This window comes from Cornus florida, unplaced genomic scaffold, assembly GCF_030987335.1.
Source record: "Cornus florida cultivar Cherokee Brave unplaced genomic scaffold, ASM3098733v1 CherokeeBrave_3.0.0_Hap2_Chr09, whole genome shotgun sequence".
Lineage (NCBI taxonomy): Eukaryota > Viridiplantae > Streptophyta > Magnoliopsida > Cornales > Cornaceae > Cornus > Cornus florida.
Window position 1 is genome coordinate 14,234,427 of NW_026775579.1, and position 144,179 is coordinate 14,378,605.

Genomic DNA, 144,179 nt, shown 5'->3' on the forward strand with positions numbered 1-144,179 from the left:
ACACTACACCCTAAGTACATGCTAGATTAAGTCAAAATTGGGGATGGACAATATATGCAATGGTCAAGAAATACATGACAACACTTAGTTACCATATATTTGTTAAGAGATCCATTAAATTGGCACAAGAATGATCCTTCAAAAGCTAACACATTGAACTACCTAAACTAGGATGTAGAGTCAAATATATTATCTTAAGCTAAAGACCATCAAGCATTCAAGCAAATGACAAAGCACATGAAGTAGGAAACTAGCATAACCCATCAAAGGAAGTTCCTAAGCAATGGACTATCCATTTTTCTATCAACATGCCTTGAAAACATTTCATAGTTTTCTCCCCATTTTCACCATGAGAATACAAGCAATAAGATTAATGTAAGAATCATCAAGTCAAGCTAAATAACTTACATCAATCATTTAAACATAATAGAGTTCATTGCAAGAAGTAATATGCTCTAAACTATGAAAAGACCAAAATCTATACATTAAAATCCCCAAAATAGAACCTAATCTAGAACATGAACAACAAGTGGAGGCTTCATCACCTCCCTAGATGGAGTTTAGTTACCCATTGATGCACTAGAGGAAGGAGGAAGCTTGAAGAAAGACTCCATTTTCGTGCTCCTTCCTTTGCTTCAAGAACACACCTTTCTTGCTCTCTTCTCTCTCCTCTATCTTGTAAAAATATTAAGCTTAATGATATGTGTGGCCTTCCTTGCCTTATCTCCTTCAACAAAGCTCTCTCTCTCCTCCAAAAACATCCCCAACCACCTCATAAAGAAGTAAGTAGAAAATGAGGAAACCAATGCACAAGTGGCTGCCAAAATGAGAATTCCCGAAGGCAATTCTACCCCAAATTTGAGCACTCTAAGCAAGGCCTCGAGCACTCGAAAATGGAGCAGATTGCTCCATGCTTGCTTTGATTTGCCCGGACCTACTTTGGTAAAACAGTCATAACTTTGCGCTCCGAACTCCGAATGACAAACCATTTGAATATTTGGAAAGCTGATTTAGAGCTCTAAAAACTTTATGTTTTGGTGGAGATCCAATTCTGAAGTCTGGTTGGTCGAAATTGAAGAGCAAGGCAGAAATTCATTGCTGCCAGGCAGTTCTGAGCACCTCTAATAAGAAGATCATAACTCTCTGCTCCGAACTCCGAATGATGAACCGCTTGAAGATTTGGAAATCTGATTCAGAGCTCTAAATATTTCATGTTATGAGGGAAGTCCAGTTCTTGAGTTTGCTAGGTTGAAAATGGTGACAAAAGTCAGGTTCCACTGCTGCCAAGCTTTAGCATTGTGCCTCTTTTATCCAAAATTTCAACAAAACATCATTCTTGCTTCTTTTAAGCCAATGAACCTGAAAATAAACAAAAATGCACAAATGAAGATAATCTACATAGCAAAATCAAATAATGGACTTAACTAATGCAATTTAGGGCGCTTGAATATATAATATTCGGCGCTTATCACTCATAATGCACTAAAGGACAAATCCTGAAGTCTAAAGATCAACTGAAGGAATGCGAAACCATGAACTGAGACAACACCCCATACGACTCAACACATTAACTCAACGTCAACCACCGAGAGAATCCCAAGAAAACAAAACGTCAAACGTAGTGAAAGAAGAGAATGGTAAGGAAGTACGAACAGTGACCAGAACCCGCCCACACTTACTCGTCAGCAAGGTAGCATGACGGTATAAGGCACTAGTTCGTAACCTGCCCCAAAAGGGAACTTTTCTATACCAATGACATCAATATCGAAAATGATCATTACCAAAGGCATTACAGAAACCAGGCATCTACGAGAGTTGGGGTAGCTAATCCCAAAACTCTGACAATAATGACACTGGCACCATTACGCTTAAGGCCTTAGATCTAGAAGCCACGATGAAAGGGAATGAAACGGTACCTCCCTGGCCCACGTCTCACCCCACCAGAAAATGACTGCGATTCTACGCTCACATGAGCCTCACTCACATCAACCGACAGAACAGACAAGAAGAGTCCCTACATGGGTCCTCACAGAATGAATTTCTCCTATCCAAGGAAGAAACTCGTGAAACAAGAATGCATCCAAGGGATACAACAGATCCTAAGAGACAATGCAAAAACCTGACATAAAGTAAACAAGTAGCATGTAACATAGCATAACTATCTACTCACACAAGTAGTAAACAAGTTGCCACATAAGCAAATAGGCATGTTCTCAAATCAAACATGTTATCAAGAAGTATGCAGATATGTTATCACACCAGAACATGATAGTGACACAGAACATGTTATCAGGAAGCGTATATACATAAAAGCATGCTCAACCAATGATGGATGTCTCAAAACACCTGAACATGTGAACATGTTATCATAGAAGACATGTTATCAAGATACAAATGACAAATCAAAGCAAAACAACATGAGCATGATATGCACCCAAAACCCGTCGTCCAAGGTATTCGAACCTGGACGCTCTGATACCACCTGTGACGACCCTGGTTTTTAGGCCAGCGTGTCCTATGATGAACCGTAAGGATGATCCGATAACGGATCTGAATGCGGAAGTGAAAATAGAAAACAAGACTCTAAGAAGTCAAAGTGACCTTCCATGAGGTCGTGGAACTCAACAAGAACTGATGCGGAAGCAAAAGATCGAAAATATGACAAATAAGCCCCCAGGGGCAAAATAGTCATTTCTAAAAACTATAGATTAGGGTGCCACCGAGTACACCGCTGGAAGGACAACGAAAAACTAATCAAAATGGACTCAACAATCGCATGATTTGGAGTCCGAACGAAGGAGAAACGGCATGATGAAGAAAAACGAGCACTTAAAGCAAAAAGGGTAAACTGGTAATTATCCAGGAAGAACTGGGTGCAACCAAGCACACCGTTGGAAAGACAGTGAAAATTAGTCAAGTTCAAAAAAAAATTCACTTGAATCGGAGTTTGGATGAAGGAGAAAATCCCAAAAGAAGAATTGACGTCGCGGCGACCCGACGAGGGGCCAAGGCGCACATGGCGCCCATGCGCGAGCCCACCGGCGTGCATGCCGGCGCCCAAGGACATGGCTGGTGGCAGCCCTTGGCTGCTGCTACATTTTTTTTGATCTGCACAGAACTGAGGCTTGAAACGGGGTCAAGATGAGTTTTAATGGAAAAACACAAAGAAGAAACCCCCACTAAAATCGAGTTTTCTACCTGACCATGCGAACGGAATAGAAAAAAACTCACTGTGAAATCTCCAAAATGCCCCTACATCAGAACTGAACAAGAGGGTCATAAAGCTGCTGAACAAAAACTGGAAGCTGAAACTTCACGAGGGATTTCCGGTACCAAGACGACCTTTTCTAGAAAAACACGAAAAAGAAACCCCCCCTAAAATCACGATTTCTAAGCGACCATATCAAAAGAAGAAAATAAAACTAAGGTGAAAGGTCCATAATGCCCCTAAATCAGAATATGAAAAAAAAAATGCGAAATGAATTCACAAGAGGCTCAAAACACAAACGATGAGGTTTTGCCCGGAAACGACTATGCACACAAATGTAACTTACCTATTTAGACGCGCTACAATAGTCCATCGCTTAAAAATATAGCCGATGCAAAATCCGACCCCCCAACGGGCAAAAAGGCAAAAATGGACTTTGAATGGAAAACATGGAATCCAAAAATGCAAAACGAGACCAAATGACCGTTTGGCCCGAGGCCACACTTTATACAAGATTTATAAGACCCTATAAAAGAATGAAAATGGAATTCCTACACCCGATGCAACCGTGGTGAAGGAATGACTTGCGATTTTTCAAGATTTTCACAATATTTCATGAAGTTAAAAATTGCATAAAATACAATATACATGTCATTGGCCTCCGGCCTCATCTCATACATATCAAATACATTGAAAGGAGTTTACTTAAGTACACATTACATACATGGAATCAAATATACATATTTTGACTTATAAGTCTACAAAATGACATTTCATGCTAACATTTGCATGAAATGGAAACTTGAAAGCTACTTGACATCCAAGGAATTCTAGGCTTCACGAACCAAGTCTTCGTACCTGAAATATGCCCCAGTATCGTAGGGGTGAGTAACATAAAGCTACTCGTAGGAGATGAGCATGCATCGACCTAGCATTTTACAAATTTATCACCTTAAGGTCAAACATGTTAAAGGGGCTCATGCCACCTAACGTCTATGTCCAAGTGAGAGTCGGGGAGCATCCTAAGCTACCTTAGAGTCTAAGCAACAAGAATCATGATATACATACGTGTATGAAACAAATCATGGTTGGGATAATCTAAAGAACACGATAAGAAGAATGCTTAAGCATATATTAACATGAATTGCATTTTCAAAACAATTGAACTAGGTCTAGAGTAATCCATACAACATAACAAAAGCTTAGTTGAATACAAGTTAACAAGAATCACATTATTAATGCAATTCAACAACAAAAGAGCATGTTATACAATGCAACAAGGTTTAAGTTCTCAAAGCCATCAACTTAGAATCTAAAGCACAAAATAACAGTAGTGGTTCATGCCACCTAATGTCTATGTTATAAAAGAATCAATAGGATCAATCCTAAGCTTTATTAGAATGTCAAAACACGATTTTCAATATCGATGCAATTTAACCAACATTGGAACTTCCAATACAACGCATAAAGCATAATTTCGCAAAGTTAACATCCTGTAACTTAAAATGGAACGACAAATAAGAAACAACAAGTTACAACATCATCTAGTTATCAACTTGAAAATGAAATGCAAAATAAAAAAAGTGGATACTCGGACGTCATGCCGGATCTGACTGACAACATAGTTACTTTAGGGTTACTAGGCCATGGGTAACCTCCCTATGTGCGCACTAGACCATATAGAGGGACTATCCCCCGTACTAGAACCACGTCCTAGACATAGTCAAACAACGACATCCCCAAGTTTCCAAAATCAACAAGTTGTGCAACAACGCATATATCAACAGGAATATGCAAGATAATTAACTATTTACTAAGCACAACCAAATTTGGAAACCTATTCAATACATGCTCTAAATTCACAACTAATATGATATGATGAATGTCGAATCTTCAGTGTGCGATTCGTTACACGCTATGCATGAAAGATGTTAAACACAAAGTGTGCAAATCATTACACAAGGCAACAATATATTCAATAAGGAAAACATATTCTCATGAATACAAACATAGCAACTATGTTATCCAATGTTCAAAACATAACTAAATAAATATACAACAAGTCCAAGTCCATGATTTTGATATAGAAACGACTTTCAAACACAATTAAATCCATAGCTCAATTCGATAGAATTTAATTAAATAAAAATAATTAAATCCCCTAGATTATAATTCAATTCCAAATAACCTCAAATTAATACATATTAAAGAACATGGCATGGTCATCACCTATATCCATTCTAAAACTCAATTAGGTTATTGGAACAACAAAGTAGAACTCTAATTAAATCATGCTAATTTAATTACCAAGGTTCTAAAACAACCTCTAATAGTCCCAAATTAATATATACTAGTAAACAAGTCATGGCCAATACAAATATCAAGTTAAAACCTTAATTAAGCTAATGGGACCACAAAATAGATTTTAATTAATTCTTTTAATTAAAATCTCTAGATTTTTAAACTTAACCAAATGCTCTCGATTTAACATATCTTAGAGAATATGCCAAGGACTAATGTAATATCACATTACAAGTTTATTTCATTCAATTTAAGACCATGTGACTTAACCTTTCACTAAAGTTAAATATAAATTAAAAGTTACAATTGTCATGCAATTAATCCCAATTTAATATATGTGAACAACTATACCTAAGCTTAATTTTCTAGCATGCCACAATACAATCCCAAGTGGTATATCACCATGAGAATTAAATCTTAAACATGGAATTTAATTAAATAAAAGGTTTCAAAACCTAACCGAATATTCTAAATCAAATATATGCGAAGCTATATGGTATGTAAATCAAGAATATCAAGTCGGAATTTAAATAGAGTGAATAGTGCACTCGGGGCAAATTAATTAATAATTACTAATTTTCAAAACACCTCCAATCACTTTCAAATTCAACTATGTTGGAGAGCATACTAAGGCCTAATTTAATATGCTAACATATATTGATTTTAAGCTAGTTAAGGCCATGTAAATTAATCTTTCACCTAAGATAAATATTAAATAAAATCTTTAATACTTATTCAAATGTTCCAATTTTAATACACGACAATGAGCATATCAAGGGGCAATATAAAATCATGCTACATGTTTAAACCAAGTCATGAGCAACCGGAAAAATTAGATCCCGTACAAGAAAAATAAATAATAAAATCTCTAGATTTTATATTTAATCATGCAAACAAGTAGTATAAGCATCACAAGCATGCTATATAACAAGAATTTAAACCTAAAACATCCCCTACCTCAATTTGAGATGAAAATCTCAAATGCCATCGAAATGGAACGGCTCCGAATCTGACGAAACTTCTAGGTTTTGTCGGGGACAACGCCGTGAACATAACCCCCATGAAAGCCCCATCAAAATTATAACTTGACCTTAAAACCAAACTCAAGAAATGGTTAAAACTGAATTCTAATAAGGGGGAAAGGTAGAGCACGGTGAGGGGAACAACAAACGTTAAGGCCGATGAGTTTCCATCAAGGAAAAGTGAACCAAAAGAGGAGAGAGAAGATAGTAGCACCCCTTGGGCTGCTATGGGAGCTCCAGGTTGTGCATGAAGAGGGGAGCAGATGAAAAATGAAATATCTCACCCCCCTTTTATATAAATCTCAAAAAGTGCCCCGAACGGACAAAAAAGTAAAATTTGAGCAGACGCGCTCATATGGCAAAACTTTGTGAACAAAAAAGATTCAAAATGATAAAATATGAACAACGGAAGAAAGGGCGTTAAAAATCGAGTCCCGAGGAGAAAGTTATGCCCAAAACAAGTTTGGCAAAAACTGGGGCCAGAAACCCTGAAACTGGAAAACATCGACCAGGAGGAAATTCCAAGAGTACTCAACTCGACGAAATGTGAAAATGAATCTTGTACGAGGATCCAGGCTCAAAACAAGACATTTTGCAATAACTTTTGTTAATTGCACAATGGCCCCTCCAAAAAGTAAAAACTGTACTTATAGTCCAGAATAAGAATATCTTCCTAAAATATTTTCTTAAAAACCCCTAAAATAAAATATCTTCAAAAGATATTTACGAAAAACACCCCAAGAAAAGAAAATAATTTCAAAGAACTTTGCATCCATGCCCCTTTGGACACCAAGAGCAACTAGAGTACTTTCTTGCAAAAGTAAAGATACGTATTTCGAGGAAACCACTCAAGATGAAGGCACGTGAAAGTCAAAAACCAACTCCGAGCATAAAAAGTGAGGTTGTGCCAACAATGTGACAAATTGGGAAAAGACAGAATAGGGAAAAGGACGAAATAACGCATAGTGTCCAAAAACGAAAAATGCGAAAATGACTCAGTCCTCAAAGGAAGTCGTCAATTCACATAAAAGAGTCTCAGAAACCAATTCTAAGCACTCAAGATGACACTAAGCGACACGAAACAGAGCTCTGAAAAGAAAATTAAACGAAAAAAATTCATTCCTAAAATTTCAGGAAAAATGAAAGGAAGGCAAATGACCGGGTCGTTACAACTTTATGCGACTGCAGAGGGTCAAGATTGATCCATTTACGGGGAGTTCAGATCCGCTAGTCTCAGAAGCTTGGTTGGACCTTATGGTTCACAAGTTAGACAATATGGCAGTACCCACGGACAGGTTGAGGATTTCCTTGACTGCTTCTCTGTTTATGGGGTATGCAGATATCTGGTGGAGGTCTATGACCAATGTTCACAATGTTGAGTTGATGACTTGGAATGAGTTCAGAGATCTATTTTTTGAGTGCTTCTTTCTGAGGGCTATGAGGTATGAGATGAGGACACAGTTTGCAGGTCTTTATCAGGGCACTATGAGTGTCATTGAGTATGAGACACGGTTTACTTCTCTCTCTTGTTATGCCGAGGATATGGTAGCGACAGACGAGGCCAAGGCAATGAAGTTTCAGGATGGGCTACATCTTGACATCAGGCCATAGGTCTCCATTCTTGATTTGAGGACCTACAGGGAAGTGGTCTAGAGGGTTATGCTAGCTGAAGCAGAGGAATGGGATCAATTACAAATCAGGCGTTCATACAAGCAGCTTCGTGGTGACACTCCGTCATCTTCCGAGAGCCAATGGAAGAAGGCTAAGGCTGGGGATAGTTCACACACTCAAGGACAGTCACAGTAGGCTCAGTCTGTATCTGCAGTTCCAGTATCTTTGGGGTCAGCCCGAGGAGTGATTTGTCACCATTGTTAGCAGCTGGGGCATATCAAGCCTCGCTGCCCACAGCTTCAACCACAGGCCAGTTAGTCACAGGCTAGTAAGCCTACAGCTTCGACAAAGGGGGTTCACGGAGCTTGTCATTATTACAAGCAACCAGGTCACTTCAGAAGAGAGTGTCCGAAATTGCAAGGCGGGACATAGAGTGGCAAAGGTTCACAGGTCACACCAGCACAATCAGTAGTTGTGCAGTCAGGTTTCAGGGTGCCTTGGGCACCGCAGTCAGCAGCACCGCTAGTTGGTTCTTATCCGGGTAGTGGTTTTACATCTACTGCTTCTACACATCAGTCAGGCTATCAGGGCAGTTCACAGCAGGGCTCAGGGACTCAGGGACGAGCCTATGCTCTTCCACAGGTGGATGCTTCTGTCGGCACCTCTTCAGTTCGAGACATCTTTCCAGTTTTCAGTTCTTGGGCACGGGTTCTTGTTGACACGGGTGCATCGCATTCTTTCATTTCTACATCATTTGCACATTCATTGGGTCTAGAGGTCACACTTTGGAATAGCCTTCTTTGTGTTGACACACCAGTTGGGGGTCCAGTGTCTTTGGATCATGTTTGTTGGGGTTGTGCTATTGAGATAGCTGGGCAGACCTTAGAATAAACTTTCATTGTTTTTAACATGACGGGCTTTGACATCATTCTCGAGATGGATTGGTCATCATTCATTCAGGCTACGATTGATTGCTTCCGCGGGAGGGTGTCCATTTTGTGGGAGATCGGAGCGATTCCCACCCAGCGATGATTTTCAGCATTGGTGACTGGAGTCACCGCAGATCCTTTTTAGCTAGTTTGCTAGTTGACGAGGATTGTAGTTTGAGCCATGTTTTTCCAGCAGTTGTTGAGGATTTTGTTGATGTCTTTCCAGAGGAACTGACAGAGTTGCCTCCGTTAAAGGAAATTATTTTTGCCATTGACGTCATTCTTGATACAGCACCCATTTCTATGGCACCGTACCTTATGGCACCAACAGAGCTTGATGAGTTGAAAGGTCAGTTGGATGATTTGAAAGCTAAGGGCTTTATTCATCCTAGTGCTTTACTATGGGGAGCACCAATTCTTTTTGCGAAGAAGAAGGATGGGTCTTTAAGACTTTGCATCGATTATCGCAAGTTGAATCATGTTACGATCAAGAACAGATATCCTTTGCCTAGGATTGATGACTTGTTTGATCAGTTGAAAGGAGCGACATGCTTTTCAAAGATTGATTTGAGGTCGGGATACTATCAGTTAAGGGTTAAGAATGAGAATATATCCAAGACTGCTTTTCGCATACGGTATAGCCATATAAGTTTCTGGTGATGCCATTTGGTTTGACCAATGCTCCAGTAGCTTCTATGGATTTGATGAACCGCGTATTCAGTGACTATCTTGATAAAATTATGGTGGTGTTCATTGATGACATACTCGTGTACTCAACTTCGAAGAAAGAGCATAGGTATCACTTAAGGACAGTGTTGCAGATCCTTAGGGATAACCGATTGTATGCTAAGTTTGAGAAATGCGAATTTTGGCTACCAGAGGTGAAATTCCTTGGAGACGTTGTGTCAGGGGGTGGTGTTGCAATGGATCCGTCGAAGATTGAGTCTGTGATGATTGGGAGCGTCCGAAGACAATGTTTGAGGTTCAGAGCCTTTTTGGCCTAGCTGGCTATTACAGGAGATTTGTTTGGGATTTCTCTCGTCTAGTGGCACCTATGACTCGACTTACTCGCAAGGGGGTCAAGTTCATATGGAATAAGGCTTGTGATTTTGCTATTCAAGAGTTGAAGGTCAGGTTGACATCAGCTCCAGTTTTGATCATACCTGAACGTGGTTTGGGTTACGTGGTCTATTGTGATGCTTCGTGAGAAGGATTCGGTTGCGTTCTGATGTAGACTAAATGGGTGGTAGCTTATAGGTCTCGATAGTTAAAGACTCATGAGTTGAACTATCCAACAAATGATTTAGAATTAGCAGCAGTTATCTTTACCCTGAAAGGGTGGAGACATTATTTATACGGGGAGAAGTTTAAGGTTTTCTCCAATCACAAGAGTCTCAAATATCTCTTCTCTCAGAAGGATTTGAATTTGAGACAGCGTAGATGGGTTGAGTTCATGGAGGACTATGACTTTGTGTTGTAGTATCACCCGGGAAAGGCCAATGTCGTGGCCGATGCATTGAGTAGGAAGTCACGGGGTACTCTTGCTAGCATTTCCATTCACAGATGGAAGATGCTAGAAGAGCTTGCAGATCTTGGTTTGCAGTTGTATGAGGATGTTTCACCAGCTATTTTGTTTAGCCTTGTCGCTCAACCGGCTCTTGTTAGCAGAGTTATTAAGGCACAACAAGAGGATAGGGAGATGAAGTCCATCCACGATCAGATTTCAGGCGGCGGGAATGTAGAGAGTTGGACCTTACATTCATACAGTGGTCTCAAGTACAGGGGAAAGATGTTTGTTCCCTTGTGTTGTCATGACGTTGTTCTTTGGGATTTTCACCATTCTCCACTCGTAGTTTATCCTGGTGGTACGAAGATGTATCACAATTTACGGAGACAGTTTTGGTGGAAAGGTATTAAATGGGATGTTTCTCAGTTCGTGGCTAAATGCCTTACTTGTCAACAAGTGAAGGCAGAGCATCAGAGAGCAGCAGGTTTGTTGCAACCACTACCAGTGGCAGAGTGGAAGTGGGAGCACATCACTATGGATTTCGTAACGGGACTTTCGAGATCCAAGGCAGGGAATGATGCCGTTTGGGTCATTATTGACAGATTGACTAAGATAGCTCACTTTTTGCCTATGGTAGTGACAGATGACATAGAGAGACTTAGTGGACTGTATGTAGGGCAGATTGTCAGGCTTTTCAGGGTTCCAGTGTCCATTGTTTCGGATAGGGATTCCAAGTTCACATTTCACTTTTGGCAGAGTTTTCAGGAGGCTCTTGACACGGGGCTTCATTTCAGCACAGCATTCCATCCTCAGACTGATGGTTAGTCAGAGCGTACCATTCAGATATTAGAGGATATGTTACGGGCTTGCATTTTAGATTTTGGGGGTAGTTGGGAAGACTATTTACCCTTGGTTGAGTTTGCCTACGACAACAGTTACCAGACCAGTATTAGCATGGCACCTTTTGAGGCGTTGTATGGTAGACCTTGCAGATCTCCAGTTTGTTGGACCGAGGTAGGTGATATAGCCGCCTTGGGTCCCAATATTGTCTTTGAGATTACAGAGAAGATTAAGTTGATTCGGCAGCGGTTGGCTACAGCTCAGAGCAGACAGAAGAGTTATGCTGATAAGAGGAGGAGATCCTTGTCTTTTGAGGTAGGGGACCATGTATTTCTCAAGATTTCTCCACGGAAGGGACTTCTGAGATTTCGGCAGATGGGCAAGTTGTCTCCTAGGTTCATTGGACCATTTCAGATTTTGGAGCGCGTCGAATGAAGTTGCTTATCGTTTGGCATTGCCGCCAGACCTGGATAGGGTTCACGACGTCTTTCATGTATCTATGTTGAGGAAGTACGAGCCGGATCCATCGCATATTTTACGGTGGACAGATGTTGTTGTTGATGAGGATGCGACCTACGAGGAGGGTCCGGTCCAGATTCATGATGCACGGGAGCAGGTTTTGCGGACTAAGACCATTCCATTAGTTAATGTCTTGTGGAGACATCACGGCGTTGAGGAGGCTACCTGGGAGCTCGAACAGGAAGTTCGCTCTCAGTATCCCCATTTGTTCTCTCTTTCAGTACGACTAGATTTCGGGGACAAAATCCTTTTAAGGAGGGTAGGTTGTAATGACCGGTCTTTTTCCTCCTTTTCCATTTTCGGCGATTTTTTTTTTTCGTCTTTTTCCTATTTTGTCTTTTCCTTATTTCGTCTTTTAGTCGTTTTTCATTTTTCCTTGCATAACCTCACTTGTTGTGCTCAGATTTGATTCCGATTTTTGTAGGCATTCATGATATTTGATTTCCATGACATTGGTATTTTTACTTTCGTAGAAAAGTATGCTAGTTGCTTACTTTTCCTGTAAAGGGCGTGAATGCATACTTTAGTGTAATTATTCATAACTTTTGGGGTTTTAGTGAAATTATGTAAAATAATTATTTTTCATTTTAGAGACCTATTTGCAATTTATTTTTGAAGATATTTTAAAAAAGGACCATTTTGTAATTTTTGGAAAGTGTGACAAGTGTCACTCTCATGGAGCCACTTGTTGGCATTTGGGTGAAGAGACTTGGCGCCATGAGTTTCTTGACAATTGGAAGGCGGAGAGTCAACCATGTGTTGGCCTAAGATTGGTGCACATGTGGCCTTTAACTTGTGACAAGTGTGGGCTTGGGATTTAGTCTTGGAAGAGGCATTGGATTAGTGACAAGTGTATGATCAAGATTTAGTCTTGCATTGTGTGTGTGAGAGAGGTAGTGCAAGAGCACATAGTGAGTGGAGGATTTCTAGCCCTTCCACTCACCATTTTACACTTTACCTTTTTCCTTTCATTGTCTCTCATGAACCCTAGCCAATCCACCATTGGAGGAAAGCTTAGTTCATAGCTTATCCCTTCAATTCGGCTCACATCCATTCACCTTAGAGTAAAAACCTTGGGAGAGAAAAGATTCCTCTCACTCTCCTCTTCGATAACCCTAAGCTTGTTTTCCATTTTGCACTTGGTAGCTTGGATTATAGAGATTCAATTCTCTATTGAGGTAGGGGTGGTTGTATGTTTATCCTCTTTGGGTTTCATATATATCGAAGCTTGATATATATTGATTACATGCTTTAAAATTCTTATATTTGCATACAAATAGAGATTTTGTATGCTTGACTTAGGATTTGTGGATTAAAGCATGTATATAACTATTAAATTATATAGGCAGGTTATTGTTTAATGATTTGCTTAATACTTGTGATATCATTGAGGGTTTATGATGAATATCTTGAAATTACTCTTGTGTTGTTAAGTAATATAGATTTCATTGAAAGTCTTGTAAGTATCACTTGAAATTATTTATAGGTAAATTACTATATTGCATAATTAGTAATTGTGGCCTACATTAATATTAAATCCATGTGGCATAATGTGTAGTATCATTAGCTTGCCACTTTAGACATGAAACCTTAGGGCATGGTTTGTGTCGTTTTACCGTACCTGTGCTTGGTAGGTAGTTCATGCATTGAGATTGTATAAATGTCATGAACTTCTTGATTTTTAAAAGCTTGTAAGGATATGAAATGTTTGATGGCTAGAATTTGGCTCTAGTACGGAGGATAGGAATTCTCCTAAGTCATAGTGCGCACTAGGTAGTACCTTGTGGGTCATAATTACCCAAAATAACTTGTACGGTCTCTAGGCCACATATCTTAGTCTTTCCATTACTTGATTTCGCATTACTTTCCAAGTTGTAAATCATGGATTTCTTGTAGCTTGTGATTTGGTAAATCTTAATTTTAATGTGGTTAGTGTACTTGCTTATGTATACTTGGATGTTATATGTTTACCGTTTCGACATTTGTATAACTTAAGATGATCCCTTAGAGCACCATGGGAACATTGACGTTAGGTGGAATGCACCCTTGTGATGGTCTATGTTTGGTTCACGTTATACTTGAAACTATAGGAAATGCGCATGCACCACATCCTACGAGTAACTTGATTACTCACCCTAGCGGTTTGGGTTGTTTTTCAGATAAAGAGACTATGTTCTTAGCGGCTCATCATCCTTAGAAGCTTAAGCTAAATGAAGCATTTTTTTATAATGACATGCAAGTGTTTAGCAAGCCTTTCTTTTGTTATCATATTTTGTATACCATGTATGTATGGTACTTTTGAAGATTATGTAACTTCCTTGATATGTAAAGATGTTAATTAATCACTTTTGACATTTCAAGCATGTATGTAATGAGGCTAAGGGCCAAGCATGTCTACTTTTGTACTTAGACACTTTTGGTAACAAAGTTTTGCTTCAAATGTCTTTTAATCAAATTTTGAGGTTTGAGAAGTCAAAATCTTGTAAATAATGTGTATGAGGCCATGGGCCATTATTTTACATTCATTTACTCATATCAAACTTGTTGATATGTTTACATTCTCAAAACTCATGAAAAATCAGTTTTACACATCCATTTTGAATTAAAGTATCATAGGATTCAAAGTTGAGGTAGTACCTTAACACCTTAGGCTCATAGCAGGTTCAGCAGCAGGTTTTCAAGGTGTTTCGGTTGACCGAAACTCCATTTTGGTCAACCGATGTCAAATGGTTTTGTATTTGAATAGTAGTATCACATTCCAATAGCCAAATCAACTGTTCACAGCTCATTTTGGTCGACCGAACCCTTATTTCTGTCTACCAAAATGAATTGCATCTATTCTTCATGATTTCAGGTCTCAGCATCTCCATTTCGGCCATCTGAAACTTCATTTCGGTCGACCGAAATAGCTAGAACCCGAGCCTTGCTTCTGTGGAGTTTCAGCACTGAACTTCCAACTTCAAAGGATCATAACTTCTTCATTTATAATCCAAATGGGGTGATTCTTAAGCCTAAACTCAATGATTTTGAGTCAGCATTCCAATGGCACCAATTTAATTCTCAGATTCCAAACAAAGTGGAAGTTATTCATGTTTTAGTGAAGTAGTCTCAGTTTTCACTTCAACCGGGATGGGGCATTTTGTGGGATTCTTAGCCAATGTACACGGAACCTCTTGGAATGTTTCAAAATGATTAGATTAGGTTGTATTCACTTTGTTTGACATGTTTTGAGTCAAGTTTCTCTCTTTTATTATGAATTGACCTTTTTGCCCCTTGGGTAGCAAATTTTATCCTTTTTGACCCTTACTATCGTTTTTGCTTTCTTTAAGTTCCGTGATCTCATGGGGATCACATTGGTGTCTTAGAAGTGACTCTTATCTCTTAAGACCTTGGTTTATCATTTGCTTCTGCATTCCGGATTCGTTATCGGATCAACTTTCGGTTCATCACTAACGCACCGGGTTGAAAAGCTTGGGCCGTCACGCGGTGGCACCCATTTTAGTGTGGAATGACCATTTTGCCCTTGGTTCATTTCTTTTTGGGTTTGGCATTCTTGCTTCATTGCTTGGCTCATTTGAGTTCCAGGGCTTCATGTGGAGTCATTTTGGTGCCTTAAGGACAACGTACGTCTCTAGAGGTCACCTTTTTTCTTTTGCTTCCGTATTTTGGATCCATTTCGGGTCATCACAGGACACATTGGGTTGAAAAATCCAGGGTCATCATATTGACTCCAGTCCTTCCTTGGGGACTTGGGAGGTTTGTCTTCGTGAGCTTCACGACGATGTTCTCGCATTTTGGCTTTTTAGGGCGATGGTTTTAGGATTTGGATAGGTGTGTTGACCTAGGATCCTTCGTGTGTTGCCCCAGATAGCTCTTACGAGCTACAATTGGATGTGAGCGTTTCGTGTAATTAATTGTATTAGTGCAATTAATGACTCTCCCTTGTCATTTTATCTAATAAAATCCCGTCCAGTTCTCATCGAACTCATTAGCATCTTGAGTTGAGTTCTCTGTTGATGTCTCGTAATGGCTAGTTTTAGAACTATCCATTGCGTCGTTGTTTCGTCTTGTGTGGTGTTAGGATTCCATCTTGGGTTTGAGCTAGACTTGGGGAAGACTTGCGGACTCCTTGTTTTGGGAACCTTAGTGTTCATTTTGGGGAATGGTTCATTTCCTCGTATTAAGAAATTGGACTCATCTAAGTTCTGTTGTACGTTTTCTGTGTGGTGTCTTTTGAGAGGCATTCCATTCATTTCTTTTGTTTTTATGAAATTGTTATTTGTAAGATTCCTTTTACATGTTTATGAGCCTATTATTTTAGGGCATGTCTTATAAACATGTTTAAGATATATTACTATGTGTAGTTGTATGTGGACGTAGATGGTGTATTTTCATTTACGGTATCTGTTTAGCATGCTAGTACTGTTAGTGGTGTGACGGCCTAAGTTTTTCAACCCGGTGCGTCAGTGATGAACCAAAAGATGACTTGATAAAGGATCTAAAATGCAGAAGCGAAACCAAAAACAACATCAATAGGGACATCAATCGTCCCTAAGACACCCAAATGACTTTCCATGAAGTCATGAAACCCAAAGAAATAACCGAAGCGGAAACTAGAGTAAAAAGGTCAATTGGTACCTCATGGCACCAATGACAACCAAAAGAAACAAAACCTAGTTTAAACTAGACTAGTTACACCATTAAATGGCTTGAACAAGACCAACAAGGTCAAATGGAAACAAGTGGACCAAGGTTAAACCGTCAAGACAACAAACCAAGCAAAACTCACAAGGCAGCTCCATTTCGGTCAACCGAAATGGAGCATCGGTCTACCGAAATCAGCCAGGAAGAGAAGAGGGATGAGCCTTCAGTTCGGTCGACCAAAGTGACAAACCGGTCGACCGATTTGAGGCTCGAGATAAAGGAATGAGTTTCGGTCAACCGATGTAGAGAACTGGTCGACCGAAATAAGCCTCGAAGTTAAAAAAACAGGCTACTGGAATTGGGATTTTTGCTGAACCATGAAAACCAAGAGATGTATGGTCAACCAAAATAGGCCAACGGTCGACCGAAACTGGTCAAAAACGTGAAAATGAACCTGTTATGAACCAAAAGTGAAAAAGAGACTTTAAGCCTCACTTGAATCCCCCATGTTATGATCAAACTTAATTATATGCTAATGTGTGATGATGTGAACATACACACAAGTGTAAAATAACATTTTAAACATGTTGAAATGGCCTATGGCCTTATTACAATTCATTTACAACATTTGATGTGTTAAACCTTCAAGTTAGAAAAATTACATTTCAAAGGCAAAACTTAAACATGCTAACACTTGCATGCGAACAAGAATGCTTTTAAAGAAACTTCCATTCTACAATTCACCCAAAGCAAGTGCAAATATCCAATCTTGTATCCTGTACCTGAAAAATGTCCCCACTATGTACGTGAGTAACATAAAGCTACTCGTAAGAAATGAACATGCATCGACCTGGCATTTTGCAATTTTATCACCTTAAGGTGAAACATGTTAAAGGGGCTCATACCACCTAACGTCTATATCAAGGTGAGACTCAGGGAGCATCCTAAGCTACCCTAGAGTATTTCTAGCATAAATTACATCACTCATGCAATTTCAATAACATAGGAAAAGGTTATGCAAGGCAATAAGATATAGATTCTCAAAGTTATCAACTTGAAATTTAAAATGGGAAAACAACCAAAGTGGGTTATGCCACCTAACGTCTATGTTCCAAATGAATCATAGGATCATTCCTATGTCACATTTGAACAATAAGCATAAGTCACAATATCTATGCAATTTACCCGACATAGAAGCATGCTATATAAAGCAACTAGATGTAGATTCTCAAAATTATCAATTTGAAATCCAAAATACGAAGTCAACTAAATATAGCAATTTAGCATAATTAGAATTTCTAATACCACAAATCAAGACATAGATTCTCTAGGTTATCAACTAGAAATCTAAAAGTGCGAAATCAATTAGTGGAACACTTGGACATCTAAGATCGAAATTCTGCCGAGACCTCAACGGCTATTACGGGGACTAACCCGCTGGTAATACCACCCCTAGTGCGCACTATCTCAATGGGAAAAACTCAGACCTCCCGCACTAGAACCAAACTCTAGCCATGTTATAGTAACCATGTCCCAAGTGACTCTAAAATAAATAATTTAACAACTTATATACGAAATATATATATACAGCACGAAACTACATTCCATGCACAAATAGGTTGAAATCACGCAATACCTGCTCTAAATCCACAACTACTATAGGATGACAATGTCGAATCTTCAGAGTGCGATTCGTTACACGTTATAATAACATCACATATCAAATCTCCAGTGTACGATTCGTTACACGCTATAACAACATAATCCAATATTGAAAACATAAACTGAATAATCTAATACAGGTCCAAAATCATGATTTAAACATATAACCAATGCCAAACACAGGATTAAATCATTAACGCAATAAAAACAAAAATTAATTAAATAAAATAATTAATTTCTCTAGGTTTTAAATCTCAATTAAATGGCCCCTAATTAATACATGTTAACAATATAGCATGGTCATTACACATATTCATTCAAATCTCAAATAGGCCAATGGAACAACGATGTAGAATTTAATTAATTCATGATAATTAAATCCATAAATTCTAAAACAACTCTAAATGGTCCCAAACTTAATATATGCTAGTATACAAGTCCTAATCATTCCAATTATCAAGTTAAGAACTTAATTAAACCAACAGAGCCATTAAATAGATTTTAATTGAGCCTTTTAATTAAAATCTCTAGATTTTTATACTCATTCAAATGCTCTCAAATTTAAGTATGTTGAACAACATGCCAAGACTTAATTTAAAAGCATGCTACAAAGTTAATTTCGTGCAAGGTACGGCCATGGAAATTAATCTTTCACAAAAGAAAAATATTAAATAAAAAGTGCAATTCTTATTCAAATAATCCCAATTTAATATATGATAACAAACATATTAAAGCCTAATTTATCATCATGCCACAATCCAATTCTAAGTTATATACACCTTTGAAATTTAAATCTTATATAAAGAAATAAATATTACTAACTTTCTAGGTTTGATATAAGGCATGCAAATAAGTTATATAATCATGTAAGACACAACACTTCACTTTGGATCTAATTTCTCATTCACTCGGAAACGGATTTGAGAAAGTAAATATACCACATTCATCTCCTTGCGGAGATGAATGCGTAGAAAATTCTTAGCAGAATCTATTCCAATTCTCATCCAAAGTATACATTTTTAATGCCCCCGTTTCCAACAGTCTCACCTTCGACATAGATGAGAGGTGACATGACCGTACAAATTGATTTATATCAACTTAATAAGTTTGTAAAATGGTAGGTCTATGCATGCTCATCTCCTACGAGTAGCTTTATGTTACTCATCCACGTAGTGGGGACATTTTCAGGTATAAGATTCAAGACTTAGGGCTTTGCATTTGCTTTGGGATGTCCTGAAGACTTGAAATACTTTATTTCACGAAAATGTTAGCATGAAATGCTATTTGTAGCTTTATATTTCTAAACTTGTATCTTTGATTCCATATATGTAACGTGTACATAAGTACACCTTTTATAATGTATTTGACATGTATAATATGAGGCCGGAGGCCAATGACTATTATTTTGTATCCTATGTAACTTTTGAGTTCATGAAATATTATGGAAATATTGAAAAATGACAAGTCATTGCTTCACCATGTTTACATCGGATGTGGGAATTCCATTTTTATTCTTTTAAAGGGTCTCATTAATCATGTATAAAGTATAGCGAAGGGCCAAACAGTATTTTGAAATTATTTGTTAATTTTGGTTTTCAAATTTTCCATTTTTAGTTCATTATTACCATTTTTGGCCGTCGGGGGGTCGTATTTTGCATCGGCTGTATTTTTAAGCCATGGATCATTGTAGTACGTCCTAATAGGTAAGTTTCGTCTGTGTGCATGAACCTTTTTAAGAGAAACCTCTTCCTTGGTGAAATGAGCCTCCTATAGACTCATTTTACATTTTTTTTGCATTATCTGGTTTAAGGGCATTTTGGGTTTTCTTTCAGGAAATAAATTTCAGCCTTGACATGGTCACATAGAACATGTGATTTTAGGGAGCATTTCTTCTTTGTGTTTTTACAAAAAATAAAAAAAATAAAAAAAAATATCGTTTTGATACCGAAAATAACTCGCAGATCTAGAAAATCTGGTGCGCGCCTTTTTTTCAAATATTTCTGGAAAAAATTCTGATCTAAGGGGCATTTCGGGTATTTCACTTGAAAAATAAAAACTTCTCTTGACATGGTCATGTTGAAAACATTATTTTTTTTTTTTGGGGGGCGGCGGGGGGGGGGGGGGGGGGGGGGGATGTTTCTTCACAACTTTTTTCCAAAAAAAGCGTTTATGACCTTAAAACCCCATTTCAAATCCAAAAATCTATGCAGCCCTACACAAATTCGAAACCCAGAAAGTCTGATTTTATGAAACTTTGAATCTTCATATCTTTTTCTTCCGGACTCCGAATCAAGTGATTTTTGAGTCTAAGTTAATTAATTTTTGCTTGTCTATCCAATGGTATGCATGGCTACATCCAATTCTATCTAAAAGAACCATTTTACCTCTTGTCAAGTACCCTTGCCGCATTGATTTGAAACCCAAAAGTCTAATTTTATGAAACTTTGGAATTTCATATCTTCTTCATCCAGACTCCGAATCAAGTGATTCTTAAGTCTAGATTTATTAATTTTTCCTTTTCTATCTAATGGTATGCTTGATTTCATCCATTTTTGTTTGGAAAGACCTTTTTACCCCTGGTTGAATACCCTTCCCGTATGGATTTGAAACCTAAAAGTCTAATTTTATGAACTTTGGAGTTTCATATCTTCTTCATCCGGACTCTGAATCAAGTGATTCTTGAGTCTAGATTTATTAATTTTTTCTTGTCTATCTAATGGTATGCTAGGTTGCATTCAATTTTGTTCCTAAAAACCATTTTACCCCTCGTCAAATACCCTTTTTATTTTATAATCTTAGCTTCCGCAATTGATTCTTTTGAATTTCGTGACTTCATGGAAGGTCACCTTGGCATCTTAGGGATGTCGTATATCCCTAGAGACGTTGTTTCTATTTTTGTTTCCGCATTTTGGATCCATTTCGGGTCATCTTACGGGTCATCACAGGATGCACTGGCTTGAAAACCAGGGTCGTCAAAAATTTGAGCTTTGTGTCAGGATTTTGGAAGAGTTTTTAGCAAGCTTTGGGTACAGAGTTGCATCTTAGCATTGTTTATCATCCGCAGACTGATGGACAGACTGAGAGGGTTAATCAGATTGTGGAGGATATATTTCATTCTTGTGTCCTTGACTTTAAGGGTCACAAGGAGGACTATTTTCCACTTGTGGAGTTTGCATATAACAATTATTTTCAGAAGACTATTGGTGTCACGACCCCAGACCATAATCTAGGTTGTGAACATAAAACAGAACAAGGAAATGCTCGTATTCAGAATTGTCTAACCTAGCCCTGGAACACTGTTCAAAAATTTTAAATAAAATCTTAACACTCATAGCGGATAATAAGAAAATCCCTTGTTTCAAAAATCATTTTAAATAAAGTATCATGTCCCAACGTGCATACACCAAATCCATTTCCCTGTCCACACATTATTTGTAAATATAAAAGTAGGTTTCATAACTAAAATCCCATGATCCTTTAATTACAATACTTAAACAAAATCTGTTTAGAAAAATAGTTATAAATATATATGCCGGTCCCAAGATAAACAATTTCCATTTATACAAAGATATGCAACAAAATAAAACCCAACATCCATCCATGGCTGTGAAGGAACTCCCTCTATGACCTCCTGTCCATAACCTGAAAAAAATGTGAATAATATAGGAATGAGCAACCACAGCTCAGTAGGAAATGCCTAAACACCACTCCTTAATACCCCGGTGAATCTAAACAAAGAATAAGAATCAGAAAGGGAGTCATATAAACAGAGTCTAAACCATTTCCCCTTCTTACAACCATCTATATAAAATATAACAATTCTAATTATCACAACCATCAGTCTAAAGGTATGCTCATGTACCGTAAAAAGACTATCTCTCTATTAATACCTAAGGAACCCTTTAGTATTAATGATTTACTGAACCTAGACAAAAGGATAACCACTCTTGTCTAATCATAAACACAAACTGAGAATATCCATCTCTTTTACTCCATAATTTCCACATTCTTTCCAATCAATATCTTAGCTGGTCCTAGACCCTTGTACCCTTTTCTTTTCCTTCTCTTTCCAATAATAGGATTCACACCACTTCCTTAAGATACCACACACATAAGGAGTGCACATATAGTGAATATATGAAAGAGAACAGGAAACATGATAATTTGGACAACAACACATACATGATGAGATGAAGTGTCATGAAATGTAATAACTCCTCTCAACTATTAATAAGATATGATAAATGAAGTGCCATGCAGTGCCAATGCCAATGCTAATGCCACTGACACTTTTCACTTCCCGAAACCTTGTTTTATCACAAAAAGTTAATAAAATCCGCCCTGGGCTGCTCCCCAGTACCACGAGAAGAGAGTTGGTCATCTATCCCTGATACAAGGCAACTCCTTGTGATCATTTGGGGCTCTAGTGACACAACTACGTGTAGAGCCACTCCCTACGTCTCCTCTAGATTCCCATTAACTGCACAGACATAAGGCAACTCCTTTGTCCGGTTTTAAATAAATAATTGATTCAATCCCACTTTCTAAAATTCACAAATACAAGGCACCTCCCTGTTATCCAGTTTTCAAAACTATTTAATGAAATATTTCCACTGTCCACCCCTATGACGATGCAATGCAACCCATGCTAAATGAATTTCATAATAGCATACCATGTCAACTGTGTAATGAAACTCTCATAACAACACTGGCGTAAGATACTACGTATAATGAATACAATTTAAACTCTAACCATTGCCCTAAGGTAAGTAGGAAACCACCGCATCCTCACAATACCATGCATAATGAATGCATGTAACCCACCACGAGATGCTACAACATTGCTATGGCAATAATGTACTCACATAAGATACTCAACTAGAAGAACAACTCTAGAACAACCCCGACCTCAATTGGAATGAAAATCCCAATTACCACCGAAATGAAATCGCCCTAGATGTTTCGTCCGCAAAACAAAATTTTCAGCTTGATACCTTCAACTTTGAAAATTCACAAAAAATTCAATTCTTTATCAAATTGAATAATTCCAAAGCCCAATGAAAGCTTAAATACTATAATTTGAAACTATCAATTTAGTTTCATAAATTCCTTTCCCCATTGAAATAGTTTTACCACACAACTTCGAATTAGATTCTGTCTAGAAACAGATTTCCATCCTGAAGCTTCCAACTTTGAAAAATCATAGAAAATTCAATTCTAAGTCAAATTGAGTGATTCCAAAGCCTATTAAAGGTTTAAACACTGTACTTTCAAAGTGTCAATTTCGTTTAACAATATCCCGTCCCAATTGGAACAGTTTTGACCCAAATATTCAAAATGAAATCTGCCTAGAAACTGCTTTACACCCTGTAGTTGCCATCTTCAAAAATTCATAGTAAATTCAATTTTTGTCCAACTTAAGTGAATCCAAAGGCCAATTAAAGTTCAAAGACTATATTTTCAAGATAAAATTTTACTTCACCAAAATACCTTACCATTTAAACCAGGTTTGATGAGAAAGACTCGGACAGAATCTGCCCCAACCCAGAACTTCCAGCAAGAACACTCTAACTTCAAAAATTCATAGTAAATTCATTCCTCAACCAATTTATGTGAAACCAATTCCCAATGAAAGCTAATTAACTATATTAACATACTATCAAATCATATCTAAATGATAAATTACGAATTTACATGAATTTAAGCAAAACAGTAGCTTGAATTTCGGTAAAAATAGCTTCAGCATGTTGCACAGAATTTCAGTTTAAGTTTTGTATACACTTTGCAACTCCAATTGAAAGAGAGTAACTCACTAAAGGTAAAGGAATTGAGGGTTAGACAATCCTACCTCAAGGGAGTTCAAACCCTTGAAACAAACACCTCTAAGCTACCACATGGACGGATCAAATCACCAAAATTAAGAACAAACACTCATTTGCTATTAATGAAACTCCTCCCTTTTCAACCAACTTCTGAAATTCTGTGATGAAGGAATGGACACACCCAATACACCAATGGAAAGGTCACTCTCTCTAGCTCACTTTTCATTCACACGGTAATCTTTAATTAACCCCCACAAAGCTTTCAATTTTTGGCTTAAAAACATGTCCTCCAATGGAGACTAATGATGGATGAAGGTGGAAGGAAAAATGCCGAAGCAATATACAGCCCAAGTTCTGCATACATGAGTCATAAACAACTTAGTAAATGGCTGCCAAGTGTGCACCAAGTGTCAAGCCCACCATGGGTCAAAGGTATGACCTTGCCAAAAGACCAAAATGCCCCCACCTCTTCATTAAACTACCAAAATACCATCCTATCCTCAAATGATCAATCCACCCTTATGAATAAAATAAATGACATCCAAAATAATTATTTTCAATTAAGAAAAATAATGCCAACCCAAAAATCCCTGCGTGGGACCCACACGGGTCGCTCGTCCCAAAAATCCATAAACTGTCCAAACGGTTCAACTAGCATATCCATGCTTCCCAAACTCCTTGAAATATTCCAAATCACTATAAAAGCTTCGTGACATGCAATTCCAAACATGGAACGCAACCCGAGGTAATGAAATAAACACTTATGCCAAGATAAGAAATGCTCGGAAAATCGAAAAGGTGATGGACATCACAATTGGTATGGCACAGTTTGAAGCATTATATGGACGACCATGTCGATCTCCTGTTTGTTGGATGGAGGTTGGCGAGAGCAGATTTCTGGGTCCTGAGTTCATCAAGGATACCTTTGAGAAGATCGCTTTTATTAGGGATCATATGCGTACTTGCAACAACATATATATCAACATGTATCTACAAGATAATCAACTATCCACCATGTGCAACCAAATTTGGAACACATACAATACATGCTCTAAGTCCACAACTACTATGGCATGAAAGATGTCAAGAACAAAGTGTACAACTCATTACACAAGGCAACAATATAATCCATAAGGAAAACATGCTCTCATGAATATAAATATAACAATAATGTTATCCTATGCTCAAAACATAACCAAGTGAATATACAACAAGTCCAAATCTATGATTTGAATATAGAAACAACTTCTAAAACACAATTTGATCAATTAAGCCATTAGATAGAATTTAATTAAACAAAAATAATTAAATTCTCTAGATTTCAAATCAATTTCAAATAACCTCAAATTATTGTATGTTAAACAATATAGCATGCTCATCATATATATGAAATCAAAGGAGCAAAATAAGCAAGACATTATCATGTAGAATTTAATTAATTTAAATTAATTAAATCTCTAATTTTCAAAAGTTGTTCAAATGATCCTAAATTAATATATAACAAGGACTAAGTCATGGTCATACCATATATCAAGTCTAAGATGGAATACAAGCAAAACACCATTAACTAGAATTTAAATCAAATTAAATTCATTAAATCTCTAGATTTGAAAACTCATTTAAATCATCCCAATTTAATATATAACAAGGATCAAGTCATGGCCATGCCATATATCAAGTCTAAAGTAAGTTACATGCAAGTTACCATTTAATCATTTATTTCTCAAATCAACATAAGACATGCATACAACTTATAACTCATTACAAAAGCAAGTAAGACCACATGGAAAATAAATTATAACAATCCCTACCTCACTAGAGAAGTGTCTATCTAGAATCTAAGGCAAACCAATATAAAATGGAAAACCCTTCAAGGGTTATGTAGAGGAGGATGAGGGGAACAAAAAGTATTTCAAGTTTCGTGGTCAAAGGTGAGTGGAAGGGCCTCAAAAATCAAGGTCAAGGCCTAAGCATCAAGCTTCTCTAATGGTGGCTAGGGTTTGTGGTGAGGAAGAGAATGAAATAAAAATGATTAAGTGTGAGTGGAGGAAATAGAAATCATCATTATGTGCTTTTACACCATGGTCAACACACACATCTATGGTCAATTGCACAAAAACCCCTCTTTAACAACATAATTCCAAAGTAGCCTAAAAATAATTGTAAGACTTAATTTGAAGCATACACTTGTCACTCATCCATGGCTCCTTCCTGAGCTTAATCCTAAGCCTACACTTGTTAACCATCCAAGCCAACAAGTGTTCTAATCCTAGGCCAACAAGTGGGTGAATCTCCACCCTCCATGTGTCATCATCCAAGGCATCAAAGTGTCTCCACATAAATGTCAACAAGTGGAGCAATGAGAGTGTGACACTTGTCACACTTTCCAAAAATTACAAAAAAGTCCTTTTTGAAAATATCTTGTAAATTAAATTACAAAATGGTCCCTAAAATGAAAAATAACTTTATGTAATTACACTAAAACCCCACAAGTTGAATATTACAAAAATGTTATGCATCCATACCATTTACAAGAAAAGTAAACACTTAGCATGCTTTTCTAAGAAAGTAAAAATACACATAGCATGGAATTTAAATATTGTGGATGCATGCAAAACTGAAATCAAATCCGAACACAAAAAGTGAGGTTGTGCCAACAAAGTGACAAACAGGAAAAAGACGAAAAGTGAATAATACCGAAAAACGAAAAAATGTGGAAATGACGCGATCCTTAAAGGAAGTTGTCAATCCAAAGGAAAGATTCTCAGAAACCATTTTCGAGTACTGAAGATGACACTAAGTGACAAGAAATCAAACCCAAAAAAGAAATTTCAACGAAAAAAATTCATCCATAAAAATCTGAGAAAAATGAAAGGCAAAAAAATGACCAGGTCATTACATCTGGAGGGAAAGAAATAATAGACTTCATGGTTCCAATAGCTTAACTTATGAGGTGGTGGCAAGGACTGCCTTCTTAGAATTTTGTGCTGTTCGGAGAATTAATTTTAATGATGTTATTTTGTAATCTCTGTTTTGGTATAGTGCTTTTGTACTGGAAATGAACTTATTCATTAAAGCACATTCTCCATGTAGGCCTTTTCAGTTCAGTTCTCCGAGGGTATGCCTTCTGTGCTCCTATATTAATGTTAATTTTGTGAGCTCAATACAACACCAATTATGAAAAAAAAAATATATAGACCACTTAAAAGTCACTACAGGGGACCACATTGGATTCTCACTGTCGAGGATTTGTACCCGTACCTCCTAATATACTGGGTTATAAAAGAGATTAGATTCCGAACCCATGACTGAGACAAAAAAAAAAATAATGGGGAAATCCAGATGCGAGTGGACCAAAACAAAATTTAGGTGACAACTTCACACGCCACGAAACTGCACAAATGCATAAATAGAAATATGAAAGAGGGAGAAGATAAACCTGCATAATAAGCCACATAGACGACATGATGTTGCCTGAGAGCATGATTTTAGCACCTTTTATCCAATCTGATCTGGAAATATGGTTTATTGATGCGTTTGGATCTCCCTTTTGGGTGCCTGAATAAAGAGGTGGTCCCTTATAAAGTATTAATACTATAGTCCCAGAAAGAACCATCATAGTACCCAACACTTGGCTCTTCCATGCCATTGCCTTATAGAAACGCTTTCCATCCTGAAATTTTCAAATCTTGCAGACTTTAAGTTGTTACTTAAATAAAGAAAAAGTTAATTTTTTTTTTTTTTTTTTACTTAATATTGGATTATTGATATGTTATTTTTCACTCCTCTTTATTTTATTTTTGTTTGGCCTTTACCTTAAGAAAACTGCAAGATAAATGTAATGGCTGGAACCGTGTTTCTGCTGGCAGAAGTGTATGTTGCAGTGGTGTATCTCAAAGTGAAAGCAAGGAGATTAAAAAAAAGAGTGAAATGTGAAATTGTGAAAATAATTGTTGTTATATTAGCTCACTAAACAATCATTAAAGTTGCCCCAATGTAAATCATGAGAAATGAAAGGGAGTTGCATACCCAACTAAAGCAGCAAAGAAAATTTTACTGAGTAGGTTGTATGATAGAGGGGCTGAGTTGTTACTGCACATTAGGAAGAAAAAAACAAGCAGTTAAGGAAATATATCATAAATAACATACACATAGTAGAGTTTATTAGAATTGTTTGTGCAACCTTTCGAGGAAAAAAGCGAATGGCGCTAACACGATCATGGCGTTAACTTGCCGGTAAACAACAAACATATAAGAATTCATTCCTTTATCAACTGTAGCCTTGGAGAACGAGGCCATGCCTGCATATATACATTGTGAAAGGATAATTCCAATATAAGCCTTATTTCTCTCTACAAAACTTGGAAAGCCAAGTGAACAATTCATGTTGCTCTATCTTAATTAATTTGGTTTCCTTCAAGGGCCTTTTTAGATAATCAGATCCTCCTTAATAACAAGTAGTGAATTAAAATTACACAATCAGATATGCCATTTGTTCTAATCTTCAGATGTCAAAGTGGGTTTTGACATGGATTCTCTTACCCGGAAGTTGAACTAATAAGATTTTTTTCTTTTAAAAAATGGCCAAGTTATATATCGTTTCTCTCCCTACAAAGCATATACTCCGTACTATATATCATGAGCTCTAAGACACTTTTCATAATGTCAGAATCCACTAATTGAAGTGATTGTTGTTTGCAGAATATATAAGAGGACTGGTTAGCATTTTTTATTGGATGGCACAATAGAAATCGCCTTTTGTGATTCCTCATTATACATATATTTCGAACATATAAGTCCCTGAAGGAGAGGTATATATATATATATATATATATATATATATATATATATAATATTATCCTATCATCAATTTGATTATGTTAGAAAAGCACTAAGATTGTTTTTTTTTTTAAGTTTAAAAGGTAAGCATAAAGCACTAAGATTGTTGAGTAGATATCAACTGATAAAGTTAGGCCTGGGGATACATCTTACTATTATTTTTCTTGATCTCATTAAGCTTATTGACATCTATCTTATGGTGCAATTAATGAGATAATGTTGTTGGGTACTTCTTGTTAAAGTTATATTATAGAAAAATAGTTTTTTATTACGGTGAAAAATGCTTCAGTTTTGAACTGTAGTGGTAGTAAATTAACGACTTTCTACCACAGTTCTACACCGTGATAGAAAGTGAGTTTTCTACCACTGTGTTGGACCGTGGTAGAAATATAGAAAAAAAAAACCTTTTTATCACGGTGTTGGTATCCCCTATCTAATTAAGGAGGCTTTTTTTATTTTTTTTATATTTTTTTTATACAAGTAATACTACAATATAGCCTTGCAAAGACCTAACAGAGCAAACTATAAATAAATAAAAAATAGCATCATAACCAAAATAACTTACAATGGCCAATAACATTATATATATAATCAATTTCAAATCATGATTTTATACAAAAATTAATCATATACAAATTTCAAAGAAGTACATGATCCACACCTTATTTCTTTACTTAACCTAAATAAAACAAAAAAATTTTAATATCTTCTTGCTCTGTTTTAATCTCTCTCTTCTATGTAACTTCTTCATGACCCATACACAGTGGTAAGATAATATATAGCGGAAACAAAAAAAAGTAACAGCAACCACAATCCCAAATAACCATTCTAGCTACAACCTACAATGATGTAATAGTTGAAGTAAGAGAATGTAAATGTGATGACCTTGGATTTTTCAACCCAGTGTGTCCTGTGATGACCCGAAACAGATCTAGAATGCGGAAGCAAAAGATTAAACAACGGTCTCTAGAGATACAACAGGTCTGTAAGACACCAATATGACACTCAATGAGATCACATAACCCAAAAAAAAATAAATGCGAAAGAGACATTTCAAAAATGGACAAGAATGGACCAGAGGAAAAACGATCAGTTTCAACATGGAAGTGGGTGCTACCAAGCACACCATTGGAAAGACAACGAAAAACCAATAAATTTAGACTTAAGAATCATTTGATTCGGAGTCCGAATTACAAAGTTATGATCAAATGAAGAAAGGGTCAAAAGATGCAACTCAGGACCATCTAATCGATTAGATGATCCATTTAATCGATTAGATGCCAAAACAGAATGCTGGAAATCCCACAGAAGACCATCTAATTGATTAGATGAGGTTGACAGCAAGCAAAAAAAATTTCTACCAGAAAATTGAATTTGAAATGGGGTTTTCGTGTCCGAGATGACATTTTTTAGAAAAACACAAAGAAGAAACCATCCCCAAAATCACGTTTTCTACATGACCATGTCAAGAGAAGTTTTTATTTTTTAAGTGAAATACCCAAAATTCCTTTAAACCTGAGTATGCAATAAAATGCAAAATAAGTCCATAGGAAGCTCAAATCACTAAGGATGAGGTTTTTCTTGAAAACGATCATGCACGCAAACATAACTTATCTAATAGGACGTGCTACAATGGTCTATGGCTTAAAAATATCGCCGATGCAAAATAAGACCCCCCCAACGGCCAAAATGACAAAAATGAAGCTTGGAATGAAAACTTGGAACTCAAAATTATGAAATGGTTTCAAAACACCGTTCAGCCCTTGGCCATACTTCATACATGATTAATGAATGCTAATGGATGAATTTCATACACAATGCACATTCCGGTGCAAAATAGCACACTGAAATGCATGATTTTTCATATATTCTCATTAAAGGCAACATTTAACATCCATGACATATATGCAATTCCAAAAGAAGTTTGCCCTTGGCCTCATGTCATATACATAAAATGAGAATCAAAAAGTGTGCTTAAACACACATTACAAGTTTAGAATCAAATATACACATTTAACAAATAAGACTACAAATGGCATTTCTAGCCAACCTTTACAAGAATGGAAACCTTCAAGTCTATAAATCATTCAAGCATAACGAGAATCTCTGACCTTAATTCCTATACCTGAAAAATATCCCCAGTAACTTCGGGGTGAGTAACATATAGCTACTCGTAGAAAATGAGCATGCATCGACTTAACATTTTACAATTTTATCACCTTAAGGTGAAACATGTTAAAGGGACTCATGCCACCTAACGTCTATGTCAAGATGGGACTCAGGGAGCATCCTAAGCTACCCTAGAACATTCCTAGCATAAATCACATCATTCGTGCATTTCCTATAACATAGGAACATGTTATACAAAGCAACAAGATATAGATTCTCAAAGTTATCAACTTGAAATCTAAAATGCGAAAACAACCAAAGTGGGTCATGCTACCTAACATCTATATTCCAAATAAATCTATAGGATCATTCCTAAGTCACATTTGAACAATATAGCATAGATGTACTTAACAACATCAAAGTTTACAATGATTCATTAAAAGTCATAAAACATTAATGTACTTTACAACATTAAAGGCATGCTATGATTTATTTAAAATCATAATGCATAAATGCACTTAACAACATTAAATCGCCAATAACCAAAACCACAAGTCACAATTAAACATTGGTTGTCAACTTGTAATTGAATGCGAAACAAATAATGGAATACTTAGACATCAAATCTCGGAGTACCAAGACCTAAATGATTATTCCGGGCACTAACCCGCTGGGAAGACCACCCTAGTGCACACTATCTCAAACGGGGAGAACTCATACCTCCTGCACTAGAGCCAAACTCTAGCCATATCACAGTAACAATGTCCCAAGTGACTCCAAAATAAATAAGTTAACAATTTATATACGTATTAAATAGTACACGAAACAACCTTCATGCACAAGTAGGTTAAAACCACACAATAAATGCTTTAAATCCACAACTATTATAGGATGACAATGTCGAATCTTCAGAGTATGATTCGTTACACGCTATAATAACATCACATGTCGAATCTTCAGTGTGTGATTTGTTACACGCTATAACAATATAATCCAATATTGAAAACATAAACTCATAAATCCATTGCAAGTCTAAAATCATGCTTCAAACATGATACCAATTTCAACCATATTTCAACCATATGATTTAATCAGTAATACAATAGAACCAGAAATTAATTAAATGAAACAATCAATTTCTCTAAATTTCAAATTAATCTCAACCAAATTGTCCCTAATTAATACATATTATACAACATAGCTTGGTCATTATATATATCAATTCAAAAACTTGATTAGGCCATTTGAACCATAAAAATGGAATTTAATTAAATCATGATAATGAAATTCCTAAATTCTAAAACAATATCAAACGGTCCCAAATTAACATATGCTACTATACAAGTCCTAGTCATCACAAATATCAAGTTTAAAACTTAATTAGACCAATGGAACCTTTAAATAGATTTTAATTAATCTTTTTAATTAAAATCTTTAGATTTTCAAACTTATCCAAATGCTCTCAAATTAAAGTATGTTAAAGAACATGCCAAGACTTAATTTAAAAGTATGTTACAAGTTAATTTCATACAAAGTACATCCATGAGAATTAAACTTTCATAAAAGATAATTATTAAATAAAAAAGTGCAATTCTTATTCAAATAATTCTAATTTAATATATTTTAACAAACATATCAAAGCATAATTTATCATCATGCCACAATTCGATTCTAAGCTATATACATCCCTGTAAATTAAATCTTATAAAAAGAAATAAATATTACTAATTTTCTAGATTTGATACAAGACATGCAAACAAGTTGTATAATCAAGGAAATTACTCAATACACCACATACAAAATCCTAAAACACCCCCTGCCTTAATTTGAGATGAAAATCTCAAAAGCCACCAAAATGAAACCTCTCTGACTCCAATGAAACTTCGAGGTTTCGTCGGGGATAACACGGTGAACAAGAACCCCAAGGAAGCGCCATCAAAATCACAACTTTACTTCAAGCCCGAACTCAAGAAATGGCCAAAAGGAGATTCCCATCGGTGGAATTGAAGGCCTCGCCAAGGCGAACATAAAACACGAAGGCACTATGGCATTTCACTAAGGGGAAGAGGTTCAAAAGAGGAAAGAAGGTGGCAGCCCTTGGCTGCCATGGAATCTGGCCAAGAGAGGGGAGAGAGAGAGTGAAATCTGATTTTTCAATTAAAGACCCCTTATTTGTAGAAAAACTCAAAAAGTGCCCCGAACGGGACCCGCCGGGTTTGGAAAAGTGGAATTTGAGTAAACGCGCACAAACGGCAAAATTCCGTGAACAAAAAAGAACTAAAATGAGAAAATATGAATAATAGAAAAAACAGGATTGAAAACCGAGTCCCGAGCTGAAAGATATGCTCCGAACAAGTTCGGAGGCAATAGGGGCCAAAAACCCTGAAACTGGAGAAAATGACCAGATGGGAATTCTAAGAGTACATGACTCAACGAAAAGTAAAAATAAATCATGTACGAGAATCCAGGCTCAAAATAAGGTATTTAGCAATAACTTTCATTAATTGCATAATGGCCCCTCCGAAAAGTGAAAACTGCACAACTAGCCTAAAATGAAAATATCGTCCAAAAATATTTTCTTAGAAACCCCTGAAATAAAATATCTTCAAAAGATATTTATGAAAAACACCCCAAGAAAAGAAAAAGTTTCTGAAGAACTATGCATCCATGCCCCTGTGGACACCAGGAGCAACCAGAGTACTTTTCTGCAAAAGTAAAGATACGTATTTCATGGAAACTACTTAGAATGAAGATACGTGAAGTTAAAAACCAATTCCGAACACAAAAAGTATGGTTAGGCCAACAAAGTGACAAATAAAAAAAAAAAGACGAAATAGGGAAAAGGACGAAAGTGAATAGTGTCCGAAAAATGAAAATGTGAAAATGACGCGGTCCTCAAAGGAAGTTGTCAATCCAAAGGAAAGAGTCTCAGAAACCATTCCAGAGCAGTCGAGATGACACTAAGTGACAAGAAACTTAACTTAGAAAAGAAAAGATCAACGGAAAAAAAATATTTGTGAAAATCTGAGAAAATGAAAGGAAGGAAAATGATCGAGTCTTTACAACTTACCCTCCTTAAAGGGATTTCATCCCCAAAATCAAGAATAGAAAAAAGAGAACCAAATAAGATCAAACCAAAGGACATACCATAAGGTGCGAAAAGACAACTTCAAAAGCCTGAAGGTCTTCCAAAAGAACACAAAAACTAAAAACTAAGTGACACTCCCCAAACGAGTCGGCATATTAACTCAATGTCAATCACCGAGAGAATCCCAAAACAATGATAAGTTAAATCATGACAGATGGCTAAGAATGATATGGCAGTAAGAACAATGACCAAAACCTGCCTACACTTACTCGTCAGTAAGGTAGCATGACGGTATGATAAGGAAAATGATCGAGTCTTTACACTTACCAGAAAGAAACTTTTCGATACAAATGACATCAATATTGAAAATGATCATTACCAAAAGCACTATGGGAACCAGGCATCTATGAGAGTTGGGATAGCTAATCCCAAAACTCTAACAACAATGTCATTGGCACCGTTACACTTAAGGCCTTAGAACACTGATGCTGGCATACTAAGGAACCCCACATCTGAAAATGCAACAGCAACAACACTAGTCCCGAATCCACAGCCTAACAAGTCTGTGCCCTCAAGCCAATGGATCGGACCCACAAAATGGAAAACCTAAGCACAAATCTAAAGTAGACCTACCGTAAAGCTACATATAGACGACAAAACACAGGGACAAAATCCTTACAATGGACAACTAAAATCCTCAAAACACACATCTACTACATAGCTCACACACCTCTATCCCAACAATCAAGGTCACAAAACCCAACGTAAGTGCAAGAAAGATGAAACAATATAAACCAAATACTCACATAGTGCATACTCGCAAAAATTAAATGACATAAATCAAATAATATCGTAGTACTAAGCACAGTACATATAAGGTAAATCAAATAAACCACCTATCACATAGAGGTTAAATAAATAGTGACAAGCTATACACCACCAACGGCACAAACATGGTAAACAGATACTATATAAGCGAATGCATCATATACATCCTTATACGACTACCATATAGTCATACATCCTAAACATGTTTCTAAGGCATGCCCGAAAACAATGGGGCTCATAAACATGTAAAAGTAAGCATACAAATGGCAAGTTCATAAAATCAACATAAATGAATGGAATGCCTCTCAAAAGACACCATAAAGAAAACATACAACCGAACCTAGATGAGTCCAATCTCTCACTACGAGGAAAGGAATCATCCCCCAACCAAGATGCCAACGAGTTTGATGGGAACTCTAACGCAATGCCCTAAATCTCCAAAGACAAGGGAGAGTAATTAATTGCACCAACGTAATTAATTACATGAAACCACATACATCCCAACCATAGCTCGTAAGAGCTGTCGAAGGCAACACAAGAAGGATCTTAGGTCAACACAGCTATCCAAATCCCGAAACCATCACCCTTAAGAAGGCAAGACAAGAGAACCTCGCCCTGAGGCTCTCAAGGAAACTCTTGACTCCTCAAGGAAGGATTCAAGTCAATTTTGACTCATCGTCCCATGACGCTAAAAACAAAGACCTCAATTACATCATGATGTCAAGAACACTATAAAGTCCTAAGCGATGACACCGACACCTCTAACACCACATGACCACATCATAAAAAGACAGAGAAAATGAGACAAAACGGTACCTCTGTGGCCTACGTCTCATCTAGCCAGACGGATACTACAACCCTACGCTCACCTAAGCCTTAACGAGAAGACTCTCCATGAGTCAATACTATGACGCTAAATGTATGAAAAGGAAATGAGATTAATAATAACACGAGCTATTATGATCGAATGCAACTCACACTATGAATGCATCAAATAAATAGCATGTCAATGTATGCAACACATGGTCATGCTAAAGCAATCAAAGAAAGCTGTTTAAATAGTTAAGCACTTATGTAAATAAGCATACATGTCAAACAAAATTGCTTTTAAATACACTAGCATATAAGCACAGAGACATGTCATAATACCGAATATGTTATCAAGAAACACATAAACATTATATAATGCCGAAACATGTTATCAAAGGCATGTAAAAATATCAAAGTATATCAATAAAAGCATGATATGCACCCAAAGCCCGTTGTCCAAGGTATTCAAACCTAGGAGCTCTGATACCACCTGTGACAACCCTGGATTTTTCAACCTAGTGTGTCTTGTAATGACCCAAAATGGATCCAGAATGCAGAAGCAAAAGATAAAACAATGGTCTCTAGAGATACAACATGTCTCTAGACACCAATATGACACTCAATGAGGTCATGGAACCCAAAGAAATTAAATACAGAAAAGGCGTTTCAAAAATGGACAATAATGGACCTAGGGGCTAAACGGACATTTCTAACATGGAAGTGGATAATACCAAGCACACCATTGGAAAGACAATGAAAAATTAATAAATTTAGACTCAAGAATCACTTGATTTGGAGTCCGGATGACAAGGTTATGATCAAATGAAGAAAAAGGGTCAAAAGATGCAACTCAGGACCATCTAATCGATTAGATGCCAAAACAGAATGCTGGAAATCCCACAGAAGACCATCTAATTGATTAAATGGCTCATCTAATCGATTAGATGAGGCTAACAGCAAACAAAAAAAAATTCTAACAAAAAATTGAATTTGAAATGGGGTTTTCGTGTCCGAGACGACATTTTTTTAAAGAACACAAAGAAGAAAACCCCCTAAAATCACATTTTCTATATGCCATGTCAAGAGAAGTTTTTATTTTTCAAGTGAAACACCCAAAATGCCCTTAAAACGGATTATGCAATAAAAATGCAAAATGAGTCCATAGGAAGCTCAAATCATAAAGGATGAGGTTTTTCTTGAAAACAATCATGCACGCAAACGTAATTTATCTAATAGGACATGCTACAATGGTCCATGGCTTAAAAATATCGCCGATGCAAAATACGAACCCCCAACAGTGAAAATGACAAAAATGAAGCTTGGAATGAAAACTTGGAACTCAAAATTATGAAATAGTTTCAAAACTCCGTTTGGCCCTTGGCCACACTTCATACATGATTAATGAACGCTAATGGATGAATTTCATACACAATGCACGCTCCGGTGCAAAATAGCATACTAAAATGCATGATTTTTCATATTTTCTCATTAAAGGCAAGATGTAACATCCATAACATATATGCAATTCTAAAAGAAGTTTGGCCCTTGGCCTCATGTCATATACATAAAATGAGAAAAAAAAAAAAGTGTGCTTAGGCGCACATTACAAGTTTAGAATCAAATATACACATTTGACAAATAAGGTTACAAATGGCTATTCTAGCCAACCTTTACAATAATGGAAATCTTCAAGTCCACAAATCATCCAAGAATAATGAGAATCTCTAACCTTAATACCTATACCTGAAAAATATCCCTAGTAACTTCAAGGTGAGTAACATAAAGCTGCTCGTAGGAAATAAGCATGCATCGACCTAACATTTTACAATTTTATCACCTTAAGGTGAAATATGTTAAAGGAGCTCATGCCACCTAATGTCTATGTCAAGATGGGACTCAGGAAGCATCCTAAACTACCCTAGAACATTTATAACATAAATCACATCATTCATGCAATTCCAATAACATAGGAACATGTTATACAAGGCAACAAGATATAGATTCTCAAAGTTATCAACTTGAAATCTAAAATGCGAAAACAACCAAAGTGGGTCATGCCACCTAATGTCTATATTCCAAATGAATCTATAGGATCATTCCTAAGTCACATTTGAATAATATGGCATAGATGTACTTAACAACATCAAAGTTTACAATGATTCATTAAAAGTCATAAAACATGAATGTACTTTACAACATTAAAGGCATGCTATGATTCATTCAAAATCATAGTCCATAAATGCACTTAACAACATTAAATCGCCAATAACCAAAACCACAATTCACAATTAAACATTGGTTTGTCAACATGGAATTGAATACGAAAACAAATAGTAGAATACTTGGACATCAAATGTCGGAGTACCAAGACCTAAATGGTTATTCTAGGGACTAACCTGCAAGGAAGACCACCCTAGTATGCACTATCTCAAAGGGAGAACTCATACCTCCCACACTAGAGCCAAACTCTAACCATATCACAGTAATAATGTCCTAAGTGACTCCAAAATAAATAAGTTAACAACTTATATATGTATTAAATAGTACACAAAACTACCTTTATGCACAAGTAGGTTGAAATCACACAATACATGCTCTAAATCCACAACTACTATAGGATAACAATGTTGAATCTTCAGAGTGCGAATCATTACACGTTATAATAACATCACATGTCAAATCTTCAGTGTTCGATTCATTACACACTATAACAATATAATCTAATATTGAAAATATAAACTCATAAATCTATTACAAGTCTAAAAATCATGCTTCAAACATAATACCAATGTCAACCACATGATTTAATCAGTAATATAATAAAAACAGAAATTAATTAAATGAAGCAATCAATTTCTCTAAGTTTCAAATTTCAACCAAATGGTCCCTAATTAATACATGTTATACAACATAGCTTGATCATTTCATATATCAATTCAAAAACTTGATGAGGCCATTTGAACAATAAAAATGGAATTTAATTAAATCATGATAATCAAATCCCTAAATTCTAAAACAACATCAAATGGTCCCAAATTAATATATACTAGCATACAAGTTCTAGTCATCACAAATATCTAGTTAAAAACTTAATTAGGCCAACGGAACCTTTAAATAGATTTTAATTAATCTTTTTAATTAAAATCTCTAGAATTTCAAACTTATACAAATGCTCTCAAATTAAAGTATGTTAAAGAACATGCCAAGACTTAATTTAAAAGCATGTTACAAGTTAATTTCATGCAAGGTACATCCATAAGAATTAAACTTTAATAAAAAATATTTATTAAATAAAAAATGCAATTCTTATTCAAATAATTCTAATTTAATATATGTTAACAAATATATCAAAGCATAATTTATCATCATGGCACAATTCAATTCTAAGCTATATACATCCTTGTAAATTAAATCTTATACAAAGATATAAATATTATTAATTTTCTAGATTTTATACAAGGTATACAAACAAGTTGTATAAGCATGGAAAACACTCAATACAACATATACAAAATCTTAAAACACCCCCTACCTCAATTTGAGATGAAAATCTCAAAATACACCAAAATGAAACCGCTTCGAATCTGACGAAACTTCGAGGTTTCGTCGAGGACACCATGGTGAATGTGACGGTCCTGTTTTTAGGCTAGCGCGTTAGTGATGAACCGAAAGGATGATCCGATAACAGATCCGAAATGTGAAAGTGAAAATAGAAAACAAGACTCTAAGAAGTCAAAGTGACCTTCCATGAGGTCGTGGAACTCAATAAGGACTGATGCGGAAGCCAAAGATCAAAAATATGACAAATAAGCCCCCAGGGGCAAAATAGTCATTTTACATGAAAATGACGTCCCTAGAATGTAAATTATTCTCGAGACACATCCATGACTTCTCGTGAAGTCACGGAACCCAAAAGAAAGTAGTGGAAGCGAATTACAAGAAAACCAGACAAAAATAGCCCCGAGGGCAAAATGGTCATTTCTGAAACTATAAAATCGGGTGCTACTGAGCACACCACTAAGAAGACAGCGAAAAATTAATCAAGTTAGACTCAAGAATCACTTGATTCGGAGTCCGGATGGAAGAGAAAAGTCAAAACAAGGTTTTGACGTCGCCGTTGCCGTGAATAGTAACCTGGGCAAAATGCTAAAATTCGTGTGCCGTTTTATGACACTAAACGACTTTTTCTAGAAAAACACAAAAAAGAAAACCCCCTCAAAATAATTTTTCCAAGCTGACCATGTCAAAGGAAAATTTTATTTTGACGTGAAATCCCCAAAATGCCCTTACAACAGACTTTTTCAAATAGTGCAGACGCGCATAGGAAAACAGATTTGACGTGGGGTTTTCGGGTCTGAGACGACATTTTCTGGAAAAATGTTGTGAAGAAACCCCCCCTAATATCACGTTTTCTATGGGACCTTGTCAAGACCGAAATTTATTTTTGAAAAGAAATTCCCGAAATGCCCTTAGATCAGTTTAGGCCAAGAGGGTTAAAACAAAAAGCTGCTACATGATTTCTTTTGAAATCTGCCAGAACAGAGAGCGAAAACGGGCTAGTAGATGAATTTTTCTGGAAAAATACAAAAAAGAAACCCTTCTCAAAATTGAGTTTTCTACATGACACGTGGGAGAATTTTAAAAAAAAAAATTCACTGTAAAATGCCCAAAATGCCTCTCAATGAAATCTGGTCATGAAGGCCAAAAAGTTGTTACAATTGAAAACAGAAAGCTGAACTTCCTGAGGGATTTTCGATACTAAGATGACATTTTCTGGAAAAACACAAAAAGAAAACCCCCCCTAAAATCACATTTTCTAAGCGAACTTGTCGAAAGAAGAAAATAAAACTAATGTGAAAAGTCTAGAATGCCCCTAGATCAGATTATGCAACAAAGTTTCAAAATGAGTCCATAGGAGACTCATTTCACCAAAGAAGAAGGTTTGCCCGGAAATGACCATGCACACAAACATAACTTACCTATTAGGATGTGCTACAATGGTCCATGGTTTAAAAATACGACTGATGCAAAATTTGACCCCCCAACGGCCAAAATGGCGAAAATGCACATTATATGGAAAATTTGAAATTTAAAATTTACAAATGATTTCAAATTACCATTTGGACCTTGGCCATAGTTCATGCATGATTAATGAGACCTAGTGGAGGTGCCGGGACACACTTTACACCACCCGATTTGAAAATGAACCCTTAAAGGCTCGGTTTCTACTATTTTAGCCCAAAAATGCAATATGTGAACTAAAATGCAAAAAAGAAAACTAAATGGTGTTTGGCCCTTTGCCACACCTCATACATATTAAATGAATGCTAGATAATGAATTTCATACATAAAGTACACTCCGGTGCAAAATAACATACTAAAACGCATGTTTTTTCATATATTCTCGTTAAAGGCAAAATAGAACCATTGTGAGTAAACATGGACTTCAATGAAATTTGGCCCTTGGCCTTATATCATATACATAAAATGAGAATCAAAAAGTGTGTTTAGGCACATATTACAAGTTTAGAATCAAATACACACATTTGACAAATAAGGCTACAAATGGCATTTCAAGCCAACCTTCACAAAAATGGAACCTTCAAGTCTACTAATCGCACAAGCATAATGAAAATCTCAACCTTGATTCCTGTTCCTAAAATATGCCCCAGTAACTTTAGGGTGAGCAACATGAAGCTACTCATAGGAAATGAGCATGCATCGACCTACATTTTAAAATTTTATCACCTTATGGTGAAACATGTTAAAGGGGCTCATGCCACCTAACGTCTATGTCAAGATGAGACTCAGAAAGCATCCTAAGCTACCTTAGAACATTTCTAGCATAAATTACATCATTCATGAAATTCAAACAACATAGGAGCATGCTATACAAAGCGACAAAATATAGATTCACAAGGTCATCAACTTGAAATCTAAAATGCGTAAACAACTAAATATAACCATTTAGCATAAGTTGGAGTTTCTAGTACCACACGTTAAGACATAGATCCTCAAAGTAATCAACTTGAAATCTAAAACTGTGTAAACGACTAAATTCGGTTATAACACCTAATGTATATGTTCCAAATGAATCTATAAGATCATTCCTAAATCACATTTGAACAATATAGCATAGATGTGCTTAACAAAATCAAAATTTATAATGATTTATTAAAAATCATGAAACTTGAATTTACTTAACAACATTAAGAATATGCTACGATTCATTCAAAATCATAATGCGTAAATGTACTTAACAACATTAAATCGCTAATAACCAAAACCACAAGTCACAATTAAACATTGGTTGTCAACTTGGAATTGAATGCGAAAACAAATAGTGGAAGACATGGACATCACGTCTCAGACTAAACCAAGAACAAATTGGTTATTCCGGGCATTAGCCCGCTAGGAAGACCACCCTAGTGTACACTATCATAATGGGGAGAACTCATACCTCCCGCACTAGAGCCAAACTCTAGCCATATCACAGTAACAATGTCCCAAGACTCCAAAATAAATAAGTTAACGACTTATATACGAAATATACATATCAGCACGAAACTACATTCCATGCACAAGTAGGTTGAAACCACACATTACATGCCCTAAATCCACAACTACTATAGGATGACAATGTCAAATCTTCAGAGCGTGATTCGTTACGTGCTATAATAACATGACATGTCGAATCTTCAGTGTGTGATTCGTTAAACGCTATAATAATATAATTTAATATTGAAACATAATTGCATAAGTCCATTACAAGTCTAAAATCATGCTTCAAACATAATATCAATGTTAAACACATGATTTAATTAATAATGCAATAGAAACGGAAATTAATTATATAACCTAATTAATTTCTCTAAATTTCATATCTTAATCAATTAAACCCTAATTAACATATGTTAAACAACATAACTTATTCATTACATGAATCAAATCAAAAGCTTACATAGGTCATTGGATCAGTAGGATAAAATTTAATTAAAACATGATAATTAAATCTCCAAATTGTAAAACAACATCAAATGGTCCCAAATTAACATATGCTAGTAAACAAGCCCTAGTCATCACAAATATCAAGTTAAAAACTTAATTAGGCCAATGGAACCATTAAATGGATTTTAATTAATCATTTTAATTAAAATCTCTAGATTTTTATACTTATCCAAATGCTCTCAAATTAAAGTATGTTAAGGAACATACCAAAACTTAATTTAAAAGCATAATACAAGTTCATTTCATGCAAGGTATGACCATGGGAATTAATCTTTCACAAAAGAAAAATATTAAATAAAAAGTGCAATTCTTATTCAAATAATTTCAATTTAATGTATGTAAACAAACATATCAAATCTAAACTTTCTAGCATGCCACAATTTAATTCTAAGTTATACATCATCATGAGAATTAAATTCTAACCATAGAAATTAATTAAATTAAATTCTAGGACTTAAACAAAAGCATGAATACAAGTTGTATAACCATGGAAAACACCCAATATAACACATATATAATCCTAGAACATTCCCTACCTCAATTTGAGATGAAAATCTCAAAAGCCACCAAAATGAAACGGCTACGAATCCGACAATATTTCAGGGTTTTGTCGGAGGCAACGCCGTGAACATTAAACTCCAAAGAGGACCTACCAAAATCCTAACTTGACCTCAAACCCCACCTCAAAAATTGGCCAAAAATGGGTTCTAATAAGGGGGAAAGAAGCGCATAGTCAAGACAAACACAAAACGCAAAGGCACTATGACTTTATAACAAAAGGAAGGAGGTTTAAATGAGAGGAGAAGGGTGGCAGCCCCCCTTGGGCTGCCATGGCAAATTCAGGTCATGCATGAAGGGAGAAGAAAGTGACTTTTCAATTTTATAACCCCCTATTTATAAAAAATCTCAAAAAGTGCCCCAAAAGGGCCCCTCCGAGTCTGAAAAAGTGAAATTTGAGCAAGCGCAGTCAAACGGCAAAACTCCGTGAACAAAAAAGATTCAAAATGAGAAAACATGAACAACGAAAGAAATAGCGTAAAAAATCGAGTCCCGAGTAGAGAGATATGCCCCGAACAAGTTCGGCGGCAACCGGAGTCAGAAACTCTGAAACCAGAGAAAAATGACCAGAATGGAATTCTAAGAGTACATGATTCGATTAAATATGAAAATGAGTACAAGGATCCAGGCTCTAGATGAGGTATTTTTGCAATAACTTTCGCTAATTGCACAATGGCCCCTCCAAATAGTGAAAGCTGCACTAATGACCCAAAATAAAAATATTTTCCAAAAATATTTTCTTAAAAACCTTTGAAATAAAATATCTTCAAAAGATATTTATGAAAAATACCCCAAGAAAAAAAAAAGATTCTGAAAAACTATGTATCCATGCCCCTACGGATACCGGAAGCAACCAGAGTACTTTCTTACAAAAGTAAAGATACGTATTTCGTGGAAACCACTTACGGTGAAGGTACGTGAAGTCAAAAACCAACTCTAAGAACGAAAAGTGAGGTTATACCAAAAGTGATAAATGGGGAAAAGATAAAATAGGGAAAAAGACGAAATAGGGAAAAAGAGGAAAAGTGAATAGTGTTGAAAAATGAAAAAATGTAGAAATGATTCGGTCCTTAAAGGAAGTTGTCAATCCAAAGAAAAGACCCTCGGAAATCATTCTAGAGCACTCGAGATGACACTAAGTGATGAAAAACTGAACTCAGAAAGGAAAAGCACAACGAAAAAAAAATATCCATGAAAATCTGAGGAAAGGAAAGGAAGGAAAATGACCGGGTCATTACAACCTACCCTCCTTAAAGGAATTTTGTCCCCGAAATTAGGAACAGAGAAAAGAGAACCAAACAAGATCAAACCAAGATCAAACCAAAGGATAAACTATAAGGTGCTAAAGGACAACTCCAAAAGCCTGAAGGTTATCCGAAGGGAAACGAAAACCAAGAACTAAGAGACAACTCCCCGAAGGAATCGGTATATTAACTCAATGTTAATAACCAAAAGAATCCCAAGACAATGACAAGTCGAATCAAAATAAATGGCTAAGAATGATACGGCAGTACGAACAATGACCAGAACCCGCCCACACTTACTCGTCAGTAAGGTAGCATGACAGTATAAGGCACTAGTTCATAACATGCCCTTAACAGATCAACTCAGAAAGAAACTTTTTGATACAAATGACATCAATGTCAAAAATGATCATTACCAAAAGCACTATGGGAACCAGGCACCCGCGAGAGTTGGGGTAGCTAATCCCAAAACTCTAACAACAATGTCACTGGCACCGTTACGCTTAAGGCCTGAAGTCCCTAACACTGGCGTAACTAACGACCCCCACATCTGAAAATGCAACAACAACAGAACCAGTCCCGAATCCACAGCCTGACGAGTATGTGCCCTCAAGCCAATGGATTGGACCCACAAAACCAAAACGCTAAGCACAGATCTGAAGTAGACCTACCGTAAGGCTACATACAGAAGACAAAATACTGGTTCAAAGTCCTTATGCTGGACAACCAAAACCTCAAAACACGAGTCTACTACGTAGCTCACTCATGACAATCCCGACAACTAAGGTCACAAAACCCCAATATAAGTGCAGGAAAGATGAAACAGTATAAACCAAATACTCGCATAGTACATGCTTGCAAGATTAAATGACATAATCAAATAATATCATAGTACTAAGCATAGTACATATAAGGTAAGCCAAATAAACCACCTATCACATAGAGGTTAAACAAATAGCGACAAGCTATACACCACCAACGGCACTATCATGGTAACAGGTACAGTATGAGCAAATGTATCATCTACATTCTCATACAACGACCACATAGTCATACATCCTAAACATGTTTCTAAGGTATGCCCAAAAACAATGGAGCTCATAAACATGTAAAAGTGATCATACAAATGGCAAGTTCGAAAAATCAACAGAAATGAATGGAATGCCTCTTAAAACACAACACGCAAAAATGCAACACAAAACCTGGATGAGTCCAATCTCTCATTACGAGGAAAGGAACCATCTCCCAAACCAAGATGCCAACGAGCTCTATAGGAACTCTACAGGATTCTATCAGAACCCTAATGTAATGCCCTAAGTCTCCAAGGACCAAGGAGAGCAATTAATTACGCCAGTGCAATTAATTACACGGAACGACTCATATCCCAACCGTAGCTCGTAAGAGTTAACAAAGGCAACACAAAAAAGATTCTAGGTGAACACACCCATCTAAATCCCAAAACCATCGTCCAAAGAAGGCAAGACACAAGAACCTCGCCCTGAGGCTCACAAGGCAACTTCCCAGCTCCTTAAGGAAGAATTCGAGTCAGTCCTGACTCATCGTCCCATGACGCTAAAAACAAAAACCTCCATGACATCAATGACGTCAAGACCACTACGAAGTCCTAAGAGATGACACCGACACCTCTAACACCACCATGACTACATCACGAAAAGACAAAAGAAAATGGGACGAAACGTAGTCTCCGTGGCCTACGTTTCATCTCGCCATACGGAGACTACAACTCTACATTCATATGAGCCCTAACGAGAAGACTCTCCGCGAGTCAAAACTATAATGCTATATGGATAAAAAGGAAACGAGATCAATAATAACACGAGTTATTATGATCGAATGCAACTCACACAATGAATGCATCAAATAAGTAGCACATCAATGTATGTAACATACAGTATGCTAAAGCAATTAAAGAAAGTAGTTTAAAGGGCTAAGTACTTAAGCAAATAAGCATACATGTAAAAAAAAAAAAGGATATTTTTAAACACATAAGCATATAAGAATAGAGATATGTCATAATACCAAACGTGTTATCAAGAAACAAATAAACATGTTATAATACCGAAACATGTTAACAAGAAAATAAGCATAATACTAGAATGTAAATGATTCTTGAGACATATCCATGACTTCCCGTGAAGTCACGGAACTAAAAAGAAAGTAGCGGAAGCGAATTACAAGAAAATCGGACAAAAATAGCCCCAAGGGCAAAATAGTCATTTCTGAAAATATAAAATCGGGTGCTACTGAGCACACCATTGGGAGGACAGTGAAAAATTAATCAAGTTAGACTCAAGAATCACTTGATTCGGAGTCCGGATGGAAGAGAAAAGTCAAAACAAAGTTTTGACATCGCCGCGGCCGTGAATAGTAACCTGGGCAAAATGCTGAAATCGTGTGCCGTTTTGGGACACTAAATGACATTTTCTGGAAAAATACGAAGAAGAAACCCCCCTCAAAATAATTTTTCCAAGCTGACTGTGTAAAAAGAAAATTTTATTTTTGACGTGAAATCCCCAAAATGCCAATACAACAACTTTTTCAAATAGTGCAGACGCGCACAGGAAAACAGATTTGACGTGGGGTTTTCGGGTCCGAGACGGCATTTTATGGAAAAATGTTTTGAAGAAACCCCCCCCTAAAATCATGTTTTCTATGTGATCATGTCAAGACTGGTATTTATTTTTTAAAAGAAATTTCCGAAATGCCCCTAGATCAGTTTAGGCCAAGAGGGTTAAAACAAAAAGCTGCTACATGATTTCTTTTGAAATCTGCCAGAACAGAGAGTGAAAATGGCCTAGTAGATGAATTTTTCTGGAAAAACACAAAGAAGAAACCCCCCCTAAAATCATATTTTCTAAGCGACCATGTCGAAAGAAGAAAATAAAACTGATGTGATAAGTCTAAAATGCCCCTAGATAAGATTATGCAATAAAGTTTCAAAATGAGTCCATTGGAGGCTCATTTCACCAAAGAAGAAGGGTTGCCCGGAAACAACTATGCACACAAACGTAACTTACCTATTAGGATGTGCTATAATGGTTCATGGCTTAAAAATACCACCGATGCAAAATTTGACCCCCCAACGGCTAAAAGGGCGAAAATGCACATGAAATGGAAAATTTGAAATTTAAAATTTACAAATGATTTCAAATTACCATTCGGCCCTTGGCCACACTTCATGCACGATTAATGAGACCTAGTGGAGGTGCCGGGACACACTTTACACGACCCGATTTGAAAATGAACCCTTAAAGGCTCGATTTATACTATTTTAGCCCAAAAATGCAATATGTGAACTAAAATGCAAAAATAAAAACTAAATGAATGCTAGATAATGAATTTCATACACAAAGCACACTCCGGTGCAAAATAACATACTAAAACGCATGTTTTTCATATATTCTCATTAAAGGCAATGTAACGACCCTGATTTCTCAACCCGGTGCGTTAGTGATGAACCGGAAGTTGACCCGATAATGGACCCAAAATACAGAAGCTAAAGAAGCCAAATGACCTCAAGAGATGTACGTCATCCCTAAGGCCCCAAAATGACTCTCCATGAAGTCACGGAACTCAAATGAGCAAAGCAAATGAAGCAAGAATGTCTAACCCGAAAAGAGATTAACTAAGGGTAAAATGGTCATTTCTTACTGAAAAGGGTACCACCGTGCACACCATTGGAAGGACAACGAAAAATGAACAAAATTAGACTCAAGAATCATCTGATTCTGAGTCCGGGCAGAAAAGATATGAAATTCCAACACCCGATGTGAAAGTTATGAGGCAATGACTTAACATTTTTCAATATTTTCATAATAAACTTTGAAAACAAAAGTGCATAGAAAACGAGATACATGTCATTGGCCTCCGGCCTCATCTCATACATGTTAAATACATTAAAAAGAATGCACTTACATACACTTTACATATACGAATCAATGAATACAAGTTTAAACAAATAGGGCTACCAAGAGGCATCTTATGCTAACACTTGCATAAAATAGAAACTTAGAAACTGTAAGCCATCCAAGGAGCAATGAAATCTTCAAATCCTGAGTCCCCTACCTGAAATATGCCCCAGTATCGTAGGGGTGAGTAACATAAAGCTACTCGTAGGAGATGAGCATGCATCGACCTAACATTTTACAATTTTATTACCTTATGGTGAAACATGTTAAAGGGGCTCATGCCACCTAACGTCTATGTCAAGATGAGACCCAAGGAGCATCCTAAGTTACCTAGATCATTTCTATCATAATCACATTGTTCATGCAATTCAAACAACATGGAAACATGTTATACAAGGCAACAAGATATAGATTCTCAAAGTCTTTAACTTGAAATCCAAAATACGAAAACAACAAGTGTGGGTCATGCCACCTAACGTCTATGTTCAAAATGAATCTACAAGGTCATTCCTAAACTATATTTGAACATCAAAACACAAATTATGATATCGATGCAATTTAACCAATAATGAAACTTCCAATACAACGCATGAAGCACGCTTTCACAATGCTACATCTTAAGCTCAAAATAGGAAATCAAATAAGGAACAACAAGTTACGATATCATCTAGTTATCAACTTGAAATGAAATACGAAATTAAACAAAGTGGATACTCGGACGTCACGCCGGATCAAACCGACAACATAGTTACTTTAGGGTTACTAGCCCATGGGTAACCTCCCTATGTGCGCACTAGACTATATAGAGGGACAATCCCCCATACTAGAACCAAGTCCTAGCCGTAGCCAAACAACGACATCCCTAAGTTTTCAAAATCAACAAATTGTGCAACAACATATATATATCAACATGTATATACAAGATATCAACTATTTACCAAGCACAATCCAAATTTTGAAAACTTATACAATATATGCTCAAAATTCACAACTACTATGGCATGTAAGATGTCAAATACAAAGTGTGCAATTCCTTACACACAGCAACAATATATTCAATAAGGAAAAACATATTCTCATGAATGTAAAAGTAACAAATATGTTATCTAATGCTCAAAAGTAATCAAGTGAACATACATCAAATCCAAATCCATGATTTAAATATAGAAACAACTTCCAAAATGCAATTAAATCCATAGAGTAATAAAGTAGAATTTAATTAAACATAAATAGTTAAATTCTCTAAATTCTAAGTTAATTCAAATAACCTCAATTTAATATATATTGAAAGACATGTCATGGTCATCATATATATAACATCAAATGACAAGTTAAGTGATTAAAATACTTAAAACAATATTAATCAAGCTAATTAATTAATTTCCTCTAGATTTTTAAACAATTCCAAATGCCCTCAATTTAATCTATGTTAGAGAATATGCCAAGGCCTATTTAAATACCACATTACAACTTGATTTAATGCTTGATACAACCATGTGAATTAAACTTTCACTGAAGATAAATATTAAATAAAAGTTATAATTCTTAATCAAATGATTCAAATGTAATATATGTTAACCAACATATCTAAGCATAATTTCCTAACATGTTACAATTCAAATCAAAGTTATACATCATCATAAATTTTAAATCTTATACAAAGAAATAAAAATTACTAACTTTCTAGATTTGATACAAGGCATACATATATGTTGTATAATCATGGCAAACACACAATAAAACACACAAATAATCCTAAAACATTCCCTACCTCAATTGGAATGAAAATCCCAATTACCACCGAAATGAAATCGCCCCAAATTTTCGGTCCGCAAAACAGATTTTTCAGCTTGCTACCTTCAACTTGTAAAATTCATAAAAAAAATCTATTCTAACCCAAATTGAATGAATCCAAAGCCCAATGAAAGCTTAAACACTGTAATTTGATAATATCAATTTAGTTTAACAAAATATTTTCCCAAGTTAAACAGTTTTGACCGACAACTTTGAAACAAATTCTGCACAGAAAACACATTTTTAGCCTGTAGCTTCCAACTTTGAAAATTCATGAAAAATTCATTTGACATCCAAATTGGGCAAACCTAATTTATTTTGGAAGTAAACATATAAGAGTATAAAACTGGAAATTTAAGCCATGATCCAATGTCAAAAGGTTAGTGAAATAAATCATCTAAAAATATGTTTCCTAGCTGTAATAAAAACATGGACAACAGATAGTTTCGGATTTTAAAAAAAAGTTAGAAATGCTCTAAAATTGTGAAAAAATTCTGAGTAGTGTAAAACCCATGGGGAAAGTTCCAGTAAAAATTTCAAGGCAATTAAAGTAATACAGCTCCATATAAAAATTCATTTCCGGACCAAAAAGGAAAAGCTTCAAATTTCTAGCAACTAGCTTCAAATTTCCAGCAACTAGCTTGCAACTTCAAAAATTCATAACTAATTCATTTTAAATCCAAATTACAGGAAACCAAAACTAAATGAAAGCTAATTGAGTATATTTTCATATCTATATTTAATTTGATAAGATAAATTTCAAGTTAAAACAGTTTAAGGGCAAAATATAAGTCCTTCTCTTCCATGCATGTAAAACACTCAATAATGACATAAAAATACTTTAAAATAATAGATCAATACCTCACTAGAGAATTGAATCTCTAGATACCAAAGCAAAACTAGGAGTTGGCTAAATCCTTCAAGGGTTTTGAAGAGGAGGATGAGGGGAACAAAATGTATCCAAACTTTATGGTCTAAAGTAAGTGGAAGGGTCTCAAAGATCAAGGTCAATGCCTAAGGCTTCAAGCTCCATCCATAGAGGCTAGGGTTTTCTTGTAAGGAAGAGAATGAAATAATGTGGTTAAGTGTGAGTGGAGGAAATAGAAATCCACCATTCACCATGTGCTCTTACACCATGGTCAACACACACATCTATGATCAATTACACAAAAACCCTCCTTTAAAACCATAATCCCAAAGTGGCCCAAAGATATTTGCAAGACTAAATTGTGAACCTACACTTGTCACCAATCCATGGCTCCTTCCTAGGCTTAATCCCACACATACACTTGTCAACCATCCAAGCCAACAAGTGCACCAATCCTAGGCCAACAAGTGGGTGAATCCTCACCCTCCAAATGTCATCATCCAATGCATTAAAGTGTTTCCACACAAATGTCAACAAGTGGACCAATGAGAGTGTGACACTTGTCACACTTTTCAAAAATTGCAAAAAGGTCCTTTTTGAAAATATCTTCCAAATTTAATTGCAAAATGGTCCCCAAGATGAAAAATAATTATTTTATTTAATTACACTAAAACCCCATAAGTTAAGAATAATTACACTAAAGTATAGATTAATACCCCTTTATGAAAGAAGTAAGCAATCAACATACTTTTCTAGAAAAGTAAAAATACCACTATCATGGAAATCAAATATCATGAATGCATGCAAAACCAGAATCAAATCCGAGCACAAAAAGTGAGGTTGTGCAAGGAAAAAGGATAAACGAGAAAAAGACAAAATGTGAATAGTGTTCGGAAAAATAAAATATGGAAATGACACATCAAGTGATGAAAAACCGAACCCAAAAAGGAAAAGACAACGGAAAAAAAATATCCGTTAAAATCTGAGAAAAAGAAAAGGAAAAAAAAATGACCGGGTTATTACAGGCAAAATACAACCATTGTGAGTAAACATGGACTTCAATGAAATTTGACCCTTGGCCTTATATCATATACATAAAATGAGAATCAAAAAGTGTGCTTAGGCACACATTACAAGTTTAGAATCAAATATACACATTTGACAAATAAGGCTACAAATGGCATTTCAAGCCAACCTTCACAAAATGGAACTTTCAAGTCCACTAATCGCCCAAGCATAATGAAAATCTCAACCTTGATTCCTATACCTGAAATATGCCCCAGTAACTTTGGGGTGAGCAACATAATGGTACTCATAGAAAATGAGCATGCATCAACCTATATTTTACAATTTTATCACCTTATGGTGAAATATGTCAAATGGGCTCATGTCATCTAACGTTTATGTCAAGATGAGACTCAGAGAGCATCCTAAGCTACCTTAGAATATTTCTAGCATAAATCACATCATTCATACAATTCAAACAACATAGGAGCATGCTATACAAAGCGACAAAATATAGATTCTCAAAGTCATCAACTTGACATCTAAAATGTGTAAACAACTAAATATAACCATTTGGCATAAATTAGAGTTTCCAGTACCACACGTTAAGACAAAGATCCTCAAAGTAATCAACATAAAATCTAAAAGTGCGTAAACGACTAAAGTGGGTCATGCCATCTATCGTCTATGTTCCAAATGAATCTATAGGATCATTCCTAAATCACATTTGAACAATATAGCATAGATGTGCTTAATAACATCAAAATTTATAATGATTCATTAAAAATCATGAAACATGAATGTACTTAACAACATAAAAAACATACTATGCTTCATTCAAAATCAGAATGCGTAAATGTACTTAACAACATTAAATCGCCAATAACCAAAGCAACAAGTCACAATTAAACATTGGTTGTCAACTTGGAATTAAATGCGAAAACAAATAGTGGAAGACTTGGACATCACGTCTCGGACTAAACCAAGAACAAATTGGTTATTCCGGGCATTAACTAGCTGGGAAGACCACCCTAGTGCTCATTATCTCACTGGGGAGAACTCATACCTCCCGCACTAGAGCCAAACTCTAGCCATATCACAGTAACAATGTCCCAAGACTCCAAAATAAATAAGTTAACGATTTATATACGAAATATATATATCAGCACGAAAGTACATTCCATGCACAAGTAGGTTGAAACCACACAATACATGCCCTAAATCCACAACTACTATAGGATGACAATGTCGAATCTTCAGAGCGCGATTCGTTACGCGCTATAATAACATCACATGTTTAATATTCAGTGTGCGATTCGTTACACGATATAACAATATAATACAATATTGAAACACAATCGCATAAGTCCATTACAAGTCTAAAATCATGCTTCAAACATAATATCAATGTTAAACACATGATTTAATCAATAATGCAACAGAAACGAAAATTAAGTATATAACCTAATGAATTTCTCTAAGTTTCATATCTTATTCAATTGAATCCCAATTAACACATGTTAAACAACATACCTTATTCATTACATCAATCAAATCAAAAGCTTACTTAGGTCATTGGATTAATAGGGTAGAATTTAATTAAAACATGATAATTAAATCCCTAAATTCTAAAACAACATCAAATGGTCCCAAATTAATATATGCTACTATACAAGCCCTAGTCATCACAAATATCAAGTTAAAAACTTAATTAGGCCAATGGAACCATTAAATGGATTTTAATTAAAATCTCTAGATTTTTATACTTATCCAAATGCTCTCAAATTAAAGTTTGTTAAGGAAGGTGCCAAGACTTAATTTAAAAGCATAATACAAGTTCATTTCATGTAAGGTATGACCATGGGAATTAATCTTCCACAAAAGAAAAATATTAAATAAAAAGTGCAATTCTTATTCAAATAATTTCAATTTAAAATATGTTAACAAACATATCAAATCCAAACTTTCTAGTATGCCACAATTTAATTCTAAGTTATACATCATCATGAGAATTAAATTTTAACCATAGAAATTAATTAAATTAAATTCTAGGACTTAAACAAAAGCATGCATACAAGTTGTATAATTATGGAAAACACCCAATATAACACATATATAATCCTAAAACATCACCTACCTCAATTTGAGATGAAAATCTCGAAAGCCACCAAAATAAAACGGCTTCGAATCCGACAATACTTCGGGGTTTTGTCGGAGACAACGCCGTGAACATTAAACTCCAAAGAGGACCTACCAAAATCCTAACTTGACCTCAAACCCCAACTCAAAAATTGGCCAAAAATGGGTTCTAATAAGGGGGAAAGAAGCGCGTAGTCAAGACAAACACAAAACGCAAAGGCACTATGACTTTATAACAAAGGGAAGGAGGTTTAAATGAGAGGAGAAGGGTGGCAGCCCCCCTTGGGCTGCCATGGTAGATTCTGGTCGTGCATGAAGGGAGGAGAAAGTGACTTTTCAAATTTATAACCCCTTATTTATAGGAAATCTCAAAAAGTGCCCCGAAAGGGCCCCGCCAGGTCCGGAAAAGTGGAATTTGAGCAGACGCGCTCAAATGGCAAAACTCCATGAATAAAAAAGATTCAAAATGAGAAAACATGAATAACGGAAGAAACAGTGTCGAAAATTGAGTCCCGAGTAGAGAGATATGCCCCAAACAAGTTCGGGGGCAACTGGGGTCAGAAACTCTGAAATCGGAGAAAAATGACCAGAACATAATTCTAAGAGTACACGATTCGACGAAATGTGAAAATGAATCCCGTATAAGGATCCAGGCTCCAGATGTGGTATTTTTGCAATAACTTTCGTTAATTGCACAATGGCTCCTCTAAATAGTGAAAACTACACTAATGACCCAGAATGAAAATATCTTCCGAAGTTATTTTCTTTTAAACCTCTGAAATAAAATATCTTCAAAAGATATTTATGAAAAACACCCCAAGAAAAGAAAAAGATTCTAAAAAACTGTGCATCCATGCCCCTACGGACACCGGGAGCAACTAGAGTACTTTCTTACAAAAGTAAAGATACGTATTTCGTGGAAATCACTTAGGGTGAAGGTACGTGAAGTCAAAAATCAACTACGAGCATGAAAAGTGAGGTTATGCCAAAAAGTGACAAACGGGGAAAAGATAAAATAGGGAAAAAGATGAAATAGGGAAAAGGACGAAAAGTGAATAGTGTCGAAAAACGAAAAATGTGGAAATGACTCGGTCCTTAAAAGAGGTTGTCAATCCAAAGAAAAGAGCCTCGAAAATCATTACAGAGCACTCGAGATGACACTAAGTGATGAAAAACTAAACTCAGAAAGGAAAAGAATAACGAAAAAAAAATATCCGTGAAAATCTGAGGAGAAGAAAAGGAAGGAAAATGATCGGGTCATTACAGTGAACAAGAACTCCAAGGAAGCCCCATCAAAATCACAACTTGACTTCAAACCCAAACTCAAGACATTGCTAAAACGAGATTCCAATTGGTGGAATCAAAGGCCTCACCAAGGCGAACATAAAACACTAAGGCATTATGGCGTTTCACTAAGGGGAAGAGATTCAAAAGAGGAGAGAGAAGGTGGTAGCCCTTGGTTGCTGTGGAATCTGGCCAAGAGAGGTGAGAGAGAGAGTGAAATCTGATTTTTCAATTAAAGACCCCTTATTTATAGAAAAACTCAAAAAAGTGCCTCGAATGGGCCCTGCCGGGTCTGGAAAAGTGGAATTTGAGCAGACACGCTCAAACGGCAAAATTCTGTGAACAAAAAAGAACAGAATTGAGAAAATATGAACAATAGAAGAAACGGCGTCGAAAACCAAGTCCCAAGCTGAAAGATATGCTCTGAATAAGTTCGGAGGCAACCGGGGCCAAAAACCCTGAAACTGGAGAAAAATGACCAGAAGGGAATTCTAAGAGTACACAACTCGACGAAAAGTGAATAAATCCTATACGAGGATCCAGGCTCAAAACAAGGTATTCAGCAATAACTTTCATTAATTGCATAATGGCCCCTCCAAAAAGTGAAAACTGCACAACTGGCCCAAAATGAAAATATCTTCCAAAAATATTTTCTTAGAAACCTCCGAAATAAAATATCTTCAAAAGATATTTACGAAAAACACCCCAAGAGAAGAAAATGTTTCTAAAGAACTGTGTATCCATGCCCCTATGGACACAAGGAGCAACCAGAGTACTTTTCTGCAAAAATAAAGATACGTATTTCATGGAAACTACTTAGAATGAAGATACGTGAAATCAAAAACCAATTTTGAACACAAAAAGTGTGGTTATGCCAACAAAGTGACTAACGGGGAAAAGACGAAATAGGGAAAAGGACGAAAAGTGAATAGTGTCCGGAAAATGAAAATGTGGAAATGACGCGATCCTCATAGGAAGTTGTCAATCCAAAGGAAAGACTCTCAGAAACCATTCCAGAGCACTCGAGATGATACTAAGTGACGAGAAACTTAACTCGGAAAAGAAAGATCAATAGAAAAAAAATATCCGCGAACATCTGAGAAAAGGAAAGGATGGAAAATGACCGGGTCATTACAGTAAAGTAAGTTATAAAATTGCCAAAATTAAACCAAGATAAGAGCCTCAGCATAGTCCACTTGAATATATATGGTAGTTCTAAAAATTGATTAAAGTAACTTGAAATTTGGATGTGAGGAAAGTGTAAGTTTAATTATTGCAAACTTGCAAATTAAGAGATTCATCCTAAAAATATAAAAAAATAAAAAAAATTGCTTAAATTTTTATTAACATATCTTTTTTCTCTCCCCCATTCCTATCATGTTTATTGAAAGCATAAAATTCACCACACAATCCACTCCTATCATGTTGTTAAACGGCCCCTCTTCTTGCATAAGCCTTGAGTACTTCAAAGGGTGGCGACCTTTGGTTGATGGTTAAAGTTTTGGTGGGTTCCCATAAGAGGTTTTGCAGGACTTTAGGTTTAATTTGGTAGAGGTATAGTCACCTACTCAGTACTTTGCGCAAAAAAATTTGTTGGGAAAGGGCAACTTTTCAAGTATATTATTATTTGAATACATCAAGTTCCTCCATGAACAAGTCAGTGTAAGTTCCATATATATATATATATATATATATATATATATAATGACCTTTCTATTATAATACTTTCTTCTGAAATAATATTTCTCATTTAGTCAATGTGGGACCAAACTCCAACCACAATAATAAGTACTCAAATGTGTTGCGTTTTAGCACATAAGTTAGGGTATTTTAATCAATTCATCTATCTTACTTTTTCGTTTCAGTTCTAATTTGTGTTTTTGTCTATTTCAGGTCAATAAGGTTCAAACAGGCTAAAAAGAGACTTTTAGCTCAGTTTTGGAGTTAAGAAAAAAATCCAAAAAAAGTCAAAAAAATTGCACTAATCAAGCTTTAATCGATCAAAGGATGTCCCCATGGATTGAGGATTTCTACAATCGATCGAGATGAAGGCAGTGCCAGCTCAATGGATAAGGTTGCCAGTTGTTAAAATATTTATGCCACGTCATCTTCAAATGATCGAAGTAAGTTCTGATCGATTGAAGCCCCTATTGGCAGTGAGATGTTTTATTCTCGAGTGCGCACGAACTCCATTAACTTTTGTAGCTGTGAGATTACACCAATCAAAGACTTATTTTCTGACTTGTTGCCTACTCAAAGAGGCTTGTATTTAAATCAAATAAACCAATTTGTATAGAGTTCCAATTTTTGTTCCTCTAGTTGTTACAATTTTAGACATAGCTATTAGATATTTTTCTTTCTCTAGAACTAGGGTTTTTGGAGTAAAGCAAAGAGGAAGAAGATGGTGCCTATATTAAAGATAACCTTTGAGGGTTGGATGACACCTACCATGAATGGCTAAATCCCTCTCTTGGAGCTAGAGATATCCTCTAAGCTTGCTTCCTAAACTTAGTATTTGGTAGTTTTTTGGGGATTTATGTTGTAAATAATGTTTTGACCATGATTACATATAGATCTTGAGTTTTTTTTTTTACATAATTTGCTTTGATTAATTCTTCCAATTGATCTTTTATTTTTATTCATATGTCTATGTATGTTGGAATGAAAGGCCATGTGCTTACATTATATTTTATGAGTTTGAAGCATGCCTATGTATGTTGGAATTTAAAATAAAATGATGGTTAAGGCATGGTGCTTACTTGATTACTCTTGTAGTTTGTTTGATAAATTATGCTTATTTTCTTGATGGATTGTGCTACCTCCTTAGCTTAATTAGTTTAATTTCCTTATCATTAATATAATTGTAGGTTAATTGCTTTAAATTCCTAGATAGGTAAACAATCAATTCTTGTTGTTTGATGATGCATGCTTATGAGTACAAGTAGTACATTTCTCTAAATTTTGTGTGAGCATTAATTATTGGTTTATTGAATGGTTAATGACTTAGTTTGATAGGCTGTACTACTCATTAGATTGATGGACAATTTATGCTTAATTTTCCAACCATGCTTAGTATTTCAATTAATAACACACACACACACACACTTTTTTTACAACATGGAATCCCCTTAAATTGACAAATGCTAAATGTTTAGTGAATTGAAGCTTAGTGGTGAACTCAATGTCCCAAGACTTCTCTCACATTCTCTATACCTTAATCTCTAGATTGTTCTTAATTTGCATATTTTTAATTGAGTCACTAGCTTAATTCAACTAACCAAACCCTTCTTTGATCATTCGTGTAATACCCCTAATTTTAAAAGGTAGTCTCAGTATTATTTTAGATGTTTTAATTGCATTTTTATTATTTATTTGATTTATTTAATATTTTAATTGTATTTTTTATTATTTAATTGATTTATTTAATTTCTTGGCTATTTGTTTAATTGATTTAATTGCTTAAATGTTTATGTGAATTAAATTGGTTAATTAAATAATGTATTTAAATGATGTGTGCTATTTGTTTTATGTGTTAAGTGCTTAGTTCTAATTAAGTGTCTAGATTAAATGTTTGTTTTATTTATTTTATTTTAAAGGAGTTGGGTGGATGGTAGTGATGGGCAATCAATTAGGTCTCATTGACAACTTAGATAAATGTATTAATGGATTTAGATATTTACCCACGGATAGTTGAATATATATAATTAAGGGAATGTACATATTTAAGCATAGTTTTGTAATTACTATTAGTATTATTATTTTACTACTGGTAATAAAATAAGTAGACGTTAATCTTCATACACACATATAAATATAGTTATTAAAGATGTATTATTATGGTATGTATATGTATATATATATATCACTAATTTAAGAGTTAGTATTTTTATGTATATAATAAATATATATTATTATAAGTTAAATAGTATATATGTATATATATATATAAGTAGCAGACTTACTATATTTATTTATTTATTTTATTTTATTTTCTTTTCCTCTACGTTACGGGAGTTGGAATTAGAATAGGATAGTATAGTGTGTGTGTATATATATATATATATATATATAGAAGTTATGTCTTCCAAAGGGTTTAGAAAACCTTATTCACGTCCATTGTGGAGGCAGTAGTATTAGAGAGATAAAGAGAGAAGTAGAGGAGGAAAAATTAAGAAGGAGGCTTGGGTTTTAATCTAAAATCCTAAGGTAAGTTCTAATTCTATCTTATCTCCTTTGACCTGTGATTTATGCATGCTTAGTTATTTCCCAGGGTTTTTAATTGGATTTAATAAATTGATTTGCATGTTTAAAATCTGATTTTACAGTATGCTTATATATGTGATGGCTTGTATAGTTTCTACATAATTTAAATGTTATAATGCATGACCTGTGATTTAAGTTGATGTAAATATGTTTATATGTTTTAAAATTAATATGGTAACACTCTGGGACGTAGTTGGTGAGCTTTAAACCTTTAACAGTGGAGGTTTGAAGGAACAGGTTCGTCGGAGAAGAAGAAGATAAACAGCCGTGGAGGTTTGGCTGACCAATTTGGTATTTCGGCCGACCGAAGTGGTTCGGAGGAGTAGGACAAGTTGGCGTTTCGACCAACCGACTTAAGGTATTTCGGTCGACCGAAATAGTTGTATCGGCTGACCGATTTAGTACTTCAGTCGACCAGTTTGGCACTGGGAATTATTTTTGGGATTTTTACATACTGTATATGCTTGAATGTGTTGAATCTGTTTTAAATATCCTAAATTTGCTAAGATAGATTCATGGTGAAATGGGAAAGCATAATTAAATATTAATATGCGAATGATAGGAACAATATGGACTTTAATTATAGAGATATGTTGTTGATGGAGGATTTAAATGCTTAACTTTGATTTAGCATGATCTTGTGATGTATGTATATGATTTGAGTCATATATTGTTAGTATAATATGATCATATATATGTCTAATATATATTATGCTCGTCTCTGGATTTAAATTGATGTAATATTATATTTATTTTCATCAATTGTGCATTGTGTGATGTAATGCGCTAGTATAGGATGGTGGCATTCTAGGGATAGGTTAACTTATCAGTTAAGTCCTACCTATTTTTATGTAAAGGGATGGATTAACCAAAAGAATGTTACGTCCTACCTATATTTAAGTTAGGTCAACTGAACAAGTTGAATGACTTGTAGAGGAATAATTATAGTTGGATAGGATGTATTATATATATATATAATTATATTCCATGATATGAGCTTGAGTCTCAGGATCAGTGGTTAGGGCGCGTATATAGCCAGGGATGTATAGCTAGATATAGTGTTGTTGTGTATCCTGGTAGGTCTAGGTACTCATGCCCACTACATGTGCGTTTTGCATGTTACCTTTTATTCAAGTTGAGCCAATCCTATTGTCTAGTGAGGTACCTTTAGTGTGTATACATATTTATACGGACTATATAGTTATTGTTGTTTTAACTAAGATGTATATGTGTATCGGGTTTCTGTTTGGGATGTAATAGATTAGAACTTGTTTGTGGGCCTGACCCACTATTATTTTTCAGGTATTCGACAGTCTCAGTCTTTGAAGTTGTTCGTACTGAGCAGAGACAGTCTATCACCACTCTTCCGATTTGACGTAAGAGTCTTCTTTACGTTATAGTATTGGATTTTATTTAATTTAGTTGGATTTTGGATTAGTGGTCCACATGATGTATTCCCAAGTTGTAATTTTAATTAATTACTGGTATCAGAGGATTTATTTATTGGAGGTCTATTATTTAGTTTTCTTTTGGCTATATTCTTTATTCTTAATTCATTTTGTATTTCATGCTTGTTTAAATATTAATTGTTTGATATCCCTTATATTTTGTGCTCGGATTTGATCACCCGTGGTTCTAGAATTGAGGAATATCACAGTTGGTATCAGAGCTAGGTTCAAGTGTCTTTAGTGATCTATCGTTTTAAGACTTTCACGTAGTGTATTCTTTTATGGCCCACTTAGAATGTACTAATGTCAATTTTATTCTATAATTTTAGAATGATTGGCACTAGGAAGAGGATATGGTCCGTCATGACAGTAAAGGACCCAAAGAAGAAAATGATTACTCCGATGATTCCTTTGCGAAGGTAGACTAAGAAGGCAAAATTGGAGACCAAGGAATTGTTTCCAAAAAGTGTTATTTTAGAGTATAAGTCAAGGAAGATTTCTTGTGTACGAGATTGGCCACCATACTGTAGACCCAATACAACTTCAGTGGTGCTCGAAGCTAAGACAAGTGGAGAGGAGGACCCCAAAGAAGATCGTAATGAAGGAAATACCAGAGCATCCAAGAAGGAGGGTACCGGATATCAAGGATGATTGCTCTTTAAGAGTGACTTTTAGTACTATTAACAATGGAAGTATTATTAGAAGTGTAATACTGTTTAAATCACGTACACTAGTATTATTTTAAAGAATATATAACGATTATTCTTTTGAAAGTTTATGGTTTAAAGAAGTTCTTAATAAAGTGAACTGGTGGTTTTGGTATCCGAAATGTGTTTCATGAGAGCATTTTTGTGATATTTACATATATGGTTTTATTAAACTATATTGGAATGTGTATGCTGCGATAATAAATGACTGTCACAGTGGAGTGATTGGTATTTGGACAAGTAAACAAATTCTTGCTTATAGGTACGTTGTGTTGAGATAGGACAATTACCAATGAGTTTATGAAAGAAACTTGTGGGAATCAATTCTATAAGTTTAATTGTAGAGGAGACAATTTGGCACCTTTCTAGGTAGTTGCTATACTTGTGGAGAGTTTGGTCATACTCTCAGGAAGTGTCCTAAAGTAGGACAGGGACAGGGATAGCATGTGTAGCAAGGACAGAGGGCACCATTACCTTGACCCGCTCCACAGATTCCACGGATTTAGGGATAGACTTATCTGGCTTTACCAGCACTGCCAAAGCCTCAAGGACTAGCACCGCAGCAGTTGTATTATGGTAGGGAGTATAACCCCATGCCACAGGATGTTCAGGCGCTTCAGGCTGTTGAGGGTATATTTCCTATTCATGGTAGATCTGGTCATATTTTAATTTGACATGGGTCTACACATTCATTCATGTCTAGTACTTTTGTTGCATTATCTAGGATGACGACGCGAATATGCGATAGACCTCATGGTATTTCTACACCTTTGGGCGATACTGCCATTTTACACGAGAGTGATGGGCCTATGACACTAGATATTGGTAGACTTCAATTTTTAGCCAATCTATTGGTCTTGGACATGCATTCTTATGACATGATACTCGGGATGGATTGGTTATCTCATTACCATGCCCAAGTTAATTGTTATGATAGGTTTATTATCTTCAACATACCTGGTCAGGATATGTACATCGTCGCTATGCCACATTCTAACAGGGTTTCTAGCACTTATTTGTTCTATGTGGAGGAGGAGATCGAGGAGGAAATTACTATGTCACTGGATAGTATACCAGTTACATATCAATTTTTAGATGTTTTTCAAGAGATTTTAGGGTCGCCACCTAGTCGAGAGATAGACTTTACGATTGATTTAGCTCCAGGCACTACGCCTATTGCCAAGGCACCTTACAGGATGGCACTAGTGGAGATGCGAGAGCTGAGGGATTAGATTCAGCAATTGCTTAGTCAGGGTTTTATTTATAAAAGTATTTCACCTTAGGGAGAACCAATTTTTTTGTGAAGAAGAAGGATGGTTCACTTCGCCTGTGTATAGATTACAGGGAGTTGAACAAGGTTACTATTCATAACAAGTACCCTTTGCCTAGGATCGATGATCTTTTTAATCAATTGAAGGAATCTACTTATTGCTCTAAGATTGATTTGTGTTTAAGATATCATCAACTTCGGGTTAGGGAGCAAGATGTTCCTATGACAACGTTTCTCACTAGATATAGTTCTTATGAGTTTCGTGTCATGCCTTTTGGGTTAACTAACAGACCAGCATTCTTCATGAATTTAATGAATAGAATCTTTAGGGCTTACTTAGATCAGTATGTCATTGTCTTTACAGATGATATTTTGATCTATTTTAAGGCAGAGGACGACCATGCTAGACATCTTCGTATAGTGTTGCATACGTTTCGTGAACACTAGTTATATGCCAAATTCGAGAAGTATGAATTTTGGAAGTGGAAAGTGAAGTTTCTGGGTCATGTAGTGTCAAAGAATGGGATAGCAATAAATCCAACCAAGGTTTCTGTAGTGGTATAGTAGGGATAGCCTTCTTCACCAACTAAGATTTGGAGTTTCCTCGGATTAGCAGGATACTATCGTAGGTTCATTCAGGGGTTCTCGAAGATAACGGGACCACTTAGTCATTTGACTAAGAAGGGTGTATAGTTGGTATGGGATGAACACAGTCAAAAAGCTTTTGATGAGCTAAAGGTCAAGTTAACTTCTGCACCTATTCTGTCTATACCACAGAGCGGGATAGAGTATCTTTGTAAGGTCTTTGATGTGTTTTGATGCTTCTTTGCAAGGTCTTGGATGTGTTTTGATGCAGGAGGAATAACCAATTTCTTATGGATCTCGTAAGCTTAAGCCTTATGAACTTAATTGTGACGGCCCAAGTTTTTCAACCCAGTACGTCAATGATGAATCGAAAGATGACCCAAAGACGGATCCAAAATGCAGAAGCAAAGGATAAAACAACACTCTTTAGAGATAAAACATGATTCTAAGACACTAATATGACACTCAATGAGGTTACAGAACCCTAAGGAAACAAATGCGGAAACAACGTTTCAAAAATAAACAAGAATGTACCTAGGGGAAAAATTGTCATTTCTAGCCTAAAAGTGGGTGCCACCAAGCACACCATTGGAAAGACAATGAAAAATCAATGAACTTAGACTCAAAAATCACTTGATTTGGAGTCTGGATGAAGAAGATATGGCTAACGGAAGAAGAAGGGGCAAAACGGTCAAAAAGATGACAACCAAGAACATCTAACCGGTTAGGAGACCTTCCTAAATGGTTAGAAGGCCAAAATTCACGACCAAAACACTGCACATGCACATGTAACCGGTTACGAAACCCCTCGTAACCGTTTACATGTGAAGAGGGCAGTAAAGTGCAACCCAAAAGCCTGGCAACAGGGGTTTTTCCGAGAAAAATGGAAATTTGAGGGCCAAGATGACATTTTCTGGAAAAACTCAAAGAAGAAACCCCCCTCAAAATTGAGTTTTCTACGTGACTCACCAAAAAAATCATAAAATACTCACTTTGAAATGCCTAAAATTGCCTCCCAAGGAAACTGGTTCAGAGGGTCCAAAAAGCTGCTAAATTTAAAAACTGAGAGCTAAACTTCGGAAGTAATTTCCGACATCAAGACGACATTTTCTGGAAAATCACAAAAAAGAAACCCTACCTAAAATCATGTTTTCTATTCAACCGTATGAAGAATGGAATTTATTTCCCAAAGAAAATTCTCAAAATACCCTTAAGTCAGATTATGCAACAAAGGTGAAAAATAAGTCCGTAGGAGGCTCATTTCACCAAAGAAGAAGTTTTACCCAGAAACGACCATGCACGCAAATGTAACTTACCTAGTAAGATGTTCTACAATGGTCGATGGCCCAAAAATATGGCCGATACAAAATATGACCCCCCAATGGCCAAAATGCCAAAAATGAAGTTTGGAACGAAAACTTGGAATTAAAAATCATGAGATGGTTTCAAAATGCCATTTGGCCCTTGGCCACACTTTATACATGGTGAATAAATGCTAATGGAAGAATCAAAATGGAATTCCCACACCCAATGCAAACATGGTGAATCAAAAACTCAATATTTTTCAATACTTTCATAATATTCCATGAAGTCAAAAATTACATAGGATACAAATTACATATCATTGGCCTCTGGCCTCATCTCATACATGTCAAATGCATCGTAAAGAGTGTACTCATGTACACATTACATATAAGGAATCAAATGTACACATGTTGACATACAAGGCTACAATTGGCATTCCAAGCCAACCTTCACAAAAATGGAAGTCTCCAAGTCCACAAACCATCCAAGCATAATGAAGACCTCAACTTTGATTCTTGTACTTGAAATATGCCCCAGTATCGTAGAGGTGAGTAACATAAAGCTACTCATAGGAAATGAGCATGCATCGACCTACATTTTACAAGTTTGCATGATTTAATTATAGTGGTTCATTCCACCTAACGTCTATGTCAAAGGTGAGACTCAAGGAGCATCCTAGCTACCTAAGATCATTTATAGCATCAATCACCTCATTCATGCAATTTTAGCAACATAGGGTCATGCTTACATAAAGCAACAACATAGGAGCATGCTTACACAAAGCAACAACATATGAGCATGCTTACACAAAGCAATAACATAGGATTCTCAAGATAATCAACTTGAAGTCTAAAATACAACATCAACTAAATATAACAATTTAGCATAATTAGGATATCTATTACCATACATCAAGACATAGTTTCTCTAGGTTATTAACTAGAAATCTAAAAGTGTGAAATCAACTAAATATATCAATTTAGTATGGATGTACTTAACAACATCAAAATCGCCAATAGCTAAAACCGCAAGTCAATAAGGTAAACATGATTGTCAACTTGGAATTGAATGTGAAAACAAATAGTGGAAGACTTGGACATCACGCTCGGAATTCTGCCGAGACCTCAATGGTTATTCCGGGCACTAACCCGCAGGGAAGACCACCCTAAGTGCGCACTATCTCAATGACTTAGAGGACTCACGTCCCCGTACTAGAGCCAAACCCTAGCCATCTCAACTCAACAATGTTCCAAGATTCCAAAATAAGCCAAATAAGTTCATAACTTATACATATTACTACTACATAGTAACAAGTTAGCAATATAACTCTCAATTGTGCATAATAAGCATTTCATATCCATAATGCTACGAAATCACAAGCCAACAATATATTCATATAGAAACATACTCTCATGAATATAAATTTAACAACAATGCCCTTCAATGCATATAACACAATCAAGTGAATACTTCACAAGTCTAAATCCATGATCTTAAAATAGAAGCACATTCTAAAACATGATTAAATCCATGGATAAACAAGATAGAATCTAATTACATCAAAATAATTAAACTCTCTAGATTTCAAATCATTTCCAATTGGCCCCAATTTAATATATGCTAATAGATATATCATGGTCATTACATATATTCCCACAAAAGCTTAATTAGGCCCATGAAACCACAAAATTAGATTTTAATTAATTCTCTTAATTAAAGTCTCTAAATTTTCAAACTCAACCAAATGCTCTCAAATTAAAGTATGTTAACAAACATGCCAAAACTTAATTTAGAAGCATAATACAACTCAATTTCATGTAAGGTACGGCCATGAACTTTAATCTTTCACAAAAGATAAATATTAATTAAAAAGAGCAATTCTTATTTAATTAATCCAGATTTAATATATGTTAACCAACATGTTAAAATAAGATTTTCTACCATACCACAATTCAAATCAAAGTAATATATCATCATGAATTTTAAATCTTATCCAAAGAATTAAAAATTACTAACTTTCTAGATTTGATACAAGGCACATATATAAGTTGTATAATCATGCTAAACACTTAATACAACACACACAAAAGCCTAAAACATTCCCTACGTCCATTTGAGATGAAATCTCAAATCCCCACCAAAATAAATCGGCTCCGAATCTGACGAAACTCTTAGGTTTTGTCGGGGACAACACTACGAACATGAATCCCAAGGAAGCCCCATCAAAAACACAACTTGAATTCAAACCCGAACTCAAGAAATGGCCAAAACGAGATTCCAATCGGTTGGAATCAAAGGCCTCGCCGAGGGGAACAATAAACATAAAAGCATCACCACTTTTTAGTGAGGGGAGGAAGCTCAAAAGAAGAGAGTGAAGATGGCAGCCATGGTTGCCTTTAGATCCGGCCAAGAGAGAGAAGAGAGAGAGCAAAAATCTAATTTTTCACTTAAAGGCCCCCTATTTATAGAAAAACTCAAAAGTGTCCTGAACGGGCCCCGCCGGGTCCGAAAAGTGAAATCTGAGCAGTCGTGCTCAAATGGCAAAACTATGTGAACAAAAAAGATTCCAAATGAGAAAATATGAACAACGGAAGAAACGGCATCGAAAATTGAGTCCCGAGCAAAGAGTTATGCCCAAAAAAAGTTTGGCGCAAACTAGGGGCAGAAACCCTGAAACTGGAAAACATCGTCCAGGAGGAAATTCTAAGAGTCCATGACTCAATGAAATGTGAAAATGAATCCTATATGAGGATCCAGGCTCAAAACAAGGCATTGAGCAATAACTTTCATTAATTGCACATGACCCTTCCAAAAAGTGAAAACTGCGAAACTGCCCCAGAATGAAAATATCTTTCAAAAGATATTTTCTTAGATACCCCTGAAATAAAATATCTTCAAAAGATATTTATGAAAAACACCCCAAGAAAAGAAAAAGTTTCCAAAGAACTTTACATTTATGTCCCTATGGACACCGGGAACAACCAGAGTACTTTCTCACGAAAGTAAAGATACGTATCTCATAGAAATCATTGGGAATGAAGATACGTGAAGTCAAAAACCAACTCTGAACACAAGAAGTGTGGTTATGCAAACAAAGTGACAAATGAGGAAAAGACGAAATAGGGAAAAAGACAAAAAGTGAATAGTGTCGAAAAACGAAAAATATAGGAATGACTCGGTCCTCAAAGGAAGTTGTCAATCCACATAAAAGAGTCTCGGATGTCATTCCAGAGCACTCGAGATGACACTAAACAACGAGGAACTGAACTTAGAAAGGAAAAGACAACGGAAAAAATTTATCCGAAAAATTTGGGTCATTACATTAATTATCCGACGCACGATTTGGAGATGGCAGCTATGGTCTTTGCTTATGCATTTAGCGGCATTATCTGTTAGGAGAGTCCTTCAGACCATTTAGTGATCACAAGAGTCTATAGTATTTGTTCACTCAGCGATAGCTAAATTTGAGACACCGTAGATGGTTAGAATTTGTGAAAGACTATCATTTCTCTATATAGTACCATCCAGGAAAAGTGAATGTGGTGGCAGATGCACTCAGTCGCCGACCCTATACGAGTCTTTCAGCATTATTCACCACTGAGTGGAATGCTTTGAAGACAGTTGATGAATTATCCAATGCTTTCTTGGCATACATGGTATTTACACCTTCTATCATTCACAAGATTTTGAATGCACAACTTACGGATCAGCAGTGCATTGATAAAGTTGCAAAGATAGCTTCCGGGGAGGTTCCATTTTACTATGTTGGGACTGATGGAGGCTTAAGGTATAAGTGATGTTTAGTAGTACCTTCTGCTGACGAATTAAGGAAGGATGTGAAGTGGCAGTTTTGGTGGGCAGGTATGAAGAAGGATATTACGATACCTTTAAGTGTAGTACTTGTCAGATGGTCAAGATCGATCACCAGAGACCGCCAAGATCTCTACAGCCACTACCTATACCGTAGTGGAAATGGGAGAGTATTTCTATGGATTTTGTGGAGGGATTGCCTAATTCACTTAAGGATTACAATTCCATTGGGGTTATCATTGATAGGTTGACTAAATCAGCTCATTTCTTGCCTATTCGCACTGACTTCACTTTGAAGCAGTTGGCGAGACTTTATATTACAGAGATTATGAAGTTACATGGCATTCCATTATCTATTATATAAGATAGGGATTCAAGCTTTGTGTTAGGATTTTGGAAGAGTTTTCAGTAGGCTTCAGGTACAGAGTTGCATTTTAACATTGTTTATCATACTCAGATTAATGGATAAACAGAGACGGTTAATCAGATTACAGAGGATATGTTTCATTCTTGTGTCCTTGACTTTAAGGGTTATTAGAAGGACTATTTGCCACTTGTGGAGTTTGTATATAACAAAAGTTTTTAGAAGACTATTGGTATGGCACTGTTTGAAGCATTGACTATGTCGATCTCTTGTTTGTTAGATGGAGGTTGGCGAGAGCAGATTTCTGGGTCCTGAGCGCATCAAGGATACCTCTAAGAAGATTGCTCTTATTTGGGATTGTATGCATACTGCCCAGAGTATGCAGAGAGCTATGCAGATTATCGTACTCGTGCAATGGAGTTTTAGGTTAGAGATCAAGTTTTACTCAAAGTATCTCCTACGAAAAGAGTAATGCGCTTTGGGAAGACTAGGAAGTTGACACCGCGTTTTGTTGGTCCTTTTATGATTATGGATTGAGTTGGAGCTTTAGCTTATTGGTTAGCACTTTCGAACCATTTGCATCGTGTCCACAATGTGTTGCGAAAAATTTTGCGCGATGAGGATAGTTATCAACATATTGATGTTAGTGAGATTGAGTTACAATTGGATGCAACATATGTGGAACGACCGTGTCATATTGTAGACCGTAGGGACCAAATTCTTCGCAATATGGTCATACCGTTAGTATGTGTCCAGTGGAGGCATCATAATGAGGCTGAGTCCACTTGGGAATGAAAGGATGTCATTCGCTCAAAGTTTCCTGACATTATGGAATGAGGTAAGGGCGAATTCCGGGAATGGAATTCCTTTTGTAGGGGGAAAGAATGTAATACCCCTAATTTTAAAAGAATAGTCTCGGTATTATTTTAAATATTTTAATTGCATTTTTATTATTTAATTGATTTATTTAATGTTTTAATTTCATTTTTTATTATTTATTTGATTTCTTGGCTATTTGTTTAATTTATTTAATTGCTTAAGTGTTTATGTGAATTAAATTGGTCTATGTGAATTAAATTGGTTAATTAAATAATGTGTTTAAATGATGTGTGCTATTTGTTTTATGTGCTAAGTGCTTAGTTGTAATTAAGTGTTTAGATTAAATGTTTATTTTATTTATTTTATTTTAAAGGAGATGGGCGGATAGTAGTAATGGGCGAATCAATTGGGTCTAATAGACTACTTGGATAAATATATTAATGGGTATGGATATTTACCCGCGGATAGTGGAATATATATAGTTAAGGGAATGTATATATTTAAGGATAGTTTTGTTATTACTATTTGTATTATTATTTTACTATTGGTAACAAAATAAGTGGATGTTAATCTTTATACACACATATAAATGTAGTTGTTAAAGATGCATTATTATGGTATGTATTTGTGTGTGTGTGTGTATATATATATATATATATATATATCACTAATTTGGGAGTTAGTATTTTTATGCATATAATAAATATATATTATTATAAGTTAAATAATATATATGTACATATATATATATAAGTAGAAGACTTAGTATATATATTTATATATTTTATTTTATTTTATTTTATTCTACATTACGGGAGTTGGAATTGGAATAGGATAGTATAGTGTATATATATATATAAAAGTTACGTCTGCCAAAGGGTTTAGAAAACCCTATTCACGTCCATTGTGGAGGCAGCAGTATTAGAGAGAGAAAGAAATAAGTAGAGGAGGAGAAACAAAGAAGGAGGCTTGGGTTTTAATCTAAAATCCTAAGGCAAGTTCTAATTCTGTCTTTTCTCCTTTGACCTGTGATCTATGCATGCTTAGTTATATCCCAGGGTTTTTAATTGGATTTAATAAACTAATTTGTATGTTTGAAATCTGATTTTACAGTATGTTTATATATGTGATGGCTTGTATAGTTTCTACATAATTTAAATGTTATGATGCATGACTTGTTATTTAAGTTGATGTAAAGATGTTTATATGCTTTAAAATCAATATGAGAACACTCTGGGACGTAGTTGGTGAGCTTTAAACCTATAACAATGGAGGTTTGAAGGAGCAGGTTTATCGGAGAAGAAGAAGATGAAAAGCCGCAGAGGTTTGGTCGACCGGTTTGGTATTTTGATCAACCGAAGTGGTTCAGAGGAGTCGGACAAGTTGGTGTTTCGGCCGACCGAATTAGGTATTTCGGTCGACCGAAATAGCTGCATAGGCCAACCGGTTTAGTACTTCGGTCGACCGGTTTGGGATTGTGAACTATTTTGGGGATTTTTGCATATTGTATATGCTTGCATGTGTTGAATCTGTTTTAAATATCCTAAATTTGTTAAGATAGATTCATAATGGAATGGGAAAACATGATTAAATATTAATATGTTAATGATAGGAACAATATGGACTTTAATTATATAGATGTATAACTTTGATTTGGTATGATCTTGTGATGTATGTATATGATTTTAGTCATTTATTGTTAGTATAATCTAATCGTATATATATCTGATTTATATTATGTTCATCTCTGCATTTAAATTGATGTAATATTATATTTATTTTCGTCAATTGTGGATTATGTGATGTAATGCACCAGTATGGGATGGTGGTATTCGAGGGATGGATTAACTTATCAGTTAAGTCCTACCTATTTTTATGTAAAGGGATGAATTAACCAAAAGAATGTTAAGTCCTACCTATATTTAATTAAGGTTAACTAAACAAGTTGAATGACTTATAGAGGATTAATTATAGTTGGATATGATGGATTTTATATATATAATTATGTGTCATGATATGAGCTTGAGTCTCAGAATCAGTGGTTAAGGCGCGTATATTGTCAGGGATGTATAGCTAAATATAGTGTAGTTGTGTACCCTGGTAGGTCTAGGTACTCATGCCCACTACATGTGCATTTTACATGTTACCTTTTATTCAGGTTAAGACAACCCTATAGTCTAGTGAGGTTCCTTTAGCGTGTTTACATATTTATACGGACTATATAGTTATTGTTGGATTATAAACTAGGATGTATATGTGTATCGGGTCTCTGTTTTGGATGTAGTAGATTAGAACTTGTTCGTAGGCCTGACCCATTATTATTTTTCAGGTGTTCGACAGTTCCAGTCTTAGAGGTTATTCGAGCTGAGCAGAGACAGTCTATCATCACTCTTTCGATTTGGCGTAGGAGTCTTCTTTACGTTATAATATTGGATTTTATTTAATTTAGTTGGATTTTGGATTAGGGGTCCACTTGATGGATTCCTAAGTTGTAATTTTAATTAATTACTGGTATTAGAGGATTTATTTATTGGAGGTTCATTATTTAGTTTTCTTTCTGCTTTATTCTTTATTCTTAATTCATTTTATATTACATGCTTGTTCAAATATTAATTGTTTGATATCCTTTATATTTTGTGCTCGGACTTGATCACCCGTGGCTCTAGTATCTAGGGGTATCACAATTCAACCTACTTATCCAATATTGATTTCATAATAACTTGCAAATCCCTTAGGACGATCCCTACTCACTCTTGCTACATTAGTAGTAGTGGTTTCTATAAATTTAAACTTGCCTAAAATGGCTTTCTTGAACCGCATTCACTATCACACCATTTTGGCGTGTCCAGATAGCACCTCGTCAAATTTTGGCGCCGTTGCCAGGAATTAGCAATGCATTACTAAGAATTAATTAGGAATTAGTACTACTTTGATCCTTGCTTTACTTTATTTTATTTTGTTTTCTCATTTTGTCACTCTTTATTGACTAGGTACTTGAAGCAAAGAGAAACAAAGCAAAGGAATTTTAAAGCATGTAAATCAAAGCATAAAAAGCAAAAATAAAAAAATTTGCAAAGCAAAGCAAAGCAAAAAGCTTAAAAATTCTTGAAGTTACTTAAGGACCCTTTGTGAGCTATTCTAAACTCCTCTTTCTCATTTTAAATCATCAGCCCATATGGAGGCATTTTATTTATTGTTTATCATCAGGCCATGTGGAGACAACTTACTTTCTTGGATTTGTTGAAAAGCATGGGAGTATAGGATTATTGTTGATAAGCACTGAATATTGCATATTTGAGCCCCTAAATATACATATGTTAAGGCCTGAAGTGATACTTATATCCATTGTTAGACTGATTTATGCTTATTGTGTGTTTATAGGTACTTTCTCAGAAAAATCGGTTAAAACCTGGACTTTATGATGAAAAAACTGACATCGAAGCTTACAGAGTCGTTGCTAGTCATTCAAAGCAAGTTGAGAGCTTAAATGGTGAAGTTTGGAAGAATTCAAGTACCAAAGCTCGTGCCTAAGTCCTGAGGCTCAAACCCTGCAAGAAAAAGAAGAAAAATCAATAAGGCATTCAAGCTTGAGCTTTGTACCTCCAGAGCTCGAGCCCTACTCAGTGGTGCTCAAGCCTTGGCCCTCAAGCTCGAGCATGAGGCGTTGGAACTTGAAGAGTTGATTTTGAAGGAAATTTGTAACAACCCAAGATTTATTCAACCCGATGCGTCAACGGTGACCCGAATGAAAATCCAACAATGAATCAGAATGTGGATGCAAAAGGTAGGACAATGGTCTCTAGAGGTACTACATGTCTATAAGACACTAATGTAACCCTCAATAAGGTCTCGGAATCCAAAGAAAACAGTTATGGAAGCGACGTTTTAAAAATAGACAAGAACGAGTCTAGGGTAAAAATGGTCTTTTCATAGATAAATGGATGCTACCAAGCATACCATTAGAAAGAAAATTAAAAATCAATGAATTTAGACTCAAGAATCACTTCATTCGGAGTTCGGACGGAAAAGATATCAAGTCCCGAAGTCGAAGGAAGGAGAACCCTATCCCGGTTCGAACCAAATCCTGACACTGCTTCACTAAAACTTGTATATCTTGAGGTATAAGAAGAATCTGAAGCTAAAATTAGTACCATTGGAAATCTTATTTCGACATGGTCAGTTTAGACTCAAGAACGGACCAATTCGGAGTTAAAACGAGTGAGATATGACGATCCGAAGATGGAGGTGCAATGCAGCCCAGAAGCAATGCGGGCGCCAGCCCAAAACCCGCGGGCACCCGTCCAAATGGGTAGAACCATGGGAAAAGGTGCGGGCTAGCCCTGAAGCTTGGCAGGGGCCCACCTAGAACCGCGGGCGCCTGCCCAAATAGGCAGAAACAACCCTAAGCAGCAAAAACAGTGTTTTAGTAGAAAAACGAGTTTGCAATGCAGTTTTCGAGGTCAAGACGACATTTTTTGGAAAAACACGAAAAGGAAACTCCTCCTAAAATCACATTTTCTAAGTGAAAAAGTTGAGAATGGAATTTATTTCCTGAAAGAAATCCCCAAAATGCCCTTAAACTAGAGTTTTCAACAAAAAGGTGAAATGAGTCCATAGGAGTCTCAAAACACAAAGGAAAGGGGTTTTCATGAAAATGATCATGCACGCATGTGAAAAATGATGAATTAGACACACTAGAATGGCCTACGGCCTCATAGCATACCTTACAAAAAATATGACCCTTCAACGGATGAATTTCTTCATGAATTCATAAACAACTATGAAAAATATAAAGCATACAAGTCATATAAAATGTCCTTGGCCCTTGGCCTCATTGCATACACATCTAAGGAGTATCAAAAGGTGCACTTAAGTGCACATTACATAGCTTTGACATTAAATACAAGTTTTTATACAATAAGCCAAAAAGGACCATGATATGCTAACAAGTGCATATTCAATGTCACCAAAATTACTCCAAGAGACCTAGAAAGTCTAAGAGTGTTGTGCATCCCACAATAAAACTTCCTTACCTGAAAAATACTCAGTAACTTCGGGGTGAGTAAACAAGTTTACTCATAGGGAATGAGCATTCATAAGTTTAACTTATTACAAGATTTACAATTCAATAGAATTTAGTCCATGGTATTAAAATGACATTGGAACCTTTAACATGGCATAATGAGATGCAAATATCGCAAGGTTATCAAGTTGGAAATTAAAGTGCGAAATCAACTAAAGTGGATACTTGGATATTGCCAGGATTAAAACCGTACTCTTGAGATCACTTTAGGGCTATTAACACATGGGTAACTTCCCCTAGTGCGCACTATAGTTTAGGGAGCTCTCTATCTCCCGTACTAGAACCTAGTCCTAGCCATTTCAAGTTATTGATGATATCCCAAGTTTCCAAATTCAGCAAGTAGAGCAACAAATCATGATATGTGATAAAACACAATGAGTTCCATGGATTACATGACTAAATCATTAGTTTGATATAGTGGAAATTAAGTAGACCAACCTAGTAATTTCTCTAGATTTCAAGGGTTGTCCAAATAATTCCAATTTAATATATAACAAGGAGTAATTCATGGCTATGCTATATATCAAGTCACAAATTAATTTCAAGCATGGTACCATTAATTTGAATTTAAATCAACATAAATCAATTAATCCTCTAGATTTAAAAGCTCATTTAAATCATGCCAAATTAATACACAACAAAAATCAAGTCGTAATCATGTCATATATCAAGTCTAAAGTGAATTACATATAAGCTACAAATAATCCTTTATTTCTTATTTCAATATAAGACATGCATATAGCTTGGATATCACAATAAAAACAACTAAATCACTTGGAAATTTAAATATAACACCCCTTACCTCACAAGAGGATTGTTCCTCTTGAATCGAAGGAAAGCAAAGTAATTTCGAGTCTTCCTTCTAGGGTTATGAAGAGGAAGATGAGGCAAGGCTTTTGTATTCCAAGCTCAATGATCTAAGGTTAGTGGGAGGTGGTAAAAAATAAGGTCAAAGCCTTGAACCAAACTTGTCTTCAATGGTGGTTAGGTTAGGGTTCTTGAGAGGAAAGAGATCAAATGAACAAAATGAAATGAAAACCCTAAGTTAAAAGTGATGGGGTTCTCCACTCACTAGGTGCTCTTGCACTACCTCTCTCACACACACTTGCAAGACTAAAGGTGAGTCCTACACTTGTTATGAATCTAAATAAGCTTCTAAGATTAATTATCAAGCCTACACTTGTCAACCGTCTATGCCAACAAGTCCTCCTATCCTAGGCCAACAAATGGGTGAATCTCCACCCTCCATGTGTCAAGAGATTAAGCCTCCAAGTGGTTCCTTCACAATGTCAACAAGTGGCACCTTAGGATGTGACACTTGTCACATTTTCCATAAATTGCAAAAAGATCCTTTTTGAAAATATCTTCCAAATTAAATTACAAAATGGTCCCTAAGACAAAAAATAATTACTTTGCATAATTACCCAAAACCCCTCAAGTTATGAATAATTATCAAAAGTCATGCATCTATGCCCTTGATAAGAAAAGTAAACATTTAACATGCTTTTCTACAAAAGTAAAAATGTAGATATCTTGGAAATTAAATATCATGGATGTGTGCAAAGTTAGAATCAAATCCGAGCACAAAAGTGAGGCTATGCAAGTAAAAGTGAAAAAACGAGAAGAGGATGAAATAAGGAAAGACGCAAAAAGAAAATTACCGAAAAAAGAAAGGAAGTAAAATGACCGGATCGTTACAAAAACCAAGCTCCCAGGGTCTCGTGCCAGACCTCAAGGATTGAGCACCATCATTCAAAGCTCGAGCCTTGAGTACCTAAAGCTCGAGCTTGGTACCAAAAGTTTGAGCCCTATGAAGCTTAGATCGAGCAATGTTAAAAGAAGAAAACCCCAAAATATTATAAGTTTTGAAGGAAAAGATGCTTCAGAAAGTAGTTGAAGAAATTTGACTAAGTATAAAATTGGAGATCGAGCACCATCTTTTGAAGCTCAAGCAATAAATCAAAAAAGCTTGAGCATTGTTCCCAAAGCTCGAGCCTAAGCCCCATAGCTCAAGCCTTATTTCTTAAGCTTGAGCCTTCTAGGATAGATCAGATTTAAAGTTACGGGATTATCCTTTTCTAAGTCGTATTTCACTTCAGATGGGCCAGAAGACCTAAAAGCCCACCAAACCTTTATTTTCTTCTATAAAAGAAGGCATAGGCCTTAATAGAAGAAGTACCTTTTTTCTCATATTATTTAGAAGGTTGATATTATGGTGGCGGCTTTTAGGGTTTCCATAACCTTAGAAGGTGAAGATCCTGAGAAAAGAAGTGTCGTCTGTGACAACGAAGATGACCACAACACAAATGATATTCGGCATTCTCATGAGTACCTAATTCCTCTCTTAAGGCACTGATGATCGGTAAAGATTCGATCTATAATAAATCAACCCTTTGCAATAGCACAAATTATTGTAAAATAGGGCTATTGGTCGGGTAAGTCGAACCACTGGGATTGCTAGTTTATGGCAACCAAGGTTTTTAAATTCACTTTTAGTTTGATAAAAGGGGTATAGAGTTTTGATTGGGTTTGTCACTAGAATTAGGAATTAAAATTGCATAAGACAATGATTGCAAGGAATTAAAGAGAGGAAAATAATAAATAGAGGACTAGGGAAGTGAATCCACTGCCTACCATATAAACATGCTAGAATATGATTCATGTGGGAAAAACAACATAAATAAGTGGCCATGACATGTAGCTACACATGGTTGCTACATTATTGTTAGTCACTAATTGACTCTAGAGGGGGGCTGAATAGAGTCAATGGCCAATGATTGTAATTTTTAAAAATTTATCTTCAACAACATAGAATACAATACACAATAAAAATATTCAAGCAATATAAGTGCAATTAAAGAGGATAGAGATAGAGAATTTCAAACAGTGACTCGGCGATTTAGCGAGGTTCAGAAGCTCCTACTCCTCGGCTTAAGGTCCTCCTTTGAGACTTTACAAAATCACTAAAGCTCTTCCTTAATGGTGGAGAGCAAACCGTCAATTGAAGCACAACTATGCTTCTCTTCCTTGCTTGGAGAACACCTTTCTCCAAAGCTTTGGTTTTGGGTCACACCAACCCTTACAAGATGGTAGAGATATGAAAATGAAGATTACAATATTGTTTTTTTTCTCTCTCTCTCTCTAGATGATATTACAAGAATAATTCTCACACTAAGGTAAGTAGATGAAATAAATGAAGCTCTAGTCTCTGAACTAATATGAGAGAGAAAATAAGAAGTAAATGCTTAGATCAGAATGTCAGGCTCTTTAAATTCTCCTGAATGATAATCTTGAATGCTCTCACAAAGAAGTGAGTTTGTTTGTAGACTATCCATCTGTATTTGAAGAGATTTCGAGTTCAATAGAGCTGTTGTAGGTGGTTGGAAGCATTAAATGAAATTCTAGCCATTTGAATTTTGAATTTGCAGAGCTGCGACCAAACTGGTTGACGTGTGTCATAAACCAGTCGACGTATCCTTTATCAAACCGGTCGACGTATCCTTTATCAAACCGGTCGACGTATGCTACTTACTGGTTGACGTATATGTTGAGTTCCTGAGATTTCAGTACTGCCTAGATACCGGTCGACGTATGCTTCAAATCGGTCGATGTATAGAGCTTTTTCTTGAATTTTGCTACTGCATAGATACCGGTCAACGTATATGAGCACTTCATTGAATTTTGCTTCTGTATAGATGTCAGTCGACATATGTGTCAAACCAGTCGACGTATGTGAGCTGTTCTTTGAGTTTTGCCTCTACATAGATACCGGTCGACGTATGGCACAAACCGGTCGACGTATATTGCTGATAATGCCGTTTTGAGCTCCTTTTTGTTGTACTTTGTCAATCACCGTAATTTGACATTTTGAACTTTGTTAAGTGCACCTTGTATGAGTGTTTATATCCTCTTGTCTTTGCATCCTCTTGTTGCTTTAGTTGACCATATTCTTTGTAGAATGTTTGCAGCTTTTTGATGATTCAAGAATGTGCATCTGAGTCCATATAATGACATGAAAATCCTTTCTTTTCTTCAGTTAAGAACTATTTATTTTTCCTTGCATTTAAACTCAGTTGAAATATTAGAAAATAAAACATCTTTAACTGATTTGTTACCATCAAAACAAATGGATTAGGGCTTTTGATCAACAATTATCTTCAAGAACATCATGAAATCAATGGCAAGAATAACCTATCAAAGTTATACATACTTGAACTACCTAATTATGGTGTAGCCTTATATATGCTCACTAAGCTAGAGATTATCAAGCCTTTAATTACATGCTAAGAGCATATAAAGCTAAAAATCAAGAATAAACCATCAAAGGAAGAACCTAAGCCATGGCCTATCAAATTTCTTAACAACATGCCATTAAAACCATTCCACAATCTCATTTCCATCATCACAATGAAAATACAAGCCATACACCCATGAGAACATACATTCTAAGACAAGAGAGTAGATTCAACATCATCATTTATATCAATTTCAGTTCATTACATCAAGTGCAAGCTCTAGATTATGGAACAACCACAAAAATACATCATTTTCCCCAAAATAGAATCAAAACTAGAATATGCTTACAATGAAGGGCTTCATCACCTCCCTAGATAGGGAATTAGTTACCCATAGATGTAAAAGAGGAAGGAGAAGAGAGGACTACACCTTCCATTTTCACACTTAGAGGCTCCAAGACACACAAAACCTCAAGCTCACAATAATTCTCTCTCTAAAACCTTACAAAATGTGAGTTAGACCTAATACCATCCTCCAAGCCCTTAGCCAAAAAAAAATCTTTATTTTCCCTCCATTTTCGAACCCTAACATCCCTAGGAGAATTCAGGACCACACAATGGGTTAAGGGGATAGCCTTGAAGGAAACAATGCAGACCAATACTCACTTGTCTGCGAAATGGCGGGCGCCCACAAGCGCAGGGCAGGCGCCCGCGACACTCTAACTCTCTGCCATTTTGGGCTGGGTCCCGTGAGACTTGGGCGGGCGCCCGTGGAACTTCAACTCTCTGCCTTGAAATTGCTGCTTTTGACCTCCTTTTCACGGGCTAACAATTCAAGTCTTCTTCCTAGAGCTTTGAGCAATGAGTATTATGAGTTCCATGGATCACTTAACTTGGCCAAAACTACGGTCCTCGGCAACGGCGTACTTTGATCTTCAAAAACTTATCAAAGCTTCACTTTTACCTCTCTTAGGGGAACCAACCTGAAAATAGACAAAAGAATGCAATTAAAAATGAAACTCTTAACAAAAATGACAACATTTGAAATGCTTTAAATATGCATCAATCATGGTGCAGAAAATATATGCAGAGCTCAAATGTAACTTGGAATAGATAGAATATTGGAGATGGGATCATAAAATAGACTACCTTGCATATATGAAGCCTTGAAAAACAAAATGGCTAAACAAATTTTAATTCTCATTCATCAACATCATAGTCTATATAAATACTTCAATTGTCATTTCTTTAGTAGAAATCAACTCCAACTTCAGTGAAAGTGAACCGAATTCCCAATATGTGGCTTTTACCTTCTTTTTCCAATTTCAAAACATAAGCTTCAAATCTTGAATTTCCCTTTTTGAATGAGGTCTCTAAGGTATGAATTTATTCAAAATACAACTTTTGCTACTTTTTTTTGTTTATTTATTTATTTATTTTTTATTTTTAGATATATACTATGGTCGCACAATGCCGAAGTCCCTTAAGCTTTCTAACCAATCCATGTAACAAGCGTTAAGCCAACAACTCCCAAACCGGACGACTTTAGGGTGCTAAGTGTAAGGACACTCATAGGGCTTAATAACTTGAATTGGCAAGGCTACAAACTCCAACGAACCATATTTGTTTATTTTTATTTCATGAATGACCGTGCAATACCTAAGATCTTTAAGCTTTCTAACTAACCCATGTTGCAAGTGTTAGGCCAACAATTCCCATACCAGACGGCTTTAGGGTGCTAAGTGTAAGGACACTCCAAGGGCTTAGTAACTCGAGTTAGCAAGGCTACGAACTTAAACTAGTCATTATCCTTATTCATATATATAGATATATATATATATATATATATATATATATATATATATATATATATATATATTAGATTTAATGCCAAAGATATCCATTCATTAGGATCATCAATTCAAATCAACTGAGTCAAGGTCAAGGTCAATCAAGTTGCATGCCTCACAATTGAGTTTCCGATGTGCATTTGTGCAGTGTAAAGCATATAAGAGTATGAAATCCGACAAAAATCTAATTGAAGCATTTATACAAACCATTATGAATCAACATGATCATTTCAGAATTTTTTTTAAAAAAGTATCATTTGCCTCTATACACAAAGTATTAAACACATGCTTCAATCTCCAACAAGTTCCAAGATTACTCTATCATTGTTCTCTAAAAAAAAATGATTTTATTACTTTACATGAACAACTAGCGCATGCAAACAAAAATGTAATTGCCAAAAAAATGCAATAGTGCACCCCCAAACTTAAATGTCATAATGTCCTCAATGTGAGAAGACAAAGAATGAAAATGGAATTGAAAAGAGGGTACATGGAACAATAGTACCAAGTGGAGGAAGAAATTCAGTGGCGGTGCAAAAATAAGCCACATTACGAATTCCAAGAGCATGCCCCTAAACTTGAATTCAAAAACCTGTCAAAAGACATCTATACACCACAAGCATCAAATGAATCCAAACAAAGATGAATAGAAATAACTACAATTATATTTATCTAAAAACCAAAAATCCCTGCAAAGCAATAAAAGTGTTGCAGTTAAAAGTTCACAATAGGAACTAGAAAGTAAATGCCAAATGCGGCCCAAAATAAAGTCTAACAAGTACGACTAGAAAGCAAGATAGATCTGGAAAGCACAAAATCACTCCATCGGAGCGGAGGATGAGCCACCGGCGTCGCCTGGGGTATGGTCAATCAGGGTCTGGAGCATGGTCTATAATGTCTGTTGTCTATCCTGAGTTACCTGAAGCCTCTTCAAAGTCTCCTTACGAAGTTCCGTAAAGATGCCCTTGACTCACAGCGTGAGTGTATCAAGACGAGTGCTGAGCGAGTCATAAGTGGCCTGGGGGATAGTATGCGGAGGCAGGGCAATAGGAGTAACAGGCGAAGCAGGAACAGTTGGAGCTCCCCAATCCAACACATCACCTATGCGAGCTTGATAGGAAGTCTTGAGTTCAACTGTGCTGGACTTCCAAACCCCAAGGTCAAAATGAAACACATCAGTCAGCTTCTCCTCATTACGGGGTGCTTTAAACCCTTTGTTCTTGAGCAACCGGGTGATCAAGTATGGAAAAGGAAATGCCCAGGTAATGGCATTGCTCAACCGCAACTCAATTAAGTCATTGTAGACCTTGAGAATTTGGTCCCAGACAAGCTACGGGACACAGAACCACTGTTCCTTCTCAGCGGCATAAAGGGCATTCAGAAAAGCTCCTTTACGTTCAGAATGCTTCGGCACAGGAAGGACATTTTTGGCCAGGACCGAGTCCAGAAACCAGAGCCGGCATGGGAGAAATGACTTACTAGTGCTGGTTGTTCGATTACTGGTATACTGGTTGTGGCAAATTTCTTCCATAACGTCTGCTAATTTTAGATTGTCTGGAGGCGCAACGTACAAAGGTAGACCCGTTTCATCCACCAGAGATGCCAATGGGCAGAGCAAAGCCGTGGCAAGGTCCCGAAGTTTGAACTTAAAAGTTATGCCATCAACAGTGGTCTTAATGACGTCCGGGTTATCGGATGAATGGAACAGGTTCGCGTAAAATAGGCGGACCACACGCGAATAGTAACCACTAGTGTGAGGCTTGAAAAGAGAGGTGAGGCCACGCTCCGTCAATTCGCGGACCACCCACGTGGTTTCCGTATTATTTTCGAAGCCATCTTGGATGTCAAATTTTCCCTTGGTGTCGATGGGCCAATCCGCCCAATTTGACGTGGGGGCCTCCCCTGAAGGTCCTTTGGAAGAGTGAGCTTGCTTGGAAGAGGTTTTGGGTGCCATTTGAGTGTAAAAGTTGGTTCGGGCAATTTATCGAACACCTGGTGTGCACAAAAATTAGGAAGAGAGACAAAGGGGAGTTAGAGATGTAAAAACCCCAAAATTTTGACCTGCAATAAACAAACTAGCCCTCCCAAACAATCACCAATCCTTCACATAGGCTATCCCGTCCTCCATTGATCATAAATTTAGAGAAAGAGATAATAGAGAATTACCAACAATGAAGGAACCCAAAAGCCCTTGTGTTAAGTGATAATAGAATGATGGAGAAGGTGGGGGATTGAAGAAGATGGAAGTGTGATGTATGGAAGGATGGAGATAGGAGAGGAAGAGATTGGGGCTAGAGTAGACGGTTGAGAGGTAAAAGAGGGGAGTTAGGGTCACAGGATAGAGAGGGAGAGAGTTTAAAAGGCTTAAAATGGGCTTGCTAGCCCATTTTAAGGGAAGAGCGACGGGTGGCGGGCGCCCGCGGAAGCAAGAGGCCACTGCCCATTTTCGCGGGCGCCTGCGGGACCTCGATGAAACTGCCCATTTTCGCGGGCGCCACCAAGACTTGGGCGGGCGCCCGCAACTTCTTATGCAGACTTCCTGTTTGGCACAAAATTTGGCCTAACGGGGGCCGGGACAGGATCAAAATGTAAAATAAATGCTTTGACGGATCCTAGAAACCATGTAAGACCCCTGGAATGAGAATCGGTGCTCAATTACCAAAGCGGTATAGTTGATGCCCGAATTGGCCATGATATTTGGATTTATACGAGAAAATTGCAGTAATGACCTCGAAAAATTCTGAAAATGGTACTAAGACCTTAGAAGGACAAAGAGAACCGCATGTGATTTTTGGAATGCAACTCAAGGCAATTCTGGAAGAATCCACATTTGGGTTAAACTTAGCTAATTTCTAGAGAATTCGTAGCCAAGGCAACTTGAAGGAGGGAAGCTAGGAAATTGGAAGAATTTCTTCCCATAAGTGCTAAATTTAACATCGATAGCTAGACGAACAAAGATTTCGCATTAGTCCTCGTAAATTGGGTCCGTCAATAGGACTTTCTATACTTTGCGAATTGGGACTATGCCATCAACATAAGGCTTAAGCCGTTGGTTATTAACCTTAAAGAGAGATCCATTGGTAGGATCTTGGAGTTTGATTGCACCATGAGGAAAGACGAAAGTGATGACATATGGACCATTCCACCGTGAACGGAGTTTATCGGGAAAGAGTCTCAATCTAGAATTGAAAAGCCAAACTTTCTGTCTAGGGATAAAAGACTTGTTGACAATATGCTTGTTATGAAATGCTTTAGTCTTTGCCTTATAGATTTTGGCACTTTCATATGCATCATTCCGAATTTCCTCAAGCTCATTGAGCTGCAATTTGCGAGTAGAGCCGGCTTGTTTGAGATCAAAGTTGAACCTTTTTATGGCCCAATAAGCACGGTGCTCTAATTCGACTGGGAGATGACAAGCTTTTCAAAAGACAAGTCGATATGGCAATATGCTAATGGGCGTCTTATACGCTATTCGGTATGCCCAAAGTGCATCATTTAGTCTTAATGACCAATCTTTGCGGTCCGGTTGAACCGTTTTTTTCCAGAATATACTTGATTTTCTGATTAGATACTTCCACTTGACCACTTGTTTGAGGGTGGTAAGGTGTGGCAACCTTATGAATGATAGAGTATTTAGAAAGGACGGATTTAAGATAGCGACTTCAAAAATAAGATCCACCGTCACTGATGAGTGCTCGTGGCATACCAAAACGACTAAAAATGTTCGATTGAATAAACTTGACCACAACTTTATGATCATTGGTTTTAGTAGCCTCGGCCTCAACCCACTTTGGCACATAATCCACCGCTACAAGAATATACTCATAGCCATAAAAAGATGGAAATGGTCCTATGAAGTTAATCCCCCACACATCGAAAATTTCTATGATTAAGATGGGAGTGAGGGGCATCATGTCTCTTTTAGACATGGAGCCGAGCTTTTGGCAATGCTCACAAGATTTACAGAAATTGTAAGCATTCCAAAATAAGGAAGGCCAGTAGAATCCACTTGGAAGAACTTTGTCAGCGGTCTTCTTGGCACTGAAGTGACCCCCATAAGTAAGGGTATGGCATAAATTTAGGACACTTATGAATTTATTTTCGAGAATGCATCTTCAGATGATTTGATCCAGGCAATACTTGAATAATTCCAAATCTTCCCAAAAGAAATGCTTGACTTGGGAGAAGAACCAATATTTCTCTTGTTTTGACCATTTGGAGGGAATTTTTCCTACCGCAAGGTAGTTGACAATAGCCGCGAACCATGGAAGATTTGAATGAGAAATCTGAAACAGTTGCTCATCCGGAAAGGAATCACAAACTACGGCAAATTCAGAAGATTTCTCAATGCGCAAATGAGAAAGATGGTCGGCGACAACATTGTTTGTCCCTTTTTTGTCCCAAATTTCAATGTCAAACTATTAGAGTAAGAGTATCCATTGAATTAGGCAAGGTTTGGTCTCTTTTTTGGGGAGCAAATGCCTTAGAGCGGCATGGTCTGAAAAGACAATGACCTTGGATCATAGAAGGTAAGAGTGGAATTTATCCAAGGCATACATCAAAGCTGGCAATTCTTTTTCAGTGGTGGTGTAATTTAACTGAGCATCAGAGAGAGTCTTGCTAGCAAAATAGATAGCATGCGAAAGCTTGTCCACACGCTGGCCCAAAATAGCTCCTAATGCATAGTCGAATGCATCACACATGATTTTAAATGGAAGAGACCAATTGGGGGGTTTCATGATTGGGGCCGATGAGAAAAGAGTATGGAGCTTCTTGAAAGCTTCCAAACAGGTTTCATCAAAATTGAACGGAACATCCTTGGCAAGAAGATTACATAAGGGCCGAGAGATTTTGCTAAAATCTTTGATGAAGCGGCAATAAAAATCGGCATGACCAAGAAAAGAACGGATTTGTCGGACCAAATTTGGAGGAGAAAGATTAAAGATCAATTTGACTTTAGCCTTGTCGACCTCAATTCCCCTCTTGAAAATGACGCGTCTCAAGACAATGCCTTCTTAGACTATAAAATGGCTTTTTTCCCAACTTAGAATCAAATTTATCTCCTTGCATCTTTGAAGCACAAGGGATAGATTTTAGAGACATGAGTCAAAGGAAGATCCAAAGATGGAAAAATCAACCATGAACACTTCCAAAAAATTTTCAACCATATCGGAAAATATGGACATCATGCACCTTTGGAAGGTTGCCGGTGCATTGCATAGCCCAAAGGGCATGCGCCTATAGGCAAATATTCCAAAGGGACATGTGAATGTGGTCTTCTCTTAATCTTGCGGATCAATTGCCACTTGGTTATAGCCGGAATAACCATCAAGGAAACAATAGTAGTTTTGGCCGGCTAACCTCTCTAGGATTTGATCAATGAATGGGAGTGGGAAATGATCCTTCCCAGTGGTAGAATTTAGCTTCCTGTAGTCAATGCACACACGCCACCCGGTGGTGGTACGTTGTAGCACGAGCTTTCCCGTTAAATTTTTAGCAATAGTGAGGCTAGATTTCTTAGGAACAACTTGAGTAGGGCTCACCCATTTGCTATCAGATATGGGGTAGATGATTCCCGCATCTAATAGCTTGATCACCTCTTTCATGACCACTTCCTTCATGTTGGGATTCAACCGATGCTGCACCTCTCTAGAAGGTTTAGTATCATCCTCCAAATGAATACGGTGCATACAAATAGAAGGGTCGATTCCTTTCAAATCAGCCACTGCCCAGCCAATAGCTTCTTTGTGCTCTTGTAGCACCGCTAAAAGGCTATTTTCTTGATCCTTTAAAAGGTCTGAAGCAATGATGACCGGAAGAGTTTGACTTGTACCAAGAAACACATACTTGAGGTGGGCCGGGAGCAGCTTTAACTCAAGTTGTGGCGGAGATTTTAGGGAAGGGACTGTAGGAGTAGTGGAAAGTTGAGAAAGTGGTTCTTTTGGTACCTTCCAAGGAGGAAAGTCCATGATAGCACCAATGTTAAGCAACGAATTCACTTCTTGGATGGCTTGGTCAATATCAAAGTTCTAGAGGTCAAAATAGGACATGTAAGTTTCCAAAGGATCTTTGCTTAGAATGAAGGGGAAAGATTCTTCAACCACTTCATCGACCACATCAATAAGGAAACAATCATCCTCTTCGGAAGGATGTTGAGTTGCATGGAAAATGTGGAGTTTGACTTGCATATTTCCAAAGGTGATGTCCATCACCCCGGTTTGGCAATTAATTGAAGCGTTAGCCGTAGCTAAGAATGGCCTACCGAGGATCACGGGAATATGTTTCTTTGGATCATGGACCGATTCCGTGTCAAGAACCACAAAGTCTACTGGAAAGTAGAATTTGTCCACTTTGATTATGACATCTTCAAGAATACTTCATGGGTGCTTGACCGATCTATCGGCAAGCTACAAGACCACGGAGGTTGGCTTTAAATCTCCTAATCCAAGCAGTAAGTAAACTGAATATGGAACCAAATTTACACTAGCTCCTAAGTCAAGGAGGGCCCTCTCTATCTTGTTGTTGCCACTAACACACGAGATAATTGGGGTGCCCGGATCCTTATACTTTAGAGAAGCACTATGTTGAATGATTGCACTCACATTTTCAGTTAATCATACCTTCTTTGGCTAATGATTTTTAGAAGTGCGCTTTTGAGTGCACAAATCCTTGAGTAATTTTGCATAGGGAGGGATTTGCTTGATAACATCCAAGAGAGGCAAGTTGATCTTTACTTGCTTGAAAACTTCCCACATGTCTTAAATTTTACAATTTTTGTTCCCAAAATATGTCGACTCTTGGAGACGTTGAGGGAACGGAGCCTTATGCTTATAAGAAGTCCCCACATTTGGGTTGACAAGCTTGGAATTTTCAGGGCTAGAATTTAGATCTTCAGGAGTGAACATTGGATTAGAAGAGCTAGGATTTGGATTTTTGGGAGGAAGAAATTTTTCTTTCCTTCCATTAACCTTGTTATCCACAACTCGACCACTCTAGAGGGTAGTAATTGCTTGGACTTGTTCATGAGTAGGCTCACTCGGAGGAAGGGCTTCGTCAATCACATACATCCCTCTAGGATTCTCAAATGGTTAAGTGGGAAGCTTTCCCTTATCTCTTTGAAGAAGTTGGTTAATGGAAGTAGCTATTTGTCCTACTTGATTCTCAAGTTTAGCTATTGACTGAGTATGAGAATGAACCATTTGGAGAGTGGGCTGCAATGATGTCAAGAGTTGTTTGTTGGATTCCAACATTTACTTGTTTAGAGATCCCATCATTTGCTTGTTTGCAGCCAAAATCTCATCAGTTGGAAACACAGGAAGGTGATTAGAGACATTTGGATTATAAGGGGGACGGTAACTTGAAGAGGCCTGAAATTGCCTATTTTGAAATTGAGAAGGGGCCTGATTTTGATGCCCTTGATTCTAAAAATTTAAATTTTGTGGGGCGGGTTGCCTCCATGAAAAATTCGGATGATATCTCTATCCCGGATTATAGGTATTAGAATAAGGATTGTTTCCAGGCTTGAAAAACATCGCATTTGCTTGCTCTTGATTGGGACTAGGAAATTGCTCCGGTGTGGGGCAATCTTTCGACAGATAGAAAGGACTTGTGCATGATGCACACACCACACTAGCTGAATTTTGAGACAAGGAAGGAGAGAGATGTGGTGCCATCAATTGATAGAATTTATGAGCTATGGCATCCACTTGAGAAAACTCTTCCCTCATTGTCTTCGGTTGACATGGGTTGGTGTTCTTTGCGTTGTTTAAGGTTGGACCACTACGAGAATTATGTTGCAAGGAGTTTTCACTCAAATTCTCAAGTAAGGTCCATGCCTCATTCACACTTTTAGACATGAACATCCCTCCACATGATGAGTAAACCATAAATCTATAGGTGTCGGTTAAACCAGCATAGAAAGCTTGCAGCAATTGCCATTTTGGAATTAGGTGGTGCAGACATTTCCTAAGGAGGTCTTGAAGTCTTTCCCAAGTCTTATGGAGTTTTTTCCCCTCGCGTTTTGAAAAGCTAAAAATGGAATGCCTCATTAGGTTGGTTTTACACACTAGATAGTACTTTTTAAGAATTCTTGTTACAATTAAGCCCATGTAGTGATGGAATTTGCAGCAAGGGAGTTCAACCAATATTTTGCCCTATCTTTTAAAGCGAATGGGAAGAGGTGTAAATGGAGAGCATTTTCAGGGAAGCCCCTAAGCTTGATGGTGGAACAGATTTCAAGGAACTCATCAAGGTGCTTATAAGGGTCCTCATGTTCCAAGCCATGAAAGGAAGGAAGCATTTGAATTGTACTAGATTTGATTTCATATTGGGCTGCATCGATGTTTGGCATCAAGATACAAGAAGGAGAAGCATAAGTTGTAGGGATGAAATGGTCTCTAAGAGTCATAGGAACAACATTTGGAATATCAGCTCTATTAATATCAATTCCCTCATTCCCGACATTTACTTCATTATTAGCCATTGGATTAATCTCAAGATCAAGTCTTCTTAAATTTTCTGATTCCCTAAGGTTTCTTTTAAGAGTTCTTTCAAGTGAATTTATATCAATTGGCACTTCAAGAGTAAGCAAGGATAGTCACCAACGGCCCAACATCAACAACGCAATTCATAACAAACATAATATCACTTCACCATTATATCCACACACGATGTTCCCTTTCTCCTCAATTATCAAAGATAGAAAATAAATGGCCACGACAAGGACCGATGCTTTGCAATAAAAAGAAACAACAAATAGCCTCGACAAGGGCTTTACAATTTAACTATCAATAATTTAATCACATGCAAGATATTCACAAAATTGAAACTAGAACTTCAAAAACTTACCGGGAGTCCTTTAGACTTACAAATTTGCTAGCTTTCCCACGGCAAGCCTTGAGTACCTAGAATCTCACAAGAACACTTGAAACACAATTAATCGAAACCAACAAGAAAATATCCACAAAAACATAATATTCATAATCAAACCAAAGTTAATCCTAAAACCTCGGTTACAAAACCGTTTGTAATCCCCAGCAAGAACGCCAAAAATTGATCGGTAAAGATTCGATCTATAATAAATCAACCCTTTGCAATAGCACAAATCATTGTAAAATAGGTTATTGGTCGGGTAAGTCGAACCACTGGGATTGCTAGTTTATGGCAACCAAGGTTTTTAAATTCACTTTTAGTTTGATAAAAGGGGTATAGAGTTTTGATTGGGTTTGCCACTAGAATTAGGAATTAAAATTGCATAAGACAATGATTAGAAGGAATTAAAGAGAGGAAAACAATAAAGAGAGGACTAGGGAAGTGAATCCACTACCTACCATATAAACATGCTAGAATATGATTCTTATGGGAAAATAACATAAATAAGTGGCCATGATATGTAGCTACACATGGTTGCTACATTATCTTCAAAACCTTCATGAAATCAATGGCAAGAATAACCTATCAAAGTTGTACATGCTTGAACTACCTAATTATAGTGTAGCCTTAAACATGCTCACTAAGCTAGAGATTATCAAGCCTTCAATTACATGATAAGAGCATATGAAACTAAAAATCAAGAATAAACCATCAAAGGAAGAACCTAAGCTATGGCCTATCAAATTTCTTAACAACATGCCATTAAAATCATTCCATAATCTCATTTCCATCGTCACCATGAAAATGCAAGCCATACAATCATGAGAACATACATTCTAAGACAAGGGAGTAGATTCAACATCATCATTTATATCAATTTCAGTTCATTACATTAAGTGCAAGCTCTAGATTATGGAATAACGACAAAAATACATCATTTTCCCCAAAATAAAATCAAAACTAGAACATGCTTACAATGAAGGGCTTCATCACCTCCCTAGATAGGGAGTTAGTTACCCATAGATGTAAAGGAGGAAGGAGAAGAGAGGACTACACCTTTCATTTTCGCACCTAGAGGCTCCAAGACACACAAAACCTCAAGCTCACAATATTTCTCTCTCTAAAACCTTACAAAATGTGAGTTAGATCTAATACCATCCTCCAAGCCCTTATTTAGCCAAAAATATCTTTATTTTCCCTCTATTTTCGAGCCCTAACATCCCTAGGAGAATTCAAGACCACACAATGGGTCAAGGGGATAGCCTTGAAGGAAACAACGCAGACCTATACCCACTTGTCTACAAAATGGCGGGCGCCCGCGGCACTCCAACTCTCTGCCCTTTTGGGTGGGCGCCCGTGAGACTTAGGCGGGCAGCCGCAAAACTTCAACTCTCTATCCTGAAATTGCTGCTTTTGACCTCCTTTTCATGGGCTAACAACACAAGTCTTCTTCGTAGAGCTTTGAGCAACGAGCATTATGAGTTCCATGGATCACTTGACTTGGCCAAAACTACGATCCCCGGCAACGCCGTACTTTGATCTTCAAAAACTTATCAAAGCGTCACTTTTATCTCTCTTAAGGGAACCAACCTGAAAATAAACAAAAGAATGCAATTAAGGCTAATATATTCAGTATAGACAACTAATGGACTTAACTAAAACAAATAAGGGCACTTGAATATGCAATATTCAGCACTTATCAACTAACGTAACCCAATCTAAGTACTATGGTTTGATTGTTTTAACTCTGGGATATTTTTAATATATATTATGTTTCTGATTACATGGTTATGAGCAATTAAGATAAGTCAATTGGATTTTAATGTTTTAAATAGTTTTGAATTGTTATTACCTTGTCTTAGATATAACTGTTTGTAATCTATTCTCAACCCATTCCTATTGGACGGTATCTAGCGGAGCCTTGCCAGACATAAGAATGGAGGTTATGTAATGGTGTTCTGATGAATGCTGAAAAGTGTGCATTTAAACCCCTTAAGCTCGAGTATTCTAGGACCTTTATCTATCTTACTTTCCAGTTTTAGACTAATTTCATGTTATTGCCCTTTTCAGGCGCTTATCCCCAAAATAAGTTAATTCAGCCAAATTAGAGCATAAAAGAAGCAATCTTAAGTTGAATGGAAGAATGGAGCAAAGTGGAAGCAAAGTGGTGGAAATCAACAATCTTTGATTGATCAGGAATACTTTCAATTGATATCACAAAGATCGATCTCACCTCATGAAGATGGATCAAACCCCTTATCATTATCCTCAAGAAATTCCATTTTCGATCGATCCAACTTTCTTTAGATCAATCGAACTTCCTTAATCTTATCCCCACCTACCACTTTTGTCTTTTTCCTAAAATATCCCAAAAATATCTCAGATTTGTCTTATTCCAAAAAGGCACTGCCATGGATTGATCGATTTGGCCTTAATTCGATGGATCTAGCCACAATTCGATCGATCGAACCTCCTAAAGTCTGAAATAAAACAAAGTCCAGCTCATTAAAAGATGGCCCGTGGTGCAATCATTGAAGGGACCCTAGTGCACGAGACCTGACCATTGAGTGTTACACTTGAGCTACCTATATAAGGATTTAAAGATATTTTTACATCATAGCTCATATAACTTAGATAACACATATCTAGGAGAGGAGGCTAGAGCTTAGAGAGACATACACTATTTTGAGAGTTCTTCCATTCTTCTAGGGTTTCCATCAAGAAGAAGAACATTTCTACCATGGAGATGGTTCTTGAGGGTTGCATAACTACATCAATGAGTGGCTAAACATCTTCTTAGGGCTAGAGTTAGCCCTAAGCATGCTTTCTAGACCTTAATGCTTGTATTTTGAGGGGATTTGTGTTGTAATCTTGTCTTGACACTTGATTTATATATGAATCTTATTCTTATAATGATTTGTGTTGATTAATACTTCCAATTGATCATTTCATTCTATCCATATGTCTATGTATGCTAGAGTAGATGTTCATGTGTCTATCTCTTGGTTTCGTGATATTGATGCATGTCTATGTGTATTGATACTATGAATCTAGAGATTGCCAAGGCATAGTCCTTAAATAGAATACTCTTGTGGTTTGTTTAATGGTTCATAATCATTTCTTAATGGGTTGTGCCTTTAACTTAGTTTAATTTTCGTGTCCTTAGCTTAGATGTAGTGTAATTACTTTACTTTCTTAGATGTGAGGACAATTTATGCTTCTTGTTTGATGTTCCATACTTATGAATACAAGTAGTATTATTCTCTAACTTGTTAGTGTGTTGATTGTGAGCTTAAAGGAAGGAATAATGGCTTAGTTTGATATATTGTGCTATTCAGTAGGTTGTCTAGACATTATATGCTTAATTAGTCAATCCATGCTTGTTGATTCAATCAATCACACCTCTTTGTACTGCAACACATGTTTCCCTTCATTCATTACACATTGAATGTCTAGAATGGTGATGTTTAGTGGTGACCTCTAGATCCCAAGACCTCTCTCTCTTGTTCTCTACCCTTTTATTTACTTTAGTTGTTTAGTATTGAATTTATTTATATTGTAGTCTAATTAATCAATTAAAACACCTTTTGATCACTCGACCAACTAATCCGAACTTATTTCCATATTAACATAGTCCCCAATCCCTTGGGATGATCCCTACTTACCCTATCTATATCAATAGTTAGAGGTAGTAGTGGCACTTTATAAATTTAAACTTGGCCACACTTTCATTGCAACTTTAGTGCACATGCGACGACCCACACCATGTTCCAATGTTTTTTATAACTAAATGTTTTCATAGTCTATGCTTAGGGAAGATGGATTGTTTACAAAATTAGTTAAAGAAGGTAGGTGTATAGTCCATGCTAACCACAGATAGGATATAGTTAACTGCAATTTATAAAACATCTTTCTTTAAAAACCGAATTGAACGAATTTTATTGAGTTTTATTCATTTGAAATATAATTTATTAAATCCCCAGAGTTGAAATAATTAACCATAGTGTGAAGGTTGTGGTGTAGTCAAAGCCCTAAGACCTCTCTCTCTCTGATCACTTTAGTTTAATTTCAGTTTAATTTCATTTTCTAATAGTGACAATCAATCAATCAATTCAACCAGTTACCTGTAAACCAAGAAAAATTAGTTAAAAGCGAAACGAAATACACTCATCTCCCTGTGGGTTCGACACCCTTTATATACTATTATCCTACAAAGATTCGTGCTATTGCGAGTGGTTATTTATTATTCCAAATAAAAACTGACACAACAATTTTTGGCGCCGTTGCCGGGGAGTTTTATTTATTAGTTTAGTTTTGAATTACCTTATTATCTTTGGTTTACCAATCTTCAAACTTTCTGATATCTCACCTTAATTCTTTTTCTTTACAAGTGCAGGAAAGTAGTAGTGAGAACAAACACGCTTAAGGGATAAAAAGCTTTGGTTTATAAAACCTTCTGTGAGTTTTTGCTGTTTTCTTTTGCTTGGAAATTTTATTTTTGTTACTATAGTGTAATTAGTGCATGTTAACTCACCATACTCAACCAAAACCTTTAGTGCATGATCCTAAAATAGTGGGAACTCTTTGTCAATTAAGAAAACTTAAAAAGGATTTAAATTCAGTAGGAAGTTCCTCTAATAACATAGCTAATAATTGTGATGCACCGGGTAATGGCAATGGTAATGGTAATGGTATTGGTAATGGAGAACGGGTGCCACATGTTCCTCGACAACCACAATTGAGAGATCATTTTATTCCAACCACATACACTTCCCCTTCGTGCTTTGTATTTTCTTATGCTGATGCAACCCATTATAAGATCAAGTCAGCTATGATCCAAATGCTCCCTACTTTCCATGGGTTTGTAATAGAGGATCCTTATACGCACTTGGATGTATTTTTGGAATTATGTTCGACACCAAGTTGACCACTCTTACCAATGATTCATTCAGGATGCGACTTTTCCAATTCTTTCTCAAGGACAAAGCAATAACTTGGTTGCAGTTCCTTCTAATAAATTTCATATCTACATGGGACATTTTGCAACAAGAGTTCTTGAAAAAGTACTACACTGTGGGTGAAACCTCTCAAATGAGAAGAGATATCATGGCATTTTCCCAAATCCCGGGAGAACAGTTCCATGACTCATGGGAAAGATATAATGATCTTCTAAGAAAGTGTCCACACCATGATATTGCTAAATGGCACTTAGTATAGAATTTCTATGATGGTCTTTCTGATTCTCATAGGAACATGGTTGATGCATCTAGTAATGGAGTTTTTCTGTATAAGAGTCTGGCTGACGCTTGGGAACTGTTTGAGGCCCTAAGTGAAATTCAATGCAACATGCTTCTTCCTCTAGGTATAGGTCTTCACCTGGAATGCCTTAGGTTGAAAAACTCTATAAGGTAGACAAATCTAGTGAGTTAGCTGCTCAAATAGAAGCATTGAACCATAGGTTTGATCAAGTCTTATCATCAGGTTATGCTCCTATTGATAATCGACAAATTACCTTGCCAAAGGATGTTTGTTCAATCTGTGCTACTCCTTCCCATTTTACTGATACTTGCCCTATAACAGGACAATCATCTGAGATCCCACAAGAGCATGTGAATGCTGCATTCTCTAGACCAGCTTACATTCCATATGGCAATCCATATGCTTCTACATATAATCCTGGCTGGAGAGATCACCCAAATCTATCATGGCATAATCAAAGTCAATGAGCTACTATTCCACAAGCACAGGGATAGTACCAAAATTCATCCAATCCTTTGCCACAAAATAACTCTTTCAATCAATCTACTATTTATCGTCAACCTTAGTTCAAGAATCAACCCACTCAAACTCCCAATCTTCCACCTCCTCCTAGAAATTCTATTTTTAAGGACCAAGTATTTAATGCTCTTGTTGATCTTAAAGCCAATACCTAACTTCTTAGTACTCATTCACAAGCCTTAGTAAAGCTAGAGGCACAAGTTGGGCAAATAACGAGTACTCTATCTCGAAGAGAGGATGGAAAGTTGCCTAGTAGCCAACCCTAATAGGCAGACTTATATGATTGATGAAACCAATTCCTTAGGTATTTATTATGAGCAAGTTCAGGCTATTACTACAATAAGGAGTGGTTAAGTGGTTGATAATCAAGTTGAAAAATGACAGGAAGAAAAAGAAAGGCTTAGGGTTCCCATTGTTCCTATCATTCATAATCTACATCCCAGGGATGTTTCCTCAAACTCTATTCCACAAACCACAACAGGAGTCGAAGGTGGAGTCACTTCTTCATCTACTCCCAACCTTGAGACAGCTTATGAGCCAAGAGCACCTTATCCTGAATGTCTCAAGGAACCCTCCTACTTTGGTAAGCAAGGGGAGAAAATCCAAGATATGATGTAGGTCTCACTACAAGAAAAAAAAACATCTTTTACGAGTGTCTAGACATCCCGTGAAAACTTTTTCATGGGACTTCTGAGCCCCAAGTCAATTATGGTCCTGTAAATACTCTCAACTTTCTACGGGAAATAATAGCACTCGTAAAAGAGTAAAGCACGACGAATTTAGCATTCTGTAAATAAAACTCTCACGAGGTTCCTAGCCTTTCATTAATAATTAATTTACAACACAACTAGCCTCTTATTAATAATTAATATATGAGACAAATAGCCTCTCGTTAATAACTAATGTACAAGGTACTTCGCCGCTCGTTAATAACTAATGTACGAGGTACTTGCCCTCTTGTTAATAACTAATGTACGAGGTATGTGGCCTCTCCTTAATAACTAATGTACGAGGTATTTAGCCTCTCGTTAATACATCTATATATTTTATTTTCGAGATGTGAAGCCCCCCGTAAATAGCTATATATAAGTAAATGATTACGTAGCATTTGAGGGCGTATTTATTATATAAATATATATATATATATATAGCACCCTCAAATGCTACCCAATCATTCACTTATATAACCTGTAATTAACTTGTGATGGCCACAATTTCAACTAAATAATAGTATAAAATGCTACCAATCTGTACCTAATGCCAATACCCAAAACAATCCATATTTAAATTCACCATTAAACATATCAAAGGATTAAGGAATTTTACAATTCATCATTGTTTAATGTGCCAAAATTAAAAAGAAAATCCAATATTTGCCAAAAATAGATCAATATGTCAATCTTCACATTGTTCATTAATTCCTGGCGCAAGTTGACTTCCAATTTTTCACACTTTCTCCACCATATTGTCCGTGGTACAAAATCTAAGCGCGTACCTGCATCACATAAGTCTTAATTTTAGAGAAAATATATATGAAGACTAATTGCATATGTTAGTAGTGGCTTTGTTATCAACCTACTTGTAGCGACCTGAGTTTTTTTACCCGGTTCGTTAGTGATGAACCGAAAAGTGACCCAGTAACGAGTTCAAAATGGGGAAGTAAAAGATAAGTCAAAGTATTTAGAGATATAAAGTATCTCTAAGACACCAATGTGACCTTCTATGAAGTCATGAAGCTCAATGAGAACGAATGCGGAAACAAAGGGTCAAAACGAATAAAAACCATAACTAAAGGGCAAAATGGTCAACTCACCATTAAAAGGAGAAACTTGACTCTAAATAAGTCAAATAAGGTGGAAACAACCTAATCTAATCATTTCAAGACTTTCCAAGAGGTTCTAAGAACATTGGTCAATAATCTCACAAAACGCCCTTTCCCGGTTTAAGCGAAAACCGACACCCTCTCACTAACACTTGAATAACTCCCACTGTGATTGGAATCTGAGAATGGCATTGGTACCATTGGAAGTCTGACTCAAAATCCATGAATTTAGGCTCAAGAATCACCCCATTTGGATTAAAACAAAGGAGTTATGGTCATTTGAAGTCGGAAGAACAGTGTTGAAACTGAATTGAAGCTACTCTTACGATCTAGCTATTTCGGTCGACCGAAATGACCCATTGGATGACTGAAATGGACAAAATTTTAGCTGAAAACAAGTCGTTAAGGCTTGGTTGGTTTGATACACAAAAAGGAACCATCGGTCGACCGAAATGACCCTAAACGCTGACTTTGGCTATTGGAAAGTGAAGTTTCAAGGTTCAAACAAAACCCAAAAGGCTTCGGTCGACCGAAATGCCATTTTGGTCTACCGAAATGACTCGAGCAAGTGCAAAAATTTTAGGTTATGCACTCAAGGCTGAAAGTCTACTTGGAATCCCCCATGGCATGTTCAATTCACATAATTCGCTAGTGTGTGATAATGTGAACATGCACGCAAGTGTAATATGGATATTTAAATATGCTACAATGGCCCATGGCCTTATTACACTCCATTTACAAAATTTGCCATGCCAAATCTCAAAGTTGGAAAAGTTTACATTACAAGAACAAAACTTGCAATTTAAACACATACACTTGGATCTTTAAGGTTGGTGACTCTTGGCCACAAATTATACATATCATATATGTTCCAAACAACTAACTTAAGTATATTTTACATATAATGAGACAAAAATAGCATATTGAACCTATCTAGGTGCTACAACATCAGAAGAGAAACTTGAACATGCTAACACTTGCATGTAAACAAGAATGCTTTGAAAGAAACTTCAAATCTCCAAACTATCAAAGATAAGTACCAATCTCCATATCTTGAATCCTGTACTTGAAATATGCCCCAGTAACATAGGGGTGAGCAACATAAAGCTACTCGTAGGAAATGAGCATGCATCGACCTACGTTTTACAAGTTTGCATGATTTAATCATTGTGGTTCATTCCACCTAACGTCTATGTCAAAGGCGAGACCCAAGGAGCATTCTAGCTACCTAAGATTATTACAAGTATTAAACACATCCTTTATGCAATTTCAACAACCCAAGAGCATGCTACACATAGCAACACGATATAACATGCTTATACAAAGCAAAAAGATGGAAACATGCTTACACAAAGCATTAATATAAGAACATGCTTACACCAAGCATCAATATAGGAACATGCTTATACAAAGCAACAATATAAGAACATGCTTACACCAAGCATCAATATAGGAACATGCTTACACAAAGCAGCAAGGTATAGATTTTTCAAGTAATCAACTTAAAATCTAAAATGCGAAATCAACTAAATATAGCAATTTAGTATAATTAGAATATCTAATACCAAACATCAAGACATAGATTCTCTAGACTATCAATTAGAAATCTAAAAGTGTGAGATCTACTAAATATAACAATTTAGTATAGTTAGAATATCTAATACCACACATCATGACAGATTCTCTAGATTATCAACTGGAAATCTAGAAGTGTAAAAACAAATAGTGGAAGACTTGGACATCACGTCTCGGATTTCTGCCGAGAACAAAATGGTTATTCCGGGCATTAACCTGCTGGGAAGACCACCCTAGTACGCACTATCTCAATTGGGGAGAACTCATACCTCCCGCACTAAAGCCGAACTTTAGCCATGTCACATGTAATAATGTCCCAAGAGATTCTAAAATATATATCAAGTTCAAAACTTATATATATATATATAATAAGGCATACAAACCACCTTCCATGCACAAGTAGGTTGAAGCCACACAATCCATGTCTTAGGATTCAAATTCTAAAATGGTATACATAATGTCAACACGAAGTGTACAATTCATTACACAAGTCAACCATATATCTAATATCGCAAACAAGTTCTCATGAATATAATTTTCACAACAAGGTACTCAATGCTTAAAACATAATCAGGTGAATACACCACAAGTTTAAATTCAGGATCTTAAAATAGTAGCAAGCTCTAAAACATAATTAAATCCATGGACCAATAAGATATAGTTTAATTAAATAAAAATAATTAAACCCTCTAGATTTTCATACTCAACCAAATGCTCTCAAATTAAAGTATGTTAACCAACATGTCAAAACTTAATTTGGAAGCATAATACAACTCGATTTCATGCAAGGTATAGCCATGAACTTTAATCTTTTACAAAAGATAAATATTAATTAAAAAGTTCAATCCTTATTTAATTAATCCCAATTTAATATATATTAACTAACATATTAAAACTAAACTTTCTAGCATGCCATAATCCAAATCAAAGTTACACATCATCATGAATTTTAAATCTTATACAAAGAAATAAAAATTTCTACCTTTCTAGATTTGATACAAGGCAAACATATAGGTTGCATAATAATGGGAAACACATAATACAACACACAAATAATCTTAAAACGTTCCCTACCTCCATTTGAGATGAAATCTCAAATTCCTACCAAAATGGAAGTGCTCCGAATCCGACGAAACTTCTAGATTTTATCGGGGACACACCACGAACAAGAATCCAAAGAAAGCCCCATCAAAAACACATCTTGGCCTCAAACCAAAACTCAAGAAATGGCCAGAACTGAGTTCTAATAAGAGGGAAAGGTAGAGCACGGCGAGGGGAACAATAAACACAAAGGTACTACACCTTTTCAACCAAGGAAAGTTACCGGAAAAGAAGAGAGAAGCATGGAAGCCATGGTTGCCATGGGATCCGGCCAAGGGAGAGGAGAGAGAGAGAAAAATCTGATATTTTCTCTTAAGTGCTCCTATTTATAAAAAATCTCAAAAAGTGCCCCGAAAGGGCCCCGCCGGGTCCGGAAAAGTGAAATTCAAGCAGACGCACTCAAATGGCAAAACTCCATGAATAAAAAAGATTCAAAATGAGAAAAGATGAACAACAGAAGAAACAACATAAAAAACTGAGTCCCGAGCAGAAAGTTATGCCCCAAACGAATTTGCGCAAACTGGGGCCAAATTCCAAGAGGAAATTCCAAGAGTACACGACTCGACGAAAAGTGAAAATGAATCCTGTACGAGGATCCAGGCTCAAAACAAGACATTGAGCAATAACTTTCTTTAATTGCACAATGGCCCCTCCAAAAAGTGAAAACTGCGAAACTGCCCCAGAAAAAGATATTTTCTTAGAAACCCTTGAAATATTCAAAAGATATTTATGAAAAATACCCCAAGAAAAGAAAAAGATTCCAAAGAACTGTGCATTCATGCCCCTATGGACACCGGAAGCAACCAGAGTACTTTACTACAAAAGTAACGATATGTATTTCATAGAAACCACTGAGAATGAAGATATGTGAAGTCAAAAACCAACTCCGAACACAAAAAGTGTGGTTACGCCAACAAAGTGACAATCGGGGAAAAGACAAAATAGGGAAAAAGACGAAATAGGGAAAAGGACGAAAAGTGAATAATGTTTAAAAAGTGAACAATATGGAAATGACTCGGTCCTTAAAGGAAGTTGTCAATCCAAAGAAAAGAGTCTCAAAAATCATTTTAGAGCACTTGAGATGACAATAATTGACAAGAAACCAAACTCAGAAGGGCAAAGACAACGAAAAAAAAATTTATCCGAAAATCTGGGTCATTACAACCTTCCCACCTTAAAGGGATTTCGTCCCCGAAATCCAGCCCTAACAAAACAAAAAGGCGAAACCAGGATAACTATGGAGTACATCTCTGAGTACCCCACATAACACACCACACCAGTGGCCTCAAAGCTGAAAAGAAACCCCCAAACCAATGTCATTTGCACCCATGTGCTCACGACAAGACAACCTTTCAAAGAAAAAGTGACCGTATAGCCACACGACAAGTCAGAACTCACACACTGAACCCAAGGTTAGACAAAAGAATGGAAAACAACAACCGTAAGCATTCCTCCTGATGAACCTCCAAACCGATCCATAAACAACTACCAAATGAACTCCGAGATCATCACAGATCAAATCAAGGTACAGAACAAAGACAATGAATAGCGACCAGAACCCGCCCACGACATACTCAAATGTGTGGTAGCAACGATAACACCTAGTGCCCGCCCACACTTACTCGTCAGTAAGGTAGCATCGTCGGCAACTAGTACTCGCCCACAACACACAACTTTGTACGGTAGCATGACAGTATAAGGCACTAGTTCATAACCTATCCCACTAGGTCTACCCATGGAACTCTTGATACCAATGACATCAATGTCATAAAATGATAATGGCCAAAAGCAATGTGGGAACCAGGCATCTGTGAGAGTTGGAATATGGCCCAAAGACGTTCTAGACCATCCTGGCGAATCCTAAACTCTGACAACAATGTCATAGGCACCACTATGCTTAAGGCCTCAAATCCTCAATACAACAAAACTAACAACTCTAATGTCTCAAAATGCTACTACTAACAACATCAATCGAGAATCCAAAACCTGAAAAGCAAATCAAAACCTTCAGAAATCAAAACGAGTCTCACTACAAGATATTTCATCGAAAGCCCTACATTTCTCCCTAAAATAGATCAACTACAAAACCAATCACCATGATCAAACATCCAATCCATATCCCTATCATGGATAACTAAATCCTCAAAATACAAATCCACCAAGTGGCACACACATCAAAATACCAACAACCAAGGTCACAAAATGAATCTCTCAAAATCATGCTTGGCAACACCAAGCTAAATCAAAATTCCTTAATTTCAATCCATAACCAATCATCGGAACTACAATTTCTCAAAACCACGCCTAGTCATAACTAGGACCAGAAACTCCACAAACAAGCTATATCCAACAACGATCCTCCAAAATTCCTCCTAAGAGTCAACCACATCCAGGTCTCCAAAACGGAAACAAGTCTCCAAAAGACATTCTTAAAAGAGCATCGAGCTCACCTCACAATCAAATAAATCCTCAATGATATGGACACAAGTCCCCATAAAATGATCTCACACCAATCAACTCACTTAGAGCACCACAACTCCGTCAACAACCACAGTAGAAACTCCCCAAGGGAAGACACGAAAGAAAGGGAACCACCAGTCCTAAAAAAGGACAACACCACAACTCCATCTTTGAAATAAAAGACAACAAAGTCAAGGACTTCACCCCTTATATGGAAGTGAGTCGACCAAAATCCATCAAATTCTCACCAAGGACTCAAAACAACGATAGTGATCCTCACGGACCAACTAACCCCAAAACAGTGCACAACGCAGCCAAAAAAAGAGGCTCACTCCTTGTGAGGTCCCTAACACAAACCAGAAAAGAGAAGAAACCCTATCCTCCCACAAGTGTAGATATGACAACCACAAAAATAGAGCATCCTTCTCATCTTAGGGAAGTGGACAGCTCAAAACAAAACAAATGTGACAACTCCTCTACAAGGAATTTCATAACGAACCCTTACAGAAACCCACCTACACACTACGTGCAACTGAGGGAAGAACAAAAAGAAAACCAAACCTTGAAGTCATGCATATGACAAGGAATGAAAGTACCAGAAAGAAAATCTACTCACATAGATAAAAATTAAAGGTACATGCAACACGTCTTCACATAAGCGCAAAAGCATGTCACTAAAGTACAATAACAACATGGCATCTCTAAGCATATAACGAAGGCATGCTAATGCCACACGACAAAAAGGCAAATGTGGATAGACCTCCACCTACTCATACATCACAATAACATAAATCATACTACTAACATGGTAGCAAATAAAACTACAGAAGATAAAAAATGATGTAACGATGAACCCTATGGACATCGTGTCCTAGAGTGTCTAAGAAAATAAAGGACAATTCCTAGTCATAAACTATCTCCAAAACCAATGCGACGACAACCTGTCTCCAAACAAACGTGAGCCCTTACCACAACGGTAAGACTCTAACAATCTAACTCCGAATCTAAAGGTGACACTACAAGTGACACTAACAGTGCAGTGCTCTCACTACCCGAAACATCAATCAATCGACTTGATCCCAAAAGCGTTATCATGCAAAAACTCCTCAAAGAAAATGGCAACTACAGCCGTACTAACAACAACCAAATCAATCACTACGACTGATCCTCAAAATAACCATCATCATCATCGATCAAAAGGATAACGCCTATCAAAACAAAACCAACATTGATTCTATCTGAACTACACTTGTAGCTAGCCAGTACGATAGCATGACAGTACCATGCACCCACCCACAACGTACCAGCCCACGAAAAATGCAATCCCAGAGGAATCATTACGAATAATTAAGGATCCTAAGAGGACCATAACCACATCATGGCTCAAAACCAACAAATCCATCACTATAGCAACGCTAAATGACTCACTTCATGAGAGGCTAAACAAAAAGGTGACCATCCACCTACCTCAAAACCAATGCTAGGTTGACAACAACCTACACTACCACAAAACTGTGACTACAATCACCATCAACCTCAACTCGTGCCTCAATAACCAATCCCGTGTCATGCCAAATGTGCAACACAGTTATGCATATACAATTTTAATCTAGCATATGTCACATGTCATGCTCTTTACATTAGAATTAAAATAAGATAAACAGATAGCATATCACATACAACACGTAAGCACATAAACATGTTATCAAACCAAAACATGTTATCAGGAGGCATATAAACACATAGAGCATGGCAACACAAGCATGATATGAACCCAAACCCGTCATCCAAGGTATTCAAACCTAGAAGCTCTGATACCACTTGAAGCGACCCGAGTTTTTCAACCCGGTTCGTTAGTGATGAACCGAAAATTGACCCGGTAACGAGTCCGAAATGCAGAAGAAAAAGATAACTCAAAGTCTTTAGAGATATAAAGCATCTCTAAGACACCAATGTGACCTTCTATGAATTCATGAAGCTCAATGAGAACGAATGCGAAAACAAAGGGTCAAAACGGATAAAAATCATAACCAAATGGCAAAATGGTCAACTCACCATTAAAAGGAGAAACTTGACTCTAAACAAGTCAACTAAGGTGTAAACAACCTAATCTAATCATTTCAAGACTTTCTAAGAGGTTCTAAGAACATTGTTTAAGAATCTCACAAAACGCCCTGTCCCGGTTTAAGCAAAAACCGACACCCTCTCACTAAAACTTGAATAACTCCCACTGTGATTAGAATCTGAGACTGGCATTGGTACCATTGGAAGTCTGACCTAAAATCCATGAATTTAGGCTCAAGAATCACCCCATTTGGATTTAAAACGAAGGAGTTATGGTCATTTGAAGTCGGAAGAACAGTGCTAAAACTGGACTAAAGCTACTCTCAGGATCTAGCTATTTCGGTCGACCGAAATGACCCATCGGATGACCGAAATGGACAAAATTTCAGCTAAAAACAAGTCTTTAAGGCTTGGTTTGTTTGATACACCAAAAGGAACCATCGGTCGACCGAAATGACCCTAAACGCTGACTTTGGCTACTGGAAAGTGAAGTTTCAAGGTTCAAACAAAACCCAAAAGGCTTCGGTCGACCGAAATGCCATTTTGGTGGACCGAAATGACTCAAGCAAGTGCAAAAAGTTCAGGTTATGCACTCAAGGCTGAAAGTCTACTTGGAATCCCCCATGGCATGTTCAATTCATATAATACGCTAATGTGTGATAATGTGAACATGCACGCAAGTGTAAAATGGATACTTAAACATGCTGCAATGGCCCATGGCCTTATTACACTCCATTTATAAAATTTGCCATGCCAAACCTCAAAGTTGGAAAAGTTTACATTACAAGAACAAAACTTGCAATTTAAACACATACACTTGGATCTTTAAGGTTGGTGACTCTTGGCCACAAATCGTATAAATCATATATGTTCCAAACAACTAACTTAAGTATATTTTACATACAATGAGACAAAAATAGCATACTGAACCTATCTAGGTGCTACAACATAAAAAGAGAAACTTGAACAAGCTAACACTTGCATGTAAACAAGAATGCTTTGAAAGAAACTTCAAATCTCCAAACTGTCAAAGATAAGTACCAATCTCTATATATTGAATCCTGTACTTGAAATATGCCCCAGTAACGTAGGGCTGAGCAACATAAAGCTATTCATAGGAAATGAGCATGCATCGACCTACGTTTTACAAGTTTGCATGATTTAATCATTATGGTTCATTCCACCTAACGTCTATGTCAAAGGTGAGACCCAGGGAGCATCCTAGCTACATAAAATTATTACTAGCATAAAACATATCCTTTATGCAATTTCAACAACCCAAGAGCATGCTACACATAGCAACACGATATAACATGCTTACACAAAGCAAAAAGATGGAAACTTGCCTACACAAAGCATTAATATAAGAACATGCTTACACCAAGCATCAATATAGGAACATGCTTATACAAAGCAACAATATAAGAACATGCTTACACCAAGCATCAATATAGGAACATGCTTACACAAAGCAGCAAGGTATAGATTTTCCAAGTAATCAACTTAAAATCTAAAATGCGAAATCAACTAAATATAGCAATTTAGTATAATTAGAATATCTAATACCATACATCAAGACATAGATTCTCTAGACTATCAACTAGAAATCTAAAAGTGTGAGATCTACTAAATATAACAATTTAGTATAGTTAGAATATCTAATACCACACATCATGACAGATTCTCTAAATTATCAACTGGAAATCTAAAAGTGTAAAAACAAATAGTGGAAGACTTGGACATCACGTCTCGGATTTCTGCCGAGAACAAAATGGTTATTCCGGGCATTAACCTGCTGGGAAGACCACCCTAGTGCGCACTATCTCAATTGGGAAAACTCATACCTCCCGCACTAAAGCCGAACTTTAGCCATGTCACATGTAACAATGTCCCAAGAGATTCCAAAATATATATCAAGTTCAAAACTTATATATATATATATAATAAGGCATGCAAACCACCTTCTATGCACAAGTAGGTTGAAACCACACAATCCATGTCTTAGGATTCAAATTCTAAAATGGCATACATAATGTCAACACAAAGTGTACAATTCATTACACAAGTCAACCATATATCCAATATTGGAAACAAGTTCTCATGAATATAATTTTCACAACAAGGTACTCAATGCTTAAAACATAATCAAGTGAATACACCACAAGTCTAAATTCATGATCTTAAAATAGTAGCAAGCTCTAAAACATGATTAAATCCATGGAACAATAAGATATAGTTTAATTAAATAAAAATAATTAAACCCTCTAGATTTTCATACTCAACCAAATGCTCTCAAATTAAAGTATGTTAACCGACATGTCAAAACATAATTTAGAAGCATAATACAACTCGATTTCATGCAAGGTATAGCCATGAACTTTAATCTTTCACAAAAGATAAATATTAATTAAAAATTGCAATCCTTATTTAATTAATCCCAATTTAATATATATTAATAAACATATTAAAACTAAACTTTCTAGCATGCCACAATCCAAATCAAAGTTACACATCATCATGAATTTTAAATCTTATACAAAGAAATAAAAATTTCTAACTTTCTAGATTTGATACAAGGCAAACATATAGGTTGCATAATAATGGAAAACACATAATACAACACACAAATAATCTTAAAACATTCCCTACCTCCATTTGAGATGACATCTCAAATTCCCACCAAAATGGAAGTGCTCCGAATCCGACGAATCTTTTAGGTTTTGTCGGGGACACACCACGAACAAGAATCCAAAGAAAGCCCCATCAAAAACACATCCTGGCCTCAAACCAAAACTCAAGAAATGGCCAGAACTGAGTTCTAATAAGGGGGAAAGGTAGAGCACGGCGAGGGGAACAATAAACACAAAGGTACTACACCTTTTCAACTAAGGAAAGTGACCGGAAAAGAAGAGAGAAGCATGGCAGCCATGGTTGCCATGGGATCCGGCCAAGAGAGAGGAGAGAGAGAGAGAAAAATCTGATATTTTCTCTTAAGTGCTCCTATTTATAGAAAATCTCAAAAAATGCCTCGAAAGGGCCCCGCCAGGTCCGGAAAAATGAAATTCAAGCAGACGTACTCAAACGGTGAAACTCTGTGAACAAAAAAGATTCAAAATGAGAAAATATGAACAACAGAAGAAACGGTGTCAAAAACTGAGTCCCGAGCAGAAAGTTATACCCCAAACGAATTTGGCGCAAACCGGGGCCAAAAACCCTGAAACTGGAAAACATCGACCTGGATGAAATTCCAAGAGTATATGACAGATGAAAAGTAAAAATGAATCCCGTACGAGGATCCAGGCTTAAAACAAGAAATTGAGCAATAACTTTCATTAATTGCACAATGGCCTCTCCAAAAAGTAAAAACTACGAAACCGCCCCAAAATAAAAATATCTTCCAAAAAGATATTTTCTTAGAAACCCCTGAAATAAATATCTTCAAAATATATTTATGAAAAACACCCTAAGAAAAGAAAAAGATTCCAAAGAATTGTGCATCCATACCCCTATGGACACCGGGAGCAACCAGAGTACTTTACTACAAAAGTAAAGATACGTATTTCATAGAAACCACTGAGAATGAGGATACGTGAAGTCAAAAACAAACTCCGAACACAAGAAGTGTGGTTACGCCAACAAAGTGACAAACGGGGAAAAGACAAAATAGGGAAAATGACGAAATAAGGAAAATGACGAAAAGTGAATAGTGTCTAAAAAGTGAAAAATATGGAAATGACTCGGTCCTCAAAGGAAGTTGTCAATCCAAAGAAAAGAGTCTTAGAAATCATTTTAGAGCACTTGAGATGACACTAATCGACAAGAAACCAAACTCAGAAGGGAAAAGACAACGGAAAAAAATTTATCCGAAAAGCTAGGTCATTACACTGCTTTGTAACTGTCTACAACCACTTGAAAGTGCATTCAAGACCTACAAATATTATGCCTCCAGAGTAAAGCTATAGAAAAACCATCAAAGAAGCAATAAGCTCTTATCCTTTGCTACCCTTTGCATATTACTTGTTAAATTATATATATATGTACTTAAATTACCTAAATTTTCCTCAAATGATGGAAAGCAGTATATATAGAAAGTTAAGTTTTTCTTTTCTTTTCTTTTCTTAATTTCTATACGTTCTCTTCTAAAATCAAATAAACTTTTATTGATATACTTTCCTTTAATTTTCAGTTCAATTAAAAAAAATTTCTATAATGAGATAGGATCTATTTATTGATATACAATTTGTTTCTAATTCAAATATCATTTATTATCCTAATCATAGTCCTAAACTTTTCTTTTGCACCGCAAAATTGGTCACTTAAAGGCACGTGACCCCGAGCACATAATTCAAGTTATTCAACTAGTCAAAAGTTTTGCATTCAGCACTTAACAAAAAAAAATTCAGGATTAACAACTCATGGAAAACTTCACTTCGTTCCATCACATACACACAATAAAAATAAAAATAAAAATAAAAATAAAAATAAAAAAATAAAAAACAACTACAGAGGAGTCCACTAACAAAAATTTTAGAGATATACGGAAGTTTACTTGAGAAACAAACTTTCCAAACAAGATTTAAAGTTCACCAAAATGAAGATGAAGTGCATTATATGATAAACAAATATAGATCGGATCAGTTTCATAAACTTCCTACAATAAACGAATAAATCATAAGGACGCCCAAAAATCCCATAAAAACATTCATATCTCACTTATTCATGCACAACCAAATTAATATGAGCAATATTGTACTGTTAATAGTGGTATGATATCCAATAAAGAAGTGTTTCAATAATGGTCATGGTCAATTAGGACATTGGTTTTTGGTAATAGTAGAAGTGCCCAAAGATAAACAACAGTGACAAGATCATAGAACAAGATTATTTTATATGAACATGGGTTACACTAAAAAAATCATATCTAGCGTCCTTATGTGACAAAGAATATCAAATTTGAGCCTTTTGGAAGGATTCAGTAGAAATCACAAAAAGTCATGTTGTTGCTATTTTTAATGGATTACGGATATATATATATATATATATATATATATATATATATATATATTATCATGAAATTCAAAATCTCAACTTAGTTGTAACTTGTGTGCAAATATATCACTAATAATATGTATACATTAATTTATTTGAGATAAATATTAAAAGGATGTCATAAAACTAATAGAAGAATTTGTATAATTATGCTCATGTGTCCTAAAGAAATATTTAGTTACGTTCATGTGGCTGGCCTTGGCAAGCAATCTAACCCTCTCAATGTGGAAGTTAAGAGAAAAAAACATATTTGGAGTTGCTATTACCATGCATTTGGATGAAAAATGAAAACATTCCTAATGCTTTGTCACACAAAACATGAAGTAAGATAGTAATATGGTTTCACAACAAAACTTAATTTCTAAGGTCAAAATATCTACTTTGAGTTTAAGCATGCCTTTCTACAGTAAAATTAATCCACAATGCCTTTCTACATGTGTTTTTAAGATCAATCAAAGGAATCACTTAACCCACAAACTGACCTCAAGTTTCAAGATCAATAAATGGAAATGACAGCAAATATAACATATTCTTTTTGCCCAAAATATAATTTTATTGTACGATTTATCAATTCAAAACATGTTGAAACATGTGAAATATGGATATCATGCAAAAATAAGAAATTGCAACTCCATTAATAGCCTTGTAATTATGGAAATAGAAAATCATAATTGAGACAACTTTCAGGCTAGTTTTGTTTCACTGAAATTATTAGCTTCAAAATAAGGATAATTAGGCGACGACTTAAGAATTAAATTTCAAAATAAGTATAACCCACCCTTTTGCACACACTTATTAATTATTTGTAGATAATTTCCCCCATTCTTCAAAAATCAATCTTCTTCTGCTTGATGCTATAAAACAAATTTTAGCCTACTACAAATTTTTAAAATACTAGTGCACTCTGAAGAGGAAATCCAAAAGTCAAGTTTCTAAGAATATTTGTCTCACCGACCAAGTCAGTGCTATTTTTAAGTACAATACTCCTCTAATGGTTAAAGATCCTGGTGCTTCTACAATTTCTTGCATCATTGGAAACAATATGATAATGTAATGACCCGGTCATTTTCCTTCCTTTACTTTTTCTCAGATTTTCACGGATATTTTTTTCCATTGATCTTTTCCTTTCTGAATTAAGCTTCTCATCACTTAGTGTCATCTTGAGTGCTCGGGGATGGTTTTCGAGACTCTTTCCTTTGGATTGACAACTTCCTTTGAGGACCGAATCATTTCCATATTTTCACTTTTTGGACACTATTCACTTTTCGTCCTTTTCCCTATTCTGTCTTTTCCCCGTTTGTCACTTTGTTGGCATAACCTCACTTCTTGTGTTTGGAGTTGGTTTTTGACTTCACATATCTTCATTCTAAGTGGTTTCCATGAAATGCATCTCTTTACTTTTACAGAAAAATACTCTGGTTGCTTCCGGTGTCCATAGGGGCATGGATGCACAATTCTTTAGAAACATTTCCATTTCTTGGGGTGTTTTTCGTAAATATATTTTGAAGATATTTTATTTCAGGAGTTTTTAAGAAAATATTTTTGGAAGATATTTCCATTCTGTCCAGTTGTGCAGTTTTCACTTTTTGGAGGGGCCATTGTGCAATTAATGAAAGTTATTGCCAAATGCCTTGTTTTGAGCCTGGATCCTCATATGGGATTCATTTTAACTTTTCATTGAGTCACGTACTCTTAGAATTTCCTTCTGGTTGTTTTTCTTCAGTTTCAGGGTTTTTGGCCCTAGTTGCCGCCGAATTTGTTCGGGGCATATCTCTCTGCTTGGGACTCAGTTTTCGACGCCGTTTCTTCCGTTATTCATCTTTTCTCATTTTAGTTCTTTTTTGTTCACGTTGTTTTTCCGTTTGAGCATGTTTGCTCAAATTGCACTTTTCCGGACTTGGCGGGGCCCGTTCGGGACAGTTTTAGGGTTTTCTATAAATAAGAGGTCTTAAGAGGAAAAGTCAAATTTTTCTCTCTCTCCTCTTTCTTGGCCGGCAGCCATGGCAACCAAAGCGCTGCCACCCTTCTCTCTTCTTTTCCAGCCACTTCTCTTAGGTAAAAAGGTGCAGTGCCTTAGTGTTTTATGCTCGCCTTGCCGTGCTCTACCTTTCCCCCTTATTAGAATCCGTTTTTAGCCATTTCTTGAGTTTGGGTTTGAAGTCAAGTTGTGATTTTGATGGGGCTTCGTTGGGTTTCATGTTCATCGTGTTGTCCTAGACCAAACCCTGAAGTTTCATCAGATTCGGAGTGGTTTGATTTTGGTGGGGATTTGAGATTTCATCTCAAATTGTGGTAGGGGGTGTTATGATTTCATATTTTTGTTGTCTTGCATGTTTTTTATACTTATACAACTTGTATACATGCTTTTGTTAAGAATCTAGAATTTAATTTAATTACTTTCTATGGTTAAGATTTAATTCTCATGATGGTATTCAACTTAGAATTAAATTGTGGCATGCTAGGAAATTAGGTTTTGATGTGTTTGGTAACATATATTAAATTAGGATAATTTGAATAAGAATTGCACTTTCTATTTAATAATTATCCTTGTGAAAGTTTAATTCTCATGGACGTGCCTTGTATGAAATTAACTTGTGATATGCTATTAAATGAAGTTTTGGTATGTTCTTTAACATACTTTAATTTGAGAGCATTTAGATGAGTTTCAAAATTTAGACACTTTAATTAAAAGAATTAATTAAAATCTATTTTTATGGTTCCATTGGTCTAATTAGGATTTTGAATGAATATATGTAATGACCATGCTATGTCCTTTAGCATATATTAAATTGAGGCCATTTGGAAATGATTTGAAATCTAGAGAATTTAATTATTTTTATTTAATTAAATTCTATCTTGTTGTTCTATGGATTTAATTTTGTTATAGAAGTTGTTTCTATGTATAAATCTTGGATTTGGACTTTTGTGAATTCATATAGTTGTGTTTTGAGCATTGGATAACATTGTTGTTATATTTATATTTATGAGAAAATGTTTTCTTTATGGAATATATTGTTGCCTTTGTGTAATGAATTGCACACTTTGTAGTTGACATTATATATGCCATTTTAGAATTTAAACTCTAAGTCATGGATTGTGTGGTTTCAACCTACTTGTGCATGGAAGGTGATTTCGTGCATTATATAAATTATGTATAAGTTGTGAACTTAATTGGATTATTTTGGAGTTTTGGGACATTGTTGTTACAAGTGACATTACTAGAGTTTGGCTCTAGTGCGGGAGGTATGAGTTCTCCCCCATTGAGATAGTGCGAACTAGGGTGGTCTTCCCAGCGGGTTATTGCCCGAATAACCATTGAGGTCTCGGCAGAATTCTGAGATTGATGTCCAAGTCTTCTACTATTTGATTTTGCATTCAATTCCAAGTTGACAATCATGTATAATTATGACTTGTGGTTTTGGCTATTGGCGATTTTGATGTTGTTAAGTACATCTATGCATTATGATTTTGAATGAATCATAGTATGCGTTTAGTGTTGTTAAGTACATTTATGTTTTATGATTTTTAATGAATCATTGTGAATTTTGATATTATTAAGTACATCTATGCGTTATGATTTTGAATGAATCATAGTATGCTTTTAGTGTTATTAAGTACATTTATGTTTTATGATTTTTAATGAATCATTGCGAATTTTGATGTTGTTAAGTACATCTATCCTATAATGTTTAAATGTAGTTTAGGAATGATCCTATGGATTTATTTGGAACATAAACGTTATATGGCATGACCCACTTTTGTCATTTTCATATTTTAGATTTCAAGTTGATAACTTTGAGAATCAACATCTTGTTGCTTTGTATAGCATGCCCTTATGTTGTTTGGGATTGTATGCATGATGTGAGTTATGCTAGAAATGTTCTAAGGTAGCTTAGGATGTTCCCTGAGTCTAACCTTTGACATAAACGTTAAGTGGCATGACCCTTTTGAATTGTTTCATGTTGTTATAAAAATCTATAAAGAAATCGAGTCGATGCATGCTCATTCTCTACGAGTAAACTTGTTTACTCACCCCCAAAGTTACTGGGGGATTTGTTCAGGTACAGGATTCAAGATTTGGAGATTTGCACTTACCTTGGGTGATTTGTAGATTTGAAGTTTCTTTTAAAGCATTCTTGTTCACATGCAAGTGTTATCATGTTTGAGTTGCCTTTGAAATGTAATCTTTCTAACTTAGAGGTTTGACATGTCAATCATTGTAAATGAAATATAATAAGGCCATGGGCCATTGTAACGTGTTTAAAATGCCATATTACACTTGCGTATTTGTTCACATCATCACACACTTGCATATAATTCAGTTTGATCATGCTATGGGCTATTCATTTGAGACTTGAGAAGTTTTCTTCATTTTTGGAATTTTGCAAGTGTTTCAGTTTTTTCTTGAGTCATTTCAGCCTACCGAAATGCCATTTCGGTCGACCGAAGCCTTTTGGGACTTCATTTGTACAGTAAAACATGCATTCTAGTAGTCAAAATCAAGTTTCAGGTCCATTTCGGTCGACCAATTCATCAGTTCGGTCGACCTATGTGGCGACCTTGGTTTTTAGGCCAGCGTGTCCTGTGATGAACCGTAAGGATGATCCGATAACGAATTCGAATACGGAAGCGAAAACAGAAAACAAGACTCTAAGAAGTCAAAGTGACCTTCCATGAGGTCGTGGAACTCAACAAAAACTGATGCGGAAGCAAAAGATCGAAAATATAACAAATAAGCCCCCAGGGGCAAAATAGTCATTTCTAAAAATTGTAGATTCGGGTGCCACCGAGCACACCACTGGAAGGACAACGAAAAACTAATCAAGATGGACTCAAGAATCGCATGATTCGAAGTCCGAATGAAGGAGAAACGGCATGACGAAGAAAAACGAGCACTTAGAGCAAAAAGGGTAAACTGGTAATTATCTAGGAAGAACCGGGTGCAACCGAGCACACTGTTGGAAAGACAGCGAAAAATTAGTCAAGTTCAAAAAAAAATTCAATTGAATCGGAGTCCGGACGAAGGAGAAAAGCCCAAAAGAAGAATTGACGTCGCGGCGGCCCGACGAGGGGCCATGGCACACACGGCGCCCATGCGCGAGCCCACCGGCGTGCACGCAGGCGCCCAAAGACATGGCTGGTGGCAGCCCTTGGTTGCTGCTACATTTTTTTTTTATCTGCCCAGAACTGAGGCTTGAAACGGAGGTCAAGACGAGTTTTTCTGGAAAAACACGAAGAAGAAACCCCCCTAAAATCAAGTTTTCTACCTGATAGCGTGGACGGAATCGAAAAAAACTCATCGTGAAATCCCGAAAATGCCCCTAGATCAGAACTGAACAAGAGGGTCATAAAGCTGCTAAATGAAAACTGGAAGCTGAAACTTCACGAGGGATTTCCAGTACCAAGACAACATTTTCTGGAAAAACACGAAGATGAAACCCCTCCTAAAAGCATGTTTTCTATTCAACCATGTCAAAAGAAGAAAATAAAACTGATGTGAAAGGTCCATAATGCCCCTAGATCAGAATATGCAAAAAAAAATGCGAAATGAATTCACAAGAGGCTCAAAACACAAACGATAAGGTTTTTCCCCAAAACGACCATGCACGCAAACGTAAATTACCTATTTAGACGCGCTACAATAGTCCATGGCTTAAAAATATAGCCGATGCAAAATCCGACCCCCCAACGGGCAAAAAGGCGAAAATGGACTTGGAATGGAAAACATGGAATCTAAAAATGCAAAACGGGATCAAATGACCGTTTGGCCCTTGGCCACACTTCATACAAGATTAATAAGACCCTATAAAAGAATGAAAATGGAATTCCCACACCTGATGCAACCGTGGTGAAGGAATGACTAGCGATTTTTCAAGTTTTTCATAACATTTCATGAAGTTAAAAAGTTGCATAAAATACAATATACATGTCATTGGCCTCCGGCCTCATCTCATACATATCAAATACATTGAAAGGAGTGTACTTAAGTACACATTACATACATGGAATCAAACATACATATTTTGACATATAAGTCTACAAAATGACATTTCACGCTAACATTTGCATGAAATGGAAACTTGAAAGCTACTCGACATCCAAGGAATGCTAGGCTTCACGAACCAAGTCTTCGTACCTGAAATATGCCCCAGTATCGTAGGGGTAAGTAACATAAAGCTACTCGTAGGAGATGAGCACGCATCGACCTAGCATTTTACAAATTTATCACCTTAAGGTGAAACATGTTAAAGGGGTTCATGCCACCAAACATCTATATCGAAATGAGACTCAGGTTTCATTTCAAACCACGTCCTAGCCATAGTCAAACAACGACATCCCCAAGTTTCCAAAATCAACAAGTTGTGCAACAACGCATATATCAACATGAATATGCAAGATAATCAACTATCTACCAAGCACAACCAAATTTGGAAACCTATACAATCCATGCTCTAAATCCACAACTAATATGATGTGATGAATGTCGAATCTTCAGTGTGCGATTCGTTACATGCTATGCATGAATGATGTTAAATACGAAGTGTGTAAATCATTACACAAGGCAACAATATATTCAATAAGGAAAACATATTCTCATGAATACAAACATAGCAACTATGTTATCCAATGTTCAAAACGTAACCAAATGAATATACAACAAGTCTAAGTCCAAGATTTGAATATAGAAACCACTTCTAAAACACAACTAGATCATGGAGCAAATTGATAGAATTTAAATAGATAAACACAATTAAATTCTCTAGATTTCTGATTTATTTTCAATTAACCTCAATTTAATACATGTTAAAGGGAATAGCAAGGACATCACCTATATTCATTCTAAAACTCAATTAGGTTGTTAGAACAACAAAGTAGAACTTTAATTAAATCATGCTAATTTAAATCCCAAGGTTTTAAAACAACTTCTAATAGTCCCAAATTAATATATACTAGTAAACAAGTCATGGCCAATACAAATATCAAGTTTAAACCTTGATTAAGCTAATGGGACCACGAAATAGATTTTAATTAATTCTTTTAATTAAAATCTCTAGATTTTTCAAACTTAACCAAATGCTCTCAATTTAACATATCTTAGAGAACATGCCAAGGACTAATGTAATATCACATTATAAGCTTATTTCATTCAATTTAAGACCATGTCAATTAAACTTTCACCAAAGTTAAATATAATACAAAAGTTGTAATTCTCATGCAATTAATCCTAATTTAATATATGTGAACAACCACACCAAAGCTTAATTTTCTAGCATGCCACAATTCACTTCTAAGTTGTATATCATCATGAGGATTAAATCTTAAACAAGGAATTTAATTAAATAAAAGGTTTCAAAACCTAACCGAATATGCTAAATTAAATATATGTGAAGCTATATGGCATGTATATCAAGAATACCAAGTCGGAATTTAAATAGAGTGAATAGTGCACTCGGGGCAAATTAATTAATCAAATTAATTAATAATTACTAATTTTCAAAACACCTCCAATTACTTTCAAATTCAACTATGTTGAAGAGCATGCTAAGGCCTAATATAATATGCTAACACATATTAATTTCAAGCTAGTTAAGGTCATGTGAATTAATCTTTCACCTAAGATAAATATTAAATAAAATCTTTAATACTTATTCAAATGTTCCAATTTTAATACACGACAATGAGCATATCAAGGGGCAATATAAAATCATGCTACACGTTTAAACCAAGTCATGAGCAACCGGGAAAATTAGATCCCGTACAAGAAAAATAAATAATAAAATCTCTAGATTTTATATTTAATCATGCAAATAAGTATTATAAGCATCACAAGCATGCTATATAACAAGAATTTAAACCTAGAACATCTCCTACTTCAATTTAAGATGAAAATCCCAAAGGCCCACCAAAATAAAAGTGCTCCGAATTCGACGATACCGAGAGGTTTTGTCGGGGACAACACCGTGAACATAACCCCCATCAAAGCCCCATAAAAATCATAACTTGACCTCAAAACCAAACTCAAGAAATGGTCAAAACTGAATTCTAATAAGGGGGAAAGGTAGAGCACGGCAAGGGGAACAACAAACGTTAAGGCCGAAGACTTTTCATCAAGGAAAAGTGAACCAAAAGAGGAAAGAGAAGATGGCAGCACCCCTTGGGCTGCCATGGGAGCTCCAGGTCGTGCATGAAGAGGGGAGAAGATGAAAAATGAAATATCTCACCCCCCTTTTATAGAAATCTCAAAAAGTGCCCTGAACGGGCCCCGCCGGGTCCGAAAAATTAAAATTTGAGCAGACGCACTCAAATGGCAAAACTTTGTGAACAAAAAAGATTTAAAATGATAAGATATGAACAACGGAAGAAACAACGTCAAAAATCGAATCCCGAGCAGAAAGTTATGCCCAAAACAAGTTTAGCAAAAACCGGGGCCAGAAACCCTGAAACTGGAAAACATCGACTAGAAGGAAATTCCAAGAGTACACAACTCGACGAAATGTGAAAATGAATCTCGTACGAGGATCCAGGCTCAAAATAAGACATTTTGCAATAACTTTCAATAATTGCACAATGGCCCCTACAAAAAGGGTTAACTGCGAAACTGCTCCAGAATGAAAATATCTTCTAAAAGATATTTTCTTAGATGCCCCTAAAATAAAATATCTTGAAAAGATATTTACGAAAAACACCCCAAGAAAAGAAAATAATTTCAAAGAACTTTGCATCCATGCCCCTATGGATACCGGGAGCAACCAGAGTATTTTCTTGCAAAAGTAAAGATACGTATTTCGAGGAAACCACTCAAGATAAAGGCACGTGAAGTCAAAAACCAACTCCGAGCATGAGAAGTGAAGTTGTGCCAAAAACTGACAAACAGAGATAAGACTAAATTGGGAAAATGACAGAATAGGGAAAAGACGAAATAGCGCATAGTGTCCAAAAAACGAAAAATGCGAAAATGACTCGGTCCTCAAAGGAAGTTGTCAATTCACATGAAAGAGTCTCAGAAACCAATTCTGAGCACTCGAGATGACACTAAGCGAAACGAAACAGAGCTCAGAAAAGAAAATTAAACGAAAAAAATTCATTAGTAAAATTTCAAGAAAAAGGTTAGTGAGGCAAATGACCGGGTCGTTACAACCTACCCTCCTTAAAGGAATTTCGTCCCCGAAATTAGGAACATACCAGAGAGAACAAAATAATGACCAAACAAAAGGTCAAATCAAAGGACAGCTCACAACGCACTGAAGGACAAATCCTGAAGTCTAAAGATCAACTAATGGAACGCGAAACCAAGAACTGAGACAACACCTCATACGAATCGGCACATTAACTCAACGTCAACCACCGAGAGAATCCCAAGAAAACGAAACGTTGAAACATGATAGAAGAAGAGAGTGACAAGGCAGTACGAACAGTGACCAGAACCCTCCCACACTTACTCGTCAGCAAGGTAGCATGACAGTATAAGAAACTAGTTCGTACACATGCTCCAGAAGGGAACTTTTCGATACCAATGACATCAATGTCGAAAATGGTCATTACCAAAGGCATTACGGAAACCAGGCATCTGCGAGAGTTGGGGTAGCTAATCCCAAAACTCTGACAACAATGACGCTGGCACCATTACGCTTAAGGCCTTAGATCTAAAAGCCACAAAGGAAAAGGAAATGAAACGGTGTCTCCCTGGCACATGTCTCACTCCACCAGACAAGGAAAAGGAAATGAATCGCAGTCGTCTATGCTCACATGAGCCTCACTCGCATCAACCAACAGAATAGACAAGAAGGTTCCCTACATGGGTCCTTATAGAATGAATTTCTCCTATCCAAGGAAGAAACTCGTGAAACAAGAACGCATCCAAGGGATACGACATATCCTAAGAGACAATGCAAAAACCTGACATAAAGTAAACAAGTAGCATGCAACATAGCATAACTATCTACTCACACAAGTAGTAAACAAGTTGCCACATAAGCAAATAGGCATGTTATCAAATCAAACATGTTATCACTAAGCACGCAGACATGTTATCACACCAGAACATGATAGTGACACAGAACATGTTATCAGGAAGAATATATACACAAAAGCATGCTCAACCAATGATAGATGTCTCAAAACACCTGAACATGTGAACATGTTATCATACAAGATATGTTATCAAGATACAAATGACAAATCAAAGCAAAACAACATGAGCATGATATGCACCCAAAACCCATCGTCCAAGGTATTCGAACCCGGACGCTCTGATACCACTTGTGGCGACCCTGGTTTTTAGGCCAGCGTGTCCTGTGATGAACCGTAAGGATGATCCGATAACGGATCCGAATGTGGAAGCGAAAACAGAAAACAAGACTCTAAGAAGTCAAAGTGACCTTCCATGAGGTCGTGGAACTCAACAAGAACTGATGCGGAAGCAAAAGATCGAAAATATTACAAATAAGCCCCCAGGGGCAAAATAGTCATTTCTAAAAACTGTAATTATTCAAGGGCATGATGAAATAGTCATTTCTAAAAACTGTATTTATCCAGGAAGAACCAGGAGCAACTGAGCACATCGTTGGAAAGACAGCGAAAAATTAGTCAAGTTGAAAAAAAAATTCACTTGAATCGGAGTCCGGACGAAGGAGAAAAGCCCAAAAGAAGAATTGACGTCGCGGCGGCCCGACGAGGGGCCATGACGCACACGGCGCCCATGCGCGAGCCCACCGGCGTGCACGCCGGCACCCAAAGACATGGCTGGTGGCAGCCCTTGGCTGCTGCTACATTTTTTTTTTATCTGCCCAAAACTGAGGCTTCAAACGGAGGTTAAGACGAGCTTTTATGGAAAAATACGAAGAAGAAACCCCCCCTAAAATTGAGTTTTCCACCTGACAGTGCAAACGGAATCGAAAAAAACTCACCGTGAAATCCCGAAAATGCCCCTAGATCAGAACTGAACAAGAGGGTCATAAAGCTGCTAAATGAAAACTGGAAGCTGAAACTTCACGAGGGATTTCCGGTACCAAGACGACATTTTCTGGAAAAACACGAAGAAGAAACCCCACCTAAAATCATGTTTTCTATTCAACCATGTCAAAAGAAGAAAATAAAACTGATTTGAAAGGTCCATAATGCCCCTAGATCAGAATATGCAAAAAAAATGCGAAATGAATTCACAAGAGGCTCAAAACACAAACGATAAGGTTTTGCCCGGAAACGACCATGCACACAAACGTAACTTACCTATTTAGACGCGCTAAAATGGTCCATGACTTAAAAATATAGCCGATGCAAAATCCGACCCCCCAACGGGCAGAAAGGTGAAAATGGACTTGGAATTGAAAACATGGAATCCAAAAATGCAAAACGGGATCAAATGACCATTTGGCCCTTGGCCACACTTCATACAAGATTAATAAGACCCTATAAAAGAATGAAAATGGAATTCCCACACCCGATGCAACCGTGGTGAAGGAATGACTTGCGATTTTTCAAGTTTTTCAAAACATTTCATGAAGTTAAAAAGTTGCATAAAATACAATATACATGTCATTGGCCTCCGGCCTCATCTCATACATATCAAATACATTGAAAGGAGTGTACTTAAGTACACATTATATACATGGAATCAAATATACATATTTTGACATATAAGTCTACAAAATGACATTTCATACTAACATTTGCATGAAATGGAAACTTGAAAGCTACTCAGCATCCAAGGAATGCTAGGCTTCACGAACCAAGTCTTCATTCCTGAAATATGCCCCAGTATCGTAGGGGTGAGTAACATAAAGCTACTCGTAGGAGATGAGCATGCATCGACCTAGCATTTTACAAATTTATCACCTTAAGGTGAAACATGTTAAAGGGGTTCATGCCACCTAACGTCTATATCGAAATGAGACTCAGGGAGCATCCTAAGCTACCTTAGAGTGTTTCTAGCATAAATCACATCATCTATGCCATTTAAATAATATGGAAGCACGTTATACAAAGCAACAAGATATAGGTTCTTAAAGGTATTAACTTGCAATCTCGAATACAGAAACAACTAAAGTGATCATGTCACCTAATGTTTATGTTCTAAATAAGTCTAAGGAATAATCCTAGGCCATGCTGAACAATCAAAACGCAATTTACAACTTCAATGCAATCTAACCACATAAAAGCATATTATACAAGGCAACAAAATACAATTGCTTAAAGCTATCAGCTTGAAATCTAAAGCAGAAAAACAACAGAACTGGGTCATGCCACCTAACGTCTAAGTTATAAATGAATCAATAGGATCAATCCTGAGCTTTATTAGAACATCAAAACACGATTTTCAATATCGATGCAATTTAACCAACATTGGAACTTCCAATACAACGCATAAAGCACAATTTCGCAAAGTTAACATCCTGTAACTTAAAATGGAACGACAAATAAGAAACAACAAGTTACAACATCATCTAGTTATCAACTTGAAAATGAAGTGCAAAATCAAACAAAGTGGATACTCAGACGTCACGCCGGATCAGACTGACAACATAGTTACTTTAGGGTTACTAGCCCATGGGTAACCTCCCTATGTGCGCACTAGACTATATATAGAGGGACTATCTCCGTACTAGAACCACGTCCTAGCCATAGTCAAACAACGACATCCCCAAGTTTCCAAAATCAACAAGTTGTGCAACAATGCATATATCAACATGAATATGCAAGATAATCAACTATCTACCAAGCACAACAAAATTTGGAAACCTATACAATCCATGCTCTAAGTCCACAACTAATATGATGTGATGAATGTCGAATCTTCAGTGTGCGATTCGTTACACGCTATGCATGAATGATGTTAAATACGAAGTATGCAAATCATTACACAAGGCAACAATATATTCAATAAGGAAAACATATTCTCATGACTACAAACATAGCAACTATGTTATCCAATGTTCAAAACATAACCAAATGAATATACAACAAGTCTAAGTCCAAGATTTGAATATAGAAACCACTTCTAAAACACAACTAGATCATGGAGGAAATTGATAGAATTTAAATAGATAAACACAATTAAATTCTCTAGATTTCCGGTTCACTTTCAATTAACATCAATTTAATACATGTTAAAGGGCATGGCAAGGTCATTACCTATATTCATTCTAAAACTCAATTAGGTTGTTAGAACAACAAAGTAGAACTTTAATTAAATCATGCTAATTTAAATCCCAAGGTTCTAAAACAACTTTTAATAGTCCCAAATTAATATATACTAGTAAACAATTCATGGCCAATACAAATATCAAGTTAAAACCTTAATTAAGCTAATGGGACCACGAAATAGATTTTAATTAATTCTTTTAATTAAAATCTCTAGATTTTTCAAACTTAACCAAATGTTCTCAATTTAACATATCTTAGAGAACATGCCAAGGACTAATGTAATATCACATTACAAGCTTATTTCATTCAATTTAAGACCATGTCAATTAAACTTTCACTAAAGTTAAATATAATACAAAAGTTGCAATTCTCATGCAATTAATCCCAATTTAATATATGTCAACAACCACACCAAAACTTAATTTTCTAGCATGCCACAATTCAATTCCAAGTTGTATATCACCATGAAGATTAAATCTTAAACAAGGAATTTAATTAAATAAAAGGTTTCAAAACCTAACCGAATATGCTAAATCAAATATATGTGAAACTATATGGCATGTATATCAAGAATACCAAGTCAGAATTTAAATAGAGTGAATAGTGCATTCGGGGCAAATTAATTAATCAAATTAATTAATAATTACTAATTTTCAAAACACCTCCAATTACTTTCAAATTCAACTATGTTGAAGAGCATGCCAAGGCCTAATATAATATGCTAACACATATTAATTTCAAGCTAGTTAAGGCCATGTGAATTAATCTTTCACCTAAGATAAATATTAAATAAAATCTTTAATACTTATTCAAATGTTCCAATTTTAATACATGACAATGAGCATATGAAGGGGCAATATAAAATCATGCTACACGTTTAAACCAAGTCATGAGTAACCGGGAAAATTAGATCCTGTACAAGAAAAATAAATAATAAAATCTCTAGATTTTAAATTTAATCATGCAAACAAGTATTATAAGCATCACAAGCATGCTATATAGCAAGAATTTAAACCTAGAACATCTCCTACCTCAATTTGAGATGAAAATCCCAAAGGCCCACCAAAATAAAAGTGCTCCGAATTCGACGATACCGAAAGGTTTTGTCGAGGACAACACCGTGAACATAACCCCCATCAAAGCCCCATAAAAATCATAACTTGACCTCAAAACCAAACTCAAGAAATGGTCAAAACTGAATTCTAATGCGGGGGAAAGGTAGAGCACGACGAGGGGAACAACAAACGTTAAGGCCGAAGACTTTCCATAAAGAAAAAGTGAACCAAAAGAGGAGAGAGAAGATAGCAGCACCCCTTCAGCTGCCATGGGAGGTCCAGGTCATGCATGAAGAGGGTAGAAGTTGAAAAATGAAATATCTCACCCCCCTTTTATAGAAATCTCAAAAAGTGCCCTGAACGGGCCTCGCTGGGTCCGAAAAAGTAAAATTTGAGCAGAGGTGCTCAAATGGCAAAACTTTGTGAACAAAAAAGATTCAAAATGATAAAATATGAACAGCGGAAGAAACGGCATCAAAAACTGAGTTCCGAGCAGAAAGTTATGCCCAAAACAAGTTTGGCGAAAACCGGGGCCAAAAACCTTGAAACTGGAAAACATTGACCAGAAGGAAATTCCAAGAGTACACAACTCAACGAAATGTGAAAATGAATCCCGTATGAGGATCCAGGCTCAAAACAAGACATTTTGCAATAACTTTCATTAATTGCACAATGGCCCCTATAAAAAGGGTTAACTTCGAAACTGCCCCAGAATGAAAATATCTTCCAAAAGATATTTTCTTAGATGCCCCTGAAATAAAATATCTTCAAAAGATATTTAAAAAAAACACCCCAAGAAAAGAAAATAATTTCAAAGAACTTTGCATCCATGCACCTATGAACACCGGGAGCAACCAGAGTACTTTCTTGCAAAAGTAAAGATACGTATTCTGAGGAAACCACTCAAGATGAAGGCACGTGAAGTCAAAAACCAACTCTGAGCTTGAGAAGTGAGATTGTGCCAAAAACTGACAAACAGAATAAGACAAAATTGGGAAAATGACAAAATAGGGAAAAAACGAAATAGCGCATAGTGTCCAAAAAACGAAAAATGCGAAAATGACTCGGTCCTCAAAAGAAGTTGTCAATTCACATGAAAGAGTCTCAGAAACCAATTCTGAGCACTCGAGATGACACTAGGCGACACGAAACAGAGTTCAGAAAAGAAAATTAAACGAAAAAAATTCATTCGTAAAATTTCAAGAAAAAGGAAAGGGAGGCAAATGACCGGGTCGTTACAACCTAAGTGGTTTTTCTTCACTTTCAGGATTTCAGGAAAGTTCCTTGTCATTTCAGTCGACTTAAATAGCTTCCACACTCCAGCTTCTTTAGTTCTGTTTCAGCACTGTTGTTCTGACTTCAAATAGTCATATCTTCTTCTTTCCTAACCCAAATGGGGTGATTCTTAAGCCTAAATTCATGGATTTTGAGTCAGCTTTCCAATGATACCAATTTCATTCTTAGATTCCAAACATAGTGGGAGTTATTCATGTTTTAGTGAGGTAGTGTCAGTTTTCGCTTAAACCGGGAAAGGGCATCTTGTGGGATTCTTGTCCAAAGTTCTTAGAACCTCTTGGAATGTTGTGAAATTTTTAGATTAGGTTGTACTCAATTTTCTCTTCTTATTTGTGAATTGACCATTTTACCCTTTATTGACCAATTTTGCTCGTTTTGACTCTCGGTTGCTCTTTCGTTTAACTTGAGCTCCGTGACTTTATGGAAAGTCACATTGGTGTCTTAGAGATGGTTTATATCTCTAAATACTTTGATTTTCTTTTGCTTCCGCATTTCGGATCCGTTACCGGGTCAACATTCTGGTCATCGCTGACGTATCGAGTTGCAAAACTCGGTTCACTACAAGTGGTATCAGAGCTCCTAGGTTTGAATACCTTGGATAACGGGTTTTGGGTGCATATCATGCTTATGTTGTCATGCTCTATGTGTTTATGTGCTTCATGATAACATGTTTTGGTTTGATAACATGTTTATATGCTTATGTGTTATATGTAGCATGTCGTTTGTTTAACATAACTTTATTCTAGTGTAAAGAGCATGACATATGATGTATGCTAGATTAGATTTGTATATGCATGATTGTTTTGCATCTTTGGCAAGACTTGGGATTAGTCATTGGATGTTTGAGTTGAGATTGAGTCGTTTGGTGAGTTTTGACTTAGTACGATGGTTGGTGTGTTTGGTTTTGTTTAGGCACTTTTCCTTGAGGTTGTTGGTGATTGTCCACATGATTTTATGGTAGTGTAGGTTATTGTCGACCTAGTATTGATTTTGAGGTAGGTGGTGAGACACCTTTTGTTTAGGCTCTTGTGAGGTGAGTCATTTGGCGTTACCGTAGTGCTGGATTTGTCAGTTTTGGGCTATGATGAGGTTATGGACTTCTTAGGATCCTTGGATGATTGGGATGATTCCTCTGGGATTGTAATTTTTGTGGGTGGGTACGTTGTGGGCGAGTGCATGGCATTGTCATGCTATCGTACTCGCTAGCTACAAGTGCAGTTCGGATGGAATCGATGTTGGTTTTGTTTTGATAGGCGTTATCTTTTTGATCGATGATGGTGATGGTTGTTTTGGGGATCAGTCGTAGTGATTGATTTGGTTGTTGTTGATATGGTTATAGTTGCCATTTCTTTGAGTTCTCCTTGCGTGATGACGCTTTTGGGATCAAGTTGATTGATTGATGCTTTGGGTAGAGAGAGCATTGCACTTTTAGTGTCACTTATAGTGTCACCTTTAGATTCGGAGATGGATTGTTAGAGTCTTACCATTGTGGTAAGGGCTCACATTTATTTTGAGACAAGTTGTTGTCACGTTGGTTTTTGGAGTCAATTTATAGCTAGGACTAGTTTTTCCTTTCACCTAGACACTTTAGGACATGATGTCTATAGGATTCATTATTGCATCATTTTATCTTCTGCAGTTTCATTTACTACCATGTTAGTAGTTTGATTTATGATATTGCAATGCATGAGTAGGTGGAGGTATGTCCACATTTGCTTTCTTATTGTGTGGCATTAGCATGCCTTCTTTACATGCTTAGGGATGCCATGTTGTTACTGCATTTTAGTGACATAATTTTATGCTTACCTGGAGATGTGCTGCATATATCCTTGATTTTTATCTATATGAGTATATTTAATTATTTGGTAGTTACATCTTATCATATGCATGACTTCCGTATTTGGTTTTCCCTTTTGTTTCCTTCGGTTGCACATTGTTTGTGTGCCGATTTCTGCAATGGTTTCATTATGAAATTTCTTGTAGAGGAATTCTCCTCTTTTTATGGTCCGAGTAAGGGACTTCACAAGGAGTGAGTCTCTTCTCTTCATTGTGTTGTGCACAGCTTTGGGGCTGGCTGGTCCTTGAGGATCACTATTGTTGTCTTGAGTCTTTGGTGAGGATTGGGTTGATTTTGGTCAACTTACTTCCATATAGGGGGCGAAGTCTTTGACCTTCTTGTCTTACGTTTCAGAGACAAAGTCGAGTTGTTGTCCTTCTTAGGACTAGCGGTTCCTTTTCTTCGTGCCTTTCCTTAGGGAGTTTTGCCATTGTTATTGACGGGTTATAGTGCTCAGAGTGAGTGGATTGGTGTGAGATCATTTTCTGAGGACTTGTGTCCATTTCATTGAGGATCTATTTGATTCGTGAGGTGCTCGATGCTCTTTTGAGGATGTCTTTTGGAGACTTGTTTCAGTTTGGAGACCTTGATGTGGTTGACTCTTAGGAAGAGTTTTAGAGGATCATTGTTAGATATTGCGTGTTTATGGAGTTTTCTCATCCTAGTTATGACTAGGCATAGTTTTGAGGAATCGTAGTTCTAATGGTTGTTTATGGGTCGATAAAAATTGAAGAATTTTGATTTAACTTGGTGTTGCCAAGTACAATTTTGAGGGACTCATTTAGTGATTTTAATTGTCGAGATTTTGATATGTGTACCATTTAGTGGACTTGTATTTCGAGGATTTAGTTATCCATGATAAGGATGTGGATCCGATGTTTGATTTCGGTGTAGTCTTGTAGTTGATCTATTTCAGGAAGATATGTTGGACTTTCGATGAAATGTCTTGTAGTGAGGTTCGTTTTAATTTTTGGAGGTTTTGATTTTGCTTTTCAGGCTTTAGATTCTTGATTGATGTCGTTAATAGGAGTATTTTGAGACGTTAGAGATGTTAGTTTTGCTATATGGAGGATTTGGGATCTAAAACATAATGGTGCATGTGACATTGTTGTCAGAGTTTGGGATTGGCCGGGATGGTCCGGAACGTCTTTGGACCATATTCCAACTCTCACAGATGCCTGGTTCCCACATCACTTTTGGCCATGATCGTTTTGTGACATTGATGTAATTTGTATCGAAAGGTTTCATGGGTAATCCTAGTGGGGGCAGGTTATGAACTAGTGCCTTATACTGTCATGTTACCGTATAAAGTTGTGTGTTGTGGGCAAGTGCTAGTTGCCGTCAATGCTACCATATTGACGAGTAAGTGTGGGCGGGCACTAGGCACTGTCATTGCTACCATACATTTGAGTACGTCGTGGGCGGGTTCTGGTCGCTATTCGTATTACCACGTTGTCCTTGTTCAGTACCTTGATTCAATATATGGGGATTTTGGAGTTCTTTTGGTGATTGTTTTTGCATCCGTGTGATGGTTTGTCAGGAGGGATGCTTTGGTGGTTGTCTTCTGTTCCCTCATCTGAACTTGGATTCTGTGTGTGAGTCTTGACTTATTCTGTGGCCGCCTGGTCACTTTCCTTTTGAGAGGTTGTCTTGTCATGACCACGTGGGTGCGACTGACATTGGCTTCTATGCTGTCCTTCAGTGTTGGATTTGCTTTTGTAGCATGTTTTGTGGGATACTCAGAGATGTACCCCGTAGTTATCCTAGTTTCGCATTTTTGTTTTCTTGGGGCTGGATTTCGGGGATGAAATCCGTTTAAGGTGGGAAGGTTGTAATGACCCGGTCATTTTCCTTCCTTTCCTTTTTCTCAGATTTTCACGGATATTTTTTTTCTGTTGATCTTTTTCTTTCTGAGTTCAGTTTCTCATCACTTAGTGTCATCTTGAGTGCTCGGGGATGGTTTTCGAGACTTTTTCTTTGAATTGACAACTTCCTTTGAGGACCGAGTCATTTCCATATTTTCACTTTTTGGACACTATTCATTTTTCGTCCCTTTCCCTATTCTATCTTTTCCCCGTTTGTCACTTTGTTGGCATAACCTCACTTCTTCTATTTGGAGTTGGTTTTGACTTCACGTATCTTCATTCTATGTGATTTTCATGAAATACATATCTTTACTTTTGCAGAAAAGTACTCTGGTTGCTCCCGGTGTCCATAAGGGCATAGATGCACAGTTCTTCATAAACATTTTCATTTCTTGGGGTGTTTTTCGTAAATATCTTTTGAAGATATTTTATTTCAGGGGTTTTTAAGAAAATATATTTGGAAGATATTTCTATTCTAGGCTAGTTGTGCAGTTTCACTTTTTAGATGGGCCATTGTGTAATTAATGAAAGTTATTGCTAAATGCCTCGTTTTGAGCCTAGACCCTCGTATGGGATTCATTTTCACTTTTCGTCGAGTCGCGTACTCTTAGAATTTCCTTCTGGTTGTTTTTCTCCAGTTTCAGGGTTTCTGGCCCTAGTTGCAGCCGAACTTGTTCGGGGCATATCTCTCTGCTCGGGACTCAGTTTTCAACGTCGTTTCTTTTATTATTCATCGTTTTTCATTTCGGTTCTTTTTTGGTCACGGTGTTTTGCCGTTTGAGTGCGTCTGCTCAAATTCCACTTTTTCGGACCTGGCGGGGCCCGTTCGGGACACTTTTAGGGTTTTTCTATAAATAGGAAGTCTTAAAAGGAAAAGCCAGATTTTTTTCTCTCTCTCCTCTCTCTTAAAAGGAAAAGTCCGATTTTTCTGTCTCTCTCCTCTCTCTTGGCTGGCAGCCATGGCAGCCAAGGGGCTGCCACCCTTCTCTCTTCTTTTCCGGCCACTTCCCTTAGGTAAAAAGGTATAGTGCCTTAGTGTTTTATGCTCGCCTTGCCACACTCTACCTTTCCCCCTTATTAGAATCCGTTTTTGGCCATTTCTTGAGTTTGGGTTTGAAGTCAAGTTGTGATTTTGATGGGGCTTCCTTGGGTTTCATGTTCATCATGTTGTCCCCGACAAATCCCCAAAGTTTCGTCAGATTCGGAGTGGTTTCATTTTGGTGGAGATTTGAGATTTCATCTCAAATTGAGGTAGGGGGTGTTATAATTTCATATTTTTGTTGTCTTGCATGTTTTTGATGCTTATACAACTTGTATGCATGCTTTTGTTAATAATCTAGAATTTAATTTAATTATTTTCTATGGTTAAGATTTAATTCTCATGATAGTATTCAACTTAGAATTAAATTGTGGCATGCTAGGAAATTAAGTTTTGATTTGTTTGATAACATATATTAAATTAGGATAATTTGAATAAGAATTGCACTTTCTATTTAATAATTATCCTTGTGAAAGTTTAATTCTCATGGACGTGTCTTGCATGAAATTAACTTGTGATATGCTATTAAATTAAGTTTTGACATGTTCTTTAGCATACTTTAATTTAAGAGCATTTGGATGAGTTTGAAAATCTAGATACTTTAATTAAGAGAATTAATTAAAATCTATTTTTATGGTTCCGTTGGTCTAATTAGGATTTTGAATGAATATATGTAATGACCATGCTATGTTCTGTAGCATATATTAAATTGAGGCCATTTGGAAATGATTTGAAATCTAGAGAATTTAATTATTTTTATTTAATTAAATTATATCTTGTTGTTACATGGATTTAATTTTGTTGTAGAAGTTGTTTCTATGTATAAATCATGAATTTGGACTTTTGTGAATTCACATAGTTATGTTTTGAGCATTGGATAACGTTGTTATTATATTTATATTCATGAGAACATGTTTTCTTTATGGAATATATTGTTGCCTTGCGTAATGAGTTGCACACTTTGTAATTGACATTATATATGCGATTCTAGAATTTAAACTCTACGGCATGGATTGTGTGGTTTCAACCTACTTGTGCATGGAAGGTGATTTCGTGCATTATATAAATTATGTATAAGTTGTGAACTTATTTGGATTATTTTGGAGTCTTGGGACATTATTGTTACAAGTGACATGGCTAGAGTTTGGCTCTAGTGCAGGAGGTATGAGTTCTCCCCCATTGAGATAGTGCGCACTAAGGTAGTCTTCCCTGCGGGTTAATGCCCAGAATAACCATTGAGGTCTCGGTAGCTTGATGTCCAAGTCTATTACTATTTGATTTCGCATTTAATTCCAAGTTGACAATTATGTTTAATTGTGACTTGTGGTTTTGGCTATTGACGATTTTGATGTTGTTAAGTACATCTATGCATTATGATTTTGAATGAATCATAGTATGCTTTTAATGTTGTTAAGTACATTTATGTTTTATGATTTTTAATGAATCATTGCGAATTTTGATGTTGTTAAGTACATCTATGCGTTATGATTTTGAATGAATCATAGTATGCTTTTAATGTTGTTAAGTACATTTATGTTTTATGATTTTCAATGAATCATTGCGAATTTTGATGTTGTTAAGTACATCTATGCTATAATGTTCAAATGTAGTTTAGGAATGATCCTATGGATTCATTTGGAACATAAACGTTTGGTGGCATGACCCAGTTTTGTCATTTTCATATCTTAGATTTCAAGTTGATAACTTTGAGAATCTACATCTTGTTGCTTTGTATAGCATGCCGTTATGTGGTTTGGGATTGTATGCATGATGTGAGTTATGCTAGAAATGTTCTAAGGTAGCTTAGGATGCTCCCTGAGTCTAACCTTTGACATAAATGTTAGGTGGCATGACTCTTTTGAATTGTTTCATGTTGTTATAAAAATCTATAAAGAAATCGAGTCGATGCATGCTTATTCTTGACGAGTAAACTTGTTTACTCACCCCAAAGTTACTGGGGGATTTTTTTAGGTACAGGATTCAAGATTTGGAGATTTGCACTTACCGTGGGTGATTTGCTGATTTAAAGTTTCTTTTAAAGCATTCTTGTTCACATGCAAGTGTTAGCATGTTTGAGTTGCCTTTGAAATGTAATCTTTATAATTTAGAGGTTTGACATGTCAATCATTGTAAATAAAATGTAATAAGGCCATGGGCCATTGTAACATGTTAAAAATGCCATATTACACTTGCGTATATGTTCACATCATCACACACTTGCATATAATTCAGTTTGATCATGCCATGGGGGATTCATTTAAGACTTGTGAAGATTTTTTCATTTTTGGCATTTAGCAAGTGTTTCAGTTCTTTCTTGAGTCATTTCAGCCAACCAAAATGGCATTTCGGTCAACCGAAGCCTTTTGGGACTTCATTTGTTGTGTAAAACATGCATTCTAGTAGCCAAAATAAAGTTTCAGGTCCATTTCAGTCGACCGATTCATCATTTCGGTCGATCTAAGTGAGTTTTCTTCACTTTCAGGATTTCAGGAAAGTTCTTGATCATTTTGATCGACCAAAATGCCATTTTAGTCGACCTAAATAGCTTCCACACTCCAGCTTCTTTAGTTATGTTTTAGCATTGTTGTTACGACTTCAAATGGTCATATATCCTTCATTCCTAACCCAAATGGGGTGATTCTTGAGCCCAAATTCATGGATTTTGAGTCAGCTTTCCAATAGTACCAATGCCATTCTAAGATTCCAAACACAACGGGAGTTATTCTTGTTTTAGTCAGGTAGTAACAGTTTTCGCTTAAACTGAGAAAGGGCATCTTGTAGGATTCTTGTCCAAAGTTCTTAGAACCTCTTGGAATATTGTGAAATGATTAGATTAGGTTGTATTCATCTTGTTTGATTTGTTTAGGGTCAATTTTCTCTTCTCATTTGTGAATTGACCATTTTGCCCTTTATTGACTAATTTTGCCCGTTTTAACTCTCGGTTGCTCTTTTGTTTAACTTGAGCTCCGTGAATTCATGGAAGGTCACATTGGTGTCTTAAAGTTGGTTTATATCTCTAAAGACTTTGGTTTGTCTTTTGATTCCGCATTCCGGATCTATTACTGGGTCAACATTCGGGCTATCGCTGACGTATTTGGTTAAAAAACTCGGTTCACAACAGATAGAGCGAGCACTTCTTGATCTTGGAGCAAGTGTGAATCTTATTCCTTACTCGGTATATGAGAAGTTAAGTTTTGAAGAGTTAAAACCTACGTCGGTTATTCTATAACTTGTTGATCGTTCTGTCAAACAACCACGAGGTATTGTTGAAGGTGCACTTATAAAAGTGGACAAGTTCTTTTTTTCGGTTGATTTCTTAGTTCTTGATATAGAACCGGTCCACGATTCCAAAAAGTATATTCTAGTCATTCTTGGGCATCCTTTTCTAGCCACATCGAATGCTTACATTAACTATAGGACTGGAGTTATGGATTTATCTTTTGGGAATATGAAAGTCAAACTGAACATCTTCAATGCTATTCATCATCCCCATGATGATAGTGAATGCTTCTTTCTTAATGTTATTGATGAGTTGGTCAAGCAATCACTCCCAATTATTTTATCCAAGGATCCTTTAGAAGCTTATCTGAATCACTTCAATTATGAAGACTTCGATATCGAATCTTCAATAGCTAAAGTGAATTCATTACTCAACACCACTCCTATCATAGATTTTCCTCCATGGAAATTTAGACTATAGTCTATTCCTCCACTTTCTAGTACTCTGCCTATTCCTTCCTTAGAGTCTCCACCTAAGCTTGAGCTTAAACCACTACCGAACAAGCTCAAGTATGCTTTTTTAGGTTGAAATGACACCCTCTAGGTGATCATTGCTTCCAATTTTACAGGTTCCCAAGAAATTAGTCTCTTAAAAGTTCTTGAGCAAAATAAAGAGGCTATTGGGTAGAGTGTGGCTGATTTAAAAGGAATTAGTCCCATAATTTGCATGCATCAGATTCATTTAGAGGAGAATTCCCAAACATCTCGGGAACTCCAAAGAAGATTGAATCCTAATATGAAGGAGGTGGTTATAAAGGAAGTTGTGAAGTTGTGAAGTTGCAAGTGGGTGAGTCCTACTCAGGTAGTACCAAAAAAGTTAGGTATTACAGTAGTTGAGAATTTCGAGGGAGAATTAGTTCCACAATGCACCACCACTAGATGGCGTGTGTGTATAGATTACTGAAAACTTAACTCCACTACTAGAAAGGATCATTTTCCATTACCATTCATTGATTAGTTCCTAGAGCGGTTGGCTGGCCAGAGCTATTATTGCTTCTTAGACGATATTTCGGCTATAATCAGGTGACCATAGATCCTAAACATCAAGAGAAAACTACTTTCGCTTATCCATTTGGTACATTTGCATATAAACGGATCCCTTTTGAATTATGTAATGCGCCAGCAACATTCCAGAGGTGTATGATGTCTATCTCTTCAGACATGGTTAAAAAGTTTCTAGAGGTCTTTATGGATAACTTCTCTGTTTTTGGGTCCACATTCGAAAACTATCTCTAACATCTGTCCCTAGTGCTTCAGCGTTGTAGGGAAACTAATCTTATACTTAGTTGGGAGAAGAGCCATTTTATGGTTGAAGAGGGGACTGTTTTAGGACATATCATTTCAAAGAGAGGTATTAAAGTTGATAGAGCCAAGGTAGATTTGATCTATAAATTGCCTCCTTCTACCTCCATAAAGGGAGTGTGATCATTTCTTGGACACGCCGGGTTCTATCGACTTTTCATTAAAGATTTCGGCAAAATTTCTCATCCTTTGTGTAATCTACTTTCAAAGGACACTCCTTTTATCTTTAATGAATCATGCCTAAAAGCTTTCCATAAGCTTTGCTCTCTTTTTTCTTTAGCTCCTACCATGAACCCTCCAAACTGGGATCTTCTGTTTGAGATCATGTGTGATGTATCTGATTATGTTATGGGTGCTGTCTTGGGACAACGAGTAGATAACTTCCTCATGTTATCTACTATACGAGCAAAACTCTTTCAGATGCATAATTGAATTATACCACTACTGAAAAGGAGTTGCTTGTAGTTGTCTTTGCTTTGGACAATTTTAGATCATATCTGTTGGGTTCCAAAGTAGTGGTCTATTCTGATCATTCTGCTTTGAGACATCTTCTCTCCAAAAAGGAAACCAAACCTGATTCGATGGATCCTCTTGCTTCAAGAGTTTGATTACGAAATCTGGGATATGAAAGGGTCAGATAATGTGGTAGCTGACCATCTTTTTAGAATTATGATTAAGGATACCTCAACTTGATTTCTAGTTTGTGATTCCTTTATGGATAAATAGCTATTTGGGGTTTCTCATACGGATTTGCCTCGGTTTGCTGATATTGTGAATTATCTTGCAATAGGCAAAATTCCTTTATCTTGGTCAAAGTAGGAAAATAATTGATTCTTCTCTTAGATTAAGATGTATTATTGGGAAGATCCCCAGCTCTTCAAGTATTGTGCTGACCAAATCATTCGTAGTTGTGTTCCTAAGAGTGAGTTTCATACTATTCTAACCTTTTGTCACAGTTTAGCTTGTGGAGTTCATTTCAGTGTAAAGAAAACTGCAGCTAAAATTCATCAGTATGGTTTCTTTTGGCCTTCACTCTTTCAGGATGCATACTTGTTCTGTAGGTTATACCTTCGATGTCAATAGTTAGGATCAATTTCTAGAAGAAACATAATGCCCTTAACTCCGATATTAGTCATTGAGGTTTTTGATGTATGGGGTATTGATTTCATGGGTCCTTTTATTCAGTCAGATAAAAATGAGTATATTCTTGTATGGGCTATTGATTATGTGTCTAAATGAGTTGAAGTAGTGGCTATTAAAACTTTCGATCATGCAGTCGTGGTTCAGTTCATTCAAATGAACATTTTTAGTCGGTTTAATATGCCACGAGCTATTATTAGTGATGGGGGTGCTCACTTCTATAATAGATATTTCCATACTTTGGTACAAAAATACTCCATTACTTATAAAGTTGTTACTCCCTGTCATCCCTAAAGAGTGGCCAAGTTGAAATATAAAATCGTGAGATTAAGAGAATTCTTTAAAAAAACGGTTAAGCTAGATCGTAAGGATTGGTCATTCAGACTAATTAATGCTTTATGGGCTTACCGAACATCTTTTAAGACTCCAATTGGTATGTCACCTTACCGCCTAGTCTATGGTAAAGGGTGTCATCTTCCTGTAGAGTTAGAACATAGTGCTTTCTGGCCATAAAAAAGCTTAATTTTGATATGAACTCTGCTGGTACTAATAGGAAGCTTCAACTAATTAAGCACGAAGAATTACGTAATGATGCTTATGAGAGTGCTAAGGTTTATAAATCCAAGACTAAGGTATTTGATGACAAGCATATCTTGTGCAATACTTTTGAGCTCGGGAAGAAGTTTTGGTTGTTTAATACACGACTGAAACTTTTTCCTAGAAAGCTGAAGTCATGTTGGGAGGGTCCATATATGGTTATTTCTGTTACCCCTTATGGTGCAATAGAGATACAAGATTGCAAAAATGGACAAGTGTCCAAAGTTAATGGACAGAGACTTAAACCCTACATAGAGGGGAGTGTGCAGAGAGGTACAGTGGAGGCAGTAGAACTTCATGATCCTATTTTCTTAGACTAGAGAGGTCAATTTTTGTCGAGCTATCGATGTTAAACTTAGCTTTCTGTCGAGCTATCAACGTTAAACTTAGCACTTGTATGTTGTACTGTAGTTTCATTTTATTTTTATTTTTACTTTAATTTTTAGGTTTTGTTTAATTCTTATTGTTATTTTATTTCTAGTTTGGTTTGGTTTAAGTTTAAGTTTATTAAGAAAAAAAAAATAAAATTTGAAAAAACAGAAAAATATAAAAAAATTGTCTTCAAAGCTCAAGCATCAGCTATCAAAAGCTCGAGCTTGCACACACTAAGCTTGAGCCATTCTTTATCGCTAACTTAAGGGTTTTTGGTTGAAGGCTCGAGCTCTCAAGTCTTAAGGTTTGAGCCTGGGTTTTAAAAGTGCATAAAAAGCCCGAGTTCTCCTTCTTTCACTCTATCATCGTCTCTCTCTCAAAGTTTCTCTCCAAGTTTTCTTCTTCATACTAATTCACCATGATTTTTGACATTCTCTTTCTAAAGTTTCAGGTGCTAATTAGGTAAAAATCTTCATCATCTTCTTCTTCACATTGCTTCATTCTTAGTTGATTAAATTTCTAGATCTAGATTAGGAAAGAATGAGTTTTATAAGTTTATGGATTTTTGGATGAGTGATTAGCTGGTTTTCATGAGTTATCTACGTACAATGGTTGTTTAATTGTATGTGGAGGCATACTATTGATTGATTTGTGTTGTGGAGGAGAATTATTTGCTATTTGTTGTGTTATTGATTGTGTTGAATTGCATTGTGCATGCATGGTCGTAGGTGTAACGACCCTGGATTTTTCAACCCAGTGTCTCTTGTGATGATAGAAACTGGATCCAAAATGCGGAAGCAAAAGATGAAACAATGGCCTCTAAAGATACAACACATCCCTAAGACACTAATGTGACCCTCAATAAGGTCACGGAACCCAAAGAAAACAAATGCGGAAGCAACATTTCAGAAAAGGACAAGAATGAACCTAGGGGCAAAAAGGTCATTTACAACATGAAAGTGGGTGCTACTGAGTACACCATTTGAAAGACAACAAAAAATCAATAAACGTAGACTCAAGAATCACTTGATTCGGAGTCCGGATGAAGAAGATATGGCTAACGGAAGCAAGAGGGGTAAAACGGTCAAAATAGTCAACCCAAGACCATCTAACCGGTTACCAAGCCTTCCTAACCTATTAGGAGGCTAAAAATCACGACCACAGCACTGCCCCTAGTCATCTAACCGGTTACAAGACCCCTTCTAACTAGTTACAAAGCAAAAAAACAGTAAGCCCAACCAAAAACCTGGCAGCATGAGTTTTTCCAGAAAATTTGGGTTTTTGAGGGCCAAGATGACATTTTTTGGAAAAAACAACAAAAAGAAACCCCCCTCAAAATTGAGTTTTATAAGTGAAAAAGTGAGCGAAATGAAAAAAAAAAAAAAAAAAAAAAAAACCTGTAAAATGCCCAAAATTCCCCTCCATGAATATGAACGTCCAAAAAGCTACTAAATGAAAAATAGAAAGCTGAACTGTACGATGGATTTCCAGTACCAAGACGATATTTTATGTAAAAACACAAAAAAGAAACCCCCCCTAAAATCATGTTTTCTAAGCGACTAGGTCAAAAAAAAAAAATAAAACCACTGTGAAAAGTCAAGAATGCCCCTAGATCAGATTATGTAATAAAAATGCGAAATGAGTCTATAGGAGGCTCAAATCGCCAAGGATGAGGTTTTTCTTGAAAACAATCATGCACACAAATGTAACTTACCTAATAGGATGTGCCACAATGGTCCATGACTTAAAAATACCATCGATGCAAAATCCAACCCCCCAACAGCCAAAAAGGCAAAAATGGACTTGAAGTGGAAAACATGAAATCCAAAAATATAAAATGGAGTCAAATGATCATTTGGCCCTTAGTCACACTTCATACATGATTAATGAGACCCTATGAAAGAATGAAAATGGAATTCCCACACCCAATGCAAACATGGTGAAGCAATGACTTGCGATTTTTGAAGGTTTTCACAATATTTCATGAAGTTTCAAAGTTACATAGGATACAAGATATATGTCATTGGCCTCCGGCTTTATCTCATGCATGTCAAATACATTGTAAATAGTGTACTTATGTACACATTACATACATGGAATCAAATATACACATTTTTACATAAAAGGCTAAGAGTGGCATTTCAAGCCAACCTTTACAAGAATTAAGACCTTTAAGTCTACAATCATCCAAGCAATGATGAACATCACGAACCAAGTCTTCATACCTGAACAAATCCCCAGTAACTTCGGGGTGAGTAAACAAGTTTACTCGTAGAGAATGAGCATGCATTGACTCAATTTCCTTAGAGATTTTTACATTAACTTGAGATAATTCCAAAGGGTCATGCCACCTAATGTCTATGTCAAAGGTTAGACTTAGGGAGCACCCTAAGCTACTCATGCAATTGAAATGAGATATATGACATACAAGCATACCGGTTACAAGTGTACTAAACGGAGATGAAAACATGCAAGATAAGTATACAAAAAACACATGTATACTAACAAGATTGGAAACACATGAGGCAAGTATACAAGACATGAGTATACTAGATAGAATTCCGGATACAAGAAGCAAGTGTACAGTTTCAAGTATGCTGAATGAGGTCTAAATACACGAAGTGAGCATAATGTCTATGCAATTAAACAAGGTAGGAAATACTCCACATATTAAGACAAGGTTTTTAGATCTTCAAGAGATAACACTTGAAATCTAAGGGTTTAGAGATTTTGCATGTTGATATAAATCATTGCATATGGTCCATGCCGCCTAGAATCTAAGTCAAGTTACATGTATAGAATCATTCCTAAGTCACGATAGCATAAAGTAACATGAAATGAGATAACTAAGACAATTAGCAAGATTGAAACAATTCAATTAAAACGACAAAGACAAGCTAAAATTAAGGATAATGCATGATGTCTATGCAATTTAAATAAGTTGGATTATTCCATATGACATGAAAAGTTTAATACATGAAATCAAGGATAAGGCATAATAGCTATGCAATTAAACAAGGCTGAAATATTCCATATAACATGAAATGAGTCTTAAATCTTCAAAGAATACAACACTTGAAATTTAAGGAGTAAATTCACGGATGAAGCATAAAATCTATGCAATGAAACAAGATTGGAGCATTTCGCATAACACGACAAGTTTAAATCTTCAAGGAATAGTAACTTGAAATTTAAAGAGTGAAATCAACCAATGTGGAAACTTGGATATCGCCCAGATTAAAATTGTACTCTTAGGATCACTTTAGGGCTACTAACCTATGGGTACCTTCCCCTAGTGCGCACTATAGTATAGGGAGCTCTCTATCTCCCGTACTAGAACCAAGTCCTAGCCATGTCAATTCTTAATTGATATCCTAAGTTCCAAAATTAACAAGTTGTGCAAGTCAAGATAGTATCAAGATAAAAGAAATGCATTAACCACGTGTAATGCATTTAAGACTTTCTATTTATAGGAAAACCCTAAAAGTGCCCCGAAAGGGTTCCGCCGAATATGGAAAAGTGGAATTTGAGCAAACGCGCTCAAACGGAAAAACTCTGTGAACAAAAAAGAACTAAAATGTGAAAATATAAATAACGGAAGAAATTGTGTTGAAAACTGAGTCCCGAGTAGAAAGATACGCCCCAAACAAGTTTCGCGGCAACCGGGACCAAAAATCCCTAAAACTGGGGAAAACGACCGGAAGAGAATTCCAAGAGTTCATGACTCCACAAAATGTAAAAATGAATCCTGCATGAGGATCCAGGCTCAAAATGAGACATTTTTGCAATAACTTTCGTTAATTGCACAATGGCCCCTCTAAAAAGTGAAAACTGCACAACTAGCCCAGAATGAAAATATCTTCCAAAAATATTTTCCTAAAAACCTTTGAAATAAAATATCTTCAAAAGATATTTATGAAAAACACCCCAAGAAAAGAAAAAGATTTTGAAGAACTGTGCATCCATGCCCTATAGACACCAAGAGGAACCAGAGTACTTTTTTTTACAAAAGTAAAGATATGTATTTCGTGGAAACCACTTAGGATGGAGATACATGAAGTCAAAAACCAACTCCGAGCATGAAAAGTGAGATTGTTCCAAAAAGTGACAAATGGGGAAAAGACAGAATAGGGAAAAGGACGAAAAGTGAATAGTATCTAAAAAGTGAATATGGAAATGACTCGGTCCTTAAAGAAATTTGTCAATTCAAACGAAAGAATCTCAAAAACCATTTCTGAGCATTCATGATGACACTAAGTGACGAGAAACAAAACTCGGAAAAGAAAATTAAACGGAAAAAAAATTATTCGTAAAATTTCAAGAAAAAGGGAAAGGGAGGAAAATGACCGGGTCGTTACAACCTACCCTCCTTAAAGGAATTTCATCCCCGAAATTAGGAACATACTGGAAGAAGAACAGAACAAGGATTGAACAAAAGATCAAATCAAAGGATAGCTCATAAGACACCGAAGGACAACTCCAGAAGTCTCAAGATCAACTGAAGGAATGCGAAATCACGAACCGAGACAACACCTCTTACGAATTGGCACGTTAACTTGACGTCAACCACCAAGAGAATCCCAAGACAACGAAACATTGAAACACAATAAAAGAAGAGAGTGACAAGGCAATACAAACAACGACCAGAACCTGCCCACACGTACTCGTCAGTAAGGTAGCATGACAGTATAAGGCACTAGTTCATAACTTACCCCAACCAGGTCAACTCTGAAAACCTATCAATACAAAGACATCAATGTCAAAAATAATCATTCCCAAAAGCACTGCGGGAACCAGGCATCTGCGAGAGTTAGGTTAGTTAATCCCAAGACTCTAACAACAATGTCATAGGCGCTGCTACGCTTAAGGCCTTAAATCCTCGATGCAAGTAGAGCCAATAGTTCCTACATTACAAAAACACCCATGACACTCCCCGACCACGTCATGAAGCCACGAAGGAAAAGGAAATAAAATGGTGCCTCTGTGTCGTACGTCTCACTCCACCAGATAAGGACTACGATTCTATGCTCACACGAGCCTTACTCATTTCAACCGTTAGACTAAGGTCTTGAAACACCCAACTAACAGAATAGACAAGAAGGTTCCCAATATGGGTCCTTATAGAATGAATTTCTTCTATCCAAGGAAGAAACTCGTAAAACAAGAATCATCCATGGGATGCGACAGATCCTAAGAGACAATACCAAAACTAGACAAAAAAGAGAACAGCTAGCATGCAACATAACAACGGACTATCTACTCACACAAGTAGCAAGATCACATAAACTATGTCAGTGTATACAGGAGAAAAACGTAAGGCATGACGATATGCTGCATATAATCATCTCAAGATGAACAAGCGTATACAATATACTTAGGCAGATAAGCATATACCACATGCTAATATAACAAGCGGGTACAATGTACTAAGGTAAACAAGCATATATCATATGCTAAGACAGTTAAGATAAGCTTCTAGAATAGTTGCCACATAAACAAACAGACATGTTATCAAATCAAAACATGTTATCAAGAAGCACGTAAGTACATGGTATGACAATACACGTAAATGCAAACGTAAGGTATACCAACATACGTTACATACGATTATACTAATATAGGCACGCAGACATGATATCACACTAGGACATGATAGCAACACAGACATGGTCTGGGTCCTATGTTATCAGGAAGCATATATATACACATAAAACATGCTTAATAATTAATAGATGTCTCAAAACACTAGAGCATGTGAACATGTTATCACACAAGATATGTTATCAAGATACATATGACATATTAAAGCAAAACAACATAAGCATGATATGCACCCAAAACCCATCATCCAAGGTATTCGAACCCGGACGCTCTGATACCATTTGTAACGACCCTGGATTTTTTAACCTAGTGCCTCTTGTGATGACCCAAACTTGATCCAAAATGTGGAAGCAAAAGATGAAAAAATGGTCTCAAGAGACACAACACGTCCCTAAGACACCAATGTGACCCTCAATGAGGTCACGGAACCTAAAGAAAACAAATGTGGAAGTAACATTTCAGAAAGGGACAAGAATCAACCTAAGACAAAAAAGGTCATTTCCAACATGAAAGTGGGTGCTACCGAGCGCACCATTAGAAAGACAATGAAAAATCAATAAACTTAGACTTAAGAATCACTTGATTCGGAGTCCGGATGAAGAAGATATGGCTAACGGAAGCAAGAGGGGTAAAACGGTCAAAATAGTCAACCCAAGACCATCTAACCAGTTACCAAGCCTTCCTAACCAGTTAGAAGGAAAAATATGACCACAACACTGGCCCAAGTCATCTAACCGGTTACGAGACCCCTTCTAACCGGTTACGAAGCAAAAAAAATAGTAAGCCCAACCAAAAACCTGGCAGCAGAGGTTTTTCCAGAAAAATTGGTTTTTTAAGGGCCAAGAGGACATTTTTTGGAAAAACACAGAGAAGAAACCCCCCTCAAAATTGAGTTTTTTATGTGTAAAAGAGAGAGAAAATGAAAAAAACAAAAAACCTATAAAATGCCCAAAATGCCCCTCCATGAAATTAGGTCATGAAGGTCCAAAAGGCTACTAAATGAAAAACAGAAAGCTGAACTTTGCGATGGATTTTCAGCACCAAGACGACATTTTCTGGAAAAATAAGAAAAATAAACCCCCCCTAAAATCATGTTTTCTAGGTGACCATGTTAAATGAATAAAATAAAACCACTGCAAAAAGTCAAGAATACCCCTAGATTAGATTATGCAATAAAATGCGAAATGAGTCCATAGGAGGCTCAAATCACCAAGGATGACGTTTTTCTTGAAAATGATTATGCACGCAAACGTAACTTACTTAATAGGACATGGCACAATGGTCCATGACTTAAAAATACCACCAATGCAAAATCCGACCCCCCAACGGCCAAAAAGGCAAAAATAGACTTGAAATGGAAAACATAAAATCCAAAAATATAAAATGGAGTCAAATGACCATTTGGCCCATGGCCATAATTCATACATGATTAATAAGACCCTATGAAAGAATGAAAATGGAATTCCCACACCCAATGCAAACATGGTGAAGCAATGACTTACGATTTTTGAAGGTTTTCTCAATATTTCATGAAGTTTAAAAGTTACATAGGATACAAGATACATGTCATTGGCCTCCAGCCTCATCTCATACATGTTAAATACATTGTAAAGAGTGCACTTATGT